Raw genomic sequence first — 114,909 nt, forward strand, 5'->3', positions numbered from 1 at the left:
GCATATTAAAAAGCAGAGACATTACTTTGCCAACAAAGTTCCGTGTAGTCAAAGCTATGGTTTTTCCAGTATCATGTATGGATGTGAGAATTGGACTGTGAAGAATGCTGAGTGCTGAAAAATTGGTGCTTTTGAACTATGGTGTTGGAGAAGACTCTTGAGAGTCCCTTGGACTGCAAGGAGATCCAACCAGAAGCTGAAACTCCAATACTTTGGTCACCTCATGCGAAGAGTTGACTCGTTGGAAAAGACCCTAATGCTGGCAAAGATTGAGGGCAGGAGGAGAAGGGGACGACAGAGAATGAGATGGCTACATGGCATCACCAACTCGATGGGCATGAGTTTGAGTAAACTCTGGGAGTTTGTGATGGACAGGGAGGCCTGGCATGCTGCGATTCATGGGGTCGCAAAGAGTTGGACACAACTGAGCAACTGAACTGAACTGAACTAGTGGATTCAAGGGGTATAGCAAAAGTAGGAATCCAGGGGCTTCCTTGCTGGTGGCAGGGGCTAAGACTCCAAGTTCCCAGTGCAGGGACCCAAGTTCCATCTCTGGTCAGGAGGCTAGATCCTGCATGCTGCAACTGAAGACCTCACATGCCAAAACATCCTGCCTGCAGCAACTAAGCAAAACCTGGTGCAGCCAAAAAAAAAAAGTAGAAGTCTGCACTTAGTTGGCCTTCTTTCCCCAAGCCTCAGTGGGTTAATGTCAAGATGATGCTCTGAACACCTTCTGAAATCCCACTTCCTCCTTCCTTAGAGATCCAAGCCTGACTCATCTCTCTGTTCCCCATGCCAAGAGTGGGGCCTGCCACATGGTAAGCACAGGGAATTTTTTAAAACAGGATCATCCCCAGCAGTTGTTACCAAGTGTGATTATCGTAAGAAATTCTGGAAGGGGATGTCTTAGTTTGCCCAGGTACAGAAGTGGAAGACAAAGAAGTCAGTATAGGTATGTTGTCTGTCAATTACAGCTCAATTAAAAAAAAAAAACTTTTTAAAAAAAGTCTATAGGGAGAACATCAACAGCCTTAATTTTAGGACTCTGAAATCAACATTGTTGTAAACTTCACAGACACAGAAATAAAATCTGTGGTTACTGATGGGGGAAGGAGGGAGGGATAAGTTAGGAGTACGGCATAGACAGATACATACCACTGTATATAAAATAGATAAGCAACAAGGATTTACTCTATAGCACAGGAAACTGTCCCAGGTGGCACTAATGGTAAAGAATCCAGCTGCCAATGCAGGAGACCTGGGTTTGATCCCTGGATTGGGAAGATCTCCTGGAGAAGGGCACAGCAACCCACTCCAGTATTCTTGCCTGAAGAATCCCAAGGACCAGAGGAGGCTGGTGGGCTACAGTCCATAGTGTCACGAAGAGTCGGACACAACTGAAGGGACTCAGCATGCATGCACAGGGAACTATATTGAATATCTTATAATTACCTGTCAATTCAGTTCAGTTGCTCAGTCGTGTCTGACGCTTTGCAACCCCATGGACTGCAGCACACCAGGCTTCCTGGTCCATCACCAACTCCTGGAGCTTGCTCAAACTCATGTCCATTGAGTTGGCGATGCCATCCAACCATCTCATCCTCTGTCGTCCCCTTCTCCTCCTGCCCTCAATCTTCCCCAGCATCAGGGTCTTTTCCAGTGAGTCAGCTCTTCACATCAGGTGGCCAAAGTACTGGAGCTTCAGCTTCAGCATCAGTCCTTCCAATGAATATTCAGGACTGATTTCCTTTAGGATGGACTGGTTTGATCTTCTTGAAGTCCAAGGGACTCTCAAGAGTCTTCTCCAACACCACAGTTTAAAAGCATCAATTCTTCTGGGCTCAGCTTTCTTTATAGTCCAACTCTCACATCCATACATGGCTACTGGAAAAACCATTGCTTTGACTAGACAGACGTTTGTTGAAAGAGTAATGTCTCTGATTTTTAATATGCTATTTAGGTTGGTCATAGCTCTTCATCCAAGGAGCAAGTGTCTTTTAATTTCATGGCTGCAGTCACCATCTGCAGTGATTTTGGAGCCCCCCAAAATAAAGTCTTTCACTGTTTCCACTGTTTCCCCATCTATTTGAAGTTATAAGACCAGATGCCATGATCTTAGTTTTTTGAATGTTCAGTTTTAAACCAGCTTTTTCACTCTCCTCTTTCACTTTCATCAAGAGGCTCTTTAGTTCTTCACTTTCTGCTCTAAGGGTGGTATCACCTGCATATCTGAGGTTATTGATATTTCTCCAGGCAATCTTGATTCCAGCTTGTGCTTCATCCAGCCCAGCGTTTCCCATGATGTACTCTGCATATAAGTTAAATAAGCGGGGTGACAATATACAGCCTTGATATACTCCTTTCCCAATTTGGAACCAGTCTGTTGTTCCAAGTCCAGTTCTGTTGCTTCTTGACCTGCATACAGATTTCTCAGGAGGCAGGTAAGGTAGTCTGGTATTCCCATCTCTTTCAGAATTTTCCACAGTTTGCTGTAATCCACACAGTCAAAGGCCTTAGCATAGTCAATAAAGCAGAAGATGTTTTTCCGGAATTCTCTTGCTTTTCTCAATGATCCAATGGATGTTGGCAATTTGATCTCTGATTCCTCTGCCTTTTCTAAATCCAGCTTGAACATCTGGAAGTTCACGGTTCACATACTGTTGAAGCCTGACTTGGAGAGTTTTGAGCATTACTTTACTAGCATGTGAGATGAGTGCAATTGTGCGGTAGTTTGAGCATTCTTTGGCATTGCCTTTCTTTAGGATTGGAATGAAAACTGACCTTTCCCAGTCCTGTGGCCACTGCTGAGTTTTCCAAATTTGCTGGCATATTGAATGCAGCACTTTCACAGCATCACCCTCTAATAACCTATAATGGAGAATAATCTGAAATAATATGTATAACTAAATCACTTTGCTGTATACTTGAAACTAACACAATACTGTGTATCAATGACACTTCAGATATGATTGTAAACTTGTTCAGAGTCCCAGTTATAAGTTGTATTTTAAAAGTATATATTTTTTATTAAACTAGGAAGAAAGGTATTTGGGGCATTGTCTATTATACAGAATGTTAATGTTTATGAAAGGTCTTCTTTCATTTCTTATGCATTCAAAACCTTATTAGATCTAAAAACCTAATTAAATGTATATAGAATTTAAATAATATGATTACTATAGACACATCAATATTTTTACTCTAAAAATAAATTTTATTGTTTCTCTCTGTACTTCACAAAAGTTATTCATGAATTAGGCAATAAACTTAATCTCTGTGAAGCCATAAAAGCAGAACATGTTTAGTATATACTACTGGGTATAATAAAATTAGAAATGAATAACAAAAGTTACTCAATAAGGACAAAATTCTAAAATACCTCCTTGAGAAAGTCTTGTCTGAAAGAAGAAACCACAAAGAGAGAATCATGGGTCAAAACTCATGAGATATCCTCAAAGCAAGCTTTCAAAACAAAGTGAACTCCTGGACATTTATATCATCCAAGAATAAACACGTAAACACACACACAGAGTCCTCCCTTGGTATCCTTAGGGGGACTGGTTCTAGGATCCTCATGAATACCAAAATCCATAGATGCTTAAGTCCCTTGTATAAAATGATACAGCTTCTGCATGTAACCAAGGACATCCTCGGTTAAATCATCTCTAGATTACTTTAATACCTAACACAATATACTAAATAAACGCTGTGTAAATCCTTTCCAGTGCACAACAAACTCAAGTTTGCTTTTGCAACTTTCTGGGATCTTTCTTTTCAAATATTTTTGAACTGCAGTTGGTTGAATCCGAGGAGGCAGAACCCATGATATGAAGGTGGGCTGGCTCTGGGTGCACGTGTGTGTTCTAGTGGGTCACCACTGTGGGCAGCTTAATCCCATTGGGCAGCTTAATTCCCTCTGGGAAACTGGAATATAAGCTCAGACTTGTCTTACCCAATGGGCAAAGGAGTGAGGGTGTTGATCCTCCAACTCTTTCCATTCACTGGTTGAGGGCTGTTCTGGGAGCATCAGCTGCACAGTTTTGTGCTGAGAGGAAGCCATGAGCTGCAGAAGGACTCTCTAAGATGTCATGAGCAGGCACCAGCAGAGTCTGAGAAAAGCTGGGGAGAGCCAAGAAGAAATTCAGATTCCCAGGCTCCAGGCCTAAGATCCAGTGGTCTGTGATAGAAATGGAATCTGTACATTTTCACCTAATCTTAAGCATACCTATTGCACCTGACTTCACTGAATTCTACAAACTCAATTTTTTTCATTTGTGCCTGTAACTCTAGTGCCTATTAAATGCTAAGTGGCCAGGGCCAGATTAAAACACTGATGTCAGCAGGCTTTAAGAAATTATCCACAACTCTCCCCAGTGTGTAAATGAATGTGAAATAATACCAAACAGTAAAAAAATAAAAAAAATAAAAAAAAGAGAAATTACAGGGAAAGCCAACACAGAACTTAATTTTCCATGGCATGGTAGGCAGAATAACACCTCCCAAAGACGTCCATGTGCTAATTCCTGGACCCTGTGAATATATTATGTCACATGGCAAGGGGCAATTAAGGTGGTTAAATCTGTTGACCTGGAGATGGGGAGATCCTTCTAATTATCTGGATGGACTCAATGTAAACACAAAAGGGGAGAAGGCGGGAGAGTCAGAGATGAAGTGATGACCATGACATTTTGGGGTGTTTTTTCTTTTTGTTTTTTGGTGCATCTCACGGCATGAAGGATTAACTCCCCATTAACTCCCCAACCTGGGGTGGAATCTGCACCCCCTGAGTTGGAAGCACAGACTACGGGACAGCCAGGGAAATCCCCCCATGACATTTCTAGCCTACAGAGTTATAATGAATCTGTGTTGTTTGCAGAAAATTCCTTACAATAAATCCCTTAATGAATATTTCCTATTTGTTCTGCTTCTCTGATTGAAACTTGACTGATAACCATTTGGTGGTAATCACTTTGATTTCCTTTTTTTTTGACCAAAAAAAGAAACTTTTCCTTGGTACCTCAGTTTTGTTGGCAGCTTCAGCATTTTATAAACTCTGGGAACAGAGTGATGAATACGACTTCAAGTTTCCACATGTGTGAAATTGGGTGAATCAGTGTACCTCATGGGGTTGTTGAGTGGATTAAATAAATCACTGAGCATAATGCACTGGGAATAATGCCTGGTACAGAGTAGGTGTTCAAGAAATGTTAGGAGAGCTAGAGGTCAGAAGAAAGACAGGATAGGACTACAAACAATAAATGCTGGAGAGGGTGTGGAGAAAAGGGAACCCTCTTACACTGTTGATGGGAGTGCCAACTAGTACAGCCACTATGGAGAACAGTGTGGGGATTCCTGAAAAAACTGGAAATAGAACTGCCTGTGTGCATTGGCAGGCAGATTCTTTACCTCTGAGCTACCAGAGAAGCCTGTTTTCTACATTTTTAAATGGTTGAAAAAAACAGTAAGAACAGTTCATGACATGTGAAAGTCATAAGAAATTCACATTTCAATATCTACAGAGTTTTGCTGGAACACAGACATGCCTATTTAAACCAGAGATGGCTGCTTCCCCACTGCAATGGCAGGGTTGAGTTGTTGCCACAAAGCAGAGTGACCACAAAGCTTAAAATATTTACTGTCTAGTTCTTTACTCAAAAAAGTTTGCTGACCCCTGCTTTAGACTGGTCAGGGAGGGCCTCCCTGAGGAGGTGACATTTGAGCTGAGACCTAAATAGCCAAGAAAGAGGAAAATTAGGGCTAACAGGGCACAGAGAACAGAGAACCAAGGCAAGTGTTTTCTCTCCAATCTCACAACAGCCTTCCAAAGAGGGGCTCTGTCCAAAACTAAGATAGGACCTTGCAGCTCTGAGGGTGTCCGGGGAATCCCAGGGCTATAAAGCCAACAGGTCCTGAGCTGGGGTGGAGAGCCAGGGCTGCCTGACTCCGGAGCCTGCCCTTGTTCAGCTGACATGGCACAGGAAACCAGGAACTGCGCGCTGAAAGGCTTTATTTACCTTCCTGAGGGCCGTGACCGGAGAGTTTAGATTCATTCCCAGGAGCCGGTGAGAAGGACCTGGGACTGGCCCACAGTCCCGAGAGCGGGTGTTCTCCAGCCTCCCCTGAGGTTGGCAGCATGTCCGTGACTGGCACGAAGCCTGGGTCTGGCCCTGATTGCAGGACCTGTGGCAAGAGCAGTGGGTGGCACGGTGAGTATTGGGTTGGCCGAAAAGTTTATTCAGGTTTTTCCGTAAGATATTACAGGGAAAAAAAAAGAAAAATGGGCAGCCCTCAATGAGTTCAGGGCCCCGTGTTCACCGTGACTGGCCCACAGCCTGCAGTCTGGTGCAAAAGAGGCTACCTCCAGCCCTTGGGAGCCCAACTCCAGCCAGGTGGGGTTTTCTGGGGCGAGAAGAAAAGAGACAGCCTTGAGCGCTCGGCTAATAAATGTGACTCAGAGAGCTCACTGACTCAATGGACATGAGGTTGAGCAGGTTCTGGGAGTGGGTGATGGACGGGGAAGCCTGGCGCGCGGCAGCCCGTGGGCTCACACGACTGAGCAGCTGAAATGAACTGAACTGACCTGAATCCCAGCTCAGTATTTGCCAGCTGTGTGACTTTAGGCAAGTAGCTTGATGTCTCTGTGCTTTAATGATAATACCTGCCTGAAAGAAATGTAAGGAATTGAGGAAACGATAGCCCAGCACCACACCCACAGGAAGGACCGCAAACATCGGCTGATCTTCAGCCCATTCTCTCAGTCAGCTTGGACAACAAGTGTCAAGGGAGCTTAAATCCTTTTGGCAGAGAATTTAAGCCAGATAGATAGATCTTTTCTCCACCCAGTTCAAGGGCCAAAAACTTGACATCATTCTTGACTCCTTTCTTTCTCCGAATTCCATCCACAAATCCTGCCTTCAACACCCACCCACAGCCCAATCATTCCTGCCATACCCATGGTATCACCTTAGTTCAAAGCACCATCAGCTCTCGCCCAGGTCATTGCAAAGGCCTCCTGGTTGAGATCTTCCATCCTTCCCCGCCCCTGTCTCCCCCCTGACTCTCCACAGCACTCCTCTTTCCAAATCCCTCCTGTTTCCTAACACTTCTGGAGTTAACAGACTTTATTTTTGGAGTATAGTTGATTTACAGTGTTGTGCGAGTTTCAGAGGTACAGCAAAGTGAATCAATTCTACATATACATGTATCCACTCTTTTTTTCAAATTATTTATTTATTTGGCTGTGTCGGGCTCAGTAGTTGCAGTGTGGGCTTAGTTGCTCTGAGGCATGTGGAATGTTACTTCTCCAACCAGGGATTGAACCTGCGTCCTCTGTACTGCAAGGCGGATTCTTAACCACTAGACTACTAGGAAAGTCCCTCCACTCTTTGTTTAAGATTCTTTTCCTCTACAGGCTGTTATAGAATATCTACGCTATACAGCTAGTTCTTACTAGTTATCTATTTCACAAATAGTTGTGTATATATGTCAATTCCAATCTCCTGATTTATCCCTCCCCTACTTATCCTCTGGTAACCATAAATTTGTTTTCATCATCTGTGATTCTACTTCTGTTTTGTAAATAACTTCATTTGCATCTTTTTTTAAGATTCCACATAGAAGTGATATTCTATTTGGTTTTCTGCGTCTGACTTCACTCACTATGACAATCTGTGTTGCTGCAAATGGCATCATTTTGTTCTTTTATGGCTGAGTAACCGTGAGGCTCAGAAAGAATGAAGGCCGGAGGGGAAGGGTGTGGGGCTGCTGGGGCTGGCAGGCGGCCCGGACCTGGGTTTCGGTTTCCCCTGAAATGGTGGGATTCCCCGCCCCCATCAGGTAACCTGGAGCCAGCCAATCAACATGCGCCTAGCAAGAAAAAGGGAACCTATCGGGAAAGATGAAAAGCCCGCTAACGCCCAAGTTTGAAAAAAGCCCGCGAAGGTTTGGGCCAATAAGATTACTTTGCAAACATGTAACCAATCCGCTTAAGCCAGCTACCACCTGCTTATGCACACCTTATAAACTGGGTAACAGCTTGAGCTCAGCGCTCTCTGAGCCCGTACCACTGCGTTAGACGCGCGGCGGGAGCCCTGACTCGAGTCAGCAATAAACTTCCCTTTTTTGCGAGTTGCATTGTCTTGGAAGCCTTCTGTATTCCCGCTCGGGGATTCGGACATCGGGCATAACAAAGGGGACGACAGAGGATGAGATGGTTGGAAGGCATCACTGACTCAATGGACATGAGTTTGAGTAAACTCCGGGAGTCGGTGATGGGCAGGAAGGCCTTGTGTGCTGCAGTCTATGAGGTCGCAAAGAATCTGACACAACTGAGCGACTGAACTGAACTGAATATTCCATTGTGTATATATATATATGTGCCATGTCTTCTTTATCCATTTCTCCATTGATGGACATTTAGTTTGTTTCTGTGTCCAGGTTATTGTAAATAGTGCTATAGTGAACACTGGGGTGTGTGTATCTTTTTTGAACTATGGTTTTCTCTGTGTATATGACCAGGAATTGCTGGGTCATACAGTAGTTCTATTTTTAGTATAGTGGGTGTACCAATTTACATTCCCATGAAGAGAGTGGGAGGGTTCCATTTTCTCCGCACTGTCTCCAACATTTATTGTTGTAGATTTTTTGATGATGGCCATTTTGACAGCACATGGTAACACCTCACTGTAGTTTTGATTTGCTTTTCTCTAATCTTTAATGATGTTGAACATGCACTTTTTGGTCATCCTTATGTTTTCTTTTGGCCATCTTTATGTCCTGAATATTCATTAGAAGGACTGATACTGAAGCTGAAGCTCCAATGCTTTGGCCACCTGATGCGAAGAACCGAATCTTTGGAAAAGACCCTTATGTTGGGAAAGACTGAAGCAGGAAAAAGGGGCGACAGAGGATGAAATGGTTGGATGGCATCACCGACTCAATGGACATGAGGTCGAGCAAATTCTGGGAGATGGTGAAGGACAAGGAAGCCTGGCGTACTGCAGTCCATTGGGTTACAGAGTCAGCAGACATGACAAATAGACTGAACAACAACGTCTCCTTTAGAACTTCTGCCCCCCTCAAAAAAAAGTATAAGAACTTCTGCCCATTTTTTGATTTGGTTATGTGTTTTGCTTTTCTTTTTTTTTATATTAAGTTGCAGAAGCCATTTGTATATTTTGGAGATTAATCCCTGGTTGGTTGTTTCACTTGCAAATATTTTCTCCTATTCTGAGAATGAAATTAGAACACTAACACCATACACAAAAATAAACTCAAAATGGATTATTTGTTCATTTTAAAATTAAATTAAATTACTTTTGGCTAGGCCAATACATGTGGGACCCTAGTTCCCTGACCAGGAATCAAACTCTCGCCCCCTGCATTGGAAGTGCAGAGTCATAACCACTGAAGCATCAAGGAAGTCCAAGGGTCATTTTTCTCTTGAGTAGCTACTTTATGCCAGGTACTATTCTAGGCACTGGAAATAAAAGAGAACAAAACTTTGGCATTCAGAACTTTAAGTTCTCACAGAGAGAAGAATAAATGAATATATAAGTAAAATATATAATATGTTCAGGGTTATGGAGAAAAAGAACATAGGGAAGGGAAGAGCACTTGAATTTTAGACAGGTTGGTCAGGGAAGGCATATTGGACAAGAAAAGGGTAAACAGAAGGTGGGAAAGGTGGGTGTCAAGGAGCAACCTAGGAGCTGAGTATTATTTTTTTAAAGGTTTTATTTTTTTGGCTGCACCAGGTCTCAGCTGCAGCATGTGGGATGCAGTTCTCTCACCAGGGCTGGAACCCCAGCCGCCTGCATTGAGAGTGCAGAGTCTTAGCCACTGGGCCACCAGGGAAGTCCCAGAGGATTCTTGACCAAGGGCTTGGCCAGTGCAGAGGCAGAAGTGATGCTGGTGTGTTTCAGGTACCCCCAAGGAAGTCACTGTGACCACAGCGGAAAGTGTGCAGTGTGAGGGGCGGGGACTGACCTCACAAGGCAGAGGGGGCGGGTTGGGTCCTGGAGCGTCTCCACCTTTTTTCCCCTCTGATTGTCTGGAAGACAGGGTACCTTTCGAGCAGGGGAGTGACTGAAGTTTAAAAGGTTCACTGGGGCCTCTGTTGTGTATGTTTAGGCCCTCCGCTGTGGGAAAAGCTTAAGGAAGAACAGCAGAGTCAGAAAAAGGGTTTAAACACCTATCACAGCTGCTGACTACGATGGTTTACACCAGGAAGGGAAGGGGCTGCAGAGCTGGCATCAAAGCCAAAAGCCTTACAAGAGGGAACCAGCTCTCCGGGTGGGGGCCTTCCTTCCCCTTCAACTTCACTTTGTTCTTTCCTGTTTCCCCAACCCCACAGATCACTGCTGACTGTGGTTTCCCAAGGACAAAAGAACAGAAAAAAAGAGAAAAAGAAAAAAACCAAGGGGGGCATTGGAAACAAACTTTATTCTCCTTTCATTCTGCCTGGTGTCTGGAAATTCTTTTCCAACCCACACAGACCACGGCACTAACCACGTGCCTGCATGCTCAGTCCTGTCTGACCCTTTGCGACCCTCGTAGACTGTAGCTCACCAGACTCCTCTGTCCATGGGATCCTCCAGGCAAGAATATTGCCCTTTCCTCCTCCAAGTGATATTCCCCACCCAGGGATCAAACAGGTGTCTCTTGTGTCTCCTGCATTGGCAGGCGGATTCTTTATTACTGAGCCACCTGAAACCACGTATAGGCGTTTGATTATCTGTTGAGACAATGAACAAATGAATGATGGATCCATTCTTAGATCATCATCTTCTATTTTAAAGACAGGCATACAGTCAGAACTCAATAAATGTTTACAGATAGAATACTGCACAATTCTGCAAAACCCAGGTGGCTAGTCCCTTTCGGGCTGGGGAAAACTGAGACTGGGGGAGTATACCCCTGGGGTCCCTCTGCCCAGCTTACTCTAGAAGCTTCAGTCCCACTTTAACTACAGTCAATTCCTGGACACTGGGAGGAAAGCGTGCGGTTTCAGGATGAGTCACAGTCACCTCACAGGAGTTTCCCCAAAACGTCCCAACCCTGTGGAAGGGAACAGCCGGAACTTCGCAGGGCCAGAGGGGCCAAAAGAAGTGCCGCCACTCATCCTGAAAGTTCCCCGGGGTCCTCCCACGCGAATCCTCCCACCCTCCGGCCATAGAGACGAAGGGACAGAAATGCCGGCCTTGTGCAGCCGAGACTCCGCCCCCCTGCCGGTCGGCCCGCCCGCGCCTCCAGCGGAAGCCGGAAGCAAAAGCGGGCCCTGCTAGCCCCGCGCTCGGTGGTCTCGGAGGCTCCGCGGGATTGGGGAGAAGATGGCGGAGGAGGAGTGAGTGGGCTTTTCCCGGGCGGCTGTGGCGGCAGGGCTGGGCCCCGTCGGGTGACAGCGAGCCCTTCAGGCCGCCCTCCGGCTCCAGAAGGCGGAGCTCCTCGCGCTGGTTGGCCGGGACTGACCATGCTGGAGCCTGCGAGCAGGGGGAGGGGCGGGCCTGGGCCGCGCAGCCCCTTTGAGGTTGGACCCTTTGGCTAGGTATCGGCCCTTCATCGTAGATCTCGGAAGCTGCCTTGCGGAAACCGCACCCCAGATTTCACTTTCCCATTTTTCGGTCATCTGCTGATTACGCAGCGCTCCGCCGCCTCCAGAAAGTCCCCCCCTCCCCCTTACGTAGCCAGTCCCCTCCTCCGTTGTAACGATCATTTTTTCTTCTCTTGTTTCCTTCAATGAAATCCATTTATTCATTAAACTGGTGGCCGTCTACTCTCGATCAGGCCCTGGTCACATGGTAGAGAAGGAGACCGACCAGGAGCCCCTCTCAAGGAGCTTTCATTCTAGTGGAAAGAGAAGACCATAAATAGACAAGATGATTTCAGTGCTCTGAAGGAAGCGGAATGGTATTGGGGTGGAGGAGGCTTCTCAGGAACAGGTGATATGCCGGATGAAACCTTAGCGACCAAAAGGAGGAATAGGAGAGGGAAGACAGGTGCAAGAAAGAGCTTAGTGCCTTTTGAGGGACAGAAAAAAAGGAAGGCTGGAGTGTAGAGAGCAAGGGAGCTGGCTGTGTAAGATAAAGGGAGTGAGGTGTCTCTGTCCTTCCGTTGCCTCTGGGGAAGGACCACTCTTTTAGTCTTTTCTGCATACCTGCCCGGCACAGTCTGTTGCATGTTATAGATGCCCATCTCCGTGGAAGGAGTGTATACAAATTAACAAGGAACCAAGCCAACAGTTGAAACTTGACTCCCTCGCCTGACAACTTTTCTGTCTGTCTTTTAGCCTAGTGGTCGTTTAATTTAGTTAGCTTACTTACTGAGCATGTTCACTGTCAGACACTAAACTGGGCCTCAGCAGCACAAAGCAAGAGAGGTGGTACGGCTCAGTGATTTCATGTTTGGACTCAAATTTGGCTTGATTCTGCCACTGACTGACTGAGATACTGGCCAAGTTAAGCCAACAGGCTCTCTGAGCCTGTTATTCACAGGTTAAAAAAAGAGAAAGTAGCAGTGTCCACCTCAGGCTTGTTAACACTTGTTAAATGCAAGTTTGTATGTTACCTAGTCCCCAGAGTGAAGCTGTACTCAAAAACATCAGTTGTTACAATCACAGCTACAATGGTTATTATGTCAATATCACTAGTGTACAATCCCAACACAGTGTGAGGAGATAGCTGTGAGGAGCACAGTAGTAGGGCGGGGTGGGGTATTACAGAGGGGATTACTTTTGGGCCATTGAACTCAGGTATTTGTAAAGTAGGGTAGGGCATTCAGCCCTAATCGACAATTGAGTAAAATCAGTGGCTTCTTCAACTTGCACATTCAATCTAAGGGAAAGAATGTAAGCTAGAGAAGTAAAGGCACTTAGTAACTGATGTTGGAACTTGGAATGTGACGAGACTCCAGTTTGTGTCTGTTGGTGCTGTGCTCAGTCCTTAAATCCCCCATTGAGTGCCAGAGAGCAGGCAGCGTTTGGTTCTGCACTCGCCCTGACCCCCCCTTGGCCCTGACCTCTGAGTGGCTGTGTTCAGTGCTCCTGAGCCCAGCCGTACCCTCGTGCAGCAGCAGGCAGAATTTTCCTAGCCAGTTTCTCTCCAAGGCTTGCCTCCTGGTTGTGAGACTTGTGAATGCCTAGAGCTCCATGCCAAGGTTCTCTTTCTGGTGTGTGTGTGTGTGTTGATAACTCCGGGTCCTCTTTCCTTTGTCTAATTCTGCTGTTTTTTATGTTCTCCAACAGGTTCCCCAACACAACTCATGAAGGTTTCAATGTCACCCTTCATACCACCCTGGTGGTCACTGCGAAACTGGTGCTCCCGACCCCTGCCAAGCCCATCCTCCCGGTGCAGACAGGGGAGCAAGCTCAGCAGGAAGAGCAGTCGAGCGGCATGACCATCTTCTTCAGCCTCCTCGTCCTCGGTGAGTGCAGGTCCTCGGCCAGTGTTCTCGGAAACACCGTCCCCTGGCATTTTGAGCGTCTGTGTGTGCTGTCTGAATGATTAACCCCGGGTCAGCTTCTGTTGACTTTGTCAAGTCTGCCTCTCATTTGACTTTCACTTCATTACACGGAGGGTCACTGATCAGTTCATGATGCCCTAACTGTTTCATCCCATCATCCTTTTTCTTTATAAAATCATTGAGCTTAGTCATTCTGAAGAACATCTTTATCTTAGATGTCCTTTGAAAGAAAGACTTAAAGAATTCTTGATCTGGAAAGAACCTTGAACATCACTGTATTTCAGATTCTGTTCATGAGTCTCCGTGTGTGTCTGTATGACATTGTGGGTGGGGGTCGGGGGTCAAACGGCAGAGCATCTGACTTTCTGACCAGAGCCTCATTTTGTCTCCTGTGTCCGTTCGGCTTCCGTGCAAAATTTCACTTAGTTAAGAGTTTTGCTGTGAGTAAAAGATCAGACACCCTTGTGCTGACACACTGTTTTCTTTAACCTCTGTCATTCCTGTTGACTGTGGTCATGGCTTTTGCCATGTCTGTGTACTACCTGTGCCCCTGTTCACTCATGTGATATTTTTCTTTAAAGAGATTCACTCTCTCAGACTTAAGATCTCATTTTATTCAACCTTCTTATTTCACCGGTGAAGAAATTTAGGCCCAGAGAGTTTAAATTAATTGACAGATCTGTTTTAGGGGAGACTAGAGGCTAATATTCAGGTTGCCAGACATCGGTCAGGAAGTTTAGATAAAAGGCAATTTCTTAGCTGCTTCGCAGACACTGTGGACAGTAGACAAGTGTCTTAGACCAGAAAACCCAGTTGAAACTGCACAACCACTTTGGATCAGCTAAGAAAGAAAGAACTTCAAATAGGACTCTCCAAACTTGTTTATAAAGTGAAGTTGGCAGGTTTACATTTTCTGCTCCTCTTTAATTATATTGAGTCATATTTCTAATTAGATCTTTTCAGAAGAACAGAATGTACAAAAAATGTAAGAGTCCAGAGTATTTCTCTGATGGCTATTAGGACTGTTGTTGGTTTATTTTTTTGCAGAAAAGTGTAACTTCTTTCACATTTATATTTAGACTGTTAAATAATTTTACTAAGATAATAATTTAAAATCTCAGAACTCATCCTTTTATAGGTTTTTTAAAACTTTTTTTTTTTTTTTTTTGCCATGCAGCATGGTTTGTGGGATCTTAATTCCTGACCAAAGATCAAACCCAAGCCCTCGGCATCACTGCAGTCTTCTCCACTGGATCACCAGGGAATTCCTAAATAGTTTTAAAAAAGCTTTTTTCCAAAAAAATACACAAACCACAAGTGTACAGTGTCCATTTAGATTGGATATGCCCAAGTAATTTTTTACTCTGTCAATGTAATTTTACTTCTCAGGGATTAATTCAACAATCAAGGACTCTTGTTTTCTTTTTTCCCCCTTTTGTTATAGTACTTGAATACTAAGAAGAAAAGCCGTTGTTTTCTTGACCAAGAAGTCTTTAGTACCTGAATCCTTAATCCTGAAGGAGTGTTGTTAGTCTGTTTACACTGTTGTCAGCATGATATGTTAGGGGATATAAAAGGCAAGCCTTGGAAGAAAACTTCTGTTTTGTAATCACCTTTTTCACAAGATGGTGAGAAATAAGACTTTCATAGTAACTTTCAGGGTGTGGAACATCTTGGATTAACTTGTGCCAGAGATCACAAAACAGGTTTTTATGATGTGCTTTTTAATCCAGATAAAATGCTGTTGGTACATCTTTGAGGCCAAAAAGGGCTGAGCTGTAGTTAGTAGCGCTGCGTATTTCTCTTGGATTGTCTTCTCTGCTGCTGCTAAGTCACGTCAGTCGTGTCCAAGTCTGTGCAGCCCCGTAGACGGCAGTGCACCAGGCTCCCGTCCCTGGGACTTTCTAGGCAAGAGCACTGGAGTGGGCTGCCATTTCCTTCTCAAGTGCATGAAAGTGAAAAGTGAAAGTGAAGTCGCTCAGTCGTGTCCGACTCTTAGCGACCCCATGGACTGCAGCCCACCAGGCTCCTCCATCCATGGGATTCTCCAGGCAAGAGCACTGGAGAGGGTGCCACTGCCTTCTCCTGTCTTCTCTGCAAACCCATCAGAACCCTCTGATGCAGGTCAGGTGGTCTCTGTTTCCCCTGATCAGTTGATGAGTTGGTGTCTCCAGTTTGCACGTGTAGGTTAGCATGTGTTAGCAGAATGGAATGATAAGGAAAAAAATGGCTATTAATAGATAACTTGCAAGATCACTTAATATATAGACTAGTGAACTGAGGGAAATAGTCCGTAAGTTATTCTAGACTTCAGGAGTTCCTAATCTGGAACAGATTTACCACTTTTGTTTACTATTTTAGTCAAGTCAAATGAGATTGTGACTTTTGTGTGCAGAGGATGCCAGAATTGTAATTTTGACTTTAAGAAGTTTGAGATCAGCTGACCTACACTTGTCCTTTGCTGATCTTTGACTCCAGTGACAGTGGTGAGTCATTGTTACTGATTTGCACTGGAGTTAACTATTAGCATCATTTGACACATTTTATGGGCTGTAAAATTTAATGGAGTTGTTAAAATTGACTTGTCTTATGTTTCAATGTATTTTCCGTAATTAAAACTTCAGGCATGAAAAATTGGAAATACATTAACTTGTGGTGCTCATACCATCCATATCACACAGGTTTTGTCCCTCCTTGCTCTGTATTTTCTCAAGTGTACTTGAAAATGTGTGCTTGTATGTGTATATGTACATATGTACTGCTGCTGCTAAGTCACTTCAGTTGTGTCTAACGCGTAGCGACCCCATAGACGGCAGCTCACCAGGCTCCCCCGTCCCTGGGATTCTCCAGGCAAGAACACTGGAGTGGGTTGCCATTGCCTTCTCCAGTGCATGAAAGTGAAAAGTGAAAGTGAAGTCGCTCAGTCGTGTCCGACTCTTAGCGACCCCATGGACTGCAGCCCACCAGGCTCCTCCATCCATGGGATTTTCCAGGCAAGAGTACTGGAGTGGGTGCCATTGCCTTCTCCGGTACATATGTACATTCATAAACAAATAGGCACATACTGTTGGAGTTTGTTTTAATGTAAGAGGGGGCCTATAGCTCGGCTTTTCCTCTCACAGAATGGCTCGGAGATCTTCCCATGTTAGTGCTTTCTGCATATACCTTTTTTTGTTTGTTTGTTTGTTTGTTTTTAAGAAAAAATCTGTGTGTGTGGTAGAATAGACATGAAATTTACCATTTTGAAGTGTATAATTTAGTGGCATTTGTAACATTCACAGCAATGTAATTTGAATCTGGGCAGCCATCACCATGATCTAGTTCTAGAACATTTCCATCACCCGAAGGAAACCTCGTTCCTGTTAAAAGCAGCCACTCCGCATTCTCCCTGCCCCCAGGCTCTTGTAAATACTGTCCTGCTGTCTCTAGGAATTTGCCTACTGAGGGTATTTCATACAAACGGGACCATACAATATGTGGCCTTTTACGTCTGGCTTCTTTCACTCAACATAATGTCTTCAGGATTCATCTGTGTGTGGCATTCGTCAGAATTCCCTTCTTTTCTAGGACTGAATAATAGTCCACATGTTTATCCATTCATCAACTGATGGGCATTTGGATTGTTTCCACCTTTTGGCTGTTGTGAATAGTGCTGCTATGAACATTTTTGTCCAAGTTTTTATGTGGGCCTATAAAAACCCATTTCTCTTGGATTTATGTACTTAGGAATGGAATTGCTGGGTTAAGTGGTTACTCTGTGAGGAACTTTCTCAGAAACTGCCGAACTTTTCCACAGTCACTGCATAGCTTTACATTCCCACCAGCAGTGCACAAGGGTTTCAGTTGCTTTCCATCCTTGTTACCATCCTAGGCTGTCAAGTTGTATCTCATTGTGGTCGTGATTTGCATTTTTCCACTGATTAATGAGGATGAGTACTTTTTCATGTGTTTATTGACCATTTGCATATCTTCTTTAGAGAACTGACTATTTAAGTCTTCTGCCCATTTTAAAATTGTATTGTCTTTTTGTTGTTGAGTCGTAAGAGTTCTTCACGTACAGTGGACACTAGACCTTTATCAGACGTGTGACCAATAAATATTTCCTGTCATTCTGTGGGTCGTCTTTGCGGCTCTCCTTTTTATCGCTGGAGACCATTCTGTGGCATTGCTTGTCCTTATGTGTAGCTCTCTCTGGTGATAGCCAGCTCTTCTTTTGCTCTTGTTTTTGGGGTGGGGGCGCTGCACCAGGTCGTAGTTGCGGCATGCTGCAGGACCGCAGTCCCTGACCGACCGGGGATGGAGCCCAGGCCCCCTGCGCTGTGGGTGCAGAGTCTCAGTCATTGGACTACCAAGGGAGTCCCTCTTTTCCTCTTTAGCTTCAGAGGGTTAAATGATTTATGAGAAGCTTTTAAATTTTGTCATCCAGCTTGGTGCAGAGAAAGAACAGAAACTGATTCAACTCCTTAGGTCTATATATTTCTGTCTACTTATGTGCTTGTGTGTCTACGTTTTTATACAGTAGGCATTCTCGTTGGTTCCATGTTGAGCTTATGCATTGGAACTTTTTTCTTGCTCTTAGTATTTAATATAGGACTTTTCTAACTAGGCTAAATATTTATAATAACACCACAGATTGATAGTTTAAAGCACAGAATGAAACGAGGACAAAATTTCCATATTTACAACTGTTTCCTTTCTCTGGCCACCTGGTGCTTTTTGGTGGGACTAAAGATAATCTAATTTGTCAACGTGGGCTCTGAGGGTGGACCGTTCACAATCATGCAGATTGTTTGAACATTTCCTTTTACGAAAAAAGTCAACTCATTTATTTTTAATACTATATATATAATACTCTGATTGATGAGATGGCATACCACGCAGGTGCCTAGTAAAAGAAAAAGACATGCACACTAACAGTTGGGTCTTGAAATTACATTTAGGAGTTATTTATGTGAACCTGTGCTTTTTTTGGTCTGAAATACCTATTCTTTTCAAACAGTTTTACATCTTTTTGGTTCTTCCCTTTCATGACAACACCCCTGTGAGGAAAATCAGACATTATTCTTATTTTCCTGGTTGAGGATGAAGGCTGCCAGGAGGGGGTGGCAGGTGCCAGAGATTAAGGGAACAGGGTTGGAATCAAGCTCAGGCCGGTGGCACCCACTGGTGGTGTAACCTCACTCAGCCTCAGCTTTCTTATCTTTAATCGAAGGAGGCAGAGGTGATGACAGCTCATTCAGAGGGGGTGTTGACAGTCAGCTGAGAGAGCATTTGGAAAGTGCTCAGTGCCGTCCCTGGTTCGTGGCAAGCCCTCAACCGGTAGAAGCCCCAGTGCCCAGCTGGGGAGCAGACACCCCCACCTCTCAGTCTGTATGTTCTTATCACCAGGTTAGGATTAACTTTGTCCTGTTTGTAAAACACTCTGACTTCCTTCTGTGTTGAAAGAGCATGGATCACATGGCAACAAAATACTTCTGTTAACATATAGTCTGTTGCAGCTGTGTTTGCATAAAAGTGATTGATTTCTTTGACTTCTTCCTCACTGTTGAGGATCATTTCTCAGAATAAGAGAAATTTGAATAATTTTAAATGTTTGTATGAGATTTAACCATTCAGAAGAAAGATAGGTGTCTATTGCTCTTTCAACAACTGGAAAGCAGCAGCTAGTTCAAGCATGTAAAGAAACGTGTAAAATGTAACGAACTACCTCCAGATTCAGAAATAAGAAATTGGAAATAGAGCTGAAGTTTCCTGTGTCACTGCCAGTTGTCCATTTCCCAGGCGGCCTCCCAGAAATAACTACTGCCTTTGGCTTGGTGTTTCTATTCAAAGTTGGGTTGTTTTAACAGTGTCTTAATTTTTCCCACAGCTATCTGCATCATATTGGTGCATTTACTGATCCGGTACAGATTACATTTCTTGCCAGAGAGCGTTGCTGTGGTCTCATTAGGTAAGTGCTTAATGGCGATCCTGTACTTAAAGCAGTAATGGTACCATTGTTTGAGTGCTTCCCGAGTGCTCCCAAGCACACGAGATGTGGTGTACTTACCGAGCTCATTTCATCTTCTCTGTCAGCTGCCATGAGGGTGTTATGATCCCATTTTACAGATGAATACACTGGGGGCTCAGAGAGTGGTGATGACCTCCTAAAAGTCACATGGAAGCCCCACTATATGCTTAAGAGCCCTTTCTACTTCTGGAACCACCCTCAGGGCACATCCAAGACTTTCTTCAGATTATTATATTGTGATTACTTAGTTCTGGTTTCCAGTGGCCTACTGCTGATATCTGTGTCTTATCACCATTGCTTTATAAGTTAATTTTATATATACAGTTCTGCATGACAGGCTGGACTGGGAAGATCCCCTGGAGTAGGAAATGGCAACCCACTCAAGTATTCTTGCCTGGGAAATTCCATGGACAGAGGAGCCTGGTGGGTTACAGGCCATGGGGTCACAAAGAGGTGGACATGACTGAGCAACTGAATATACATGCACGCACAGTTGTATTTGCTTTATAAGTTTTCTTTGCCTTGTAGATCTGGTTTAGTATATTTAGAAATTCTTTCCTAATACAGCATTGGTTTAGGTTAGGTTTGGAAATAAACGTTCACACTGTTCACTCTAAGACCTACTGCTGGGCTATGCTGTCACTCCACTGAGGTGAGTAATTGACACTTAATTCATAGAATCACTGAATTTTACAGCCAGAAGAGATTCTCACTTTAAGGTTTAACATTAGTCAGATCTAAAGTCGTCAGAGGGCATTCTCTTCTACCTCACTTCTATTTCCCTCTTTTGTTTCCTGTGGCAATTTATTGAAAGGTAATTAGCTTCAATTTAGAGTGTATGAATCAGTGTAATAACAGTTGAGCTCACATATAAGTTCATTGTAGTGTTTAAGAAGGAGGAAGCAGCGGCCTCACTCTTCAGGAAGTTTTAAAGTCAAGATGTGGGTGGGGAGGCTTACAGGATAGTAAATAGGGTTTCACTAAGGTTAGCTAAAGGTTAATAGTCAGCTTACTACATTGTCGTTACTTTCACTGATTTCCACTTGCCTACTGATATTTAATATTGTGTTATAACCTTTAGTGCTTTATAAGTTAATTTTCCTTGCCTTAAATCTGGTTTAGAATCCACCTGCAGTGCGGGAGACCTGGGTTCAATCCCTGGGTTGTGAAGATCCCCTGGAGGAGGGCATGGTGACCCACTCCAGTATTCTTGCCTGGAGAATCCCCATGGACAGAGGAGCCTGGCAGGCTATAGCCCATGGGTTTGCAAAGAGTTGGACACAGCTGAGCGACTAAGTGTAGCACAGCATAGGTTAACTTTAGAAATGAATGATCAAGGACTCCCTGATGGTCCAGTGGTTAAGATTTGCCTTCCAGTGCAAGGGATGTGAGTTTGTTCCCTCCTCAGGGAGCTAAGGAGCCCACATGCCTTGAGGCCAAAAAACCAAAACAAAATAGAAGCAGTATTGTAACAAATTCAATAAAGACTTTGAAAATGGTCCACATCAAAAATATCTTTAAATAAATAAATGAATGATCAGACTCGGTCCATCCTTCCCCCACCAGCACTCCTACAACTCTGGTTCAGCCCTTGCTTTATCTTCCCTGGACTTCATGGTACCTTCAGTGCCAGGTTCTGGGCTGTGAGCTTTCACAGTGTCATCTCCTTTAAGCCCCATAGCCCCAGGTGATGTCATATTTTAAGGAAGAAGTACCACTAGAAAGTTTTGATCTTCAGTAAAGAGTTAGAAATCAGTTTTTTACTCTTTTACTCAAAGAGTTCCTGTTCTCTATTGAATAGGCTCTTGATATGCACCTCCTGGCAGATTCTAACAAACTTAGCTAACAAGAGCCTTAGAGCTCCAAGAAGAGGAAGATCATTCATTGACATTCCTTTCCTGACACTGGGCACATTGAAAATAACCTGTTTAGCTAATACCTGTTATTCTTGGGCATCCAGTAAAGACTTAAAAAAACCACTGAAGGAAGTTACAGTTTTGTGGTCAGTTTACGTAGTCTCTTAGGAATAAGAGCTGCAGCTGCTATGTGCTCAGGTATGGGGCGCATGGAAACTAAAGCGGCGGTCCTTCTAGTTTGGTCTGGAACGCCAGGTCCCGCACTGTCTTTTGAATGTCTCAGTGATGGCGGGCCGTTGGACACCAGTGCTTGCATGGGGACTTACAGGAGGTGTTGTTAGGTGCCTCCCCAAAGCCGTTTCCCCCTTCCCTGAAAACAGAATCCTCGTTTTGAAGCTAGTGTCTTGCCACAGGGCACTTAAGGAAGGTAGGCCCTTCCAAGTCAAGATTGGGCTTTGCCATCATGAAAATTGCATTATCTTTTACCAGTGATTCTCTGAGAGGGGTGGAGGCAGCGGACAGTGTGAGACCAAGTTCTGGCCAAGGAGATCAAAGGGAAATAGGCCAGGGTGATGAGTTTTGGAAAACTTCTTTCTTTCTGGTAAAGAGAGATTTCTCCTTCCTTCAATACTGTTGTATGAAGATATGATGTCTGGAGCACTGGCAGCCATCTTGCAATCATCATGGCTCAAAGACAAAGCCAGAATGCTAGGGCCTGCCAAGGGGACGGATGGAAAACTCAGATTCTCAACTGCACTGTTATGTTGAGTTGATAGCCCTGAAACCACCTATCTCAGAGCTGCCGTTATATGAGATAATAAACATCTATTGTTTAAGCCATTGTTAGTCAGGTCTTCTTCTACTTGCAGAGGAAAACATCTTAACTGATAGAGGACTCTTTCCATTCCGTGGACAAAATCTGTTCAAAAAGGTTCAAAGAAAACAGATTGGCGGGGTAGTGTAGCTGCACACCCATTGGCTCAGGGCGTGAAAAAGGCTACAGGCGGTGCCAGCTTCAGACTGGACTGGACCAAGTCTCCTGGACGCCGTTCTCTCCATTGCTCAGCAGTGTTTCCCTTTGTTTTGGCTTCACTGCCAGGCTCTCTCCCCTTGGTAAGCCTCTGCAGCTTCAGGCTTGCTCTCCTTGCAGTGGCAGGCACAGTGGGAGAGGTGGCCTCCTCTCCTCCCGGGTCCCGCCGGGAGCTGTAGGGTGAACTCACCAGAAGGCTGCCCAGAGCTGGGCCTGCGGTGGAGGGATGGTGGGGGTCAGCCAAGGCTGTCCGGCCACAGAGTTTATTTCTTCACCGATGCTATACAAGTAAATGCAGCTGGAAGAGCCAGGTTTTAGGAAGGGGGGTGATGGAAAGTCCACCTTACTTTTAGTACTGATTTTCTAACTCAGGTGATTAGAATGCTAAGAGCACTTCTAGGGACCATGCAGGGGTCCAGGAAATAGTTTTTGTTATATAAGAGGACATTTGGTTAGAATTTAGAAATGCTACAGAGCTTTCAAAATAGTCCTGTAATTCATAAAGCTATGTAGATGAGAGGAAAATTTTTTTCTCGTACTGGAGCAAAGTGTAACAAAATACTGAGATAGCCAATATTTCAAGAATTTCCAATTTTTGTGCCAAAAAAGCTGCCAGAGAAAATGGGGTTTTCATTCTCTCAGGGATCAGTTTTCCTAGCCTGCTTCTTCAACCAGAAGTTACTTTTTAGTCCATAGTCATTTAGAGATATTGCTGACCTTTTGTGTTAAGCATTCAGAGTTCCTAAGGAACTGTTGGTATGGACAAGGACTGCCAGAGAAAATGGGGTTTTCATTCCCTCAGGGATCAGTTTTCCTAGCCTACTTCTTCTAACCAGAAGTTACTGTTTGGTCATGTAGAGACATTGCTGACCTTTTGTGTTAAGCGTTCAGAGTTCCTAAGGAACCGATGCGGACAAGGACTGTCTGGGAGCTTCTCTGGTGGCGCAGTGGCTCAGACTCCAAGCTCCCAATGCAGGGGGCCTGGGTTCAGTCCCTGGTCAGGGCACTAGGTCCCACATGCCACAACTAGAGTTTGCATGCTGCAACGAGACCTGGTGCAGGTAAGTAAATACATTTTTAAAATATTAAAGAAGAAAAAGAAAAGGACTATCTATATTCTAAATAGCGCTTTTCTACTCTTCTATTTTATTATATTTTCAAATGAATCGAGACTTTTTCATTTTTTATAAAAACTGCATATATCTGCATAAAGTTCTAAAGATATTTCCTTGACCCTTGTTCACAGCTTTCAGAAGCTTTCTATACTTAGGGAATTCTGTAGTTTGGGCCTTTTTAAGTAAATTTTTTGGGCACATTTAAATAGCTATACCAAAAAAGAAAAATCCTTTTTATTTTTTTGACAACCAGCTCTTCTTATCATGCCTCTTTTTCTCCAAATTATGCTTGGAAGTACACATATCCATCAGATGACTTGACTTGGTTTGAGTTGATACCATTTTTTGTGTTCTTTACTTTTTCCTATTCTTTCTAGGTATTAGTAAAGTTCATATATTTATTTTTATTGGCCATATAGTACTAATTCATTGTTTATATATTTGGGACTGAAATTGATAAAGAATGAAAATAAATAATTATCCTGTCCACTGTCCTGATATATATAGCAGATACAGGAGTAGATTTTTTTTCTTAGTCATACTTTACTGTAGAGTGAGGAAAGGCCAGAATGGGGTTAAGAGTGGAAATTTGACTACGCATGCCAGGGTTTAGCCTGAATACTACTGGCAAACAAATCAAGTTTTAACTTATAACTGGATTTGATTGACTCATTGAGTAAATAGAAATACACAAATGTGCTTCCTTGTCACAGTCTTCTTAATTTTGTGCTTTTTAGTTATGTTAACTCCTTGTTTTGACTAAAAGATTGTAATTTTTTAAGAGTAGGGCTCTTTTTGTCTAGGAAGTTTCCAGTGGAAGTTGAAAAAAAAAATCACTCAGTTCCTGAGTTGTTGACCCTGAGTAATTCTGAAAATAGCATATACAGTGATTGTATTTCTAATTTTACTTAAGTTGTAAAAAAACTTTTGTTTTTTTAAAGAAAACTTAAAGCAAGAATCCCGACTGTAAGTGTTAACAGCTTTAGTGAGAGTTTGACGGTGATGCAGCTTGAACTGTCCCGTGGGTAAACTCTCCCTGAACCTTAGGTTCTTTGATTTTTATTAGAGAAAGAACAGGCATTCATTTGTTGGCATTAAAGTAGCTGTCTTAGAGGTAGAAGCCAAATTTGGTTGTCACATTGACAAAATGATTGCATTGGACTCTGAAGATTTTCCAGGCTGTTGCATTCCAAGAAGAATGCTAGCACAGACTGAGCCTCTGTGTTTCTGGAAACGTGGATCAGAGGCGACAGTTTATTCTTGGAACGTCTTGTTGCTCTTTCACTGCCATTAGCGCAGTATAGTACTTGCCCTTTTGCCTGGACTCTTGCTCCGACCCTCCTAGTTTTCTGACCATCTTCTCTGGGCTCAGCATTTTTCCGTCTTAAAGTTACATTTCACACTTAAGCCTTTCAGATACGACAGAACAGTGAAGCAGTCTCAACTGTAGAAGAGAAAGGTTGCTAAAGGATTGCGTTCTGAAGCTTGCTCTTCTGGGCTGACTTCTAGACATTTCCTCTTTCATCACATACATGCTCTCAGTGGGTTCGAAAGAAAGAACATTCCACTGAAGAAGAAGGCTGCCTTTAAACATATGTGTGTACAGGGCTTCCCTGGTGGCTCAGTGCTAAGGAATCCACCTGCCTGTGCAGGAGACGTGGGTTCCATCCCTGGTCTGGGACGAGCCCCCAGAGGCAGCTAAGCCCATGTGCCCCAGCTTCTGAGCCTGTGCCCTAGAGCCGGGAGCCACAACTCCTGAGGCCCGCGTGCCCTCGAGCCCGAGCAACAGGAGAAGCTGCCGCAGCGTGGAGCCTACGCACCGCAACTAGAGAGTAGCCCCCGCTTGTTACAACTAGAGAAAGCAAACCTGGGTGCAGCAACAAAGACCCAGCACAGCCAAAAACAAACGAAAACTATATAAACAGCACTCCCCAGAAAACAGACGGCCCCGAGGACCGGATTCTCCTCTTCCTGGCAAGCCTTCTGTCTTTCAGAATACTATCTTTGGAGTGTCTGTGTTAGTATAGGTGGCAGCATCAAGGACAGGAATTTCAAAATCAGCCTTATTATAAGATAAGTGATTCTATGATTACAGCTGACAAAATGTGCTAACGGTATTTTTAAAAAATCATTTGTGATTAAAACCATATTGGCTCAGTAATTGTATTCCTATCCACCCATTTATGTGGTGGCCAGACCTGTCTCATGGCGATCAGCCTCCGTCATCCCTGCCAGGGAGGGTTTCCAGGCCGGCTGGTCTGTTGGCACAAAGAGCCCAAAGTGGTGGGGCAGCTTCTGCTGTTAACTCTTACTGTGTGAGCCCTGGTGGCCACGTCCCCTTCTGGGAGCCAGGTCCTTTCAACACACCGAGCCTAAAGTTTCAGGCTAAGGGAAGTAGAAATCCTCCAAGTAGGATTCTCCACTCGTAAGTGAGTCCCTGAGAGTGGTGTTGGGTGGTGCTCCCGTTATGTGCTGTACCCACGCTTGCCTGTTGGGTATGTAACCCCCTGTAGTGGTTTAAGAAGTACATTGCATCTTAGAGGAGTGCTCTGTTCCTCACCCATGTCATCTCCCCAAGCTGGTGCCTCAGTTTTGTCTTTAAGAGGCCACTTACCACACTCTAGCTGGTAGCTTCTGGATAGGACTTTGTGATGTCCGCGGTCACAACCCACTTCTGCACCTCCTTTGTCATAGAGCAAGTATCTTGGTTTGACGTGTGGTCTTGCAGTATGTGCCTTGTGGACCCACACGAGTCTGATCTTTAATGTCTTCTTAGAATGGATGGTTCCTGGGCCCATCTGGCCTCATAACTCAGTAGATGTGGCAGTCCAGCTTATGAAGGACAGTTCTGGCTGCCTGGGCACTTGATGCCCCATACTCAGGGGCTCTGTCTCTGCCATGGCCCGAGAGCTTGCCAGGAGCTGTTGGGGTTCTTTCCCCTTGGGGGTTTTCCGAGGGATGTATGGTTCTCTTCTGCATGTGGCATGACTTTGCTCCAGAACCCCAGGGATCTATGCTGAGAGACCCTCCCCTGGGGGCTTCCTGGCCCCCCTTTCTAGCAGATACTTCCGGTTCCTTGGAGTCAGCCAAATGGTATGGTGGAAGCAGCAGAACTGCTTGAGCTGCAGCCGGTGGTTCTTCTGGTCCTCACTCAAAACCAGCAGCCTCTTAAACAGCAGTGAATGGGTGGAAGTAGTTTTCTCAAGTGTGGGGTGTATTGCCTTCAAAACCTGGGGGAGGCCTCCCAAACACTGTGCTTCTTTATTGGAGTAGAAGTTACTGACCTTGTCCTGTACTTGGAGGCAGTGTCTTGGCGTGCTCCAGACCACCTGACCCCCGACAACTTCCCAGATGGACAGGCCCCCAAAACTCTCCATCCTCTGAAGCACTTGTGTCTTACCAAGACATCTCCTTGCCACATTGTGCTTATCAGATTAGCATGAGGTCAGTAGTGGACCAGTGTGTTGTCCTGAACACCTGAATGGTCTGTGTCCATGGGGGTGTATTATGACAGGCAGCAGGAGTTAACCTAAGTAGCCTGGGAACTCTGTATTCCAGCAGGGTGGGGGGGCCTCTTCTGGAAGGTTCTGGAAGGTCCAAGGGAGCCTGCAGGTAAAGGTGCTTGTGTGCATCTCCAGGGTCCCCGTCCCACCCGTCTGAGTCCCGCTTCTCCCTATCCGAGCCCTGCTATGATAAGGTGTGGGAGGTTTGTCTTCCTGAGTTCACCTTTCTCTGAAGGTCTGCCACTCTTGTGGTTCAGACTTGCCTGGTCTTCTGCTCTGGAGACCGTCCGACTGCAGGAGATGAGGGTCGATTTGAGTGCTGCCAAGGAGGCCCTCTGACTCTCTTTGCTTGAGTTTGGTGATTGTTCCAGCCTTTCGCGTTCTCTTTTCAGAGCATCAGTGGCACTCAGCAACAACTGCAGTTCCTGTGTTCTTTTTATGTTTGTTTTTTGGCTGCTCTGAAGCGTGTGGGATCTCAGATCCCTGTCCAGAGATGAAACCTGTGCCTCCTGCATTGAACGTGTGGAGTCTTAACCACTGGACCACCAGGAAAGTCCCGCTCCTTTTCTTACAGTTATTATTTCAGCCATAACCTATTTAACACCAGAGATGTTACAAGAGCCCCTGCCTTCTCCAGCAGTCATGACCCAGTCCACCACAATGAAAGTCTCAGCAGTGGTCCTGCTACGCTCGGTGAGGGACGAGCAGTGTTTTATCTCCAGTGTTGGGGTCCTTTGCTGGGCAGCTGTGGAGGGGTCCAACTCCAGAACCCCGTCCTTCGAGTGTGCCTCCCGCGACCTCTCCACTCCTAGAACCGGTGGTCCCAGGAGGCTCCCTCAACGCAGAACCTGAGACAGGGCTTGGGGACGGGTCATGTATTGCGGGGTGCTCTTTAGGAGTAATTCTAAGGAGGGGTCAACCAAGGATGGGAGGGAGCACGCCAGACGGTGGGTGTGGCCGCAGGGTAGTCCTCACCTGGCCTGGCACAGTGCTCTGGGGCAAGCCCGCCCAGCAGCCTCTGTCTCTCCTTCAAGCAAAGGGGCGGGACTTCTGTACCCCATCAGGTGGTCAGTGGCTGGGAGTGGGTGTGGGGCGGGCACAGCTTCCCAGATGAGCTGCCTCGCGGCAGCTCAGGGCACTTGTCTGGAGACGGGGACAGCTGCGAGCCCTTAGCAGCCACATAGCTGGGCCCCGTGCCGGGGACTGGGCCGGTCCCACGGGTTTACCAGCTGGTAAGCTCTTCACGACATTTAAGATGCCTGGCCTTCAGACCCAGCACCCCCTTTTTCAGGGGTTTGCCTGTGGGTACCCTTTACACATGTGAAATGACGTGATTGCTCAGATGGGAATGGCAGTGAGAGCAAAGCCCAGAAGACACCTGCGTGTCCATGCCGAGGGGCAAATCCCTGGATGGCACAGTGGAATACACTGCAGCCGCTAAGAAAACAAAAAGCGCGGGGAAGCTCTCTATGTGTTGATATGGAATAGTTTCTAAGAGGTAGTGGTTAAGTTAAAAAAGCTGATACCGTACTACCATTTAACTTAAAATTTATGTTATATGTGCATGCCTGTGCACATATATGATTTGATTTGATGTTTAAATTTTATTTATTTGGATTTGGCTGTGCTGGGTCTCCGTTGCTGCACCGGCTTTTCTCTCGTTGTGTCGAGCGGGGGCGCTGTTCTCTACTTGCGGTGCTCGGGCTTCTCACTGCAGCGGCCTCTTGGTTCGGAACACGGGTTCCAGGGCACGCGGGCCTCAGTAGTTGCGGCACGTGAGCCCGGTCGTTGCCTCTCTGGACGCAGAGCACAGGCTCAGTAGGTGTGACACTCAGGCTCAGTTGCTCCGTGCACGTGGGATCTTCCCGGATCAGGGGTCGAACCAGTGCCCCCTGCATTGGCAGGTGGGTTTTTTTTTTTTTTTTTTTTTTTACCACTGAGCAACTAGGGAAGCCCCCTGCATGTATATGATTTTAAATGTATGACACTCTCAGCAGAAATGTATAGTATAACCAAGAAACTGGTAACATTGGTGGCCTCCAAGAAGGAGAAAAGAAAAGAGGGTGGGACAGAGACTTAAGTGTTCACTGCAGGCTTGTTTGGAGCTTTCACATTTTAAACAATTCTAGACCTGCTCTTTACTAGCTGGGTGATGCCGGTCCTTGGCCTTTGGTTTCCTTTTCTGTAAAATGCAGGTGACAGCGCCTTAATGTCATAGGACTGGCGATACTAAACAGGGCGAGGCATAGAAATCAGTATAATGCCTACGTGTGAAGTAGTCAGTAACTATTAACTGCTGTTATTAATATTATTATCATTTATATTATTATGGTCTATTACCTTGTAGGATAATGGTGAGAATGAGCTTAAGTAATAAGCATTGTATACTGTAGGACAGTGCCTAACACTGCAGTATATGTGTGTTTCTTTTTAACACAATGCAAATAATAAATACATGTGTGTGTGTGCATATATATACACACATATATATTTCTACTTTTTTAAGGGAACTAGGATCATGTTCTGCATCCTGTTTTGTAACCTGATTGTTACACTTAATATATTTTAAGCATTTTCTGATAATGCTTATACTCAAAAACACTTGTGGTTTACAGTGATGATGGTAGACCAGCAGTGCACCCTGGGAGAGAGAGGGAGGGATGTTAATCCGTAGCAGCAGGGCAGGTGGGCTGCCATGGTGCAGTCTACACGTGTCTCAGCCTCGAGAGGTGGTAGAATGCACCCGGGACCTGCAGTCCACTGTCACTTGCTGGCCCTGAGCTGTCAGAAAGCTGGGTAAACTCTCTGAGCCTTCCTGCCTGAAGCGTTCTCTTGAGGGTTAAGAATAACTTAAAGTGGAGACTTCTCTGGTGGCCCAGGGGCTAAGACTCTGCACTCACTGTGCAGGGGCCTGGGTTTGATCCCTGGCCAGGGAACTAGACCCTGCATGCTACAGCCAAGATCAAAGGTCCCACGTGCTGCAACTGAGGCCTGGCGCAGCCAAATAATTTTTTTTTTTCTTTAAAGAATAAAGCAGCAAATCCTGGGAGAAGGGGCTCAACAAATAATTATGACTTGCTCCTGATCCTTTGAATTAATCCAGTGGTATCCATAATCAGGTGTATGTATGAAGAGTCTTTGGGGCAAAAGGAGATATTAGAACTTACATTTCTATTTAATTTGAATCTCTTTCATAGTCTCTATTTTTGGTGTTATTTATTTATTTTTGGCTGTACTGTACAGCTTGTGAGATCTTAGTTCCCCTGACCAGGTATTGAACCTGGGCCCTCGGCAGTGAAAGCGCAGACTCCTAACCACTGGACTAGCACAGAATTTCTCATGTTATTTTAAAATACAGTGATAAAGTAGCACTTTTTTAGTAATAATAAAATAAAAATTTGTAACTTGGAGGTACATGCTCAAATTCTTTTTACTGATAGGGATGTACAAAATTGCAGCTAGGGTGTTACTTCTAGGGTGTCTGGTTGTGTGGTATAAATTAATTTCTTCTGTATACTAGATTGATTTGACCTAACTTTGAACCTCAATCTCAAAAGGTAAAGGAGGAGTTGGCCAATTTGATGCTGCACCATAGTTAAGTCCTAGGACACTTCAAAAGGATTACTCATGTCATAGTATTAGTAGTAATAACATCATACTGTATTTTACAAAGCTTCCAGTGCCTCATAAATAGTAATACAGAAACAAGCTTAGGCAACATAATAATCACTGACTCCCACATATGATTGCTTCGTGTGTAATTACAAAAGCTTTTATTGTAAGTATTAAAGTTTGGTATACATTTACAAGGGAAAAAGAAAGTTAAAACCTCTAATAACAGCAACAACAAAAAAAGCACTAGCTTTGAAAATGAAATATGAAATCATGGAAAAATGATCAGTTTCCTTCGTAATCAGGACCGATGACTGAGTGCAGGATGTGCTGTAAGTGCAAACTGAAACCTTAAAAGTACCGTTTCTTGCCCATCATATTGGCAGAAGAGGCTGATGATTTCCCAGGGTTGGTGACGATGCTCTGGTGCAGGGGTGTCAATCGGCATGGCCACTTTGGAGGACAGTGTGGCAGCAGTTTCAGGGGTAAAGATGCTCATGCCATTCATCGTCTCTGGTCTGCCCTAGGGAAATAAATCCTCAGAGAGGCATGTACGTGCATGCTCACTGCAGCTGTTAATGGTGAGCAGCTGGAGATGGCCATCGTGGGAGGGATGTTAAAAAGTAGTGACTTTCAAAAAATACAGTGGGAGGGGGCGGGGTAAATTAGAAGATTGGGTTTAACACACACTACTATAAATACAGTGACTAGCCAACAAGGACCAGCCATATAGCCTAGGAAACTACACTCAGTATTTTGTAGTAACCTGTAAGGGAAAAGAATCTGAAAAACAATATGTATGTGTATAACTGAATCACATGCTATATACCTGAAAATAACATGACGTTGTATATCAACTCTACTTCCATAAAATTAAAAAAATTTAAAGTAGAATTTACATACCATAAATTTTAAAGTGTACAGTTCAGTGCTTTTAAGTATACCCACAGAGTTGTGCAACCTGGCTTCTATCTCCCTTAATTCCAGAACATTTTTATCCCCTCAAATAGATACTCTCTGGGGTTTCCCTGGTGGCTCGGTGGTGAAGAATCTGCCTGCCAGTGCAGGAGACACAGATTCGATCCCTGATCTGAAAAGATCCCATATGCCCCAGAGCAGCTAAGCCCGGGCACCACAACTCCTGAGCCTGTGCTCTGGAGCTCGGGAGACGCAACAGCTGAGCCCCTGCTCCACAGTAAGAGAAGCCGCTGCAATGAGAGGCCCGTGCACCGTGACCGGAGAAGAAGCCCACACAGCAGCGAAGACCCAACACAGCCACAAATAAATACATTTGCTTAAAAAAAAACACTCCTGACACACTAGCAGTCACTCCTCATTTTCCCCTTCCCTTGTCCCCTGGCAACCGCTAACCTACCTCCTATCTCTAGATTTGTCTGTTCTAGACATTTCATATGAATTGGAACTGTGGGAATTATAGTTATTAGAATCTGGCTGTTGGGGGGTGGGGATCGGGTAACCATTTTATGAGATATAATTCACATACCATACAAGTTACTCATCTTAAATGTAACCTGTATTTAAATGTAACCTTTAAAGCCTGTAGAATTTCAGGGCTTTAGCATAATATAGTCACAGGGTTGTGCAACCATTACAGCAATTTTAGAACATTTCTTCATTCCCAAAAGAAATCCCATACCCTTTAGCTGTCATCCCTAATACTGTCCAGGAAAACATTATTGTCTCTATAGATTTGCCTGTTCTGAATATTTCATATAGATGGATCATAAAAGATGTCTTTTGTGTCTGGCTTCTTTTATTTAGCATGTTTTCAAGATTCACCCACATTGCAGCATGTATCAGTAGTTTATTTCTCTGTACTGCCAGATAACCTTCCATTGTGTGGATATACCACATCTTGTGTATCCACTCATCAGTTGGTGGACATGTGGGTTGTTTCCCCCTTTGGGCTAATAATGCTGTTAATGAACATCCAAGTTTCCTGTTCTCTTGGGTGGAATTGCTGGGTCATATGGTAACTTTCACTATTTGAGGAATTGCCAAACTTTTCTATAGCAATTGTGCCATTTTTACATGCCCACCATCAATATATCAATATTAAGTATTCCTTGCCACACTTGTTATTTTTCCATTTTAAAAAAAATGATAGCCATCCTAATCAGTATGAACTGATGTCTCGTTGTGGTTTTCATTTGCGTCTCCCTGATGACTAACAATGTGAAGCGTCTTTCCTTGTGCTTATTGGCCGTCTGCATACCTTCTTTGGAGAAATGTGTGTCCAGCCTCTGGCATGTTTATGCTATGCTGTAGAGCTGCTAAGAAGGAATGAGGCAGATCTATGTGTAGTGACCGCTGATCTTAACACTCAGCAAAGTAGCAAATAATAGAAAGATACAGTACCTTTTATATAAATACTCACAGCTGCACCTTGTGTGTACATAGACACACACGCTCTAGAACTGTGTGGTTAATATGAATATGTAAGAGGGTGGAGAAAGGGCCTGCTGAAATATTCCCCAGACTTATCAAGACGACTGGTTACCTTAGAATGGGAGACAGAGAGCTACAGGGGGTGGAATTTCATCAAGAGACTTTTTTCTTGTTTATAACATTTTACAAAGGATTCATAAACTATTTGGTTAATTTAAAAAATTAGTATGAAAACTCCTTAAAATATATACACAATTTAAAAAGATAAGAAAAAGGAAGCAACTGGGGAACTTTGAGAAAGGTTAGAATAAGTGCTTTCTTACCACGTAGCAAGTGAGTGTCTGATTGGAAGTGGAAGTGTTAGTTGCTCAGTCATTTCCAACTCTTTGTGACCCCATGGACTGTAGCCACTAGACTCCTCTGTCCAGTATTCTCCAGGCAAGAATACTGGAGTGGGTTGCCATTCCCTCCTCCAGGGGATCTTCCTGACCCAGGGACTGAACCCAGGTCTCCTGCATTACAGGCAGATTCTTTCCCGTCTGCGCCACCAGGGAAGCCCATGGGAATGTATGATTACTATTCTGAAAATATCATTGATCATTATTTCCTTTATAGCTCAAATCTATCAGATTTTATCTGACTCCACTTGATCAAAAGTTTTATTGTTGTTTTATTAATATATAACAATGCACAGATAGTACAGAGATTTATAGAAGTTAAAAGGAACTGATTTCCTCTCTCCACCTCAAACCCCTCCTTCCCCATGGCAGTTAGCATCTGTGCAGCTTCTTCTCCTGATAAAATCCTATGTTCTCGTATTTTCTCCTCACCCCCACCCAGTAAGGTTCATTTCTTCAGCTTTCTGTTGTTGATGAAGAAAAGCTTCTTCCTCTGGGGAAAAAAAAAGTCTTTTTTATTTATTTTTTGGCCACAAGGCATGTGGGATCTTAGTTCTCTGCCCAGGGATCCACCTTGCACCCCCTGCGTTGGAAGCGCGGAGTCCGCACCAGCGGACCACAGGGAAGTCTTGATCTTGGCGTGTCTGTGACTGTGGTCCCCTGTACCAGCGGTGGTGGTTTTGCAGGTCCCGAGTTCTGCTCAGATGTCTTCATTTTATAAAAATTTCCCCGGCTGATTCCGAAGCGCCCACGGGGTCAAGAGTCATTTATCTAGTGAGGAATCTCAGAGCAGTCATAAATTGTACCTGTGATGCTTCTTCGAGAATTATTTTTGGTAGGTTCTTTATGAGAGAGCAATGAGCCTGTCAGCTTTGTGAAAACATGCCTGAACTTAGATGGCCTGTTTTGTTCCGGGAATTTCACAGAACCTTTCCTTTAGGTTATTTTCAGCATCAGGACTTTATCTCTAACTAAACACTGTACGTGGCGCTGCCATCTGAGCCTGAGAACGTGATCTTTAATTCCTTTGTGAAATGGCAGGAATGAGTGGTAACAGAGCAAATTTAGCTTTCTGCCATTTTACATTGAAAATGAGTGGGTAAAGCAAAAATGAGCAGTGTTAAGTCTTCCATGCCAGGCAAACTAGCCTCTGGTCTTGTTTTGTGAACCTTTTTTTGCCCCTCTCTGCCCCCTCCTCCCCACCCCCAGATTTTTGTAGACTTCGTTATAGGAGGTTTGCCTGAGATGCAGGTGGGAAACTCGTATGATTTGTAAAACTCCACGCTAATTTCCATTCTTACATTTTCAGACACAAAACTTGCATAAATTCATAAAAGCCACTCAGAGACATAATAGTAGTCAATTTCTTTAGAAAAATAAACTCAAGGAATCTTACTTATGTCTTAAATTTTTTGTTAATCTGTACATTTTCTCTTCTAGGTATTCTCATGGGAGCAGTTATAAAAATTATAGAGTTTAAAAAACTGGCAAATTGGAAGGTAGGTTTACCCAACTGTTCTTTTTTTAACATAAGTACAATTTTGATTGGTTCTTAGTTTTAGTGACAGTGATGGTTATGGTGGCCTTCTTATCATTACTTGACTGTCTGTGAAGTTTATATTGTCCCATTGATTTTTTAACATTTTAGTAGATTAGGGTTGATATCTTTTCATCTGAGTTTTCTGAAAAAGCGTAAATCTCATAGTTTCGACTTAAGAAGCATTCAGTGCCATGTTTTGTTATTTGTGTGCATTTTTACAATCTTAGATTACCTTGATGTATGCTAGTCTCTCAGTCTTGTCTGACTCTTTGTAACCCCATGGACGGTAGCCCACAAGGCTCCTCTGTCCATGGAATTCTCCAGGCAAGAATACTGGAGTGGGTGACCATTCCCTTCTCCACCGGCTCTTGCCAACCCAGGGGTCAAACCCAGGTCTCCTGCACGGCAGGCGGGGTCTTTACCGTCTGCGCCCCCAGCGAAGCCCTTGCTGTATACAGTCCTCTGCTGCTGCCGCTGCCAGGTCGCTGCAGTCGTGTCCGACTCTTAGCGACCCCATGGACTGCAGCCCACCAGGCTCCTCCATCCATGGGATTTTCCAGGCAAGAGTACTGGGGTGGGGTGCCATTGCCTTCTGCGAGCATTAAATGTTAATGTTTATTTCTCCTAATTCTGTTCTAACAGCTGCAGCTAATAAGACTTACCTATGCAGCACTATAGTCCTTAGAGCATGCTTTATACACTAGCTTCTGTCATCCTCATGACAACCATGGAGTTAGATGGACCTCATATTATCTCCATTTTTACAGATGATGAAAGTGACCTCTGAGGGGCTGGGACACAGCCAGCATCACAGAGCTAGAGAGCAGTTGAATTGGCACTTGTGCCCAGGCCCTCTGGTCCCGTGTGTTCTGTATTTTCTCCACCGCACCACACTGTCATCACTTTGTGGATGTTCGTACCCTTCCGTTCCCTCGGGGTCATTAGAGTGTGACCATCATCTGTGGTCCACGGGCTGGTTGAAACTTGAGTAGGCAGCTTAGCAAAACTGATTTTGTGAAGGGAAATACGGTCCATTTCAAAATATTAAAAGAATTGTAAAAATTCACATTTGAGCCCCCCCTACTTTGAGGCAGCTCCTAGGTGTGAAGGCTAATTTACTTGTGGAACTGTAGAGTATAAAATTTGCAAAATGAGCTTCATAGTCTGAGGTAAAATGCAATTTGAAACTGTTATAAATAATATTCAGTCAGTATCTTGTAATAATCTATAATGAAAAAGAATATATATATGTAAAACTGAGTCAGTTTACATCAGAATCAAATACAATGTTGTACATCAACTATACGCCAATAAAAAAAAGAAAGTCTACATTTATAAAATAATAATAGTATTCAGGACGTATTGTATGTGTTAAGTGAATTCTCAGTATGTGTATTGAGCTTGGCATATTTCTAGAACTCCCCTCCACCTGGGAAGGGACTGGGCAGGCCCCACTGGAGCGTGTTGTGTGTAAAGCTTGGCCTTCCTGCAAGTGGTTCAATTTAACCGCCTCATGTGGCACATTCTCGGGCAGGGAGCACATACCATACACCCTTTCTCCACTCTTACCTTGGATAGAGCCTGATGTGTAAGTACTGCCCCCGACACATTTTGTTGATTTAAAAATCAGTTGATCAAAATTGGATCGATTTAAAACCAGTTTAAAAATCATTAGTTTTCTTTTAAATATTATTAATCTATATAAAATTCTAGAAATTTCATGTAAAAATGTGAACTTCTGGCGTCTGTGGAAGAAGCGGACGCTCTCTCAGCCCTGGGCCCACGCTCCCCCCAGCAGCGATTGCTGAGTGCAGCTGCTCCCTGGGGTCTGCGGGGTACCCCAGGGAAGCCTGTGAATGGATGAGCCCTGCTCTGAGCAGGACTGGGGAAAGAGTTATCCTTTAATTTTCTATGCTTCAGAGTTATTAAATGTATTTTTCAGCGTGTGTTGGTTTTCAAGTTAAAGAATAATAACATGTCTAATAGTATAGACACGTGAACCACATTTGAGTGGTGAATGCAATGAAATGCTTTTAGGAGTCTTTCAGGCAGCCAGTGCTTGACCTCAGAAAAGGGTGAGGTTTTTAGGCTGAGACAGTAGGGCAGGCTGTCCAGAGGAGCCGGTGTTTGTGGAAAGCCAATAGGAAGCAGGGCCTGTTTGGAAACCTGGTGCTGCGGGGAGCAGGGGGAGGAGAGAAAAGCAGTGCTGGAGTGGTGTTTTCTTCCCGTGTTGTTCTGTTTCCAAACTCTCCCACTGGGCCGCCTTCTGCCTGTGTTGTCATAGGCTTAATGTATTTCTTTAAGTCCGCCTGCTTGTTTAGGTATGTGCATTTTTACAAATTTTTTTTAAAAGCTTTTATTGTGGTAAAATGAGAAGCCGTTTTTAAGCTTACAGTTTAGTGGCATTAAGTACATTCACAGTGTTATTTAGTCATCACCACTATCTCCAGAACATTTTTCATCATCCCAGACAGAAACCCTACCCATTAAACAATTCCCCATTCCTCTTTACCTGCTTTGTATTCCACTTTCTGTGTTTTGTTTTTGTTTTTTAACATTTTCTGGGTTTTTAGTGGCCCCTATTCTACTTTCTATGTTTATGAACTTAACTATTCTAGTACCTCGAATAAGTGAAATCATGCAAACATTTGTCCTCTTGCATCTAGCTGCTTTTCCTTACCATGATGTTTTTAGAGTTCATCCACATTGTAACCTGTAGGATCACTTCTGTCCTTTTATGGCTGGATAACATTCTTTGGTGGGCACAGCCCACACTTTGGTTCACCCATTCATCTGCTGCTGGGCCCTGGCGTTGTTTCCCCCTTCTGACTGTCATGAATGATGCTGCTATGAACCTTGGTGAACGTTTATTTTAAATAAGGAGACTTTATAATACTGTTTGAAGTGGGGAGCCAATATTGTTTTTATAAATAAATAGGAAAACAGAGTAGTACATTTGCTTGCTGAAGCCTCTGAGGCCAAGCCTGCCCTCTTGGTCAAGAAGAGGGATCGGCACGGTGGAGACAGGCTTAGCGGGGTGGCCCCAGATGGATGCGTCCAACTAACTGGGATTGAGAGAGAGAGTCAGAACCGGCTGACTTTCTCAGCCTGTGGGGTCGGTGGTGTTTGACACACATCGCTCACGTACCGCCTCAGGCCACTTGAGGGGAGATGTCGCCAAAGGAACCTGGGACCTCTCTGTGAGACTGTCACCGTCAGGGGGCGTGTGTGTCTCCTGGGGCTTCTGTGACAGATCAGCACAGACCGAGTGGCTTGAGACAGCAGAGGTTGTGCAGGCATAGTTCTCGAGGCCCAGAAGTCCGCAGTCACCGAGCTGGCAGGGCCACGCCTCCTCAGGGAGCGAATCCAGGCCCTCGGGAGGGTCCTTCACTCCCTCCTCTAGCTCCCGGTGGTCCTGGGCCTGCCGTGGCTGTGGCAGCATAACTCCTGTCTCTGCCTCAGTCTGCCTTCATGTGCCTTCATCTCTGTGTCTGTGAATCATTCTCTGTCTCTTTTAAGGACACTCTCATTGGGTTCAGGGCCCACCTAACCCAGCGAGATCGCAACTGGGTTCTGCCCTTCATTTCATCTGCAAAGACCCTATTTTCCAATCAGGTTGTATTCTGAGGTTCCAGGTGGACACGAACTAGGCATAGAGGATGCGGTGAACCCACTGCAGGCGGGCTCTCCTTTCTCCCAGGGGAAGTTTAGTTTCTGAAACTAAGAGTCTCTGCCGTGGTCCTACCACACAGAGCCTGTGGTAGGGTGCTCCACAAATCACAGAGGTCGGCCCATTTCTTTTCACATGGCCCCAGTCTGAGTCACGAGCTTGTTATACAGGCTGTTATTTTAAGACTTAATAAGGCATTTTCTGAAGTCATCATTTGCTTCTATTTTGAGCCTTTTTCGAATGTCATTTTAAGTCTTTATGGTAACAGCCATACATTTGTAAGGATACATTTATCATTCTTTTGACTAGGGATTTTGACAAGAAATCAAACTGTCAAGATTGTAGCTTGGGAATTTTCTTTTGAAAAGGTCCTGATTTTTCAGTTTTAAGTAGACTGTATTACCTGTCCTCATTTGGGTTTGAGAACCAGCATGTATTTTCCCTCCAATCCACCACAGTTAGAGCTTCCTTCCTTCTGTTGTCCCTTCCTTCCTTCATCCCTTCCTTGCTTCCTTCTGTAGGTTTGTAAGAAGAGAGCTGTATTAATATAGAAGATGAAATTATTATTTCATCCCCCCAAATTTAGGGTAACTTTGTCCCTGAAGATAGTCATATTCTAAAAATATATTTCATACTGGTACTTAATACTTGAATCTGAAAGCTGGCAAGGGGCTCACTTTATAGCCATGTCCCAAGTTGCAGGGGCATCAGGTGAGAACTGTTTCATCACAGTCAGATTTAGGAAGATGGCATAGTTGTCTCTGATAGGCAGAGAAAAGGCAGAGCTATTTTAAACATGACTGGGGTTTACCCTCCCTCTTAAGTGGATTGTTTTAGGGCTTACCGTTACCTCTTCCCTGGAGGAATTCCAATTTGTGGACTTGTTTTTGAAAGTGTTCTATTTGAATTGAAATGTTTTCTATATTAAAATTAATTTACTTTCCTTAGTAGAATGAAGAGCCTACTGCTGTACATTTGGAAGCAGTTCATTCTGCTGCTCATTTTTCTGGTCACCTTTAAAGTAATTTGTTCTACATTTTTAAATGCAGGTTTTCTTTTGAGGCCTTTGTATGTTTGTTTGTTTGTTTTGTCACTGCTTTTGTTTGGTTTTATTATCAAGTAGTGATTTAAACATTGTATGTTTCCACTGGGCCAAGTTCCAAGAGAAGAATGACTTTGGCTCTTCACTGATATACTTATTCTGAAAATACACATTTTATGTTTACAGGAGGAAGAAATGTTTCGTCCAAATATGTTTTTCCTCCTCTTGCTTCCACCTATTATATTTGAGTCAGGATATTCGTTGCACAAGGTAAGACTTGGGCATGCAGTAGTGCTTTTGGTCTGGGTGGCTCCCTGTGTTTCCTTAAGAGCTTGGGGTGTTAATGTAGCAGCAGTGGCTCTGTGTAAACAGCCTGGGGTATGAGGTGGAAGCTGGACCATCACGCCTGCCTTGTAAAGAGGAGCAAACGATCGGTGGGCTGCTTTCATGGTTTCAGGCAGTGTGGCTTTCTAGTGTTTTCCTTAGAGAGGTACTTTGCTTAGAGATGACCAATTTAGAAATATGTATTTATTTGGCTGTGCCAGAACTTAGTTGCTGCATGCGGGATTGTCATTGAGGCACATGGGTCTTTCGTGGCGGTGCACGGGCTTCTTTCTAGTTGACTCTCAGTAGTTGCAGGACAAAGGCTTAGTTACCCCGAGGTATGTGGGCTTTTGGCTCTGAGCAGGGATCAAACCCACATCCCCTGCATTGGAAGGTGTATTTCTGTACCACTGGACCACCAGAAAAATCTCCCAAAGTGATTTTATTTTATTTTTTTTTTCCATTTCCCAAAGTGATTTTAATGGCACATGGATGTTATACTCACTCCTCTTAGAGTCAGGCTAACCCATGCTAAAAAGTCAGACTGTGTCCTGTGATGACAGGATGGGTGCCCCAGGCCTGCTGGTTCCTCCCTCTCTCCCTCCTCCGGCCCACCCACCCTTCAGAGTCTCTGCCCTCAGGCCCTTCTCTGGGCCTCAACTCCCAGCCGACTTAAGCCCCGGACCCTGTTCCTTGCCTACCTTCCCATCCCCTCCCTGGCCCTGCTTCTCCTCTCCAGACAAGAGCGCAGCCTTCCCCCAGGCTTCCAAGCTCCTTCTGGCCCATTCACTGACTCCCATGGTTGCTCGGCCCATTCTTGGCTCCCGACCCTGCAGCTCAGTATCTGGCCCCGCCTGGTTCTCTGCTTTGCTCTGACATTTCTGGTCTGTCCTCCAGCTTCCGGCTGGACGCTTTCTGCCTGGGCAGGAGCGTCTCATTTTGTGTACCCTAGGCTTTTCTTTGTGACTTCTTTTTAAATATTCGTGTATTTAAGTTTTGAAATAAGAAGGTGATTCAACTTAAAATACTAGTAGTACAACAGTTATCTTGTAAACGTGATTTTAAAACAATATGAGGGTTGGAAGGACTCAAGGTTTGGCCTGTCCATGGAGAGGAAAGAGAGCCTGGATTTTGGACCTAGAGACCTAGGTCTAGTCATGCGCTGCCCCCTGTGGGTTCCTTCTGAGTAGTGCCTGCGTGCTAGGTTGCTTCAGTCGTGTCTGACTGTGACCCTGTGGACTGTAGCCCGCCAGGCTCCTCTGTCCGTGGGATTTTCCAGGCAGGAATACTGGAGTGGGTTGCCGTTCTGGAGATCTTCTCCAGGAGATCTTCCTGGTCAGGGATCAAACCCGTGGCTCCTGTGGCTCCCACATTGTAGGTGGACTCTTTGCTGCTGAGCCATGGGAGATGTCCCCTTTTGAGTAGAGTAGAAATTAAAAATAATGACCAAAAAGATCCCCAAACCCTACCTCCTAGGTCGCGTTGAGATTTACATTAGGTGAAAGGATGTAAGCAAAGCACCACTCACCATATTAAATAATTGGTAGTGCTTCTTGTATTATCTGTTATAACCTGACTAGTTATTATTTGGAGAAGGAAATGGCAACCCAGTTCTGTATTTTTGCCTGGGAAATCCTATGGACAGAGGACCCTGGCGAGCTTCAGTCCAGGAAATCAAAAAGAATCAGAGCCTCTAGGCAATGTTGTTATTAATAAGAATTTAATAGGGGATATATTTATACATACAGCTGATTCACTTTGTTCAGCAGAAACTAACATAACATTGTAAAGCAATTATACTCCAACTAAAAATAAATAAATAATATTAATAACATAATAAACTTGAGAATTAAATTTGTCATGAGAGGTTTAGTAAAAACATACAAATTAAATCTTTAGTTTTCCTCCTGAATAGTAAAGCAAAATTAAGATGTTTAGTCCGGAGTTTTTTAGTTACCATTTTACTGTGTATTAACCCAAAGAAAAAAGGAACAAAAAATTTAGTGTTTAAAAAAATCCTATATCTTGTAACATTGACATCAGATAATTGTTAGACAAACAAGCAAAAAGGATTTCAAGATCAGTGTCTTTTACTCTTTAATTTTGTGGACAAATCTTGAAAGAACTGAGAGCTGACTATGAAAATATTTCACGACAGCACTGAAGAAAGTCGTGTACATATTGTCTTCTTTTTGGTGTGCTGCTTGGCATGAGATTTTAGTTTCCTGACCAAGGTTTGAACCTGAGCCCTTGGCAGTGAGAGCATTGAGTCCTAACCACTGAACTGGAACTCCCCAAAATGATTTTTTGACTTAAAAACATGACACTGGTTATTATATTAGCACATGTTAAGTTTTTGTCTTCTAATTTTTTCGGAGGAGGAGGAAATAAACTTATTCAAACTTTGAGGAAAATAGTTTCTTGAGAGAAAACTTCTTTGAAGATGACTTTGCAGCGGAAAATGTGACAGTTTATGTGACAGGGACTAATGTGAGTTGAAACTGTGAATTTAGAGACTTCTGTCCACTGCCTGCACTTGTCCCTAAAGAATAGGAAGTTGACTTTGTTTTATTTTAATATTGCTGTATTTGCTTGTGTAAGTTTGAGTTTGGACTAAAAATTTCCATATGATTATCATCAATTGATATGCATTAGGTAGGCAGCTATTTGGTTTCTTTGAATTATTAGTATCATATAAAGAATAGAACGTTAATTATGTCAGAGAGAAGCAGATGAATTTGCCTTATGTAGCAAAGGGAAGTTCTTATAGTGGGGTAAATTGAATTTTGGTAAATTTTCAATATTCAGATTAATATTAGCCAACTACATAAGTTATAACAGAATTAGATCCCTGTAAACAGACAAAAGTGTTGGTCACTCAGTCATGTCTGACTTTTTGCAACCGCACGGACAGTAACGTACCAGGCTCCTCTGTCCCCACGGATCATAGCCTGCCAGGCTTCTTTGTCCCCATGGACCATAGCCTGCCAGGCTTCTCTGACCATGGAATTCTCCAGGCAAGAATACTGGAGTGGGTACCCATTCCCTTTTCCAGAGGATCTTCCTGACCCAGGGATTGAACCTGGGTCTCCTGCCTTTCAGGTGGATTCTTTACCGTCTGAGCCACCAGGAAAGCACCAGGAGAAGCCCCTGATGCCGGGAAAGATTGAGGACAAGAGGAGAAGGGGTGACAGAGGATGAGATGGCTGGATGGCATCACTGACTCAATGGGCATGAATTTGAGCAAACTCCCGAAGATAGTGAAGGACAGGGAAGCCTGGGGTGCTGCGGTCCATGGGGTCACAGAGTTGGACATGACTTAGCAACTAAACACACATATATAAACAGACCAAGAGTTAGTATAATCTGTTCTTAAAAAAACAAAACAGCTCTTTGCAAAGAAAAACTCATAGATGAAAGTCTTTTGTTTAGGAAAGAACCCAATCATTATGTTTGCCTTAAGTTATTTTAAAGTTCTTTGTGTGCTAAAGATTGATATGCCAAAGTAATTGAATGTTAGATCGTGGGCAGCCAAATCAAAATTGCAAAAAATGAAGCAAAGATACTTCCTGAAGGAGATAGGTTTAATGGGCTCTAGGTGTTGAGCTAAGGACAGTCTTTTGAAGTTAGATTTAAAGTATCAGTCCAGTGGTTAAGGCTCAGTGCTTTCACTGCCTAGGGCCCGGTTCAGTACCCCGTTAGAGAACTTAAGATCCCACAAGCTGCATGATGCGGCCAAAAAAAAAAGTATCAGTTCCTTTTGTCTGTGGCTTGACAATTTCTGACTAAAAAAAAATGGGATTCCTTTCTCAGGCCCACAATCAAAGGCCATCAAGGTTCCCTGGCCTTGTCCCTAAGTAGAGTCCACAGGGTTCTAATAAACAGTCTGTTTTTCTTAAGGTTAATGGATATGTGAAAGATGTAACTACTGCTTGTACTCAGATATTTTCTCTTAAGTGCTGTCAAGTATAGATGGGAATATATTTGTCATATTTATTTCACTCTATTTCACTAATAAGAGTGCAATAAAATTGCTTAAAAGATGTGGACAGCAAAAAGGAGTTTCTGATAGTATAACCTATAACATTCACATAACCTTTACATTCTTTATAGTAATGTACCTCTTCTTAATTAATTGAAAAAATTATCATTATATAGACTTTGGGCTTTGATCAAACACGAAGCACAGTTAATTCCTTCAGTACCTGTTCTCTGGGCATCATCCATCTGATAGGCATCTGCCAGTGACTGTGTTGTACCAGAGCAGACGTGGTCATTGCCCGCCCTGAGCCTGCAGCCTAGTGGCAGGGACAGGTAGCAGTCAGGTAATGACATCAGTAAATGTCCCATTTCAGCCGCGTCAAGTGCTTCCAGGAGAAGAGGCATTGTGCATCAAGAGCATAGGCTGCAGTCTGACTTGGCAGAGGGATCAGAGAAGGCTCCCCGCAGGGAAAGTAAAAAATGTCCTGAGGCCTTTGGATGTTGAAGGTTCAGTAAGCAGAGGGGAAGGAGGAGTGGGCCAAACCCACAGAGTATGACGATGTATTTGAAGAACAAAAAGCTCCCAGTGAGACTTCCCTGGTGGCCCAGGGGCTCAGGGCCCGAGCTCCCAGTGCAGGGGCCCAGGTTCCATCCCTTGGTCGGAGAACTGGATCCCACATGCTGCAACTAAAGATCCTGCGTGCCACAGCGGAGATCAGAGATCCCGTTGGCGGCAGCTAAGACCTGGTGCAGCCAGATAAATAAATTAAAAAGGGAAAAAAAAGCTACCAGTGTGACTGGGAACCCAGAGAGCAAAGGGGATGTTGGAGACTGAAGGGATCGAACCATCCAGGCTTTGGTTACGTTTTATGTACATTTTGAGTGGAAATGGGGGTCAGAGTGAAGGCAGCACTATCAGATTTATCTTTTGCAAAGATCATTCTGGAAGCCCTTGAAGAGCAGAGGGCAAGGCCAGGGATGGTTGAAACTTATTATTAACAGAAGCTGTGCAGTAGTCCAGGGGGGAGATGTTGGCCGCTGGCAGGGGCAGTGGGGAGAAGCAGAGATGTGAGTGACGTGGGGAGGGCAGATGCCACGGGACTGGCTCTGCACTGCAGGTGGGGGTAAGGGAGGGTGTCCAGGTTTCCAGCTTGCCAACCCTGGAGGGTGATGGTGCCTTTTACAGAGATTCAAGCATGTAAGGAGGGCCGGTTGTGGTGTACGTGACTTCACTGACCAGACCAGCCTTTCTAATCATTTCTCTCATCTCTGCTCTTTCAAACAGGGTAATTTCTTTCAAAATATTGGTTCCATCACCCTATTTGCTGTTTTTGGTACAGCAATTTCCGCTTTTGTTGTAGGTGGAGGAATTTACTTTCTGGGCCAGGTAAGGAAAATATCTTTGAAAAACCTTGAAAACCTTATATTCTTAGAGCTTGTGCAGGAAAGTGGGGTAGGAACACCTGATGGGACCTGGGTTTCCAGTCAAGGTAAATACTCTCCTGCAAAGAAATCCAAAGTCAAACAGGCACAGTAAAGGCGTGCTCAAGTTGTTTCTCAGCGTCCTCGAGAAGCTTTGCTGTCTGGAATTGAGTGAATCTTTTCCATAATCCCCCAAAGTATTTGATCATATTTGCAAACCAATATTGTCTTAAGTTGGAATACCTAAAAATAAAGCAAAATATATACCATCAAGATCTTCAAATTATAACAATATCAGTTATGTTATCAGACTGAAGCAAAGTTAAATTTCTGTTTCTTTAATAAAAATTTGCATTTTAAAAATCAAGTATGGTTGTGAATGTGTTCACTCCATTCCAAGCTGTCCTGTAGAATTATCTTCCCTGGATTCTCCACCATTCCTAAAGCAGTTCCCAGTGTCATCAATTGAGTGCTTTGTATTTTGAGTTCAAATTAATTTGAATTAATTAATTCAGACCTACCTAGGAAGGTAGTATCTATGGCTTTGCCTTATGCATGTCTATTGCATGTCCCAGTTCTTTTCCAATATGGTCAGTTGTAGAAAGTTTGTCGACCCCAGTTCTACAAATGCAGTTTGAAGTTCAGGCCTTGGGGTGACTGGCAGATTTCTTTAATGTGTGTCAGATGTGTTTGCTTCTTTTGATGGCTCCGTCTGATCTTCACCTTTACCACTGCCTCGATGGCACCAGAATAAATCTGTCTGTCATGCAGCCTTCTTCATTGTTCAGCTTCCAGCATCAAAGGAGAATAAACTTTAGAGAAGAAAACTAGTTAATTTGGCTTGAGGAATGTAGCATTCTCTGTCATACTTTTGATGTATGATGATCAGATGCATGCCTAAACTAAAACTTAGGAGTTTTCTGTATTTTTCAAGTGGTTTGGGGAATGAAGATTAATGTCCTTATTAGTCTTGTAATAAAACACTAATGGACATTTTAATCTTCTTGGCTGTTCTCCAGGGGTTTTTTTTTGTGTGTGTCTGTGTTTGTGTGTTTTATTTTACAGGCTGATGTAATCTCTAAACTCAACATGACAGACAGGTAAACCTTTCATACTGCAACACCTGTGTGGCTGTACTTTCTTACTGGGGAAAGTTTTCTCCATATTGATTCCTGACTTCTCTATTGTGTCTCTTGGTTTGGCTGGTGATTTCTGCTGTAGAATCTATTCTGAATTAATGTGTATCTCCAAAATGAATCAAAACTATCTTGAAGAATGTTGAAGATCTCTAGTCAGAGAGTTGCTGACGGGAATGATTTAGTTTCAGGTTTCAAGGGAATAACTCTTGATTCATTAACTGGCTCCCTCACACACACATACACACACACTGCAGGCTACTACACATTTGTCCTTTTATTATTAGAGATCACCTGCAGCTCATTTCTAGAGCTTTTCAATGGTCATAATGGAAATTTGTCTCCTTGACAGGTTGGGATGGAGTCAGGGGTGAGGTGTCGGCCTTTGCTCTGGGATTCCCACTAAAGGGAGTGGGGAGGGGGCAGTGGAAGCAGGCAGGGCAGGGCCTCTGTTGTGGGCACCCGCCCCAGGCTGAAGCTACTCGTCGGACACTCAGAGCTGCTGTCTAGGAGCCCAATCCAGGAATTTCCATAATCGGCTTAGCAGGAAGCAACCTAGGCAGCTGTCTCTTGGGAAGGTACCAGATCTAGTGCTAAAAAAGTGCACACACAGAGTGTGACCTGGTTTCTCCTCGCCGAGACAGCCAGTGAGACTGCAACCCGTCTCTGTGTTTCTCTGCCAAGAACCCTGGGTTCTGTCCTCTGGCCCGGCTGGGGCGCTTGAACCCAGCGCTCAGCCCCGGGGGCCTTTCACTGGACCAGCGAGAGCGCTCAGCCTCTACAGCAGCACCTTGGAGCCCTTTTCGTGGGAAATGTGCCTTCCATAACATCAAGTCCAATCTCGTTTTCTCTCCAGGGACGTAGATTTCAAAGCTTTTGTTGTAAGATAGTCTCGATATATAAACACGGAGGGAAAGACGCATTCTTGTTTCACAGGGAGCAGGAAGCAGAGCAGAATTGATGGCCTGTACTTTGTAGGTGTTTTGCAACTGAAAAGAAATGCTCAAAGCTCAGTGGCTGTAAAGGCAGATATCATAGCATTCAGTCCTTCAGCCTGTCTGGGGACAGTTGGTTAGAGAGAAAAGAAATACTTGATAAATCCTTGTGACATTGAATGGGACGGGTGGATGGGATGTTCAGGAAGTGAGGAATAAAAGGATTGGCCCTTCGACTAGCAGAGTAAGATCCAGGTGGAGTTTCTATGTGGGCAGACACTTCCTTTCCTGTTAGAAAGTGACTGTCACACAGATTGTGGGGGTGGGAGGGGGTGTCCTCTGGGGAAATTAGCTCGCGGTTATAAACCACACAGCTGCAGGGCCTGGCGGAACCCTTCACAGAAGGAAGCTGGCCAGGTGTGTGTCTAGAGCTGGTGACGGTGGTGAACCAAGGAGCCCACTCTGTCTGAAGGGGACTGCCACCTCTTAGCTGCATCTAGTAATTACTATGTAGAAACATGGGCCCAGAATGACTAGATACCTAATTTTTTAATTCAAAAGAGGCCAAGTTTCTAGATTTTAATAGGGAATTTTTCCAGTTTTAAATGTTGGCAACTTAATCCAGTTTAAAACACCATGCAAAAAAAAAAAATGATAGAGTACTTTTTAAAATCATAAAAAAATAAAAATAAACCACCATGCAGGTCACGTGTGGACCTCTGCACTGTAGAAAACATGAAATTAACTTTGTTGCACAGAAGATTTTACTTTATGGGTGTTTCTACCAGAAAGCGAGTTCCCTCGTAGATGCACGCTGTATTATTTCACCACCCCAGTCCATTCTCTTTCTGTTTTGTGGACCTTCCTATCTTCGGGGATGACAGACTCAGGAAAACGCATTGTTCAGGTGAACTTCCGGCTCCTGGCCTTTGAAAGACTGGATCCTGAGGTGTGAAGTGGAGCAGCTGAGGGCAAGGTTCAGTGACCTCTTAGAGGCAGAACTCTCCATGATCCAGACAGTTCATAGTTCAGCCTTTCCATGTTCTCTGTCAGAAACACTGTGCCCTAGTTTAGATTCACAACCAAAGCCATATGTGCTCTACGGTCTGTGCCAGGTGCGACTCCCCTTACTTCTTAGGGGAATTTCAGACACCCAAGAAGGGGAGGCACTGCCTGCACACGACCACCTGGATCCCACAGTCACTGTTGAGCCAGATTTGCTGTAACACAGGTCTGGCCATCTCTCCATCCCTGTGTCCATTCATCAGTCCGCCTTCTCCTTCCCGCTGTTCGATTTCCAGGTCAGGATGCCACGGGGACTGTTGCAGAGAGCAGCAGTCAGTCCTCTTTGGTGCAGCTGAAACCCGGCACCATCTCGTTTTAGAAAAAAAAAAGCAGTTTGTTGACTCATGAAACTGAAGTGTCCCCAGCGCCACGGGCTTCCTGCACGATAGCCTCTGGGGACCCGGTGTCCGGAACCCCTGCCCTCTCTGTCGTCGCTCAGCCTTTCCCTGGTCAGCCTCACCGCGGGCGTGCTCACCCTGCTAGGCCGCACAAGAGGCTCCAGGCTCACGGTCCCCCTCACTTCATCCACCCCTGCCAGGAGGGCCAGCCGGATTCCCGGTGACCTGATAAGATGCCTGCTGACGGTCCTTTGACCAGGCTTGGGTCCCCTGCCTACTCCTCGAAGCCCACAGAACCCCGCAGCTGGAGGGTGGGGGGGGCTGGGCTCCACAAAGGAAAGCTGGAGGGCGCTCACTGGAACTGGGGCTGTGGGTGCCCCCTGAAGGATGAGGGGAGGGCCGGCCGAGCCACACAAAGTCGGTGCCCGATGCACGACCCACCCACGGCTCCCAGGTCCCCACGCCACTTGGGGATGTACTTTGTAAAATTTTTGGCTGCAACTCACTGCTTTCAGGATCTTAGTTCCCCAACCAGGGATTGAACTCGGGCCTCTGCAGTGAAATCGAGGCATCCTAACCACTGGACCACCAAGGAAGTCCCCAAGATGTAGTTTTTAGACATTCTTCTTCCTTCGAGGCCCTTTATGTTCTGTGGGCTGCAGAGCGAGGGCCTCAAGGCCAGCCGCCAGCAGCTCACAGCCTCCTGGGTTGGTGGGATTACCTCTCCCGCCCTCCCGCCTGCCTGCCTTCCCCAAATAGCAGTTCAGAGCCTGAGAACACACCCGTGACTAAAGCATGGCACCCACCGCCTGGGCGCTCAGGGTGGGGGCAAGAGGTAAAGTCACAGCTCGTAAAGTGCATGACAGTCTCTGTGGGGACAGGGCAAGTCTGAGAACTGCAGTCTGAGCTGAGACTGTCTTTCAGGGTCTGCTCCTCAGCTTGGGACCTGGAGACCATCCTCAAAGTGAGCAGGCTTTCCCGTGTGAGTGCACATTAACCCAGCTCCCAGGGCACTATCACGGAAACCAGAAGGCTGGGTTCTTGATGTATGAAGAGCTCTGTAGCTGGCCAGACAGCCAGGAGTCCCCTCCTGCCAGCCACTCCTCTCCCTGAGCTCAGAGCTGGATGAGCACGGAAGCTGCCGGGGACAGCCAGGGGACAGCACGCCCTGGTCCCAGGCCAAGTAGCCCCTCTTCCCTCCCAGAAGGGAGGGCTGGAAGCGGGTGGATGGGCCCGAGACTGTCCCCTGATGGCTCCAGGAAAACGGCGCCAGGCGTAGCCTTTTGAGGGAGTCGAAGGCTTGCAAGAACTCTTGGGGAAACAGACACATGGGTGAGAGAATAACCGTCCCAACCCCTTAGGCAGCCCCCAGGGGTGACCTGGCCTTGCCTCCTGCCCAGCCCCCGTTTCTCCGGCCACTCTGGCTCACTGCACCGCCGCCAGATCTCAGGCAGCCAAGCTTGCTCCACCTCCAAGGGGCTCACTCTGGTCACTGCCCCCAGTGCCTTGGCCTGGCCACCTGCTTTTTGTCACGTAGGCCCTTGTTTCAGCGATCCTCATCTCTTCAGAGAGGCCTTTCCTTCCCCCCCAATCTGAGGGGTCCCCACCCACACCATCCTGCCACATTATTCCCATCACCCTGACTTCTGTGTAGCACTGGCCGTTTCCTGAACTGGTCTTGGCCCCCGGGCATTGCTGTGTCCGGCGTAGCGGGTCAGAGCCCCCACTCCGAGTCAGCTGGCCTGTGTTTGCATCCTGCTTGGGCAGGGCCCTTAACCTCATCGTCCCTCAGTTTTCTCCTGTGTAAGCGGGGCAGTGTGAGGTGCAAACTGGTTTCGTACTGTTGCTGTGTGGATTATCGAGTTACTGTCTGTAAAGCGCTTAGAACAGTGCCTGGGACATGGTAAGTACCACATAAGTATTTGCTGTTATTATGGCCTCAGTGCTTGAAACAGAGTAGGCGATTAGTGCATGTGTGCTGGAGGAATTAGACCTTCGTGGTTGCTGGGCTGAGAGCACTGGCCTGGTGGGAGGCAGCCCTGGTTTTGATGTCTGCCACCCATGCCGCCCGGCCCCTGGAGCACGCTGGAAGTGCTGCGGACTTTTGGCACTTCCTCAGATGTTGCAAATCTGAGTGGAGGCTGGCGACCGTCACAGACGGTACTCTGGTGGCCTGGTGACAAGGGGCAAAGCACAGGTCAAGCCCAGGAGCACATGGGCCCTTTGGGGGCCATGGCTCCAGCTGCCCTGACCAAGAAGGCTGGGATGTCCGTCATGTGTTTAAGCAGAAGCCTGCCTTCTGTCTCTGCTCAAGATGAAGGCTCCATTCTCACGGTGGAAAACCAGGCCACTGCTCACAGCTCCTTGTGGAGTGGACCTTTCACTGCTCCACCCACAGTGTCGATCAGCAGGTACTTTAAATGGAAGACTAGACACCATCTTCTGTAGCTCCTTCAGCTGCACTGTGTCCCGCTTTGTTACACTGAATAGGCTGACTTTGTTTTACCCTGTGGACCAGGGGTTAAAGCATTACAGAGTTGCCCCTTCCTTTTCTCTTCTCCACAGTTTTGCATTTGGCTCCCTGATTTCTGCCGTTGATCCAGTAGCCACTATTGCTATTTTCAACGCCCTTCATGTGGACCCAGTGCTCAACATGCTGGTGTTTGGAGAGAGCATTCTCAATGACGCAGTCTCCATTGTCCTGACCAAGTAAGTGTGCTTTCTTCAAGCCGCTGAACTAAAGTGCCTCATGTCGGAGGCAGATAGCTCCATACAGCTGCATGTACAGCTGCTGGTCCTGTGGCTGATTGGTTCACTGCTTCTCCATCCTTCTGTCCTGACAAACCTTCCTGTGCCCCAGGACTATTGTCAAGGCCCAGGGTGATTAGAGGAGAATCCGCCCTGTAGGACCTACCTCTTAGCAGTGCTTTTATTTATTTGTTTAGACCTTGCCACATAGCATAGGGGATCTTAGCTCCCCGACCAGGGGTTGAACCCATGCCTTCTGCATTGAAAGCAGAGTCTGAACCACTGGACCACCAGGCAGGTCCTTAGCAGTGCTTTTATTTATTTATTTTTTTTTTTTTTTTCTTAGCAGTGCTTTTAAATTAAGCCCAACTTGTCATCTGCATCACCGGGGTGCTTATTAAATGTCACATTCCCAGGCGACACCCTCGGAGCTCCTGATTCAGTAGGTCTGGGATGAGTCCCCAGAGGACAGCTGAGCAGCCAGTTGAGGGATCAGTATTTGGACAGGATTATTCCAGATGAAAACAGTCAGCAGTGGCCTTGTTCTTCCACTGTGAGCCGGTGCAGGGCGCCGGCTTTTCGCCACTATAAGATAAGGTAATGATACTGATGGACATCCTGCCTTAAACTGCTCTAGTGTGAAGGCTGCTTTGGAAGCTGTGGGGTGTTTTCAGTTGTTCATTGGTATTACTGCCTGTGTTGATAGTAGCTGTGAAGGTGAGTCATGAAATGTCAGGAAGTCTCTGTGGCTACTTCCCTGGTGGTCCAGTGGCTAAGACTCCTTGCTTCCAAGGCAGGGGGCCTGGGTTCAATCCCTGGTCAAGGGAACTAGATCCCGCATGCAATAACTAAAGATTCTGGATGCCGCACCTAAGACCCAGCACAGCCAAATAAATAATAATAAATATTTTTTTTTAAAGTCACTGGGCAAAGGGTCTGAGTTCATCTCGTGCATTTATTGGATGCGGGGCTGTTTCCTTGCCCTAGCACTCGGCAGCTGTGGTGTTTGTTAACAGGTATGGCTAGGAGAGCCCGACAGTTCTACCAAAACCCAGAGAAGGTGCAGACAGTCAAAACTGCTGGAGAAGAGAGCCCTGTGCAGGGCATCAGAGATGAGCCAAGAGGATTTTAGGGGCCGCTGTGTATCCTGTTAAAGATCAGTTTCTCCTTTTTCTGAGTTTGGACTTCCTTTCTTTGTTGTGGGATTCCTTGCAAAGCATAACCACTCAGTGGTTTTCTTAAAAGCCTCATTATAGACTACATTCACAATTCTTGTGTTGGAATAAAAGGATATTTTTATAGTGGGAAGAGCCCAGATCCTGGAGTCAGACTGACCTGGGTTCAAGTCCCAGTGATGGCTACTCATAGCTGTTTGACCCTGAGTCAGCTCTTTGACCGCTTTGAGCCACTGGTGTCTCAACATTAAAGTAAGGGTGATAATGCCTCAGCCTAGGGTTCAAGTTGAGGATTGACTAGGTAAATACACTATGTGAAAAGCATCTGCCATTAGGGGACTTCCCTGGTGTTCCAGTGGTTAAGAGCCTGCCTTCCAATGCAGGGGATGTGGGTTTGATTCCTGATTGGGGAACTAAGATCCCACATGACACAAGATAACAAAGCTTACGTGCCCACACACCACAGCTCGAGAGAAGCTAAGACCCAATACAGCCACAAATAAATAAACGTTTTTTAAAAACAGAAGCATCTGCCATCAGTTCACGTGAGATCCTTTCATCTTCTGCCTTTGTCCCCCAGCTGTTGTTTCTTGTCTGTTTTTGTCCTCCTTTTGCAGGAAGAACTTACCAAATGTTGTTTAATTGAAAGAGGGGCTCACCAGACCTTAAACAAAACAGAAATACATGTATATATTCTAAAATAATACATATATTCTGCATATAAAATTTAGAAAACTCCAAAAGGAAAAAGAAAAAAAAAGAAAACAATACATGCATTGTAACTCCCAAGAGATAATTACAGTTAACAGTTTGGTAGATGTATCAGTTCATTTCAGTCTCTCAGTAGTGTCCAACTCTTTGCGACCCCATGAACCGCAGCACGCCAGGCTTCTCTGTCCATCACCAACTGCCGGAGTCTACCCAAACCCATGTCCATTGAGTCGGTGATGCCATCCAACCATCTCATCCTCTGTCGTCCCCTTCTCCTCCTGCCCTCAATCTTTCCCAGCATCAGGTCTTTTTAAATTGTGTTCTATTTAGATGGCTATATACTGTATTGTAATGTTTCCATTAAACAGAGTCGATAAAATAGTCTTCTATAACATCATTTTACCAGTTGTAGAGTGTTCCTTCTATGGATTTACCACGATCTCTTTGACCAGTTCCCTATTATTGGCTTTTTTAACGTTTAGCTTAAAACTTTTTATAGCTTTGTTAGGAGATTATCATATACCATGCTGTGAGACCTTTAAAAAATAACCTGATGGCAATAATTTTTTTTTAAGATCTGCTTTGAAAACTGCTTAGCTTTCTGGTCTTTACTTTTATCTTGAGTCCTGGCTGTGCATTTGAATATTTGTGATAAAGAGTTTTGCCAAAGGACTTCCCTGCTGGTCCAGTAGATAAGGATCTGCCTTTCAGTGCAGGACACGTGGGTTCGACCCCTGGCCAGGGAACCAAGATCCCATATACTCAGGAGCACACGCACTGCAGCAAGGAGCCCGTGTGCCGCAGCTAAGACCCGACGCAGCCATGAATGAATAATTAAAAAAAAAAAGTTGCCTGAATTGGAGGTGACAGCATGAGTTATTTTTATAGATTAGGAGCTAAACTCAACTAATTTGTCTCTGATTTATTTTTTTCCTAAATCTCTCGAGGTAGAATCTTAGTTCTGAGCTTTTCCAGGTCTCTTTGCCACAAAAAAAGGCCAAAGCTTAGGAGATACTTTCTTTTTTAAAATGAGAAAGGAGAGAGTCACTGTAACTAGCCACACATTCTTTCTGGAAAAGTACTTTTGAAGGCCAGGATCACCTCTGATGACAGTTCCCAGAATTGGATCAGTGGGCCACATGCATAGGTCGTTTCCAGCTTCACCTCCTCTGATGCTGGTGCACAGGTTGGGGCAGGAGTCACTGACCTGCATCAGTCTCTCTGACTGTGAGCCCACTGGCATTTTCAGGTAGAGGAGGGAGGTAGGGGAGAGGGGGCGTGGCAGGCCTGCCTTGTGTCTGCTTGTAGGAGGGAGGTGTTGTCAGCTTCCCTTGGTTACAAGGAAGAATCACATCCTCCTATTTGCAGAAGAACTTACCAAATGTTGTTATGAAGAGGGCTCACCAGACCTTAAAAAAACGAAATACATGTTATATTCTAAAATATACTATTTCTGCATATAATTAAAATCCAAAGGAAAGAAAAAAAAGAAACAATACTCTTGTACCTCCCAAGGATAATTACAGTTAACAGTTTGTAATGTATCATTCATTTCATCTTCATGTGCCAACCTTGCGACCATGAACCGCGCACCAGCTTCTCTGTCCATCACCAACTGCCGGAGTCTACCCAAACCTGCCATTGAGTCGGAGCCCCAACCATCTCATCCTCTGTGATCCCCTTCTCCTCATGCCTCAAACTTTCCCAGCATCAGGTCCTTTTAATGTTTCCTATTAGATGCTATAACTGATTGTAATTTCCATAAACAGTATTCGATAAAAGTCTCTATAACATCATTTACAGCTTATAGAGTGTTCCTTCTATGGATACCACATCTCTTTGACCATTCCCTATTATGGCCTTTTTTAAGTTTAGCTTAAATTTAAGTGTTAGGAGATATCATTGACATGCTGTAGGACCTTTAAAAATAACCTGATGGCAATAATTTTTAGATTGCTTGAAATGCCTAGCTTCGGCTTTACTTTACTGATCCTGCTGTGCATTGAATACTTTGATAATTTGCAAGACTCCCTTGGTCCAGTAGATTAAGATCTCAGCCTTTCATGTGCAGACACGTGGGTTCGACCCCTGGCCAGGAACCAAATCCATATACTCAGACCCACCATGCAGCAAGACCCGTGCCGCACTAAACCCAACGCAAGCCATGACATGATATCTAAAAAAAAAAAGTGCTTTGAGGTACATCAGAGTTTTTTGAAGATTAGGAGCTAAACTCAACTATTTGTCTCTGATTATTTTTCCTCAATCTCTCGAGGTAGAACTCTTATTTGAGCTTTCACCCAGGATCTTTGCCCCAAAAAAAGGCCAAATCCTTAGGAGACACTGGATCTTTTGGGTTTAAATGGAATCCAATCTGAGAGTCACATAGTACTAGCACAAAGTCTCCTTCTGGAAAGACTTTCATAATGCCAATCAATCAATGAGACATTTCCCAGATGGATCCAGTGCCTAATGCTAGTGTTTCCAGCTTCTGACATAGGTTGTTGCTGGGCACGAGTTGGCAGGATCACGACTGCATTCTGTCCTCGACGTGAGCACGGCATTTTCAGGTGCAGAGGAGGTGGGACGAGGAGCTTTGGGCCTGCCTTGTGTTGCTTGTAGGATAGGGAGAGTGTTGATCAGCTTCCTAGGTACAACCTCTTGTTTTTAATGTATGCTTCATAAATGACCGTTTTCAGAGTGATCTGATGATGATCCATTTATCTTTGTAACCGAAGATGTTGATGAACTACCCCCTTTTTTAAATGTTTTCACTTTCATAAATGCCAGAAAAGCTAAGTATCTCCTGTTTCCTTCATTAACCTTAATTAAATTATTTTTAGCTTTGATTTGTTGCTGTGACAGCCTATTCTTAAAATAATTGCTGTAGAAACCTTTGTTCTTTCCAGCTGCAGCTAAAGCTCATGAAATGGATCCTGAATCAGTATTATTTTTTTATTCTTTAAGGTGTGAGAAACATGGCCTGAAGAAAAATAAAATGCACAAAATCTTCAGGCCAGAAAAGATCTGAATTCTCTCTTCGTTTATCCTTAGTTCAGAAACCACTGGCCTTGGCCTGGGGTCTGCTGTTAACCATTGTTGTGACCTCACCCATTAGCCACTGTCTTTGGACCTCAGCCTCCTTTGCATGAAAAGAAAGCAGTGACACCAGCCAGCATCCTAGCTGTGGTCATGAAATGGGGTGAGGGCAGGACACTACTCATGTCATCCATGGATCCACTTGAGAGCTAGAGGTGCCGTTTGCCTTCAAAAGCACTTTCCCAATAAGAACCCTGTTGGTTCCCAGCATTCCCCTCGGTGGGGTGTTAACCCATGATCTGCTGGGAAAGAATAGGAATGGGGGTGATTGGAGTGAGTTTGGAAAACATTTATGTGAGAAAAGTTAGTTTTCTTTTTTTGCAGGACTTTTTAAAACCTTTACTATGTTATATTGTGCTATGAATCACCACAAAAGGCTGAGGTTATCTGACCAAGCCATCCTTTTATCAGAGATTATCCTGCCCTTTTTTTTTTTAACTGGCTGTACCACACAACTTGTGGGATTTTGGTTCCCTGGTCGGGGATTGAGCCCCAGGTCCTCAGCAGTGCGAGCCCGGAGTCCTGGCCACCGGGCCGCCTGGGACTTCCTGAGATGATCCTGCTTTAAAGTTATGCCAGTTTGGGGCTTCCCTGGTGGCTCAGTGGTAAAGAAAGTGCCGCCAGTGCAGGAGACCCGGGTTCAATCCGTGGTCTGGGAGGCCGTGCGCCACAGCTGTTGAGCCTGTGCTCTGGAGCCCGGGAGCCACAACTGCTGAAGCCTGTGAGCCCAGAGCCTGTGTCCGCACTGAGCAGCCCCGCCCCACAGCTGGAGAGTTGCCCCAGCTTGCAGCTAGAGAAAAGCCCCACGGCAGCGAAGACCCAGCACAGCGAAAAAGAAACACCTCCACCCCCCCCCCCCAAAAACGTTATACCAACTCAGGACTTCCCTGGGCGTCCAGGGGTCAGGAATCCACCTGCCAGTGCAGAGGATGCAGGTTCGATCCCTGGTCCGGGAAGATCTCCCATGCTGCGGGGCAACTCAAGCCCGTGCACCACAGCTACTGAGGCCCACTTACCCTAGAGCCCGGGCTCTGCAACAGGAGCAGCCACCACAGTGAGGAGCCCGCCGCCACGCTAGGGAGGAGTCCCTGCTCGCACGGCCAGAAACAAATAAAAAGAAAAAACAGCTCTTAAATTAACCATACCAGTTCATGAAGCACTGATGAATGAGGCCAAATGTTACTCTAGACAAGTCTTTGTTTTGTTCACTGCTTCAGCAAAAGTTTGTTGAGTGTGTGCTGGGCTCTGCGCTAGGGCCTGGACATACGGCAGTGAGTAAGGTGGGCACAGGCGTGGTCCTCATGGATGATTCACTAGTTCGGCGTGCTGTGGAGGGCACATTAGGCACCAGGAGAGCCTATAAGTGGGCCGGCCTGTGGGGAGGCAGATGTCCCTGAGGGAGGGTCACTGACCCTGGGTTCTGAGAACAAACCAGAGTCACCTGGAGCCCGGGAAGAATGGCTGTGACCTGCAGGGAGGTGCCGGTGGCAGTGGGGCCCGGCCTGAGTAGGAGGAGGTGAGGTCAGAGGTGTGGTGGGCAGGATCAGGGCCAGACTGGGTTTCCTCTTAAAAGCAGCGGGAGACTGAGGATGGGTTTTGATCGGGCCAGCAACCTGATTGGGGCTTCCCAGGTGGCTCAGCAGGAAGGAATCCCCCTGCAGTGCAAGAGACCTGGGTTCGATCCCTGGGTCAGGAAGATCCCCTGGAGAAGAGAATGGCAATCACTTCAGTGTTCTTGCCTGGAATCCCACGGACAGAGACTAGCCTGGTGGGCCACAGGCTACAGTCCTTGGGGTCGCAAAGAAGGGACATGACTGGATGACTAACACACAGTAACCTGATCAGATGTGCATTTTCAAGGGATAATTCAGGCCCCTGAGTGTTGGGTTCTCCTAGAAAGAGCAGGATGTTTATGTGCAAGGATCAGAGAGGCAGAAGCCCTGGACTGGAGGAGGATGGCAGAGGGAGGGAGGGAAGTGGATGGATTTGAGAGAAGGTGTAATCAGCAGGAGGAAGATACTTAAAAGGAATAAACATTTTAATGGTAAAACAGTTTTACCTTTGGGGATGAAACCAACATTTGAATGTAATGACTGCTGACATTTTTCTTTGCTGTCTAGTAGTGAAGGGGAAGTCCTTTCCATTCTTCCTGCTAACCCCTTCCAGGCCCCACTCTGGGCCTTACCCACAGACATGTCTTCTTGAGGCGGCTCCATTCTACCTGGCTTCATGCCACAGCCTCAGTTTCAGGTTTGTACCTCACAGGAGCTCCACTCCCCCACCCCCACTCCATCCTGAAAACGCTCCTGTGACCCCTCCGGGCCTTCCGGATAAAAGACCAGCTCCTTAGCTGGGCTCGATCCCTGGATCGGGAAGATTCCCCTGGAGGAGGTCATAGCAACGCACTCGAGTGTTCTTGCCTGGAGAATCCCATGGACAGAGGAGCCCGACGGGCTGCAGTCCTCGGGGCCGCAGAATCGGACACAGCTGAGCGACTAGGCACAGCACCTGCATGCTGCTGGTGCCTGGAGGCTCCCTGCCTCCTCACGCGCTCTTCCCCCTGCCCTGAGTGCGTTCCCTCATTTCTTCACCTCGCTAACTCTTCTTTAGCCTAAGTCGAAACCTAGCCCTTGTGTCATAGAGAACCTGCTCCGGCCCCCACCTGTCTGAGTCAGGCGCCGCCGTGTGTCTCCTCTGCTCTCTCCTGACGTTGACTGAAGATGATGCCCAGCCTGAGAGCTGCGAGTTCAGTTTTATTTGGAGCAAAATGAGGACTGCAGCCCAGGAGACGGCACCTCAGCCAGCTCTGAGAAACTGCTCCAAAGAGGCAGTGGAGGGGAAAAATCTCAAAAAAGAGGCACTGGGGGAAGGTCAGCTTATATGATTTTGGTGAAAGGAGCATTCAGTGCAGTCGAGCACTCACTTGACAAAAGGTTTTCTGCTAGTCACGAGGAGCTGATGTCATCATGAAGGGATTTAGTGCTCCAGATACGAGGAGATGCAAGGATTGGGATCATGAAATCAGTTCCTGAAAATAACTATCTGAAGACCTGTTCCACCAGTTTCCCTGGAGCACAAAGTGCCTCATTCTCCACCCTGAAGTCCCTGCAGGGGGTGTGTGTTGCGGGTCAGCAGTGCAGGGTTCCGTCTGCACAGAGGCAGATGGCAAATGCCCTTGGCAAGCGCCCGTTTGTCGTTGACATGAGATGGTCCTAGCTCCGTCTTTGTGTGCATGTATCGGTGTCTCTTATTTTTGGCTTCGCTGGGTGTTAGTTTGTCTCATGGGATCTTTCTTGCGGCATGAGAACTCTTAGTTGAATGTAGTTCCCTGACCAGGGATGAAACCCGGGTCCCCTGCATTGGGAGCTTGGAATCTTGGCCACTGGTCCACCAGGGACGTGCCCCCATCTGTTTTTCTCCTTTATTAGACTACTTGACTCCCTAAGGGCAGGGACCTGCTCTTACCTCTGGACCCCCAGAAACTAACACAGTGCCTGGAACAAAGTAGATGAACAAATGTTTGGCTAACAGGTTGAAGGATGGAATGAATGAATGAGAGATTAAGCAAGAAGTTAAGTTTTGAGTCCTAAGTTAATTTCTAATAACTTTGTCTATAACATTTTAACTTCTTTTATTTCCTAGCACAGCTGAAGGTTTAACAAGAAAAAATATGTCAGATGTCAGTGGGTGGCAGACGTTTTTACAAGCCCTTGGCTACTTCCTCAAAATGTTCTTTGGCTCTGCGGCACTTGGCACCCTCACTGGCTTAATATCTGCATTGATATCCTTTTAATATGATGAACACACGTGGCCAGGAAGGTTATTCCTAATTACATCCATCTCTTGTCATTTTCTCCAGTTCCTTAAGAGGACCAATTGTAGACTAAAGTCATATTTAATGAGTGTTTTTATGCTTAGTTTTGGTTTGAAGAGCACTTTAAACTCAAGGATTTTAAAATTTAACACGTGAAATGTAGCATGTCACTTTTCAGAGCTTAAAAAAACATGTACATGGTTGAATATCAAATCTGATTTTGGGGTCTCCTCAGTTCCCAGGGTATGAAAACTGCATTCAGATGAATTTTATTTTCCACCATCTCACTTTTCACATTAAGAAAATCGGAAATTAATTTTCTCTGAAAATGTCAAATTGAGACGATCTCTACCCCACTGAAAGTATTTATCTGGATGAACCAGGAAAGAGACTTTCAAAATGAGCTCTATCTAAGTTATTCGCACTGATTTTGTGGCTTAACAATCCACAAGCTCTTCCAGCCAGAGAAACAAACTCGTTAAGGCCACTGACGCCTTTATTGCTGTAGAAAATTTGTCGTGTTTAAAACAGAAACAGGCCCCAGACCATTCCTGTGTGCTCCTGAGCCTGTGTGCATCTCGGGGAGATGGCCACCTGGCCTTCCTCCGTGAGCAGTCTGCCTCGCAGACGGACAGAAAAGCGGCTTCTGCCTCAGACAGGCACGTGTGTCTGCCGTCCTGTTGAATTTTCCCTTCAGTTCCTACGTCCAGAAGTCTCAAGGCGCTGTTGAGTCGGCTGACAGCTTCTCATATTGTACCAATAAACAGAGTGGAAAAGAAGACTTTTTCCAGTTCAGTATTTTCCTCTGCATTTATCGCTTTCTTTAGAAGGGTGGAGGAGGGGGAGAGCCTCTGCCTTACTGAAGCTGAGTAGACGGGTGCTGTGGGCGCCAGCACCGGCCTGCCAGCGACAGGTGAGCACGTGGAAGACTCTCCTGTCACGGGAGCGTGGGTTTATAAAGGTCCGGGGGCAGGAGAGAAGTCCGGCAGCAGCGCACTGGTCCCCGTGGTTCTGGGAACCCCGTAGTGACCTCGTCTGATGGAGGGGGAGGCGTGGAGGGGGTCGTGGCCCCGGGAGCGCCTGGCAGAGTGCGCTGTGCTCAGTCTGTCTGCCGGCCCGGCTCTGCCCCTGCTGCTCCCGGGCCCTCCAGGTCGGCCTTTCCAAAGGAGTTGACTTGGGTGACTTTAGTGTTCCCCTGTTGCTTGTCTCAGGAATTTACATCTCTCAGTATTCTGTTAGATTCCCTTCCTTAAAACAGGAGTCCTCCCAACTGAGGAAAAAGTCTGTAATGACAGATTTTTCACTCGTTACCTTGAGGTGTTCCCACATCTTTGTATCCAGTGTTTACCTTTTCTATTTGGAAGGCCGTGGTTTTGTGACTTCTCTAGATCACCCGTAAGGGTCCTTGGGTTCTTTTTCCTTGACCGTTGTCATTTACGTGCTGAAGCACATTGACCTGAGGAAAACGCCTTCCTTGGAGTTTGGCATGATGATCATCTTTGCCTACCTTCCATACGGGCTCGCAGAAGGGATCTCGCTCTCGGGTAAGCGATGGAGGGCCTTGGATTGCGGGGGTGGACAGCGCGTTATCCAGCCTGGAGAAAGAGCTTCTGTCACTTGGGTCACTTTCAGTCATAAGACACGACTCACAAGAGCGTGAGCAATAAAAAGGGCTTCCTGGATCTCTAGGGAGAGTCTGGATTTAGACCTGGCTGGATGCAGGAACGCAAGTGTTCCCGTGGTCACCTTTTTCTCTTTACCGCCATCCTGTAGCAGAGATCAAAATATCTCTTCCCAGGTTGCCTCTTTCTCAAAACAAGCCCTCTGAAAGGCCTTCACTCAAAGCATGGGGTCTGACTGCCAAGGGCAGTCACCGGGTGCTGTCACCCACTGGTCTGCATTCTTTCACTGTGGTTTTGCCTTTTCCAGAATATAAATGTCATATGAAGGGAATCATGTAGTATGTAGTCTTTTGTGACTTATTTTTTTCAGCTCTCATAATGTTCTTGAGAGACACTACGTTTTTGCTGTATCCATAGTTTATACGTTCTTCTGAGCTGTTTTTTCCATTCACCATCTGAAGGACATTTGGGGTTTTCCAGACTTTGACTGTTAATGTGTATACGTCCATTAATCTTAGATAAATACTTAGAAGTAAATTTGCCTGGTTTTACAGTAGGTGTACACTTTACTTTATCAGAAACTGCCAGGTGTTTTACAAAGTGACTGGACCATTTTGCATTCCCACCAGAATGTATGGAAGAGTTTCAGCTGCTTCACATCCTCACCAATACTTCATTTTAATTTTAAAAGCTAGCCATGTTGATGTAGGTATGTGGCAATTTGATTTTGATGTGCCTCGATATAATTTGTCTCATGTTCCTCTTGGGATTTCTTGAACTTCATGGGCTTATAGTTTATGTAAAGTTTATGGCTTTTATCAAATTTAGTACATTTCTGTTGGTTTCTTGAAATTTTTTTCTGTTCCTCCTCTGCTGTGGAACAGAATCCTCTCCTTCAGGCCAGTGTCTGGTGTCGTGCATGGTGGGTTCTCTGAGAAGGTCTTGCCATGGGGGAAGGAGCGCGCAGACTCTGGCTGTTCTCGCTGGAGAAGCCTGTAAGCCTTGGGGCCTCGCTCGTTTCGAACGCCAGGCCGGTCCCCCTGGATAACTCTGTCCCGGTCCTGCCGCCCCATGCTCCCCTTGTCTTTTGGCTGTTCCGTGAACACTGCCTGTGAGTCACTTGGCTCCAGTGACTCACTGTTTTCACACGGGTTTTTCTAAATCGTGTCCCACCCCTCGAGAGGAACACTGAGTACCTATTGGCAAAGATACATTTCATGCGTCCTTTGATAATCTGTGATTAAAACAAGGAGGTGTTTTTCTTGTCCTTTCTTCAGAGAGGCAGTGTTTTCCGTTCGCAGGAGTTTCGTTTCCTTAGGGACTTGTGCTCCGCACGCTGATGGGGCCGAAGAGAGCCAAGAGCACGCTCGTTCACCTCTGAGTAGCAGGCTGGCTCTGCCCATGCTTTGTGGGTGGGATGTTTGTCACGCAGGGTTTTCAGAGAAGAGGGAACCGGCCCGTTACTGTAAAAGCAGCACCGGGAAGGGCTACCTCAGGGCTGCCGCTCCTTTCTCTTTGTGCTCTGCCCGTCCTGTCCCAGAGGCCACGCTCCCTGTGTAAATCTGTGTGTTTAGAACGCAGCAGTTAAGGGCGCCAGACAGACCTGTTTGGAATCGTACCCCCACCCCTCATTAGCTGTGTGATCTCAGACAGCAGACTGAACCAGTGTGAGCTTCCACTTCCATATGTGAAGTGGAGGATATGATCATACCAGTGCCCCCCGGACTTCCCTGGTGGTGCAGGAGGTACGAATCTGCCTGCTAACTCAGGACATGTCAGTCCCTGGTCCGGGAAGCTTCCGCATGCCGCGGAGCAGCTAAGCCCGCGCGCGCCACAGTTACTGAGCCCGAGCTCTAGAACCCATGAGCTTCTAACTGCTGAGCTGGAGTTTCGCAACCACTGAAGCCCGGATGCTCTAGGGCCCGTGAGCTGCAGCTGCTGAATCCCTAGCACCTGGAGCCTACGCACGCAACGAGGAGTCGTCCCCGCTCGCTGCAAGTAGAGAAAACCCGAAGGAAGGAACGGAGATTCAGTGCAGCCATAGATAGATAATTTTTAAAAAAGAAACGACGTGAAACAGAGAAATCAGAGTGACGTAATAGAGCAGCAGCGGGCCAGGAGCATCCCTAGGCGGGGGTCGGGAAGCTGTCCTCAAAGTGGTGCCATGCGTGGGGCTGAGACCCGCGTTGGGAGAGGGAGCCGGCCGCAGGAGGTTCCAGGGAAGGCGGGGTCGGCAGCTGAGGCAGCAGAAGCCGCAGGTCCCAGGTGGCGGGGTGGAGCTGGGCTCGCTCCAGGAAGAGCAGGAAGACGGGGGCTGGGCCAGAGGGGCAGATGCCCAACCCGCACAGGATTCTCAGACTGGGAAAGAAGTTGGGATTCTGGTATACAAGCAAAGCCAAGTGTTGAAGGACTTTTTAAACACCACTGTGCTACGAATACGTGCCATATCTGTAACATGACCCTGTTTATTACTTTTTAGAGAGAGAGAAGCTTTACAACAGCATGATAAAAGAGCTGGCAGTCTGCACGTCTAGCTGTTAATAGTAGTTGCCTGTGGGCAGGTGATGTGAATGAATAGTCTGTTTTACTGTTCACCTCTGTGTTCAGATGTTATAGTGCAATATGTTTCTGATTGGGTCTTTAGCAAAACTGACTCGGGCTTCACTCGGCCTTAGCCTTCAAGACGCGCAGTGTGTTTTACCCACTGTAAAGGTCAGTGCAGTAGAACTTACACACGATACTCTTTCAACTCTTGCCTTTTGGATTTGAATCCCTTTATTCCTCAATTACATTCGAAACCATGGGTTTAACTGAGACTAGAAATGGATTTCCTCCCACCTCCCTCCCTCTCTCCCGTCCTTCCTTTTATGAGGCTGACCATTTGCTGCACTGCTGTCCACTTCCTTAAATGCTGCCTTCTGAAAGACGTGAACGTGTCAGGATTTTTCATTCCAGGTCTTGTTTTAAGTTCCCAGGTCTTTTATCTCCAGGACAGAGCCCGCTGGCACCGTCTTCCCCTTCAGTGTCTTTGAGCAGCTGCAGTGGGTGAGGGTCTTCTGGTTGGTGATGTCATCTGGGCTTCAGGAGGGCACGTGCGCTGGCCCTGGGGCCTTGGCACCCACTGCTGACCCTGACTCTCCTTCAGCCCCCGGAACTTGGGAGGCCCCCTGACCCCGGACTGGACAGGTGTGGGCCATGGCTGGCTGTCCACTCTTCTCTTGGCCAGAGAGCCCATTTCTATATGGTCCAAAGTCAGCCCCCAAATAGGGTTTATCTGCACAGAGAGTTTTAAACATTTGAGTTAGTTGCTGTCATTAAAAGTTGGACGATTTCTGGGAATTCCTGGAGGTCCAGTGGTTAGGACCCAGTGTTTTCACTGCAGGGGTGTGGGTTTAATACCTGGTTGGAGAACTAGATCCACAGGCTGTGTGGTGCAGCAAAAGAAGGAAAAACGTTGGAAGATTTCCTAAGAAGCAGATTTCTGGCATCTCAAAAACCAGAAGGAGAGGAAGACTGGTCGGCACTCGGCCCCCATCCGCAGAGCTGCTGTCATCCCTTTATAGATGGGCCTGTGCCTTCTTTCCACACGTGCCACACACCCACTTACTGTTTTAATCTTTATTTTTATTGTCTGGCCCCTGAGTTTGGGTTTCTGACCCCTGGTCTAGTGCACCAGACTCATGTGGCCAGCCTGACCCCTTCTGCACTGAGCCTGTCTCCTTGTTTCCCAGGAGGCAGTGGCCTCAGTCCCAAGGGATTTTCCACATTTCACTGTCAGATCTGACTTCCTGGAGCCTTAGACTTTCTGCAAAGTGAAAGTATTAGTTGCTCAGTTCAGTTCAGTTCAGTCGCTCAGTCGAGTCTGACTCTTTGCGACCCCATGAACCACAGCATGCCAGGCCTCCCTGTCCGTCAGGAACTGCTGGAGTCTACCCAAACCCATGTCCATCGAGTCAGTGATGCCATCCGACTCCTCCAACTCATCCTCTGTCGTCTCCTTCTCCTCCTGCCCTCAGTCTTTCCCAGCATCAGGGTCTTTTCAAATGAGTCAGCTCTTCACATCAGGTGGCCAAAGTATTGGAGTTTCAGCTTCAGCATCAGTCCTTCCAGTGAACACCCAGGACTGATCTCCTTTAGGATGGGCTGGTTGGATTTCCTTGCAGTCCAAGGGACTCTCAAGAGTCTTCTCCAACACCACAGTTCAAAAGCATCAATTCTTTGGCACTCAGCTTTCTTTATAGTCCAACTCTCACATCCATACGTGACTACTGGAAAAACCATAGCCTTGACTAGATGGACCTTTGTTGACAAAGTAATGTCTCTGCTTTTTAATATGCTGTCTAGGTTGGTCATAACTCTCCTTCCAAGGAGTAAGTGTCTTTTAATTTCATGGCTGCAGTCACCATCTGCAGTGATTTTGGAGCCGAAGAAAATAAAGTCTGACACTGTTTCCACTGTTTCCCCATCTATTAGTTGCTCAGTTGTCTCCAGCTCTACAATCCCATGGACTGTAGCCCACCAGGCTCCTCTGTCCATGGAATTCTCCAGGCAAGAATACTGGAGTGTGTAGTCATTCACTTTTCCAGGGGATCTTCCTGACCCAAGGATCAGATCCAGGTCTCCTGCACTGCAGGCAGACTCTTTGCCATCTGAGCCGCCAGGGAAGCCCGAGTGTGGGACTTTGTGGAGTGGCTGTTTAATGTCGGGCCTCCCGAGGACCGTGGCCACCTTTGTGGGCAGAATGACAGTATGGGCGGAAGCCCACTCCTGTCACAGTTTACGTGGTTGTGATTCACAGCTTACATGGTTCAGGCTCCTCTGGGGTTGACATTTCCTTCAGGGTGAGAACCCCCAAGTCTCGGCTTTGCAGTAAATTTGCAGCGAACCCTTCTTGAAGCTGGCTAGAGAAACAAAGCCCTTTGAGAAGCCAGAACCGTCTAGCACTGGATTGTGCTGAAGAAAAAGAGACCCTTGGGGGCAGTTCCACAGAAGCTGTAGTGAGCTGTGCCGTGTGCCTCCCCCGGCCTCCGCGGTCTGGGCTGTCCCTCTCTTCCACCTTACGTTGCCTGTGGTGTCCACGGTCTGGGTGCAGAGTCAGGAAGAAGCTCTTCGGGTGCTCGCCTGCAGGAACTTACCAAGAGGAGCAGGTGAATCGAGGGGACAGTCGGAGGTTTTGTTGTCGTATCTTATCTAATGGAGCAGAGGCTCAGAATAGCTCCTGACTTCCAGAGTCTTCTCACTGCTGTCAAGTCGCAAGTAAAAACGTCTGCCACCCTCTCCTTTCCCTTCTCCAAGCTCGGCAGGGGTGGCTCGTGGGCAGCGCTGCTGGAGTTTCCCATCCCTGCCTCCTTTTGGGGCGACAAAGAGCAGACAGGAGTTTGCTGTTTCCTAAAAGGGCCAGGAGATGAAATGTTCCAGCTTCTGCTCTCTCTCTGGCCAGCAAATACCTTTTCGGTGCCACGAAGAGTGGGGTTTTCCTATATTTTGTAAAGTATCGTTTATACAGCAAGCTTACCAGTTGAAACATCTCCAATGCAGTTCTGTGTTTTTTCACTCATTTTTAACTGGAAAGTTAGCTGGTAATCTGTTTCTACAAAATAGCAGAAGTGAGTTACGTTTTTGCTTATAGGGTTTGACTTGGAATTCATGTATCTTGGCAGCTTGTTTAAAGGCTTTGTAAAAATCTCAGCTTCTTTACATGAAATAAAGACCTCTTTGCTGCTGCCTGGCCAGGAAAACACACAGAGGAAACCTGTGTTAAGTGGCTTCAGCAGTGATTAGGGCAGTGGACAAAAGCTGAAACTCACATGCTCAGAGCGCAAGCAAAGTTGTAGATGCTCTCATGGAGACCGTTAAAGAAAAAACACATCACTTGAAAAAGAAAAACATCTTTCTTTTCATATTATAAGGTTAATTCATGGTGACTGTGGGAAAATTCAAAATTACAGTATGACAGGGACTTCCCTGGTAGTCCAGTGGTTAAGAATCTGCCTTGCAATGCAGGAGACCTGGGTTTGGTCCCTGATCGGGGAAGTTAGAGCCCATGTGCCACTAAGCCGCTGAGCCTGCGCGCCTTAGCTCGAGGGTCTGTGTGCCACAACAGAAGGGCCACGTGATGTACTGAAGATCCTAGGGGTCACAGCTAAGACCCAGTGGAGCCAAATAAACACGTACTGTTTGAAAAATTAAAGTACAGCAAAGTAAAAATCCACCCATTCTTTATACCCAGGTTCTTATGTTCCCTTTCTGCCCCAAGAGTGATACCCGCCCCCCTTCTATCCACTCACGACAGTGACAGCCCACACCTGCTCCACCCTGGGCTTGTGACGGGCACTTGGCGTGGCTGCTCTTCGTTACCCTCCTAAGAGTTCCATGAGCGGGTTTGATTAGTCCCACTGTACAGTTGGCAACACTGAGGCTTGGGGAGGGGAAGAAACTTGACCCAAGGTCGCCCAGCTGGTAATGAAGCTGCCAGAGAGCTGGGCCCATAACATTCCTCCGGGAAGCTTCAGGTACTATTTTCTTCTCGTTTTTCTTAAAACACCTAGTACTCGAGGCTGCGGGACCTGCAGGAAGTGTGAGGCGTGATTTGCGTGTCACATGGCAGGTGCTTGTCTGCTCTGTTCATGGCTGTGCACTCTGCCCTCTGTCCCCCTCCAGGCATCATGGCCATCCTGTTCTCTGGCATTGTGATGTCACACTACACGCACCACAACCTGTCCCCGGTCACCCAGATCCTCATGCAGCAAACCCTGCGGACCGTGGCCTTCTTGTGCGGTGAGTTCGGCCTCTGTGCAGTCCCGTGCGGGCCTCCCAGAGCTGCTTGTCCTTCCTGCCTGTGTTCCAGGAGTCCCTTGAGATCTTCCCTGGCAGAAGAGGCAGCATGATCCCTCCGGGCCAGATACCGCACTCCCTTATCTCTTGTTAGTTACTCTGGCTCTCACATTCCATTAAGAGTTCTAATATCTAACAGGTGGAACTTTTGATTCCTATAACTTTAAGACCAAAAATAGTGAGAACTGCTATAATTATGAGTATTTGAGACGTGTACATTTACCATATGTGAAAGTGACATTTCCATAAATCTATTCCTTGGAACTGAGATTGATAAGAGTTAGGTGAAAAGAAGACTCCATGGGATTTCTGTAGTGGTTCAGTGGTTAAGACTCCGTGCTTCCACTACATGGGACAAGGTTCGATCCCTGGTCGGGGAAGTTCCACGTGCTTCAAGGTACGGCCAAAAAATGAAAAAAGACTGTAGTCAAAAGAGAGTTTGAGAAATCCTGGGGTAAGGAAAGTTTAACAGGGACTTCCCTGGTGGTTCAGTCCACCTTCCAGTGTAGGGGACTTGGGTGAGATCCCTGGTCGGGGAACTAAGACCTTTATGTCACCTAGCAGCTCAGTCCATGCACCGTGACTCGGGGTCCTGCGCGACGCAGTGAGGAGCTCATGTGCCGCAGCGGAGACCCGACACAGCCAGAGAAATAAATATATAAATACGTATTAAAAAAAAAAGTTTAACAAGTTTCCGAACACAGACTTTTCAGCTAACATGTGTTGTGAATCTCTAAGAGAGAGAGCATTTCCCAAAATTTCCTAAGCATTTCTTGGTTCACAAGTCTCTTGTCGGCCAACCCTGCATTAGAGGAGAGGGAGGAGTCAGGGCCACACTGATGTTTCTCTCCAGCAGTCTCAGTGCGGCACCAAACTTGGATGAAACCTGGACCCCCCAAGTTTATACCTGGGAGTGAAGGCCCCCAAGTGACTCCTTGTCATCGTCAGCACCGCCCCTGGCATTTCGGTGGGCCGTCTCATATCCAAGCGGTAATTCCACACTGTCACAGGCTAGGGGTCAGGGGCAAGCTGTGCAGAGACTTCATGCCACAGACAGGGAGGCTCAAGTCCAGTGGCTTGAGCACTGTCTCGTAGCTAACAAGTGAGTCTGGAAGCCAGTCTGTCCCTTCCTAGCCCAGTGGCTGTTGTTTGCACCGCACCTTTCTTGGAAAATCATGGCCAACGACTCTGAGTCTCACCACAAAGAAATGTAAAGCAAAACATCCGTCAGATTCTATTTTGAACCCATCAGATTTTAAATTTGGTGATTCCCTACTTCTGGCAGGAATGTATAGAAAATAGGCCCTGTTGATGGACGTGTACATTGATGCCGTCTTTTTAGGAGAGTCATTTGCAGCATCAGTCAGAATTTCAGAGGCATGTGTTCTTTGGACCCGGTGATTCTGCCATCAGGAATTTAGCTTGTGCACAGGGGTGTTTGCTGTGGCTTTTTCTTTGGGGAAGCTCGGGGGAGGTGCAACCGGGAATACGGGATCCTAGTTCCCTACCAGGGATGGAACCTGAGCCCCTGCATTTGAAGCATGGAGTCAACCATGGTACAGCAGGGAAGTCCCTGTTGTAGCTTTCTGAATACTAGAAATAGAATCAGTCTAAATATCCATCAGAGATTCATTTTTAACCATGACTTATCCACATAATCGTATTCATGCTATCGGAGAACAGTATTACCTAGATCGGAATGTTATCTAAATGAGCTGATTTCTAAAGGTGACAAAATATTTGATAAGAAAAACATTCAAGGAGGAGAAGGATATGTATACTCTCCAGCTTGTAGACTTGTTCGAAAGGGATACACATTTGAAGAAGGAAAAAAAACACCATTGCTAAAATATTTTAAAACAGCCTTGATGTTTTATGATGTTCAACTTTTAAAATAGAGCCTTTGTCTCCCTGGCTCCAGCACTCTTCTGGAGGATGTCACAGTCTAAGCAGCGAGCCTAGTACTAGAAATTTATAAGGTACTTTTTTCTTAGGATACACAAGTGGCTGCTTGTACTGCAAGAGTAAATGTCAGCTTCTCTTGGACTTGTGGAGGGGAGCCAAGAGTTGAAACATATCTCTTCCTGCAAATCCTGCAGGGTGTAAGCCTTCTAAACTTTGTGGTGGCATTAAATATGTGAAGTCAGTCATGGGCTTTGTCCGCTCTGGCAAAGAAGTTGACAAAGGGCCCTTTCACACTGGTCACGTGGTGTCTGCAGCCACTTTGCTCTGAATTTCTGCCGCTTTGCCGCAGTCAGGATCCTTGCTAATCACAGTGTTCAGCAAGTGGACAGATTCATATATTTATCCTCATCCCTGGGTGGGAAAATATTTATTTGCATGGGTATTTGACAGCTGGCTCATGAAATTAGGAGATTCTGAATAGCGAGCACATGTTGCTTGTTGTGATAGAAAAAAAATGAGAGAATCTAAGGACAAGCTTGACCAGGATTTTCCAGAAAATAAGCACAGTGTTATACTGGATTCTGATTGACTTCTGAAATGTTTGTTTGCATAACGAGCCCGTCCTGTCTTGGAAGAAAATAGTTGAGGCTGAATAATCCATTCTTTGGTTTGTTTCAGAAACATGTGTGTTTGCATTTCTTGGCCTGTCCATTTTTAGTTTCCCTCACAAGTTTGAAATTTCCTTTGTCATCTGGTGCATAGTAAGTATTTTCCTTGTTTTTTATTTAATGACTTATTTGTAGATCAATAACCACATATTCTGAACTCATTTATGTAACTGTTAACGGTCACAGTCAACAGCTACATAGACAACCTCTGTTGCAAGTTTCTTTTCGTTAAAAAATCATAAACATACAATAAATGGGAAAGGGTGAAATTAAATAAATATCCCAAGAAAAGTATCTTTGTTTGGTTTTTAATTTTACGTGACCTGTTGCATTAAATAGTCGCTAAGTTGTGTCAGACTCTTTGCAACCCCATGGACTGTAGCTTCCAGGCTCTTCTGTCCATGGAATTTCCCAGGCAAGAACTGGAGTGGGCTGCCATTTCCTTCCCCAGGGGATTTTTCTGAGCCAGGGATCAAAGCTGGGTCTCCTACATTGGCAGGCGATTCTTTCCCATCTGAGCTACAAGGGAAGCCCTGAATAGTTACAGTCTTCTTCAGAAATTATCAGTTCTTTTGGATCGTCCCCGATAGCCCAGTGGTTAAGACTGCATGCTTCTACTGCAGGGGGCACGGGTTTGATCCCTGGTTGGAGAACTAAGATCCCATGTGCTGTGTGGAGTGGGATACACATGCGCGCACACATACAAAATACCAGTTTTTAATGTTAGATGGTAAAAGCAGATTTCAGAATTGAATGTGTAATTGATTATAACCATGTAAAAACAGTATGCCTAGAAGGAAAAAATCTGTAAGAAAATATACCAAATATTCATGATGGTGGCAAACTGGGGATGAGTTTCTTTTTCTTTTCTACTTCTTCTAGATGATTGTAATGAATATACCAAATTCTTACAATAGTTTCCTTCAAATGTGTCCATTTTTAAGAGTGACTTTGGACACTTGTTCACGGTAAAGATTCCAGGATCCTTCTGTCCTCTGGAGATTCACCCTGAGGCATCATCATCCCCAGTGATTCTTATCATCAGATAGACTTGGGAAAGTGTTATAACTGGACAGGAGAGGGGTGCTGGCAGTGAAGACAAATTAAGATATGCTTTTAAGAAAGGAAAATAGAAGTTTAATGATTTGAATTAAAATCAGATTTGGGAAACGGGAGAAAAATAAATGTTTCAGCATTTAAAAGAAAGGTCCATCTCCTTCAGGCACCTGATGGAAGCGGCATGAGTGGCGAGCGTTCGGGCGTTTCGCCAGTGTCGCAGACCCCTCATCTGTGTCCCCCCGTGTGTCTTTTCCCTCCGCGTGAACCCATCTCCCATAGGTCCTCCTGCTGAGTCATCCTCCCGTCCCGAATTGGATCGCTGTGTTGTCTTTTTAGATCCTCTGTTAAGACACTTGCAAAGCATACCTTGTTGAGTTGAGTTACTTGTTGAGTAATTCATCCTGAGTTAACTTTTATTAAGAACTCCACTTAGCAACACACAGCTATTGAGAGGCAGACTTTTTTTTTAAATCACTGTCACCTACCATGCGCAGGCCAGTGAGGCCGTCTTCCTGTTTGGCATGTGGGGAGCCTGAGGCAGAGAGGATAAGGAGCCCAAAGAAGAAAGATGTTTTTCTTTTTGCAGTCTGGTTGCTCCTGCCTTAGTCAGCACGACCTCATAGCTTCTGTCCCTGTTATCTGTCCTCCAGACTCAGGACAAGAGAACAGAAGCCCAAGTCTCTTAGAGAAAGGCTGATGGCCTCTAGGGTGGTCGCTGGTGGAAGAGGCCAGTGTGGCCGCACCTGGAACGCAAACCCGGGGGTGGAGGACTCGACCTCCAAGGGTGAAACGGAGGTGGCGATCTCGGCCCTGGGCCAGGAGGGAAAGAGAGGCGAAGGGGGTGCCTGGGGCAGGGACTCAGGTCCCCCCCCAGCACCTGGTCAGCCTGGCCCGGCCGCCCCTGGAGGCGGCCTGTGCCGTTCAGAGGGAACACCTCAGGGTCATTCTGTGGTCAAGGGCGTGGGCACTGGGGACTGAGCCAGGTTTGGGGACTTGGCGCCACCACTTCCTGCCTCTGTCAACTTGGACCAGTTACTTCATACTTCACCTCTCTGTCTCAGTTTCCTTGTCTCTAAAATAGAGACAGTAACACCTACCTTATAAGACCTTTGGAAGGATGGGAATTGAACGAGAATGCATATAAAATGCTTAGAACATTGTCTGGCATATAAATGTTAGGTGATTGGGGGCAATTATTGTTAACTTGACTTTCCAGGGCACACAGTCCAAAGCACACTCAATTCATGCTGGTTAAAAGAATAAACTTAGACTCCCCATAATATAGCTTATGGCTATATTGTTCTGTTCAAGTTAATGGTAGTGAGAACCAGGATGAAGAAAAGAGAAGAAAATTAATAAGTAGTTCTAAAAAGCCACTTAGATAAGATTTGGACTTTACATAAAACGATATTTTGTTAAAATCGACCTGCCTTTGGAGATGGCTAGGAACTGGCAGGGTGTATGTGACCTGGTAGAAGCTACCTGCATATTCCTTTAGCTCAGGGAGCAGCATTTATGGGCATGGGTAGGCCGTCTTCCCTCCTTTCCCGGAGGAATGGGGCCCTGATAGGAGAGGCAGGAACACCTTGTCTGTCCCCCAAGAACTAGCCCATCACACAGCCGGGCACCTTCAGAGGAGCCGGGTGGCCCTTAAATTCCTCTTGGCATTGCTGAAGCCGTCATTGATACCTTGTTAGTCCTCTCTTTCTGACAGTGGAAACATACAGAGCTCTAATCCTTTGCCACATGTAGAAACTGGCATGCCCGCGTCTCTACCTAGCATCGAGGTCATGTCTTGGTGACAGAGGGATGCTGCCACTATCACGGGGGTGTCGCCAGTCTGTGTTCACCTCGACAAGCCCGAGGGACCGGAGGCTTTCCTGTCAGACCTCTCTGTTGCTCTTCGCAGGTGCTTGTGCTGTTCGGTAGAGCGGTGAACATTTTCCCCCTCTCCTACCTCCTGAATTTCTTCCGTGACCATAAAATCACCCCGAAGATGATGTTCATCATGTGGTTCAGCGGTAAGTCCAGTCTCAAGTGAGCCATGGAGGAGACCATGTCATGAAGGCACAAACTGGCCTTTTGGAGAGTGGACGTGGCTGTCCCTGGAGCCCTTCCAAGCCGAGGGGGCCTCATCAGCCCCCAAAATCCACGCAAGGCCCTTCATGGGCCACGCCCCTCCCCACAGCGCCCCCAGCAGGGGAGTGTGTCTGCCCCACAGACGGGGAGACCCAGGCCTGGGCAGAGGGCTTGCTGGGGGTCGAGCGACCTGGGGGCAGGGTCCCCTCCACCCCCTGTTCTGAGGGGCCCTGGGGGCAGGGCCGGGGTTTGCCCACCCTCCCCCCCCCGCCCCCGCCCCGTTCCAAGGGCAGCATCACATGCTGTGCATGGCACCACTCTACCTGCACACTTTCCAGGCTGAAGTCACAAGGGGCTCAAATACTTTGAAGTTAACTTTATTATTTATGTATTTATTTATGTTTGATGACACTGGGTCTTCGTTGCTGCTCACAGGCTTCTCTAGGTGCGGCGTGAGGGCTTCTCATTGAGGTGGTGTCTCTTGTTGCCGAGCACAGGCATTAGGCCTGGCATGTGGGATCTTCTGGGACCCAGGATCAAAACTCATTTGTCTCCTGCATTGGCAGGCAGATTCTTAACCACTGAACCACCAGGAAAGTCTGGGTGCTTAAAAGGTTAAAGTTTAAACCTTTTTGTACTGCAGTCTGCTGCTGCTGCTGCTAAGTCACTTCAGTTGTGTCCGACTCTGTGTGACCCCATAGACGGCAGCCCACCAGGCTCTGCCGTCCCTGAGATTCTCCATGCAAGAACACTGGAGTGGGTTGCCATTTCCTTCTCTAGTGCATGAAAGTGAAAAGCTAGATGTGGATTTTTATTTTTTATTCAGTCACTAAGTTCTGATAGTTTATTTGACCATTTCAATCGCCATTCAGTCCCATATTCCCCTTTTGTAAAGGATGGAAATGATTCCATAAATCTTTGGCTCCTAAAGTACCGGATCTGTAGACATTTTTAAGTTTACTTATTTCTTTGTGGATTCAGGGTATAGCAATATGCTTTATAGGCTGTTTTCTATCCAACAGCATATCTCTACATTCCTTGAAGATTTCTTTTTCAAAAGATCTTGTTTAAAGTATATATATTATGTGTGTGTGTGTGGAGGACATGCAGGTGGTTAAGTCTGTATTTATGTGTAGATAGTGAAGGACACTTTTTTCTTAAATCTTTTTTGCCAGTGAGGAGAAAGAAAATTGTAAGGGAGTTAGTTGATCCAAGGTCTTCAAAATCCACCCACCCAAAAAAAATCTAAGAAATGTATGAGGCATTTTCCAGGTACGTGAGCTCTTTGGGGGCAGGCAAGTATGGAGAGAGGCCTCTGGGGGATGTGGGGGTGGTTTAAACAGGGAGGCATCCTGGTCCTAGGCATTCTGAGGCCATGCAGGCCTCTCTGCATTGAGTCCCTCCCTCTTTCCTGGATCCTCAACCTGTCTCCATGGGCTCTTCCATCATTTCAACTGTTAAACAGACTCCTTTTCCCAGCAAAAATCCAACAACTTCAGCCAAAACCCCTCCATCTCTTCCCATTGTGGCCAGACCTCTTGGGCCAGCTTTTCTTGCCCATTTTCTCCAGGTCCTCACCAGCAGTCCACAGGCTGGACTTGGCCTTGCCTGAGTCACCAGCAGCCTCCTGCTGCCAGACCTGGTGGGCGCTGGTCCGCTGCACCCTGCCACCTTCTCAATTTGGGGCTTCTTCCTCCCCAGCCTGCGCTCTGACTGGGGATCCCTGCTTCCCCTCTTCCCTGGCCTCCCAGCCCGCCCTGGCCTCCCTCCTCTCCCTGGGGGTCTCCCCTCTTCCTCCACCAGCACCTCAGTCAACATTGGCCCCCTCAGACTCCATCTCAGACGTGCCTCGTCTCTTGAGCCCTCACAGGCCCACCTGTCCTGTGGCCTCAAATTCCCTTCCTCCCCAAGCTGGTTCCTCTGACCCGGCCTTTCCTCTGATCCAGACTGCAGTGTCTACATCCTCCTTGGGTGTCACGAAGCCCTTGTGAGCTCATGGTCTAGGACTGAACCTACCTTCCTGCCCAACCTGCTTGTTTGCCAGCAGCCCCCTTTCTTCCACAAGAGACAATAACTTGTTTTATAGCAGAGGTGTGGCTCCCTCTTCGTGTTTGCTGTGCGCACATGCTGTTCTGTGCCAAGGCGTTTAATCCTCGGCCACCGTCAGGGCAGGCCCTGCTGTGTGTGGTTCCTCCTCCCGGCCTGGGAGTCTGCGGGGACAGGCGGGGGCCGGGGGTGAGCCTAGGAGCCAGACTCCTGACTGCCTGCCCAGCCCGCTGGGCATCCTCCGGGCCCTTCCCTTCCCTGGTCACCCACACTTTCCCTCTCCTGGGACCTGTAGCTTCCACTCCCCGTGTCTCTCTTAGATCCACCCTTTTTTTCTCTGCTGTGTCCCCATGTCAGGCCCAGGCTGCAGCAGCCGGCCCCATCGCGCGGTGATCCGTCTGGGTCAGATCCTGCCTCTGTGCTCCGCCCTCCCGCTCCTCGCCCACCCTGCTCCTTAGGGCCCTCACCCTCACTTGAGTCCTTCTTTGGTGTGTCTCCTCCCAGCCACTCGGGGAGCTCCTATCCCCTACCCACGGCACCAGGAACTTTCTAGTGAGAACTTGCCATTTCGCAGCGCATCCATGCCCCAGCCCAGCCAGCAGCCTCCTAGAGACCAAACGGGAAATCAGGGGGAGGCCCACACGCGGTTCCCCGCGCGCAGGCGCAGCATCCTCGGGCCCACCGGGTGCTGGACGGATCGTATCCTGGGCTGTGGCTTGTGGAGCACGTCGCCCTGGGAGGACGCCTCATTGGCAGCCCCGGCCCTCCTTCGGTGTGCCGTGAGCGTGACAGGACCACGCTCCTGGGGCTTCCTGTGAGGCTCCGATGAGGTTGTGCACCCCCACCCCGCGCCGGGAGGGCTGGTCTGTACCACGATGCACCTGGCGCCGCCCGGCCGGGACAGAGCCTCTCACCTGGGCAGCCCGGCCGCCGCCGTGTGAAGCAGGGGCGGAGGAGGGTATCTCCCAGGCCCCCGTGTTTGCGGCCCCTCTCCTCACAGCCCACAGCCGCACGGGCTGAGTCTGCGCGCTCCGGTGGGTGCGGGAGAGTGTCCGAGCGGCCGCGGTGCCGGGCTGGACCCAGATCCCCCGAGAATCATGGCGTCCCCCGCCCCACTTCGTCCCCTCCCTGTCGCCCAGGCCTGCGGGGCGCCATCCCCTACGCCCTCAGCCTCCACCTGGACCTGGAACCCATGGAGAAGCGGCAGCTCATCGGCACCACCACCATCGTCATCGTGCTCTTCACCATCCTGCTGCTGGGCGGCAGCACCATGCCGCTCATCCGCCTTGTGGACATCGAAGATGCCAAGGCACGCCGCCGGAACCGCAAGGACGTCAACCTCAGCAAGACCGAGAAGATGGTCAGTGCCGGCCGGGCGGGCAGCGAGGGCGGGGGCGTGGGTCCCTGCGCACCGCCAGGGAATGTGGGGGCGAGACACGCTCTGAGGGTGCCCGGCCCATGGGCACGCACACACGCGCATGGTGCACGCGCACACGAGCTGTGTACACTTCGGCTTCCCACACCGAGGAGGAGGTTGGACTCCGGGTCTGAAGCCTGCCTCTTTGCGGTGGGTTGTCTGCCAGCCTCGCGAAACCCCGGAGGTGGTGATGTGTAGGTGGCAGCAGGAGAGAACCCCCTCTCAGGGTCTCCCAGTAACGCCCCTCCCCTGCCAATAACCACCCCACCCCCTTGGCCAGGACTGGACGAAGGTTTCAAGATTGCCTTACCCCCCAGCATTTAGCAGCAGCCTCCTGTTGGGGCGTGAGAGGAGGAAGGCTCTCACAGTGGTTCGGAGGGTCGGGGGAGCGGGCACTCTGCCCGGGACAGGAGAGGGCCTGATTTGGGGCGAGTTGCAGGGAGCCTAAGGCCCCGCTGCTCGCCCCTGCCTCCTCCAACCCCCTGTGCCCGGAGTCACTGCCCTGGTGTCTTCCCCTCCTGTGTTTCCCTCCACCTGGGTGCAGAGCCCTGACGGGGGTCCTGCCTTCCTGCACCGTCCTCTGCTCTGCACACATTTCCAGAAACACATCATTTTCTAGATCCTTTATCGGAGGCCATCAGTAACTTGACTTAGTCATGGAAGGCACAGAAATCCTCAGCCAGAAGATGGGGAAAGGATGTGCCCACCTGTCACCTGAGACAGTCCAGCACCGTCTGGGGGACCTTGGTCTCCAGTCTGTCCTCGGCCTCTGTGGCCAGGGCTGTGCGTGGCGGCACCTTCAGAGGGCCCAGGCCCAGAGCGCCCCGCCCTCTCAGCAGCCCTCCTCCACGTCTTGTCTGCTTTTAACCAAAGCCTAAGTGTATGTTCTCAGGCCTTTCAGTGGGGGCCTCCAGGGTCTTGCGGGTCTAGGACAGGGGCCCAAAGAATTTGCATTTCTAACCCATTGCCAGGAACTGCACCGCACTTGGCCAAGCCCACCTCAAACAGAACCAAGATGGGCGCTCGGAGGGGAAGCAGCTGCCGTTCGGGGCTTGTTTTCTGTGGTGCCTGTGCTTTGTTTGGACTGCCTTGGGTCTCCCTGATAACCTGCAGGAAGCAGGTGGTCATCGTTCGTGATCCCATTTTGCAGATGAGAACACTGAGGCACACAGCTGAGGTCCCACAGACTCTTAACCACACTTTCCACCCCCAGTCTTCAAGGTGGGGGCTCCTGGACCAGCTGCATCAGTGGGAGCTCATTAGAAATGCAAATTCTTGGGTCCCATCCTAGACCTGCTGAATCAGGAGCTGCAGGTGGGCAGTGGGCCCTGTGTTCTATGGCTCCCCAAGTTGCAGGCGATTCTGGCGGCGGCCCCAGTGTGAGAAGCACTGCGCCCTCCCTCTCTCCTACCTCCTACACCTGGGGGGCACTGTGCTTGGGGGCAGGGGTGCAGAACTGCCTCTGGTGGCCCCTGCAGAGGGTGGGTGGTCCTGCGCCTCCCTCTCCAGGTCCCGTTAGGATTGTTGCTTCTGCCCTCTCTCCACGTGACCAGCAAACTCCCCCCCCCCCCCCCCCTCCAGTGGGCCACTGCAGGCAGAAAGCAACAAAAGCCGCCTCCTTGTTCAGTTCACTGGTACGGAGACAGCCTGGAACGGCTCCTGGTCCTGACTGCACACGACAGGAAGCCAGAGAACTTAGACCGAGCTGCTGACTTCCTCACCATCTGACTTCCCCGGGTGTCCACCGTGTTCCTACACCTTCCTGCCTCCCTTCCGGCTCCTGGGAGGCCTGGGGCTGCTGCAGTTAGGGTTGGAGGCCCAGGGGCCCAGGGCGCAGGGCTGCAAGCTAGGCTGGGTGGTGTGCGGGCTTCCCGGCAGGGTCAGCTGACGCCTCCTGGGCTGCCTCCGCTCCCGCACAGGGCAACACCGTCGAGTCGGAGCACTTGTCGGAGCTCACCGAGGAGGAGTATGAGGCCCACTACATCAGACGGCAGGACCTCAAGGGCTTCCTGTGGCTGGACGCCAAGTACCTGAACCCCTTCTTCACACGGCGGCTGACCCAGGAGGTGGGTCGCAGGCCAGGGACCAGAGCGGGCTGGGCAGGGGCGGCCCACGGGCGGGGCGGGGGCGTCCTCCCCTCGGCTTTCCCTCCTTCCCAGGCTGGAGGGCTGGATAGGCTTCTGGGGCTGGGCATCTGCTGCCTTGTTTAGTCCTAGTTTAATGGTGGGCTTGTTGACACAGTTTGGTTTCCCCGGATGGTAGACTTGGGACACTGATCAGCTTCCGAGCCCAGCTGAGGAATCTCAGCCCTGCCGTGACGGAGGCCCGCGGCTCTCGCTCCATCCCTCCCTCCGGGCACTGCTGGCCTCTGGGTGACTGGGACTGACGCCCCGTCCCGGGCTAGCTTGGGCCTGCTTTGCTGAAAGGGTCACTCGCCGTGCAGGCCCGGGCTGGGGTTTCCCCAGCTGCAGTTCCGTCCTGGTTCTGAGCCCCGCCTTCCTCCTGCGGCGTCAGGGTGCCTTGAGCACGTGAGCGCTCAGTGGGAGCCAGGCGCTGCGCCAGGCGTTTTCTGTGATGGCGTCATTTCCTTCTCCCACCAGCCCACGTGGCAGACGCAGTGAGCTGTCTCCCCTGATAGCCAGGGAGACTGAGGCCCAGAGAGGTGCACTGCCCCTCCCGGGTCACACAGCCAGTGCGGGGCAGAGCTGAGAGCAGAGCCCAGCTGGATCTGATTCCAGAGGCCAGGTTTTTTTGTTTTTTTTTTATTAACATCGCACCATCCTGCCGCCGCCTCCTGTTCTGAGTGAGACCTTCCCATTACCTCCTGCCCACAAAGAAAAATCTCAGCCTGCTCACCGTCAGCACTTTGAAGTTGCCTGTGCGTCCTGCCTGCCGTCTCCTCGCACGAGGCACAAAGCAGCTGTCCCGCCCTGCCTTGCCCCTGAGCCTGACCTTGACCCCACTGACAAGGGCTTGCCTGTCTCCCGCCCCAGGACCTCCACCACGGGCGCATCCAGATGAAAACGCTGACCAACAAGTGGTATGAAGAGGTGCGCCAGGGCCCCTCGGGCTCGGAGGACGACGAGCAGGAGCTGCTGTGATCGAGCGACACCCGGGACGACCCCGCAAGGCCCCAGGCGCGCGCAGGGGCAGCTCTCCGCTCTTCAGGGCGGAGGGAAGGAGGGTGACACCCGGGCCAGGGTCGTCCCAGCCCAGGACTCCGGGCCCTGTGGGCCAGCCGACTGCCCTGCAGCTCCCCTCCCCGCTCCTCACTGGGCCTGACCGCGGCCCGCAGACTGGAGGGCCCCCATGTAGGTAGATTCTTCCTGTTGCTTCCAGAGCCAGGGAGCATTCATCTGTCCGGCGAGGTGCCCGAGAGGACCGGCCGTGCGGGGTGTCCCGGGATCGCGGTGCCAGTCACTGACATCCCTGGCCGCTGCCTTCATCACGGAGCCCTTCCCTGCCGGGGGGCGTCGAAACCCGCGGGGCTGCGAGCCGGCCGCCGCTTCCCCGCGCCTCGTCACGGTGCCGCGGCTCTCATCCGAGCGGCGGGCTCAGAACCCTCAGAACCTCGCCCTCCCCTTCGTGATGTTGCTCTCGCTCCGTGAAAAGGAGAAACCGAGTGACCGTTATTGTTTTACCTCCGACTGGCACCTCACAGGCTGTCTCCCCAGGCGGCAGGCGGCTCCCGCCTTCTCTGGGAATGCTGTGAATGTTTACACTGGAACCGCGCGGGCACAGGCCCTCGGGCCCCGTGGGAAGCTGCAGCCCTGGTTTGGGGGGTGAGCGAGCCTCTGTGGGCTCAGCGCCCTCTGGAGGGGAAACGTGGAGGCGCGGGTTTGTGCGGGCCTGCAGCCGCTGTCTGAATTCGCGTTAAGTTGCTGCATTTTGACGGAGCAGTGAGCCTAGCGGTACGTCCCTGACCTGACTCCTCGCTCAGTGCTCGTTCGCCCAGGCCCCTTTCCCTGGGCTCCGCCCGTGCCGTCAGCTCATCAGCATCTCTTCTTTCCCGCTCCCTGTTCTCTGCCGTCTTGAGTCCTCTGTTTGTCCCCGGTGCACCCGCTTCCCGGGACCCCCGTGGCCTGGAGCCGGATGCATCCGCGCCTCACCCGCCATGCGCAAGCAGCTCCTGCTTCCTCGGGACTCACGCACAGGGCGCTTGCACGTGCTCGCGCCCTCTTTCTCTCACACGCACACACAGCACCGTGGTCCGGCCCCTGGGCCATCTCAAGGTGTGAGCTGCCCATCACCACATGCATGGAGTCACTGAGTTGCCCGCGTCCACCGCCGTCAGCGGCCCTTTAGCACGTCTCTACCCGGCTTGCTCTGTGCATCCCCAGGCCACCGGCGATTTCTGTATGTGGCTCAGGGTCCCAGCTGGAGCCTCGGAACTCGGCACCCCCTGGGGTGGTCCAGTTCATCGCAGGCACGTCCCTGGCTCCGTTGGGGACCCGGTGGACCGGCGTGGACCTTGGGCTGCAGCAGAGCTGTCTCCGTCTTTTCCGCCCCAGGCAGGGTGGCTCAGGGTGTGAGGAGGAACGGGCCTCAGGACCTTCCCGGACTCGCGTGCCCTGCGTGCAAGGCTGCACCCCTGCCCCCACCCCTTCCCTTTCCCCGGAAGTGTAGGTGTGAAGCCAGGCAGGCGGACAGCCCATGGCTTCCTTTTTGTGCATGAAAAGTAAATCTGTACTTGACTGCTAAAAGGTGATCACTTCCTTTTGTCACATCCCACCTTAACCTGTAATTTGAGCCAAATAGGATTATTTTTCTTCACCTAATCTCCCCACTGGAAGATTAATGCCAGGCTTGATTCTGGTCTCCATTTCCGGTTTCTTGTTAGTGGAAAAGTAGAAGATGGAGCGGAGGGGACCTTTGTCCATGCGCAGGGTAGGGGGAGGGCAGCAGGCCTCAGAGACCGGATTGTCTTCTCATTCTTCAGTTCATCAGTAACTTGCTCCCCCCACCCGCCTTGAAATTCAGTCAGATCTTGAGGTGTAAGTTGCATTGTAAATTCAATAGCCTGCCAGAAAAGAATCTTTTTTGGCTGTGAGTTCATAGATCCTTCTACGTTCACTGTGCCCTTGGTCACCAAGTCTCACCGGGCCTCCACTTTTAGCTGAGACCCGAGAAGGACACTCCGTAGAGAAGCACGTGAGGGGCCTGGTCCCCGGGGCTTGGCCGTGTGGAGGTGCTTGCCGGCGAACCTTTTCCGGGGCTGCACGGGCACCGGCCTGGACCTTCCGTGAGCCGCTGCTGCCCTCTGCTGGCCGAGTCGAGGTTTCGCAGTGTGGGAGCGCAGCCCGCGGGGATGCGGGGAACCGCGTTCCTCAGCGTTCTGCCGGTTCACCTTTGCATAGGCCAGAGCCCGTGGCGAGGTTTCTCTTGTGGACTTCTTTCAGCTGTCATCGCCTGAGAATCAAAAACTGCTGTCTGCCTTTACCGTTCCTGGGGTTTTCCTGGTGGCTTAGCTGGTAACGAATCCACCTGCAATGGGGGAGATGTGGGTTCGATCCCTGGGTTGGGAAGATCCCTTGGAGAAGGGAACAGGCTGCCCACTCCAGTATTCTGGGCTGTATAATTCCATGGACTATATGTATAGTCCACGGGGTCGCAGAGAGTCAGACACAACTGAGCGACTTTGTCTTTACCATTCCTAATAGTTCTATTGTTTGGGGCAGAAAATCCCCAGGAGAGTTTTTAAAGCCCAGCATAACTATAACTTCCCACATACTTCCTTTTAGGTCCAGGCCATGGGACAGGAGATCTGTAGCACAGAGAAGGTAATAACTTTATAGAGAGAGGTGAAGGCTGCAAAGTCAGTGAGTGCCTCTGGGAAAGGTAGTCAGCCAGTGAACTCTGAAGACCTGCTGTCTTGGGGATTCCTGCAGCAATAAGCCCACATCCCAAGGCCCCCCAAGCAGGTCTGTGGTTGTAGGACCCCTGGAAACAACTGTACTTGGAGGTTTGGGGCGTGAGGCCTTGACAGGGAAAGAAGCTGGCTTTTCCTGGTCCCCCAGAGGTCATGTTTGGGCTGGGCTGGCGCAAGGCCAGGCGGAAGGTGGCTCAGTCCCATCGTCTGGGGCTCAGGCCCTCTGCCCAGGGGCAGGCCAGAGGGCCGCCTACCGCAGGCGAGCCACCTCTGCAGACTGGGCTGCTGGCGGGCCCTGGCGGCCCCTGCGTCCCCTAGGTCGGCCTCGTTTGCCTGCAGACTCTTGTGTGTGCGGCGGCATGTGGAAGATCCTCCAGTGGGGTGCCTTCTCCTTGAAGCTGGCGTCAGAGGTGGCCCCGTGGGATCTCAGGTCCACACGGCCCCAGGGGCCCACACATTTGGCAGAGCCCCCAGCGGGCAGGCAGTCAGGATCGCTCTTCTGCTTTGGTGAGAAGGGCCAGGGTGGGGCGGGCTGGGGGCAGTCCGAGGCGCAGGCCTGGCTGAGGGTGGGTCTGGCCTTGGAGCTGGTCCCCGATTCTGGCATGAGGAGGACTCTCAGCAGTGACTGGCCGTCAGTTAGACTTTAAATGCCAAAAAGAGGAAAAGATCCTTCGCGGCTTCCCCATTCACTGGCTCCAGAACCCAGGCACGTGTGTCTCCTGCTGGGTGGTGGGTAGGAAACCAGATCTGAAAGGTTCCTGATGGAGCAGCCAGGATCACTAAGAAGGTGCTGTACCAGGAGCCTGGTCCCCAAGGCCCCAGACAGTATGTTTTAAATGAAAACGCTGCAGTCAGAGTGAAGGCTGGGAATGAGCAGGCGGTTCCCTGCCGCCCAGTCTCCTGCTGTTTCCCTCACAAATAGAGTCAGATCTTCAGGGACTTCCGCTGTCTTGCCCTGTGTTACAGACAAAAGCAGACTTTCTAATGGCCCCTGGCCCACCCCACGTCACCGATTCTCATCCCAGATGACACGGTCCCTAATCCCGGCGGAAAACAGAAGTGTGGCGCTTCCCACCGGGGAGCAGGTCTTCTCCCAGCTGCTCGTCGGGAGCGTCACGGCTTCTGGGCGAGAAGGCTGAGTGGTCGGAGCACAGCCGTGGGCCCCTGAGGCCGCGGAACTGACGGGGCGCGTGCAGCTTGGCGGTCGGAAGAGAAAGGTCACCTGCCGGTGCTGGGGGCCCATCCAAGGAGCTGGCCAGCCACGTGCGACAGCCGCTTCTCCGGGCCCAGCCCTGCTCTGAGGAGCTGAGACGGCGCCCAGGCCGAGCAAGGCGCCTTACTCGCTGGGCCTCCTCGAGGTGTGTGGCTGTGTGTGTGAACGTGTGCGCGCGCGCTCAGTCATGTATGATTCTTTGTGACCGTGGACTGTAGCCTCCTGGGCTCCTCTGTCCACAGCATTCTCCAGGCAGGAATACTGGAGTGGGGTGGCATTTCCTCCTCCAGGGGAGCTTCCCCGCCCAGGGATCGAGCCTGCGTCTCATGCGTCTCCTACATTTGCCAGGCGGATTCTTTGCCACTGTGCCACGTGGGAATCTAGAACGTTTTCTCGAGTACAGCTCCTGCAAAACTTGGTGTGTTCAAGGTTAATCAGAATCTTGTATTCTTTTGAGTAGTTTTCTTTGTAAAAATGAAGGATTTTTAAAGCACTCTGTTTTGATAGAAGGACCGTGGGGAAGGCCAGCCTGTCCCTCTATCCCCCACCAAGTAAGCCCGGCCCTGGCTTCTGAGCGCTCTGCCGCTCTTGGTGGGGCTGCGGGCCGGGGAGGGGAAGCGGGGTCAGAGGCGGGGGGCCCGCGGCTGCTGTGCGGCAGCCCCCGCCTCGCCTCACTGGGCTCTTTAAGAGTTCAGAGGTGGACGGAAAACAGTACTATCACTGGATGCCCTGTAGAAATAAAAACGAATGCTGCTGAATCTGAACCACTTTCTGTGTTTGTGTCACGCGGCTTTGCAAAGGCAGGGGTTGCACACCTCTAGGCCTGGCTCTGTCAACGTGGCCCGGCGCTCTCGGCCAGAAGTGGGTGCAGAACGTGGGGGGGGTGATGGGCAGGAGCGTGGGCTCAGGTGCCCTGCCTCTGTCTCTGTGGGGCTGCGCCCACAGGCCCACAAAAGCCTTGAGACCAACGCCCAAAGGCAGCGGCAGAGACACCGGTGGTTTGTCGTGTGTGTTAGTCGCTCAGTCCTGTCCGACTCTTTGTGACCCCATGGACTGTAGCCCACCAGGCCCCTCTGTCCATGGGATTCTCCAGGCAAGAGTACTGGAGTGGGTAGCCCTTTCCCTTCTCCAGAGGATCTTCCCAACCCAGGGATGGAACCCAGGTCTCCCACATTGCAGGCGGGTTCTTCACCGTCTGAGCCAGCATGGAAGGTGTAATGGTTTGGCAGATGGAGGGATCTTACACAAGGGGCGTGGAGCCATACCCCACCGTATACTGCAAGTGGTGGGCAAAGCACAGCGGCGGCCTTCAGTGCCCCCAGGAGGAGGCAGCCACCATTTATAGGTGGGGGATTGATGTCAGGTGGGCCAAGGTACCAGGATCTGATTAAGCCCTGTAATTAAGAGGACTGGACAGTCATGTGAGGGAAGCAGGGGCTGGTCAAACAGGGGACGTACCAAGAGCAAGACAGCAGCCATCTTGAGTGGCCTAAGCGTACAGTCCCTCTGTGGGAAGGGCTCAGGTCAGGCCCCTCCGTCCATGGGATGCTCCTCCAGGCAAGACGAGTGGGTTGCCAGCTTCTCCAGGGGATCTTCCCAACCTAGGGATGGATCCCGAGTTTCCTGAGTCTCCTGCGCTGGCGGGCAGATTCTTTACCACTGAGCCATCTGGGAAGCCTTTGGTCACAGGTGCAAACAGAAAACATGTGATATAAGCGAAACCAGGCAAGGGAACCTGTCCTGACCCCAGGACCAGCCTTCTGGCGGGAGGCCAGGACTGGACCTCTCGGTACCCCTGACCCTGCAATGCCTCCCCGGTGCTGCCCCACCTCTCCCACCCCTGGGCCAGAGGAGGCAGCGGGGAAAAGAACCTATCACATCTTGGCCCCTTCTGGTGCCTGAACTGCCAACCGCGTGGCCAGATCAACGCCTGCCTGCGTCAGTGGGGAACTAGGTCCAGAGCAGGGCTGGTGGGAGCGCCAGTGGCCCTCAGCTCCCGTCCCCCTGTGACAGAGACTGGGCTCAGAGAAGGGCTTCTCCCGCCTAGTGAAACTGTGCGAGGGTGATGCCAGTGGGCCCGGGAGCGGTGGGAACCCCGGCAGATAGGAAGCAGGCTCTTCCAGGCCCCCGTGGCCGGGCAGAGGCTGGGAGGTGGAGTTTGCTGAGCCCGGTCTGCCTGGAACAGAGCCCTGGGGTTAGGGAGAGGGGAGCCAGCGCGGCACCTGGGGAAGCCGGGTGTTTTACTCACATTTCAACCTTCTCATGGTCCAAAAAAGCACTCACTCGGGGTGAAGGGGAGCAAGAAGCCAGGGAAGACGGGTTTTCGTGAGAGGCTGGAAAGCTGCAGGGGAGGGTCACACAGGGCTGAAGGCCCTGTGACCAGCATGGGACGCCCAGAGGAGCCGAGCAGAGGTACAGCCGCTCCTGGTCGCTGCGCTGCCTTACCTGAGAAGGCTGAGAACAGGTCTCTGACCCAGTCCCGGCAGGAGAGGGAAGCAACATCTTAGGGAATTTCCAGCTGTTTCCTCACACTCAAATCGGTCACTCACAGCAAGGAAGCGCCCTCTTCCCTGTGTCTGGCCTTTGTCTCCCATCTTGTGAGGATGCAGACCTGAGTTAGAGGCAACTCAGGCAACTCTTAACACGAGGCATGGCCTCGCTGACCTGCTGAGCAGGAAGACGGGCCGGGTTCTTAACGCCGCTGTCGGATTAACCGGTCCTGGAACTGACCTCCCTGCGGAGCTCGGGCGGGAGACAGTACATGTTCTGAGGCTCTTTGGGTTGGGTTTGACGTCATTTCACAGGGAGAGGACCCAGGGCTCTTTGGAGAAACCTCCGATTCCAGGACTCGGGCAGGATGACGGCGAGGAAGCAAGTGGGGGTTTCAGGGTCATGTCAAGAGGACTCGGGAGCGAGCCTGAGGAGGTTCCCACCGAACAAAGATGGGACTTGAAAGTCAATAATAATGGAGTGCGTTGAAATACTTAAGATATATTGAAATCAATGAGTTCATAACAATGCTTTTTAAAAATCAGTCACTGGGTTTCGAGGAGAGTGAATACGTGTATGTGTTTCGCTGAGTCCCTTCACTGTTCTGAAGCAAAACTATCACAGCATTCTTAATCGGCTATACCCCAATAGAAAATAAGTTTAAAAATCAGTCACAGTTAGGGGATTCTAAGGCACCAACTCATTATTCTAAGTAAAAATAAAGGGGAGGAAGTAAACATCTATCCTGCTTTTCCTAAACTGTATCACTAGTAGCAAAATAGTTGATGAGGGATGTTTCTTTTTCTTTACCTTTTTTTTAAGTGGTAGATTTATAGGAAGCTGCAAAAATAGTACAGAAAGGTTCCACATGCCCTGTACCCAGTTTCTATCCTAGGTAACACTTTGCACAGCTATCGAGTGATATCACAACCAGGAAACTGACACTGGTACAACCAGTAAAATCCGTAGACCCTGTTCCGATTACATGAGTTTTACATGCTCCCCTGTGGGTATGTCTGTCCATGTATTTAGTTTTATGCAGTTTTGTCCCGGGTATAGATTCACACCACCACAGAAAAGTTTCTTTTTATAGAAGTATTCCAGTTGCCAAACAATTAAGACTACAATTGGAGTATCTCCATTTTGCAGGCTCCAGCTAAATAATGGATCTAAGTACTGAGTAATAGCCTTAAAGGCTATTCATATCCCAAAGAGAGAACTCAACACCATGTGCCTCCTGATGAAAAAAAGACAACATCTATGAAGTGTTCTTACAACAACAAAAAATCCAACCCACAAATGAGCAAGCCTCAAAAGTCAACTACCGAAAAGAAAAAAAAAAAAGAAACAGTCAACTACCAGGTGATATAGCACATGGGATGAAGGACAAAGACTACATGATCATTGCAATTAACGCACAGTATCTGACAAAATTCAACACAATTTCATGATTAAAAAATACTCAACAAACTAGGAGTAGAAGGAAACTATCTCAACATAATAAAAAGCCATGTACCAAACACCCATGCCACAGCTAACGTCATGCTCAGTGGTGAAAGACTGAAGGTTTTTCCCTGAGAACAGGCCAGATGCCCGCTCTTGCCTCTTCTATTGAACAGAGTGCTGATAATCTTAGTCAGAGCAATTTGGACAGAAAAAAATAAAAGGCATTCAAATTGGAAAGAAAGAAGTAAAATTATATGCATTCTCAGATGACATGATCTTACATGTAGCCCTAAAAATTTTATACACACACACCTGTTAGAACTAATAAAAGAATTAGTTGCAGGATACAAAATCAACACATTATTCTATATTATTCATTACTCTGTACCCAAATAATGAACAATCAAGAGGAAATAACAAAAAAAAATTCCACTTACAATAGCATCAAAAGGAATAAAATGTTTAGGAGTAAATCTAACCAAGGCAGTGAAGAACGTGTACACCAAAAACTACAAAACATTGTTGAAAGAAATGAAAGAAGACACAAATTAAGGACATCCTGTGTTCATGAGTTGGAAAACTGAATATCATTAAAAATGTCCATACTACCCAAAACAATCTACTGATTCAATGTAATCCCTATCCAAACCCCAATGGCATTTTTGCACAAATGGGAAAAAAAAAATCCTAAAATTTAAATGGGATCTCAAGGGACCCCGAATAGCCAAAACCATCTTGAAGAACAACACTGGAGGGCTTAAACTTCCTGATTTCAAAACATATTACATACAAAGCTACAGTAATCAAAACAGTGTGGTACTGGCATAAAGACAGACACAGAGGGGCCAGCACTCACCCGTACATATGTGGTCTGAAGATCTTCCACAAGGATGCCAAGACCACTCAGTGGGGGAAGGACCGTCTCCTCAAATGGTAGCGGGAAGACTGGACATCCAAATGCAGAAGAGTGAAGCTAGACCCTTCCCTTGCAGCATACACAAAACCGAAAATGGCTTAAAGATCCAAATTTAGTTTTAGTCTGAAACTAAAAAACAATTCCTAGAAGAAAACGGAAGTTTCAAGACACTGGATTTGGCAACGATTTCTTGGATTTAATGCCAAAAGCATAGGTAACAAAAGTAGCAGTAGGAAAGAGGGCCACGGCGGACTTTAAAACTTCTGCACCTTCAAAGCATGCCCCATCTCCGCTGCTCAGGCAGTCTTACCCACCGGCTCTGCGTCCCTGCCCCAGTGTGAGAGTCCTTGAATCAGTTGCCCGTCCTTCCACCTGCGTCAGCCTCATTTGGGAGGCTCCCCGAAGTCAGTGAGCTAAAGGCATTCCCCAGGAGCCCTAACCCGGAGTCTCTCCAGGCACAGGGACTTCTCAGAAACAAAGTTCTCTCCTGCGACTGAATTCCAGTTTCTCTTTTGTTCCCGGCACAGGCCCAGGCTCACCTGGCTGGGCAGCTGGCCCCACCCACTCGGCCCTCTGCAGTCCAAGTGGAGATTTCTGTTTCCCTTTCCCTTCTCACTTGACACACGTCAGCTGGGCTTGCCCCACGAGCCTGGCTAAGAGCAGAGCCCTGGGGCCAGACCAGCCGTTGGGATTTAGCCGTGGCTGCAGCTTGGCTCCTGGCGTTGGTGATCGTGAGGCTGGTCCTGGCCCGAGCAGGCCCTGTCCCCACGTCCAAGCCCACCGTAGCGGGGATGGGCTGCCCCGGGAGCCGGTTCCCTTCTCTGTTGCCACGGGAGCCGGAGGGCTTCAACAGAGCCAAGGATGCCTTGGAAGAGTCACTCTCACTGAAGAACGGGAGCTGCAGCTCTCGCCCCTTCCCTGGGCCCCAGGACCTGAGGCCGCTGCAGGCGTGAAGCGCCCTGTGGCCCTGGAGGGGGGCTAGTCCTGATGCTCAAGGTCCTGGGGGCCATGGCCCACTCGTCCCTGGCGGTCGTCCTTGACCAGCTGCTGCACGTGCCGCGCCACGTCTGCCCCGAGCTTCGGGCTTGCGTCCTGGCTCGGCCCAGGGCAGGACTCCCGCCCCGGGGCGGCCTGCACCACTGGCAGCATCTCCAGGAGACTGTGAGATGGGGTCCCAAGGCTGCCTCAAGGCCTCTGTCCCGTTCAACCCCTTCCGCCTCCTTATAAGGGAACTGAGAGGTACGGTCAGTGGAGACCTGCGTGTCTGAAGACCTGGACCCAGCCCTACGCCGTCTGGGACCCTGACCCTCTTTATTCACTAAGCCCTGATCCTGCCTTGTTACTTTCTCTCATCCCTTATTGATGGAGCTGCAGAAGAAATGTTTATTTTTCTACTTTTGTACAATATGTTCAAATAAACAGTAAGGAGTTGAAAAAGAAAAGAAGATGCAACTGCCAATTTTCAGGAGGCTGAGAGAACAGAGGAACTTGATAAACAGCATCAGGGGCTGCCATCAGCAGAATTTAGATTCTGGCAAACTCTAAAGGACAAACAATCCCGTCTCTTCAGCAAATACAGTCCAAGAGGAATTAAAAAAAAAAAAGAGCGAGAAGTGTCCCTCCAAGGGGACAGCCTTTAGGATGAAGGTGATTTAAAGATCCATCCACTGCAGTGTGAGACCTTATTGGGGCCCCAGGGCAAGCAGGTTTTCAAGTATGCAGTTAGGAGACAACTAGACCTGGGAACACTGACTTGCTATTTGTTGCTTAATTAAGGAATTGTTATAAAAATTTAAATATGGTCAGGGTATTAAAAGTCCTTGTCTTTTAGACATGCGAACTGAAATGTTCATAAATGAAACAGATGTCTGGAATTTGCTTCCAGGAATTTAGGAGTCAGGGAAGTGGATGGACAGGTACAGAAAAAAATCAGGTTGGCCAGAAGTTGTTAACCATTCAACGACTGAAGCCCTGGGTTCAATGTACATGTGGCATCATTATTCTAGTCTGGCTTTCTTTGTAAATCAAGTTTTCTAAAATGAGCAAATGGAAAAAAAAAAAAAAAAGTGGGTTTAAGCAAGAGAGTAGGTTATTTCTTGCATATAAAATCTGAAGATAGGCGGGGCCGGCCGGTTAAGATGGTGGCTTCCTGAGCATCATTCCAGCCACTCGACATGCCCCCCTTGCCTTGGCCTCTGCCTCAGAGTCTCACAGAGCTGCTCCATCCCAGCCAGCAGTCAGGGTGCGAAGCACAAGCTTCTTTCTTTGAAGGACAAGTCTTAGAAGTCACAGCACTTTTCCATCCTACGGACCAGACCTAACCATATGACCATGCTCAGCTGCAGGAGAGGCTGGGAAAGGCAGCCTTTATCCTGCTGGCCAGATGTCTAAACCTCCAGGCTTTCATCACAAGGGCGGGCGGGTGAGCAGCTATCAGAGTGCAGTTGGCGATGTCGGCCACGGCTCCATCCCTCTGAGCGTGTGGGGTCCCACAGGTCGGTGCTCAGAGCTGGCAGCAAGACTCGTGGTAATCTGTACAGCTGGTGGGCCTGGTGGTGCTTAAATATGCTTGTCATTTACATATGCAAATCAAGCAATCTGCTCAGAATCTCTGCTCCCCTTAGATAGATACAGGAGCATCAGGAGCGAGTGTCTGTCTTCCTTAGCTCTCCCAGGCTGGGTGTTCATCTCCAGGAAGCCAGGATGGCAGGGCCATTTCCTATGCTGTCGCTAAAATCAAACCCAGCACCTGGGCCTTCATCTGGCCCAAGGCCTGGATATTTGTTCAGCCAGTGAGAGAGATGGAGAGAACTGTTCAGTCTCTTCCTGGACAGCTGAGCAGCCTTGTGGGGGCCAAGCCCCCAGAGTGGGCAGCGTGGTGGCACAGACACCCCACCAGGGCATAAAGACAGGACGTCCCCAAACCACAGCTGCTCTGACACTGCCTTGAAGATCTTTGCCATGTACATTAAGCCAACCTTCATTATTCATTTATTTACTATTTTCATTGAAGTTTAGTTGATTTGCCATGTTATATCAGTTTCTGGAAACTTCATTTTAAAAAAATACCTTAAATTGACTTTTAAAGTAATCTCCTACCGTTGCTATAATGGGGAAGTAGTATGGTCTGTCCTGAATAGAGGGGCACTGAAGACCCAAGATTCCGCTAAGGATTCTTGGCTCTGCTTTCTCTTAGAGGGAAGCTAGCATTACACTGACCAGGATCCTCCTTGAGGAGTTTAAATGAACCAAAAAAATTTTTAATGGGATTGCTTTTTTTTTTTAAAACACAACACCCTTCACTGTTAACTCCTGTCTGTCACCACTAACAATCATTTCTCCTGGAATCTACAGTCCCACTCTTAGGGAGCATGGCTGAACTCTGCACACCTTGGTTTCCCCATCTGTAAGATGGGATTTGTCTTCTGGGAGGATTGAGACTATTACATGAGATCTCAAAAGTCTCAGCGTATAAAATGCCTGGCTTGGCGCCCCTGGTGGCTCAGTGGTAAAGAATCCACCTGCCAACGCAGGGGACACGGGTTCGATCCCTGGTCCAGGAAGATCCCACATGCCAGGGGACAACTCAGCTCCTCCACTGCGAAAGCTGAACCCACCCACCACAGCCGTGGAAGCGAGGGCGCCGAGAGCCTGCGCGCGGCAAGAAGATGGGCCGGCGTTCTGCCGCTGCAGAGCCGTCCCGGACCGCCCCGCTAGAGAAGGCCGCGCAGCGGGAGGCCCGGGGCAGCCGGAGGAAACACACATCTTCTCTTCTGTTAAAATCTGTCTCACAGAACAAGCACTCAAATGCTGCCTGTTACCATTTGTGAGTTTCATGGAGGAGAAAATGTGAGTCCTGTCACTAAAGAACAAAACATGGCTTGAACCAAAAACAAAAACAGCAAAAAACAAACCCCAAGCAACCCAAACTTCAGAGCGGCAGAGAGGAGAGACATAAAACCCCCAAACACTTCATTAACAATGGAAGACACTTTATTATTATTTTTTAAAGCATCTCTCAACATTTCAACTCTTGGTAGAAATCAAATGCAAAACATCTGCATTTTTAAATTAGCATCTATTTATCTCAATCACAGCAACCTCATACAATTAAGATACACACTGAGGAGGAGCACGGTCACAGCATTTCCTATTCCAACCCACGAACACAGTGTTTCCGTGACGATAACCCACACTGGACTTTCTCTTCCAGAACAAGTGGGTTATTCCTGCTTCTGTCTGCTGTGTAAGTTACGTGGCATCACGGTTGGTTAAGAGTTAGTGTAGTGCTAGAGCTGTCTGAAAATGGAAAACTGGAAAAGTCAGGACTGGGACAGGCATTGACACGTCTGAAATGTGAAAAGGAAGAAGAACATCAAAGATGGGTGCCCCCGAGGGGGAGGGCCTTAGTAATAAAGTTGGTTGAAACTCAGCTTTATATACACATGGAATATCTACAAGTGATCTACTAGATATATATATAAAAAAAGAGCCATAGAAGATTTTGAAAACCTTAAAATCTCTCAACTGAGTTGGAAGAACATCAGCAAATTCACAGTGGCCTCAGGATTCAGCCAGATGGAAATGTGCTCAGGAGCTGAATACCTCCTCCCATCAGAAAACCCACTGCATGTCAATTCCCATAACATTCTGTACATCACCAACACTTATGGCTAAAATATATTGTTAGTTCACACGGAAGCGGTTCTATTTTCCGATTCTTGCCCCACTCCTGCTCTGAAACCCAAAAGGATAATCCGGGGTCAGTTAATTCACATAAGGAGTTTAAGGGGCCTTCGGGTTTCGAAGTGCTGAGGCTCGGCTAAGAATCTCAGGAGACGCCTATCTGCTGGGCGCACGCCGACTCCTGCCCACTTCTAGTGCAAAAGGGTTGCTGTAGGTTAGAGAAGTCCCGGAAACAGCTGGAGAGGAGAGGACTGAGGTGGAGGGGTGGTGGGGATCCCAAACCCTCTTCCTTCTGAACTGAGACTCGAGGAGACTGCAGCGCAAGGTCCACACTCAGCAAGCGGCGAAGACCAGGCTGGAGGTCCACAGGGTGAGGTTCCCGACTTGTCACTGGGTGCTCAGTCTGCGGGCACAGAGACCTCTCAGCCCGGACGAGCCCCCCGAGGTGCGCACTGGAGGTAGGTGTTGAGATTGGTTGCAGGGAAGACAGCGGCTCTCCACGAGCCCAGGGGACATCATCTCTGTTCCTCCTCCACGCCCGCACGCTCCACTCGACCTTCGGGCTGCGGCGAGGGGAGGCAAGGTGGAAGGGCATGAGCCCCTCCCCTGGAAGACTAAAGAACCTGGGGCATCTTTATAAATAGCTACATTGGTAATGTTTTCACCACTTTGAAACACACGGCAAGTTGAATATTTATTTAAAAATAAATCTCAAAAATATCTATATACAGTAGGGAAAGAAAAGGATGTGCAAACAACAGAAGTGGGTGGAGGGGGTCTGTGCCGCGGTGGAAGGTCCACACTGCAGAGCGGAGGGCCAAGTTCACAGACCCCACGGCTGCGCTGAGCTTTGCAGGCAACAGCATGACATTCAGTGAATCCTGGGCTCGGGTCACCATTGACGTGTAAAGGCGGGGAAGGCAGGTGGGGGATGCCGGCGGGGGTCCCGGTGTCTGGGGACGGCGGCGGAGGGATGAGCCAGTGGAGGAGGCCCGGTGTGGCAGGAGGGCTCATTTCACAAGCCAACAGGCCTCTAGCTCACCGCTCCAGGTGGGCATCTGGAAGCGACCCAGGGGGCCCTTCCCAATCCAAGTTGGCTTCGCCGTGGGACTGGTCGGCAAGAGTCCCAGAGATAGAAACTATCTTGAAGAAACAAACCCCCCCAAAAAACGGAACAGGGAGTGGAGAGATTAGCAAAAAGGAATCCCAACGGAAGCGCCACCCTCCCTCCTGACAGACGACAAAGCAGCCATCAGCTGAAATAATCTGAGTCGGTAAGGGAACTCCCACATGGGGTGGCCGGCCCCAGGAGCCCCCACCACCCACGTGGTCAAGGGCTGGGCCCTGCTTCTGAGATCTGCGCCTTAGCGCTGCTTCCCCGGGACACCAGGAAGGTCGGAGGTGTAGCCCTTGGAGCAGGGGGTGCGGGGTGGCGTCTATCTGTACACGAGATGGGGGAGCTGGGTGGACTTGTAGTTCAGCTGGCTGTTGGGCATGAACTTGTGCAGCTCGCTCTTTTTGCAGCAGGGGTCGTAATGGTAGGCGCTGAGGCAGGCGTCGCAGGAGACTTTGGAACACTGGGTGCAGGTGTTGGCAGCCCCCGGGCGGTTGCAGAAGCCACAGCGGGAGGTGGCGGCGGCGGGCGGCTTGGACTTGGAGTGGAGGTGCGGCGGCCGCTCGAGGCCCTGAGTCTGGCCCGCGTACTTCTCCCGCAGGGCGGCCCCGTGGGCCAGGCTGTCATGGCCGGAGGCCTTGCCGGGGAAGGCGCTGGGCTTGGCGGCCGGGGAACAGGCCAGCAGGCTGTCGCAGCGCTGGCAGAGGGCGGCGCTGCAGGACAGGCCGCAGTTCTGGCACTTGGAGAGGGCGGACTCTTTGGCGGGGGGCGAGCGCTTGTGGTAGCCGGCGTGGGCGTCGCTTCTCAGCAGCCAGACGTCGGGCCGCAGGGCGTCCTGCCTCCGGTAGGCGGCCCGGGGCTCCGCGTCGGTGTACAGATCCACGTCGTCTGGGCCGGGCAGGTAGGGGCTGCGCAGCAGGCCGAGCCCATTGCTGGGCGCGGGGGCCGGCAGGTCGTCGGCGCCGCCGTGCGGGGAGCTGGCCACGGTCAGGAGCGAGGGCGGCGGGCGGACGATCTCGTCCTTGAGCTCATCTCCAGGCTCGGCAGCCGCCGGCTCCTTCCGCAGGCTCAGCGAGGTCTTCAGGGGAGGCTTCCGGCTCTCCCAGTAGCTGTCGTAGGTGTCCACCGACCGCGAGGGCTTGGTCACGCGGGGCTTGTAGTAGTCCTTGGCCGCCCGCTCGCTGGCCGACTTCTGCAGCACCATGCGCGCCATGGAGGCCGACAGCGGCCCGCGGGCCTCGGCGCGCCGCCGCAGGGCCTCCGCGCAGCCCCGCGCGTCCTCCGCGCTGCCCCGGCGCTCGCTCACCACGTCCAGCTCCGTGTAGCCCTTGTCCTTCACCTGCGAGTGGATCTCCAGCATCTGCTCGCACTCCACCTTGGCCAGAAAGAGTTCGAAGGAGACCAGCTTCACTTGCAGCGTCTCGACCAGCTCTTTGAGCCTGTAGGCGGTCCCCAGCTCGGGCACATAGCCCATGTAGCTCAGGATGGCTCGGATGTCCTCCTCCAGTAACGTCGACTTGACGTAGTAGACGAAGGGGCCCGTGTAGGTCTAGGGGAGGGGAGGGCAGAGGAGCAGAGGTGGGTTCTTCTCTCCCAGACACACCGCGGAGACTGTACCTGGGCGAGGCCCACACAGTCTGCACACGAGCACGTGGGGAGCGGGGGTCAGGGCCATCTCCGGGCGGCAGGTGGAGGCTACTGCTCCCCAACAGCTCAGCGCAGGGGTCTGAGGGAAGTGACCCCAGGGGGCAGGGAGCAAAGCCACTGGCCTTCCACATGGGGTGCAGGGGCCCTTGCGCCTTGGGGAGGTGCAGGGCAAACACCGATGGAGAAAGGGAATCGGGTCAGAGGCAGAAACACCCAGGAGCAAGGACAGAACACCTTTCTGGTATTTCGGTGAGACGTAGCCTGACCCGGGGGAACTCTCCTGAGCCATCACCGCCTTTGGAATGATTCAGAACTCTCTGTCTCCAGTTCCTCTTCCCCCCGCATCCCTGTTTCCCTCGATTACGGCAGCCTCCTAAAGGTCTCCCCGCGGTCCACCTCCCATACAACTGCCAGGAGTAGTCTTCTCCTGTAGAAACCGGATCCCAGTCCCCTTAGGATAAATTCCAGCCCCTGCCCCGGGCTCCAACACCCTGAGTAACTGGGTGCTGCCCACCTTTCCAACCGCATGGTTTCAGATGTGAGCTGCCAGGGGTGGGGAACCAGTGAAGAGAAGGCACTAGGCGGGGAGGTCAGGTGGGCAATTCTGGTCCTCATCTCAGGGGCAGTGGGGAAACCGGGAGGGCCCAAGCAGAGGAAGGAGGAGATTACACGGGGCACAAACCCTCTTCCCAAGATGGACAGGAAGGCGCAAGAGGGGACAGCAGTGTGCAGGGCCCGTCCCCAGACCTCACCTTGATGCTTCTGAACTCCTTCTTCCAGGGGCAGAGGAAGAGGTTGACGCCCACCGTCTCGAGCACGCCGAAGGCGCAGCGCAGGGCCCGCAGGCTGGAGGAGCGGAGCGAGCGCAGGGAGCTCTCCACCACCTCATAGAACTGGATCAGCCGGAATCGATAAAAGGGGTCCACCTTGTGCAGGCTGAGCAGGGTGGAGGCTGCCGCCCGCAGGGACTCATCACTGCCAGGGGTGGCGTCCCCTTGGCCCTCGTGGAACTGCACGTACTTCCGGAACAAGTCATCCTTGTATTTTGCATCCATTGAACTGGGCTTCCCCATCCAATCCGATCCAGGGACGGGGGCTACCTTATCTCCTTCATGGCTTCTGGGTTAGAGGCAGGAACATTGCCAGACGTGTCAACATGCTGTCTGCCTGGACCCGCAGAACGCTCTGGAAGGGGAAGACGAGAAGCACGTCATTCCTTGAAATGGTCCGTGTTCCCTCGGTGGCCGCCGAGGCCAGGCCAGAAGCAGAGCTGGCCTGAGCTACACCAGGGCTCCAACACGCTCAGTGGACAGGCGCACCACACTGCAGTGGGAATAGGACAGACAAGGTCCTTGACTCTTCTGGAAAATATGATCAGGGGCATCGAACCTGGTTTCATAGGGGTGGGGGAGGGTTAAAAAGCCCCTGAGAAAGTGAGGGTTAGACCCAGAGAGTGAAGCGTTGGCCGGGAGGGAGGTCCCGGACTAACACCGTGAGCGCTTACTACATGCCAGGTGCCCACACATCCTAACTCATCCTGTCTTCAGCAGCCCTAGGAGGTAGGTGGTATTGTCACCCCCATTTTACAAACGGGAAAACTGAGACACCAAGGAACACGCCCAGAGCTACAGGACTATTAGGGAGCAGGGCTGAGGTGAGCGCCTAGGCCGGCAGCTTCAAAGCCCATGCCCTTCACCGTCACAGCCCACTTTCCTGAGGCCAGGAGGAAGCTGGCACGCAAACAGCAAGAAGGCTAGTGAGGCTGATGCAGAGAGAGGAGGAGGGTCACAGGACAGGGGCTGCCCACACCAGCAGGATCCCAGTCCCCAGGTTGCAGTGAGTCAGACATGTCTTTCAAAGAGCCCCGTGAAGCCCTGAGGGGTTCAAAGCAAGGGGGACAGAACACGATCACATCTGTAATCATAAAAAAAAAGGCTTCTTTGGCTGCTGACTCTTGGAGAGTCCCTTGATCTGCCTTTGTTTTTCTGTGGGGTGGGGGCTTTGGCGGTGCCCTGTGGCTCCTGGGATATTAGTTCCCCGACAAGGGACTGAACCTGCGCCCCCTGAATTGGAAGTCCTAACCACTGGACCTCGAGGGAATCCCACCCCCCTGTTTTTTACGGTTCCCTCTTGGGAGAGGACAGAACCTTCTAGGCTAGATGCACAGGATTCACACACTCTTGCCGTCTCCCTGGCCACTTGTTAGTAGAACAGGCACAGATCCATCAATATTCTTGGCTCTACGATGCTGCAGCAAACCTGTATTCATCGAGGGATACTGCCAGGGCCAGGGGAGGCAACACAGCCCACAGGGGTTACAGACAGACTTCAAAGCTGGACTGCCTGGGTGTGAACCCTGGATCTGCTTCTCCGGGTTACTTGGGCCAAGTACTCAACTCAGTTTTCTCATCTGAAAAAGGGGGTCAATAATTCTTACAGTCCAGAGCTGCTAGAAGGATTCTCTGCAGTCAGTAGAGAAAGCTCTTCAGGGACTTCCCCGCTGGTCCAGTTGTAAAGAACCTGCCCTCTGATGCCAGGGTAGAGGGTTCCATCCCTGGTTGGGGAACTGCGACCCCAGACGCCTCGGGGTAACCAGGGAAGCCTGTGCACCACCACAAAGAGCCCGTGTGCTGCAGCGAAGCCCCAGTACAGCCACGGGCAGGGAAGGAAAAGCGCGCTCTCCAGAACGCCCGCTCACAGCAGGCCCATAGGCACACAAGCAGGCGTGCCCAGTGCCGGCAGGGGCGACGCCTGCCAAGCGTCCTCAGGAGGCGGGATCAGAGCGAGCCAAAAATCTCCCACTGGGGTGGACATGCGCTTTCACGCTCACCTGTCCTGCCTTTCCTGCCCACAAGCTCTGTGGGCGCAGAGATTGTGACCGAGTGACTCAGGAAAGGTCACAGTGCCAGGGCAGGGCACACGCTTCATAAATACCTGCCGCTGTCAGAGCGTGTGTGTGTGGTGTGTGTTCTATGTGTGGTGTGTGTTCTATGTGTGGTGTGTGTTTTATGTGTGGTGTGTGTGTGTGTGTGTGTGTGTGTCTGTGTGGTGGGGTCCTGCTGGCTGTGGGAGATGGTGAGGTCAGAGTGTGTGGTGTATTTTATGTGTGGTGTGTGTGTGTGGTGAGGTCAGAGCATGTGTGTGTGTGTGTGTTGTGTGTTTTATGTGTGGAGTGTGTGTGTGTGTGTTGGGTTCCTGCTGGCTGTGGGAGATGGTGAGGGACCGAATGTGTGTGTGTGTGTGTGTGTGTGTGTGTGTGTGTGTTGGGGTCCTGCTGGCTGTGGGAGATGGTGAGGGACTGAAAAGTTGCAATGGGATAGGACGGACCTGCACAATCCTCCGGCAGCTCCGAGTCCGGCTCAGAAGTCCTAAGTGCCCATGAGCCTGGTGATGATCAGGAAGTCCATAAAATCATGCAGGCGGTAACGAGACGCTCCTCTGGCTTCTCCACAGTTTTGGGGAGATGCCCGCGGAGTAAGACATGCAGGAGAATTAGGGACACAGAGAAGCCACCTTCTCCCACCCACTGCCCCGCCAAGGAAGCCCAAGGCTCAGACCTGAGGCGCATGCAAGGCAAACGATGCCACTTGGGATCAAATTCTCCCTCCTGCCCAAGGTCTCTGTGGTCCTCAGAACAGCCATCCCTACCCTTTAAGGTCCACACACACAGACACTTCTGCCTGCTCCTCAAACACATCAAGCCCATTCTGATCTCAGGACCTTTGCACTTGTTGTTCCTCTGCATGTTCTTCCTCTGGTTCCTCCTGTCGTGGGCTCACTCTCATCATTCAGGTCTCAAAGCAACCATCACTCCTCCAAGGCGCTCCCTGACCACCCCAGCTCACTAAATTGCACCTGCCTGGCCCTCGTCATCCCATTATCCTCAGGTAATCACCAGCTGAAATCATCAACTTTGGGCATTCCGGGCAGTTTGCTGGTTAAGACTCCACAGTTCCACTGCAGGGGGTGTGAGTTCGACCCCTGGTGGAGTAAGTTCTGCATGTCACTGGGTGCGGCCAAAAAAAAAACAACTTAGGAAAATTTTCAACTTTATTCATTTACTATCTTCCCCTCAATAATATCCAGTAAGCAGTCAACCCTGCAAAGGCAAAGATGATGTCTGTTTTGTTCACCATGATGCCTAACACAGCACCTGGCACACAGTAGGTATTTGATGAAACAGGCAAAATGCATGATGCAAAGCACGTCAGCATTCACGATGCTCGTGTTTCTCATTTAGCTCTCCCCAGAATTCTGGAAGGTCAACGGGAGCGGGAAGAAACCAAGGCTCCATGACATGACATGCTACGGGGTTATGTAAGCTCTGGGTTAGGAAAAGGTGGACCCCAGGTTCCGAGCCTGGCCTGATGACTGGAAAGCTGTGTTCCTCCCGCCACCCCATGATTCCTGAGCTCAGCAATATGCAGGCCTCCCTGGTGCCAGGCCCCAGGCTGGTGCAGTGGGGGGGACACAGCGTAGGCAGGGGACAGGAGGGCACAGCGTTTGAGAAGACAGAGCTCTGCCCTGAATTCTAGCTGAACGGGCTTACAGCTCAGTATCAAAGTATGTGTGTTCGCTTTAAAAATAAAACCGCATTGCAACCTGAGAGAAGACATCACTGTCCTTGCTTAAAAAAAAGAAAAAAAAAAAAAAACCCATATGCATTTACCATTTTTTTATTTATCCAAAAGAAGCTTCCATCCGGCCTCTGGCCCCAGGGACTGTTTTTTAGTACATCTGAGAACAATTTAGACAGAGCGACATCAAGCCTCCTAAACACTGCTGTGATTTTTCTCCAAAGTCAGGCTTGAGCCAATAGAGACTGACTTTTTATTTTTTTCTAAACAGAGTCAGCCACCCTCAAGCTCAGCTCAGCGTCTGCTCAGTGCTGGAACCACACCACAGCCCCCACCCTTGTTTGTGGCTGGCAAATAAACAAGCAAAAGGGCTGCAAACAGCCTGGTTGGTATTCAAAGTCCTAAAGTGAAGGGTGGGAAACATGTCTAAGGGGAATCTTGAACCAGCCTCACTGGTGAGGAAACAGGTGAAAGAAAATGCTACAAGACCCTTGAGGAAAGGCAAGAAGGAAAGGAACAATTATCGTGGTCCTACTGTGCGCTAGGCCTCGGACTTTCCACTTTAACTGCATCATCCAGTTTAGTCCCTACAGTTCTATGAGGAGAGAAAGCAAGGCTCTGCCATTAAACCACCTGCTCAACAGAGCCTGAAGAGGTCAGAGCTGGAATGTGAACCTGGGGCGGCCGCCCCATGGCCTGGGGTTTGCCTCCTTTTCCTCACTCATCTGTGGTTACCATGAGGACCATTCACCGAGGGATTAGCACAGAAGGGTCCTCTGCTAAGTGCCCCATGAAAATCAGCGAAATCCACTCGACAACCCCAAGGCTAAACAAGAGAAAACTGAGGCTCAGAGGGGCCAACTAGAGGAGGGAATGGCAACCCCCTCCAGTGTTCTTGCCTGGAGAATCCCACGGCCAGAGGAGCCTGGCGGGCCACAGGCCATGGGCCCGCAAAGAATCTGACACAACTGAGCGACTCAGCGTGCGTGTGCAGAGGGGCCAAGTCGCTCGCCCTAAGCCACGAGGATAGGGAGAAGGGGCTCAGGGACCTGAACCCGGGTCTGATGCCAAAACCCTGACTCAAGCTCTGAGCCACGCTGCTTTCAGGCACAGCCGTCTGGCTGCAGGACAGCTCTTCTCAGAAGGGCTCCACTAAGGCAGACGCCCTATGGCAGGGCCAGTGGAGCTGAGTTCTAAAAATTTTGGTGGCAGCAAGACTCCCATCTTCTCACACGGAGCGGGACTGGAAGAGCACAGATCTCTCTATGACGTAAGCTCGAGGGCTGAGAGGGGAGGCTGACCAGCGCCCGGCCAGTGGTAAAGCAGCTGACATCATCCCTCCTGAATTCATTTTCTGAGAATACAGGCTGCATTGTAGCTGGTCATAGCTGGTGTCTCTTCTGAGCACAGAGCCAGCAATTTATTCCTAGCACTCTGCAAGAACAACAAAAAACACGCTCTCTGCAAAAACAGCGTGGTTACAGGATACCAAGACAGCGCAGTGACAGAAGCCGTTAATTTCTCCAAGCAACCCAAGGACTGGAATGCCAAGACATACCAGGCTGGCGGAAGAATAAAAAAAAAAAAAGCATGGTACCATGAACATCCCTAACAGAATCAGGTGGGTGTCCAGAGCCAAAAGACCTGGTCAGCACCTTCCTGCACCCACAATCTGGGTCCCCCCTTTGAAAAGCAAAGCAATGAAGAGAGAGAGATTGCAGTCGGGAGCGGGGGGTGGTGGCATTCTAATTATTTTTTAAACATCTCAGAGGAAAGCTGGATCTGTTTAAAACCTCACTGAACGGAACTGAAATGATTCTGGATAGCAAAGCATGAGCTTGGCTTTACCTCAGCTGGCCCATTCAAGCAGAAACATTCCCCAAGCAGCATCTGAAGGCTGCCTCCTCCCTGCACAGGCAGAAGCTATTTTTGGGCCCAGCACTGCCCCAGTCCACAGGTTTACAGATCCCTGGTGTAGCTTCAGGCCGCTCAAGAGTTCCCTGGGCCTCCAAACAGCAGCAAGGGGAGTGCCCATCAACCCCCTTCACCTCCGCACCCCACTCCTTGGCACTCATCCCCAGGCCCCTGAGACACATCCTAGGCAACCTTCCACTGGCAGTGAAAAGACCAGAGGGTCCCCACACCCCAACCCCATCCCAGAGAGATTCAGAGAGAGGGCTTCTGACCTCTGAAAATAGCCTCAGCCGATGCTGAAATTGGGCTTCCCCAGTGGCAGCTGCCGCTGGCAGAGGGGCTCTGGAGCAAGCAGGCTCCCCTCCCTGCATCACACAGAAGCTGGAGACTGCTATTCCCAGTCTGGTAATTCCTACAGCCTCCAAGTGTCACATCAGTTGTGAAAAACACCCTAGTCCCAATCTCGGGCCCTCCCCAGGGACTGTTGCCGAATAGAGAGCAGCTGTCATTTATTGGCGGGGGTGCTCCCCTGGTGGCTCAGAGGGTAAAGCATTCACCTGCAACGCAGGAGACCCGGCTTCCATCCCTGAGTGGGCATGGCAACCCACTCCAGTATCCTTGCCTGGAGAATCCTATGGACAGAGGAGCCTGGCGGGGCTACAGTCCTGTGGGGTCGCAAAGAGTCGGACACGACTGAAGCGACTGAGCACGCACGCATCATTTACTGGACGCCTGCTGTTTGCCAGAGGCTGTGCTTCGTATGCATCTCCCTTCATCCCCACCCCGGCCCCGAGCAGACAGGTTCACTCCCCATTGAACTAACCAGCCAACTGAGACTCAGACGATGGAGTGACTTGTCCAAGGTCACACAGTGAGTTCAAACCCCGGTCTGCCACCCGAGCCTGGGCTGAGGACCAACTGCGCGGTAACTGCCTCCGGCTGGAATCGGGGTGTCTTGTTGCCGCGACAGTTGCCGAACATGGGGTGCTCCTCCTGAGCTGCCCCGAGCCTCCCACCGCCGGTCCCCAAGAGGCTGCGAGGCAGCCCTCGGGGGAGCGGGGATCCTGAGGAGCAGCCGGGCCCCCGGAGTGCCGGAAAGGCGGGCCCGCCCATCGCCCCCTCGCCGGCTGCGAAGGGACCTCGCTCCCGGGCCGGTCGAGCCCCGCCGAATCGGGCGCCCCCTCCGCCCAGGGAAGCCCCAGACGCCGTTTCCGCCCGCGGCCGAACCGTCCTTACCCCGGCACCGCCGCCGAGGACGCCCCGGCCGAGGTGAGCAGGAAGCAGCCGCGGCCGCCGCCGGAGCCGGGCCCGGCTGGGCACTCGGAGCTCCGGCCGGCTGCGGGAGACCGAGACCAGTACCCTGGGGCCGCGGCGACCCGGAAGCACTCAGTCCGGAAGTGACGTTGGAGGCGGGCCCAAGGGGAGGCCGGGCCGCGGCTGCGCGCTGGGCCGGGGAGAGGTCGACGCTCGCCGGAGGCGGAGAAGAAGCCTGAGGCAGAAGGGTGAGCAGAGAAGCGGCGGTGTCCCGCTTCGGGGCCTAAAGGGCCGCCGACACGGGTCTGGGGCTGGGACCCGGAAATAAACGGGCCGGAAGTGACGCACGCCGTCGGTCCCAGGATGGCGGTTCGCCGGGTTGTCATGGGAACCTGGCCGGAGCCCGGAGGTGGTAACTTGGAGCTGTGAGCTCAGATGGAGAGATTCGCGGCCTCCACCTCCCGGTCTTCCCCATTATCCATGCGATCTGCGAGCTGAGCTCCTGACCGCGCTTGAGTAGAAGCTGACAGTTGGATCCCTCACCCTCATTTTACAGGTGGAAATACCAAGGCTTAAAAAAAGCAAACGAGATGCCCAGTGTCATGTGAGACTGAATCCAGCCTTGAGGGGATTGGCGATGTTACAGGCTGTATCTAAGAGCGAGGGTTCCAGTTTTGCCTTTACCACATACTAGCAACATAACCTTGGACTAGTTACTTCTCTGAGCCTCAGCTTTTTCACCTATAAATGCAATAATAATATATCGCCTCCTGGAATTCAAGTGAGTATGGAAGTCACTTACTAAAGTTATTAAAGTAGTTGCATTCAGTTCAGTTCAGTTGCTCAGTCGTGTCCGACTCTTTGCGACCCCATGGACTGCAGCACGCCAGGCCTCCCTGTCCTTCACCAACTCCCGGGAGTTTCCCCCAAATCATGTCCATTGAGTCGGTGATGTCATCTAACCATCTCATCCTCTGTCGTCTCCTTCTCCCACCTTCAATCTTTCCCAGCATCAGGGGCTTTGCCAATGAGTCAGTTCTTCGCATCAGGTGGCCAGAGTATTGCAGCTTCAGCTTCAGCATCAGTCCTTCCAGTGAATATTCAGGTCTGGTTTCCTTTAGGATGGACTGGTTGGATCTCCTTGCCAGTCCAAGGGACTCTCAAGAGTCTTCTCCAACACCACAGTAGTTGCATTAGTGTAATAATCTAAATACACTGTTTGAACAATCTGGTTAAGTTGGTAATTCCCTGATGGTCCAGTGTTTAGGTCTCCGTGCTTTCACTGCTGAGGGACTGCCTTCAATCCCTGGTAGGAACTTAAGATCCTGCAAGCTGCATGGCACGGCCAAAAAATAAATAAATAATAAAGTAGAAAATAAAATCTGCGTAAGTCAAAGGAAATGACTTTTCTCAGCCCTCAACTTCCCTGAATGGAAACCAGCATTGAGGAAGACCAAGCCAAATACTGTCTCCTTGGTTTGTCACTTCGCCAGACACCTACATGTAGACTACACTGGCATCAATTCTGGGGGCTTGTCACACTTCACTTCATGGATTTGTTTTCCACCCATCACACTGATGGTTTTCCCAGAGTAAAGAACCCACCTACCAGTGCAGTGAGACTTAGGAGACTCAGATTTGATCCCTGTTTCAGGAAGATCCCTTGGAAGAGGAAATGGCATCCACTCTGTTCTTGCCCGGAGAATCCCATGGACGGAGGAGCCTGGTGGGCTACAACCCATAGAGTTGCAAGGAGTCAGACAATTGAAGCTACTTAGCATACACACACACATACCATGTTAGCTGTGAATTTTGCTTTGGTGGTTCATCACTCACTGAACCCTTAGTGCTTGCAAAGTGCTCAGCACATACTCAAGACTTTGTTGAACACATTTAGCACTGAACTCATTCTGTCTCTCTAACTCACCCCAGATATTTATTGAAGACTCGGGGCCCACAACATGCCAAGTTCTCTTTCTCCAACATGGTCTTGGCTCTCTGTACCTACCATATTCTTCTACCACTGTGGCCTCTGTCCCTGTATATGCCGTTCACGGGGTATGAATGTTCTTACTTTCTTTTCTTCCCTTCCTTGTTTTCTTGACTTCCAGCCCCAACTGAGTCCTCATATCCTTTCTGAAGCTTTCTCTGATTTCTGCAGGCAAAGACCCACCTTCCCTTGGTTTCCCACCCCAAAACATCATCATCCATAATTGAAAAAAAAAGTTTAAAAAACATTTTTGGCCATGACATGTGCCGCATGGAATCTTAGTTCCCCAACCAGGGATAGAACCCTTGCCCCCTACGTTGGAAGTACAGGGTCTTAGCCACTGGATTGCCAGAGAAGTCCCCTGTCTTTCATAATATATGTGTTTCCCATGAGCTCTGTACGTGTCTGATCAGGAGCTGTCCAACAGGTGTTGCTTGAGTGCAGGATTCTCTCTCTAGGCCTTGGTGTCCCCGGCTAAAGTCGGTGGGTCTTTTCTCAGGAGTCAGTGAGATGGTGCCTGGAGAGCATTTGGAGAACCAACAACCTGCTATTCAAAGAGTAGCGATGACTGTATTTATCTGTTGCTGTCTGAGCATCGCTTTAGATCTTTGTGTACTTCTGTTACCAGCTCATGTTTAAGCTCCTGTCTTAATCACTCCTAAGGTGATGGTGTTTACAGGAATTCCAGCTGAGAAAAACTGTCCCACCCAAACTCTTGCCTTTGCAACAACTCAAAACTGTACTTTGGAAACCATTACAAGATTGCATGAGGCTGGTAACAGGTCCTTCCAGCTCTGTGGTTTGGGGACAGCTAAAAAGAAAACAAAAGTTTTAAGAAGCTTTCCTGGTAGGAAACCCTGGTCACTGATTCTCGGTGACATTCTGTAGCAGAAAAATACCAAAATCTCTGAAGGGAGACATATTTCTCATCTTGAAAACAGGGCTGGAGGCCTGAGATTTCTCTGCTTGGTGACGTGTAATCGCAGGAGCATCCTTTGCAGATTTTATTACATAATGGTTAGTGGATTATGTAACAGTCATGTGACAGTGATCAGGCACCTCTATTTTCTAAAAGCCAGCAACATGAACCATCTACCTACTTCTTTCTATTTTTTAGCGTATTTTTTTTAATCACAAAAGCGCTGTATGAATTCTAATGACATAGGCATGTGTAGAACAAAAAATGAAAAAGAAAAGCAAGCCTATGACCCACCAATTTGATTTCTTGGAATCTACCAGAGAAAAAGCAGAAGTATACAAAAAGACCTGTTGCATTATTGTTTGTAATGCAAAAACAAAACCCAGAAACATTCTAAATGCCCATCTGGTGTAGATGATGTAACTCTACATAACTTTGCAAGATATATTTTGGAAGGAAAAAAGAGAGCAATACCCTGAAATGGGAAACATAACATCAACCAATACTATATATTTTCTAAGGGTGCGTATGTATGAAGCCAACTGGGGACAATAATGCAAACAGAGATCATGTTTTTCAAATCAGTCTACAAATACAAAATATATGTTTTTTATTAATAGCTTTCTCCTAGAAGTCAGTTAACTCTCTGAGGACAAAACTACTATGTCTGTTTTGCTTACAATTATATTACTACTCCATGCCATGCTACACTACGCTGCACCCATCAGAGAGTTCAACAGCAGTTGTTTTTAACCGAAATTTTCATCTACTGCCTACAATGTGCCAGGACTGATGTTAGATTTAAGGACATAGACAGACCCAAGAAAGACAGATACAGTGCTTGCCCTCAAAGAGTGTACAGTCTTCTTAACAGAAAGAGAAGATTAATAAGTTTGGAGTAGGCTGAACTATGGAGAAGGCAATGGCACCCCACTCCAGCACTCTTGCCTGGAAAATCCCATGAACGGAGGAGCCTGGTAGGCTGCTGTCCATGGGGTCGCACAGAGTTGGACATGACTGAAGCGACTTAGCAGCTACAGCAGCAGGCTGAACTAAAAACCAGTGGCTCAGGAGAGAAGGTGATGAATGTTGTGAGAAGGACAAAGAGTTTAGAGAATGGAGAAGTGACATCTGAGACGGCACTCTGGGGACAGCCCCAAGGAGGAGGTGGCATTTGCATGGGCTTTGGATATGTAAGGGTATCCAGCTTTCCTTCCAGCTGGAGGGAAGAAAGCAGTCAAAAGTGAGGAATGGAAACTGAAACTCCGCTGCCTACAAGTATATACAGTGGGTGTAACTAGCTACTAGAGTACTATCGTCTCATACAGTGTAGTGCCAGAAATTAGTAGAACTGTAATACAACCTGGTACCTGGCCTGCAGTAGGCATGCAATAAATACTTCAGTGAGAAAACAAATGTTGTTGAACCCCTATCATCTGCCAGCTGATTATTGCTAATTTCCCAGCTGATGATGATCAGATATTCAGGTTTCTGAAGAGAAGCTAGAGGTCCAGCTTTCTAAGTGAAATTTCTCAATTATAAACACTGTGTGTAAACATACTTCCTAGGGACTTCCCTGGTGGTCCAGTAGTTAAGAATAGAATCTGCCTGCCAACTCAGGGAACACAGGTTTGATCCCTGGTATGGGAGGATTCCACGTGGCACAGGGCCCCTGAGCCCATGCGCCACAACTACTGGAGCTGTGCTCCACAACAAGAGAAACCACCGCAAGCAGAAGCTTCAGCATCACCATTAGAGAATAGCCCCCGCTCGCCGCAACTAGAGAAAGCCCACACACAATGAAGACCCAGCGCAGTCAAAAATATTTACATTTATTTAGAAAAAAAAAAAAATATATATATATATGTATACTTCCTAGTTCTGCCAACAAAGGGAGCCTATGAGAAATGACACTACTGTCAAAAAGAAAAAAAAAAGAATTTCCTGGAGTTTGAGTGGTTAGGACTCCGTGCTTCCGCTGCAGGAGCACGAGTTTGATCCCTGGTTGGGGAACTAAGATCCCGCATGCCATGTGGTGCAGCCAAAAAGAAATCAAACAACAACAAAGTGGAAACAACCCAAGTGAGAGTGAGCGTTAGTCACTAAGTGTGTCCGACTCTTTGCGACCCTACGGATTGTAGCCTGCCAGGCTCCTCTGTCCATGGAACTCTCCAGGCAAGAATACTGGAGTGGGTAGCCATTTCCTTCTCCAGGGGATCTTCCTGACCCAGGGATCGAACCCCGTTTCCCACATTGCAGGCAGATTCTTTCCAGTCTAAGCTACCAGGGAGGCCCCAAGTGTCTATCAACTTATGAGTGGATATACAGAATGTATTTCCACACAATGGAATGTTATTCAGCCATTAAAAAGGAATGAAGTTCTGATGAATGCTACACCATGAATTAACCTTGAAAGCACTGTGCTAAGTGAAGGAAGCGAGTCACCAAAGGACAAACATTGTGTGATTTCATTTACCAGAAATGCCTATTGTAGGCAAATTCAAAGAGACAGAAAGTAGATTAGACATTCCCGGGGGGCAACCATAATATCCATTTTTTAGTTTTAGTCATTATCAGATCTTTCTGGATTAACCTTGTTTGTACCTCATTGCATGGCTTGATATAATACAAATTGCAAAATGCTGTGCAAAAGCAATGAGCTGGTGGAGTGACTGATGAACAGCAATATTCTGGAAGCAGCCTTTTTATGTGGTCATCCGCCTGGGTCTTTCCTTTTTATAGCTGAATCGTTCACTGCCCAAATTCCACCACGTCTCAGGATACCTGACACATAGAAGTTATTGGTTAAATAGACATTTACATGCCAGTGTCACTCATGTTAAAAGTCCTGGCAATCCAAGACTGTGTTCTTTTGTTTTTTTGTTTTTTTTCCCAGTATTTTTTTCCTTTTTGGTTTTTACTTCCATCCTAAGTTGTTGCTGTTCAGTTGCTCAGTCATGTCTGACTCTTTCCAACCCCATGGACTGCAGTATGTCAGAGTTCCCTGTCCTTCACTATCTCCTGGAGTTTGCTCAAATACATGTCCATTGATTTGGTGATATCATCTAACCATCTCATCCTCTGTCGTCTCCTTCTCCTCCCACCTTCAATCTTTCCCAGCATCAGGGTCTTTTTCACTGAGTCAGTTCTTCACATCAGGTGGCCAAAGTATTGGAGCTTCAGCTTCAGCATCAGTCTTTCCAGTGAATATTCAGGGTCGATTTCCTTTAGGATTGACTGGTTTGATCTCCTTGCTGTCCAAGGGACTCTCAAGAAGCTTTTCCAGCACCACAGTTCAAAAGCATCAATTCTTTGGTGCTCAGCCTTCTTTATGGTTCAACTCACATCCGTACATGACTACTGGAAACACTATAGTTTTGACTAGACACACGTTTGTAGCAAAGTAATGTCTCTGCTTTTTAATACTCTATCTAGGTTTGTCATAGCTTTTCTTCCAAGGAGCAAGCATCTTTTAATTTTATGGCTGCATTCACCGTCCACAGTGACTTTGGAGTCCAAGAAAATAAAGTCTGCCACCGTTTCCATTTTTTCCCCCATCTATTTGCCATGAGTAAGCTACAAGGGATAGGGGCAGTCTACATTTAAGCAACCAGGAAGATTTAGGAACAAGCCAAGCCTTGTTCCTCCTAGTTGGGCCAGGTGCGGTGAGCCTGTGAGATACTCGTTCGCCCCCTAGTGGTGCAGGTGGGAATTCCTATGGCTCTCTGCTAGCAATTTGGCAATCTTGAAGAACTGCTGACGTTGAGATGAAATTATCTACCCATAGATTAATAAATGTAGAAATGCATAATGGTGTTAAGTTCTACCTACTTCAGACAAGCATAGTAATAAATACATTGTACGTGTGACCTGAGGTTGAGAGAGAAGACTCTGAGGGTTACTTGATTTGAGGGCTAGGAACCACCTGTGCTAGATTCTCAGCTGGCTCAGTGGTAGAGAAGCCGCCTGCCAGTGTAGGAGGCACAAGAGACACGGGTTTGATCCCTGGGTCAGGAAGATCCCCTGGAGTGGAAAATGACAACACGCTCTAGTATTCTTGCCTGGAAAATCCCACAGACAGAGGAGCCTGGTGGACTACAGTCCATGGGGTCCCAAAGAACAGGACACAGCTGAGCAACGACAGAAGCATTGACTGGGGCAAGGGTATGGGGTATAAAGTAGGTTAATGGTTCGCAAAGTGCAGCCCCGACCAGCAGCAGCTGCACCACCTGGGGAAAGTGTTAGAAATGCAGATCCTTGGGCCATGCTGAATTTGAAACGCTGGAAACTCTTATTTTCAGAATCCACCCCCCAGGTGACTCCAATGCATACAAGAGTCTGAGAGCGACTGGCACTCCTTTTTGGTTGGTTGTTCCTTTTTAACATTTTTAGCCCCACCCTGCTGCATATGGGCCTTAGTTCCCCTTGGTCCCGCTGCATTGGAAGTTTAGCCACTGGATTGCCGGGAAAAATCCTGATTCCTGTGTTCCATCTGTGTTAAAAGGTGATTTAATACCTCTGTGCGTCGATTTGCATGGTTGTAAAATGCAAATTGGCTTCCCAGATAGCTCAGTGGTAAAGAATTCGCTTGCTGAGGCAGGAGACACAGGAGACGCCGGTTCTATGCCTGGGTCAGGAAGATTCCCTGAAGGAGGAAATGGCAACCCACTCCAGTATTCTTGCCTGGGAAATCCCATGGAGAGAGGAGCCTGGTGGGCTACAGTCCATGGGATCTCAGAGTTGGACAAGACTGAGCACACAGAAAAAATGCAAATAGTAGAACCTGTCATAGCTTGCTGTGTGGATTCATGTAAAGTGCTTAGAAAAATAAGCACCCCAAAGTTCACTATTAATATACTATTATTTCAATCCTGTCCTCTTCTTTCTCATTGTTGTAGTTCAGTCACTGAGTCGTGTCCAACTTGCTGCGACCCCATGGACTGCAGACAGACCAGGCTTCCCTGTCCTTCACTACCCATCAAGTTGGTGATGCCATCCAACCATCTCATCCTCTGTCGCCCCCTTCTCCTCCTGCCTTCAACCTTTCCCAGCATCATGGTCTTTTCTTCGCATCAGATAGCCAAAGTATTGGAGCTTCAGCTTCAGCATCACTCCTTCTAGTGAATATTCAGGGTCAATTTCCTTTAGGACAGACTGGCTGGATCTCCTTGCAGTCCAAGGGACCCTCAGGAGTCTTCTCCAGCACCACAGTTTGAAAGCATCAATACTTTGGCACTCAGCCTTCTTTATGGTCCAACTCTCACATCCATACATGACTACTGGAAAAACCATAGCTTTTACTATACAGACCTTTGTCAGCAAAATAATGTCTCTGCTTTTAATACTCTGTCTAGGTTTGTAATAGCTTTTCTTCCAAGGAGTAAGCATCTTTTAAGTTCATGGCTGCAGTCACTGTCCTCAGTGATCTTGGAGCCCAGGAAAATAAGGTCTGTCACTGTTTCCATTTTTCCCCTTTTTGCCATGAAGTGATGGGACCGGATGCCATGATTTTCATTTTTTGAATGTGGAGTTTTAAGCCAGCTTTTTCACTCTCCTCTTTCACCTTCATCAGGAGATTCTTTAGTTCCTCTTTGCTTTCTGCCATTAGGGTGGTATCATCTGCACATCTGAGGTTATTGATATTTCTCCCAGCAAACTTGATTCCAGCTTGAGCTTCATCCAGCCCAGCATTTCACATGATGTACTCTATATGTAAAATAAGCAAAGTGACAATATGCAGCCTTGACGTACTCCTTTCCCAGTTTTGAACCAGCCCGTTGTTCATGTCCAGCTCTAACTCTGCAGGTTTCTCAAGAGGCGGGTCAGGTACAGATGAGTCTGTGGAAAGTTCATTTCAAGAGCTCAGACTGGAGGCGCTCAGTGGATCTGAAGCCCGAGTCTGGGACTCCCTGCCCTCACCACCCTCCCTGCTCACAGCACAGGATCTGGTGGCAGTTACAAGGCCAAAACAAAAACTTATAAATACATACAACACACCTCTGCCCCCATAGAAGCACCCCCATTCCTGGAGAGGAGACAGAGCACTTTTGGGCTGGGGAGATGTCAGATGCACAGTGCCTGGCATAGGAACAAGAAAAAAAAATGGTAAAATGAAAGCATTGACTCTCTTGGGCTGCTGCCTACACACCCAGTTACTGGTTAGTGAAAAGATGGCCCATATGGCTAGTTAAAAATAATCCTCCTGCTGCCAGCAGGTCAAGCAGAATCAATCCAGAGGACTGGGAATGGGCCAAATGAGGTGCAAATTTGCATTCAGTTAACCTGGTTTAGCAAACTGATTCATTTGTCTTGTGCAGACTCTACTGTGAGGCCTCTGTGGCCTTACAGGATAGAGTTTAATTGATCATTGACTTTCCTGATTAAGAAAACCACACAGACCTGTTAGCAGAGCCTGCCTTAAAAAAAAAAATGCAGCTTTTGTTATAATGGACTGTATATGAGAGCCAACTCAGTGCAGTGGGAAGTAAAGAAAGATGAGATTCAAAACATCTGGGGTCTAGGCCTGCTTCTTTTAAGATTGAGGTTCAGTCTATCTCTTCAAACCCCAGGCTCCCTATCTTCTACAGAGCTGGAGTTGGACCCCCTGGCCAGGAGGCATGTGAAGACAATATTAAATAATTTTATTACTTCTGCTTTCACTAGGAAGTCTCAATGTGGTGATAGCCTGTCTTCAACACCTCTTTAATCATGCTTAAATCTCCCTTTTCTGTGTCAACAGTATCCGGCACGAATTCATAAAAGTATATTGTTTCTATTTTATTTGTTCCCATGCTTTGTGGAAAGAAGTGGTGTTGATTTTCTATTTGTAGATTGGGGGTGATATCCTGTAAAA

At 48.5% G+C, this 114,909-nt stretch overlaps 2 protein-coding genes and 1 long non-coding RNA gene across 7 annotated transcripts; 1 reads left to right on the forward strand and 2 right to left on the reverse strand.

Annotated features, from left to right (window-relative positions):
• Nucleotides 1-11,239: 11,239 nt before the first annotated feature.
• On the forward strand, nt 11,240-85,867 carry SLC9A8 (solute carrier family 9 member A8). 3 transcript variants are annotated; one of them, XM_020906228.2, is made up of 16 exons: nt 11,240-11,344; nt 13,241-13,419; nt 19,328-19,408; nt 34,832-34,890; nt 39,830-39,913; nt 45,234-45,335; nt 46,436-46,470; nt 51,410-51,553; nt 60,220-60,358; nt 61,830-61,935; nt 68,674-68,790; nt 71,431-71,513; nt 74,389-74,500; nt 77,744-77,964; nt 79,941-80,087; nt 81,015-85,867. In XM_020906228.2, the coding sequence occupies exons 1-16, from the start codon at nt 11,331-11,333 to the stop codon at nt 81,120-81,122; spliced, it is 1,731 nt and encodes a 576-aa protein (XP_020761887.1). In that variant the 5' UTR covers nt 11,240-11,330; the 3' UTR covers nt 81,123-85,867. The 3 variants fall into 3 exon arrangements, with proteins under 3 accessions (XP_020761887.1, XP_020761888.1, XP_020761890.2); XM_020906229.2 differs by lacking the exon at nt 11,240-11,344 and adding an exon at nt 12,787-13,152; XM_020906231.2 differs by lacking the exons at nt 11,240-11,344; nt 13,241-13,419; nt 19,328-19,408; ... (2 more) ...; nt 45,234-45,335; nt 46,436-46,470 and adding an exon at nt 46,477-51,255.
• LOC110145777 (uncharacterized) lies at nt 53,230-60,280 on the reverse strand. The gene is made up of 3 exons (XR_002316317.2): nt 59,240-60,280; nt 57,594-57,665; nt 53,230-53,431 (listed from the first exon to the last, which is right to left on the reverse strand). It is a non-coding gene; the product is annotated as an uncharacterized lncRNA (long non-coding RNA).
• Nucleotides 85,868-95,322: 9,455 nt separating the features above from the next.
• SPATA2 (spermatogenesis associated 2) lies at nt 95,323-105,448 on the reverse strand. 3 transcript variants are annotated; one of them, XM_020906233.2, is made up of 3 exons: nt 105,130-105,448; nt 98,155-98,587; nt 95,323-97,304 (listed from the first exon to the last, which is right to left on the reverse strand). In XM_020906233.2, exons 2-3 carry the CDS (start codon nt 98,473-98,475, stop codon nt 96,078-96,080), a joined length of 1,548 nt encoding a protein of 515 aa, XP_020761892.2. In that variant the 5' UTR covers nt 98,476-98,587; nt 105,130-105,448; the 3' UTR covers nt 95,323-96,077. The 3 variants fall into 3 exon arrangements, with proteins under 3 accessions (XP_020761892.2, XP_020761894.2, XP_020761893.2); XM_020906235.2 differs by lacking the exon at nt 105,130-105,448 and adding an exon at nt 104,717-105,082; XM_020906234.2 differs by lacking the exon at nt 105,130-105,448 and adding an exon at nt 100,730-104,671.
• Nucleotides 105,449-114,909: the final 9,461 nt, after the last annotated feature.

This window comes from Odocoileus virginianus, chromosome 9, assembly GCF_023699985.2.
Source record: "Odocoileus virginianus isolate 20LAN1187 ecotype Illinois chromosome 9, Ovbor_1.2, whole genome shotgun sequence".
Lineage (NCBI taxonomy): Eukaryota > Metazoa > Chordata > Mammalia > Artiodactyla > Cervidae > Odocoileus > Odocoileus virginianus.

Bases quoted from the DNA above. Each gene is read 5' to 3' on its own strand.
- SLC9A8 (XM_020906228.2), top strand. The intron at 34,891-39,829 runs GTAGGTTTACCC...TTATGTTTACAG, and splicing joins AAAAACTGGCAAATTGGAAG to GAGGAAGAAATGTTTCGTCC. The intron at 61,936-68,673 runs GTAAGCGATGGA...GTCCCCCTCCAG, and splicing joins AGAAGGGATCTCGCTCTCGG to GCATCATGGCCATCCTGTTC.
- SPATA2 (XM_020906233.2), bottom strand. From the start codon at position 98,475: ATGGGGAAGCCCAGTTCAATGGATGCAAAATACAAGGATGACTTGTTC. The intron at 97,305-98,154 runs GTGAGGTCTGGG...CCCCTCCCCTAG, and splicing joins AGGAGTTCAGAAGCATCAAG to ACCTACACGGGCCCCTTCGT.